Here is a 144,179-nt window from a genome sequence, read left to right as displayed (position 1 = left end):
TATAATTGGAAGTTATTGATTGTGAGATTAAAATACCAAAAAGATGAACACCACATCAATGATGTCACTAAATTTTTAATGGAAATTAGTGTACAGCTGTAAGAATTTGAGTTTTGATAGATTCCTATATTAATCTGAAGCCGGTGAAATGATGACAGGGACTTCCCTGGTGGTACAGTGGCTAAGAATTCACCTGCCAATGCAGGGGACACGGGTTCGAGCCCTGGTCCAGGAAGATCCCACATGCTGTGGAGCAACTAAGCCCGTGTGCCACAACTACTGAGGCTGTGTGCCACAACAACTGAAGCCTACGTGCTTAGAGCCTGTGCTCCGCAACAAGAGAAGCCACTGCAATGAGAAGCCCGCGCGCCGCAACGAAGAGTAGCCCACACTCACTGCAACTAGAGAAAGCCCGCACGCAGCAACGAAGACCCAATGCAGCCCAAAATAAATAAATTAAATAAAAAGTTTATTTTAAAAATTTATGACATATCATAATCGCAGGAGATACACAATATGGGCTTTGAGAGGTCACAGATTGTAGCCTTCATAGTATAATCAACCATAAATCTTTGTTAGTGTTTGTGTATGTGTGCATGTGCACACATGTATGTGTACATGCATAAGATCATGTGTAAAGGGATACTCTTCCAGAGTGGTTTTCCTAGGCAAGGAGCATTTTGTGATATTTTTCCATTTTATAACTTCATGTTATATTTTTTTCATTGAATAGTGGGTATTGCCAAAGCAGGAAATTATTTTAATAGAATTTGAAAAAGTATTAAATAATTATCCCTTGCAGTTAAGACCTCATATGATTGTTCTATATTGTCATAAGGCATATAAGATCAAAATTATGGTATGAACTCTGGAAGCCAATTTCAAAAACAAAACAGTTCTCAGATTATTTTGCATACACAGAAAAATTCATGAGTTTCAACAGTTGAAGCTTTATTATTTATGCTGTGCTTTAACTACAGATCCATAATAGGGAGAGGGAAAATCCTGGAGCTAGAAACAAAAGTGGATATACCTACAGTGTGGAGGTTTAAAAAAAAAAGTTTCTCTTGTTGAAAAGATGCACATGAGGAGAGAACTGAGCATAATAGCAGAGGACCCTCTGGATGTGGAACCAGTAAGGACAAAGCAGGTTTGGATGGCATTCCATACGCAGACCAATGGTGGTATTTTTAATATAGTTGGTTAAAGGGCTTTATTTAGCAAGTTACAGTTGACCCTTGAACAATATGGGTTTGAACTGGGCAGGTCCACTTATATGCAGGGTTTTTTTTTTTTAATAGTAATTACTACAGTACTACATGATCTGTGGTTGGTTGAACCCATGGTTGCAGAATTGCAGATACAGAGGAACCACGGATATGGAAGTCTGACCATAAGTTATTTATACAGATCTGTCTACCCATCCATCCATCCGTCCACCCATCTGTAGAGAGAGAGAGGGAGTGAGTGCACGTGCTAGGTATTTACAGAAGTAGATATGGAAGTGCGAGGATATACAAACACACACATGTGTATGTGATGTATATAAGCATGTATATCCACGTTTCTATTTCAGGGCTGGAGCAAGGAAAGTGTAGAATGATCCTGGAGAAAATTTACTGTGCCAGAAAGTAGGAAAGAGTGGTGGGACGTGTAAAAAGATCCAGCTTGAAGAGACTCACACTGGGTAAATCTGAGCAATTTGACCCTAAAATAAATAATTATCATACAGAATATGAATAAAAAAAGAGGAAGGGAGGGAAGGAAGGGCTCTCATAATAGAATGCCAAACCATAAACATATAGAAGGAATGACGTAATGTAAAAATCATTATTTACAACCATCATAGTAATGATAGGTTCTGGCAAGAGTAATCAATGAATTATAAAACTACTGGTTGAAAGTTTACAAGGAGCAGGATGCTACAAAACCCCAAATATCTCTCCACAAAGTATTGATCACAACAAGAAGTACAGTAGGTATAAATTTGGTGAACACTACCTTAGCCAAGAGGTGAACATTATCAATAACAGAACAAACGAACGTTTTAGATCTCTGGGGTATGATATACTGAGAAGGACGCAACGTTGCTTCAGGATTATTTCTGAGAGAAATAAACAACCAGATCTTATCACAAGGAAGCATCCACGTTGAGAGTCTCCTGTTTCACAGTTATGACCACAGGGAGCATAACTGGCCAAAGGTCCCAGCTGCTGCTCTTAAATCCATCACCACGTTTGCCTGGAGGCCGGCCTTGCCCCTGATTGCTCCTGGTCAGCACAGCAGGGATCCTAAGGCAGGCCATTTCTTGGAGACCAGGATTCCTCTGTCCAGTGACCTTTTTTCAAGGACTCTGACAGCCTTGAAGGATTTTACGTAGATGACAAGGCAGTCTCGGATGATTTACCAAATCTTTCTTCCAAATCTTCACTCAGGGTCAGACTTGCACTATGCGCTGATAGTTCTGCCAGCCTTCCAGAGCTCCCTGCCATTTTCTCTCCGATGTTTCCCCTAATGAAATATTTGTTCATTAAAGTCTTTCTCAGCACTTTGCCGTCTAGTTCTTGGAGGACCAGGACAAACCCCAAACCCTAGAAGCATCCCTTTTTGGCTCTTTCTAGTAACCTTCCTTTCCATATGGTAGCCACTAATTTGTAATGGTGTAGATTCACTTAGCCTATTTTGTACTTGATATAAATGGAGTCATGTAATAGGTGCTATTTTGTGTTGGCTTCATTTGCTCCACAGTATATCCATGACATTTATCCATATTGATGGGAGTGGATACCGTTGATTCATTTTCATTGGTGGATATTATTGCAGTGTGTAAACATATCAAAATCTATTTATTAATCCCATTATTGGTGGGTATTGGGTACTTCCCCATTCTTGGCTATCACAGTTAGTGGTGATGTGAGCAATCTAGAATGTGCCTTGTGCACTTGTTTGAGGGATATTTCTATGGGTGGAACCAAAGGGTTATAGGGTATATGTTCAACTTTGGTAGATACAGTTGACCCTTGAAGAATGCATGGGCATGAGGGATGCATCTGAGTCTTTTATTCCATAGATGTTTTTAAAATCTCTCTCACTTTTGGCCCAAGAGTGCTGCGTTTGGGTTTACGGTGTTTCTTAACTTTGAAATAGTCCAATTTTTCAATTTTTTCTTTCACAGTTGGTGATTTTTTTGGTCTTAAGAAATTCTTCCTACTCCAAGGCAAAAAGGCTGTTATCTTACGTTTCTTTCCTAAAGCATCATTGTTTACTTTTCAAATTTAAGTCTGCAGATCTTCTGGAATTTATATTTTTATATCCTATGCAGTAATGATTAATATTTTTCCCATATGGATATCCAGCTGACTGAGAACCAATAGTTGACCCTTGGACAACATGGGTTTAAACTACACAAGTGCACTTATACGAGGATTTTTTTGAATAGTAAATACTGCACTACTACACGATCCAAGGTTGGTTCAATCCTCAGATGCAGAATTGCCGATTATGGAGAAACCATGTACGTACAGAGGACTGGCTATAAGTTATACTTGGATTTTCAACTTAGCAGAGGGTTGGCACCCCTAACCCCCTTGAACCCTAGTTCAAGGATCAACTGTATTAACAAGAGTTCTTCCCCCTCTCTGCTGCAGTGTTTTCTTTTCTTTCTTTTTTCTTTTGGCCGTGCTGCGTGGCTTGCAGGATCTCAGTTCCCTGACCAGGGATTGAACCAGGGTCACCACAGTGAAAGCGCCAAATCCTTACCACTAGACCACCAGGGAGCTCCCTGCAGTGTTTTCTTTTTACACGTTGTTATAATGTCTGTTTCAACATGGATTTTGATGTCTATTATCTTGTCTATCCTTGAGCAAACACCAGACTATCTTATATTGTAGATTTATAGTAAGGTTTAATGTGACTAATATCTTTCTTTTCATTCTTCTTTCAGATTGTCCCAGCTCTTCTTTTATTTTTTATTTTTATGTTTTTTTAGATGTTGGGGGTAGGAGTTTATTTACTTATTTTTGCTGTGTTGGGTCTTCGTTTCTGTGCGAGGGCTTTCTTTAGTTGTGGCAAGTGGGGGCCACTCCTCATCGTGGTGCGTGGGCCTCACTATCACGGCCTCTTGTTGGGGAGCACAGGCTCCAGACGCGCAGGCTCAGTACGTGGCTCACGGGCCTAGTTGCTCCGTGGCATGTGGGATCTTCCCAGACCAGGGCTCAAACCCGTGTCCCCTGCATTAGCAGGCAGATTCTCAACCACTGCGCCACCAGGGAAGCCCCCAGCTCTTCTTGTAGCTCTTTGCTTTCCCACATAATATTTGTAAACATCTCATCAATTTCCAAGGGAAAAAATGCTGATGTTTTTATTGGGGTTTGATTGAGCCTATAGATCATTTTGAGGATTACTGATATCTTTGTAATATTGAATCTTCAAGCCATGAATATCACTATTTTTAAGAATTTCTCTTGGAGAAAAATAAAAGTGGATCCCATGTAATAAAATGTACATAAATAGACTCCAAAATATTTAAAGGACCTACATGTGAAAGATAAGTCTAGAAAGTTAATTTTTAAAAGGTAGAAATATATTTTTTCACCTGAGGAGTTTCAGAAGCACAGATATTAAGAAATTATTGGTTTATTATCTTATAATTAAAGATTTCTATTCCATGAAGAACACAATAGAAAAATTTTAGAAACACGTGCCCAATTAGGAAAGGATACTTGTAATTGGTAAAACTGAAAAGGTATTAATAATCAGAATATGTAATAGAAATGAGGAAGAAAAAGACAGCATCCACATTAGAAAATGGGGCAAAAGTTGTAAGTAGACACTTATAGATGAAGCTACCAAGCATTTGAAGAAAAGATCAAACTTATTAGAAATCAGAGAAATTTAACTAAAACAAGATACTACTATACATTTAATACACTAGCAAAACGGTGATGAGTCATCCAAATGAAGGTAAGTGGTTGCACAAAAACCTGACGTGCAACTCTTTGGTAATCTGGACTGGTGTAGCCGTTCAGGAAGTCAATCTGGCTATATTATTAAAGTATACATATTTGCTATGAAATAATTTCACTCGGGTATGTGTTCCAAAGCAATTCTCAGATACGTCTATAAACAAATGTAAGAAGATGTTTATTTTATTATCATTGGCATGGCAGTTGGAAGAGTACAGGTAAAATGTGGGTGCAGAAAATGGAACTCTATGAAACAAATTAGATAGAGGGGTGAATGTTTTTTTTGTTTGTTTGTTTTTCTGCGGTACGTGGGCCTCTCGCTGTTGTGGCCTCTCCCGCTGCGGAGCACAGGCTCCGGACGTGCAGGCTCAGCAGCCATGGCTCACGGGCCCAGCCGCTCCACGGCATGTGGGATTTTCCCAGACTGGGGCATGAACCCGCGTCCCCTGCATCGGCAGGCAGACTCTCAACCACTGTGCCACCAGGGAAGCCTGGATGGGTGAATCTTAAAAATATACTCCTGAATGAAGGAAATAAACACCAGAATGAATTTTATGACACAATATTATTTATATGAATTGAAAATATACACAAGTGCACATTTTGCACAAGAACACACCCAAAAGAAAACACATCAAACAAATTAGAATGGTAGCTTACGGGGTAGAGAAGGGAGTGGAGGGTGCCATAGGGAACAGGAGGTGAATAAATAAAACTTAATCATGTTACCGTATTTCATCATGCTATATCCAAGATTTCACTTTCCTTGTAGTGGAAAGAAATCCTGTGTGCTATGTTGGCTTAAGTCAGGAATAGTTCTTGGAGGATATTTTCCTGAAAGAATTTGGAACACATTTTTGAAAAAATCTTTGTTTATACTATGGATGATCTTTTTTTGTTTGTTTTGTTTGTTTCTTTAATTTCTGTTTTGTGGGTGTGTGTGGGATCTACTTTATTTTTGTATTTCATTCATCTGATCTTATATTTTTCCATCTGCCTTCTTCAGTTTTATTATTCATTTATTAATTTCCTGAAATGGATGTTTTCTGAATCAATTTTCAACTTCCTTTCTACTTTATTTGTTTTGTTTTGTTTTGTTTTTGTTTTCCTTGCTGTACGCGGGCCTCTCACTGTTGTGGCCTCTCCCGTTGCGGAGCACAGGCTCCGGACGCCCAGGCTCAGCGGCCATGGCTCACGGGCCCAGCCGCTCCGTGGTATGTGGGATCTTCCCGGACCAGGGCACGAACCCATGTCCCCTGCATCGGCAGGCGGACTCTCAACCACTGCGCCACCAGGGAAGCCCCCCTTGCTACTTTAATATATGCTTTTAAGGCTCAACATTTCCCTCTATGTATGTGTTCCAATCTCCAGATCCAATTATGAATTTGAATGTTTCTCTTCATGGTTCTGTCAATGTTTGCTTTATAAAGTATCAGCTGAAGTTATTAGTTTCTGAGAATTTGAAACTTTTATGACTGTGAAGTGTCCCTCCGTATGTCAAGTAATGCTTTTTCCTTCCCCTTAAAGTTCACTTGGTCAAATAGCAATGTCACAGATTTTATAATTACAGAAATAACTTGAGACCTAGGATGTTGATGTCTGTCTCTAGAAAGGATTTTCCCTTGCTTCTGCACGGGTTGTAAGATGCTAACAAAACACGTTCACCTTTACACAATTTCAGGGAATGAGGTGTTTTGGCGTTTGGCTTCAGTCCCTGCCAAAGAAAGCCCAGTTTCCTTCTCCCCTTATTCCAATGGTGAAACTCTTTGGGGTTTACCAGGAAGCCTTCGTGGCTGTTAATGCTTTTACGTCGCTTAGCCTCTTGAAGACGTCCAAAATTCGACTGAGTTTGTACGCCTTTCAATGAACAGAATCTACACTCTTCTGAGGCCTACACAGTAGAACGGCAAGACGGCCTGAGACCTTCTCAGGGATTCCGGAAAGTGAAAACATGTAGTCCAGAGCTCGTGCCGGTAGACACCCCCGCACCCACCCTTGCATTCTGGGACATGTAGTCCAGAGCTCGTAAACTCGTGTAGCCCCATATACTGCAGCTACAGTAACGCCTCGCTGTAAAGGTTTACCCGCGGAATTCTGGGAAATATGGTCCAGGAGTTCCGGGTTAGTCGCAGGCACTTCCGCCCCAGGAGGACACGTAGCAGCCATGTTCTGCCTGGTGACGGTGTTTCAGGTCCGCTCTTCACGACCCATTCAAGCTTCCCCTTTGCAGACCTTTCATTTGGGGAGAAAGAGGAGGAGCGGCTAAAAGCGGAGGTTTGAGGGCCTGGAGTGGTGATGTACGTCCCGCGGGCGGAGCTTCTTTGCGTTTGGTAACGTAGCCGGGATGGGGTGGGCTCAGGTCGTGCCTCCTGGGGTTTAAGGGTCTCCCCGGTTTTCTTCACCCCTAACCTGACCCCGTCCCCCACCTATGAGCTAGCCCTACCGCTTCATACGGCGTCACACTGGGTGAGTTGCTTAACTCCTCTGTGCCTCCGTTGCTGTTCGGTAAAAGGGGGGAAAAAGGAATGCCTTGTTAATATAGTGTTGTGAGGAGAAACGAGATAGCACAAGTAAAAGGTCTACAACTGCCTGATACATTGTTGGTATTAATACTACGCTAATTCGGGAGGCACCCATTTCGCAGCGGGATTCTGTGAGCCCAGGAAGCTGAATTGTCCTGGACTCCTGGCCTGTTTTGGAAGGAGAGGACTTCTAGCTGGTACGGGGGCGGAAGGGGGTGCGGTATGAATTAGTGGGGATGGAAACACAGCCCTGGTATTTCACAGTCTCCTTTCCTTCCCCAGCCCTGGCTTCTCAAAAAGCACTGCGCGGAGGAAGAGGCAGCAGAGCCCCACGTGAGTAGGACTTGGCATTCTTCCTACTTAAGATATTCCTATAAATTGTAGAACGTATGAGACATGGGTAAGGATGATAACTGAGCCTTGGTCACTAATTTCCATTCTAAAAGCTTTATGCAAATGAACACATTTCCATCAGGCGGTGGCTCTGTGAATTGGTACTGCTGTTTTCTCTACTTTAAGGCAGGGAACACAACCCTGTTGGCCCATCCTCACCCAGATGGTAGGAGGCAGAGCTGGGGTTGGGACCCAGGCAGTTTGAGTCCAGCAGCTGAGTTTGCTAATCCCTTTGGTATATTCTCTTTGAGCATAGGGTACTGGCTAGAATCATATCATGAAAGGAGGTTGGGACTTAATTGTGGGGACCTTGAGAGCAAGGTTTAGGCTATTTTATGAGTGTTTAAGATAGTTTTCTCAACTGGGTCATTTATTTTATTTCAAATAATATGTATATCATAGAAGTAGCATAATCATTATGGAAAAATGCAGATATATACATAAAGAAAAATTTTAATTATCTGTAACTTTAGGATGTAAAGACAACAGTTGTTAATGTTTTAGTGCCTTTTTGTCTGGTTACTCTTTGTGTATGTTTCTGTGTAGTGGAGGCTGTTTTTTGTGGGACTGATGTTACACTGCAGTGCTACTCAAATTGTGTTCCACAAACCAGCGGCATTGGCATCACTTGGATAGAAATGCCCAGCCTTGAGCCCCATTCGAGACGTTCTGATTTATAATTTCTGCGTAGGGGGTCCAGGAGGCTGCATTCCAACAAGATCCCGCAGTAATTCACATGCACGTGAAAATTCGAGAAGCTCAAGAGAGGGTCTTTTCTGGAAACTGAGGCCAAGGAAATTGACCCTGCTGGATGTCACAGATAAAACTGAGCTGGCTTCACCAAAGGCCTACTTAGTCCAATGATTTTATTCCCCCACTAATTATTGTCAACTGTCAGGGCCCCTTTCAGAATCCTGAATTGAGCAGAAGACAGCTAGCAAGTGTAGAGTCAAAATGGAGGTCGTTAGAAGTTGTGAAGATATCTCTCTCCCAAGCTTTGGGGAGTGGAATCATTGCCATCTTTTGTACTAGATCGAACCCGGGCCCCCTGCATTGGGAATGTGGCGTCTTATCCACTGCACCACCAGGGAAGTCTCCCATTTATTTCTTAAACTTTCCTATATTTATAATGATATAATTACAATTCAGATTCCTGTCTTTTTTTCATTTGAATTAGGTATGGACTGTCAAACTATTTTTTATTGTTGTTGCAGAATCCTGGCTTTTATTAGTTCTCTTTACCTCTGTGCATAATTGTCAAAAGGGTACTTCCTGTTTAAAAAGAAACTTAACGTATTTTTATACCTTTTGTAAAAAGTTGTCCATGTCAATTTAAATATTATTGTTGCAGTCACAAAATCTTTAGGAAGACAAGCAGAGATTTTCAGAAGTCTATAAAGACTCTCACATAACAGGGCAACAACGTACGACCTCCACATGTCTGACAGTCTTCTGTTGGTAGAAATCACATCTCTAAGGATAATTTCTAACTAAAATATCATCTGCTTTACCGCAGTTGCTAAGAAATAAGAAACCCTGACAGTGGTGTTCTCAGAGCTTCCTACCTTATGACGATCTCACGAGGTGGATGCCCGTGTTCTCCCCTACTGGCAGAAGACAGAACTGAGGCGAAGAGATGTGAATAATTTGCCCAGGGTGACACTGCTAGTGAATGGCGTAGCCTGATCAGAGCCCATGCATATTGACTCCAAAACCTACTCTGACTTACATGGTCTCTGTTTACCCCATACCCAGAATAAGAATGACCCCTGTGGAAGCTGCAGGCACACTGTGAGGGGGCCACTGTGTATGGCTGGGCAGGTCATTCCTCACACAGCCACTGAGGGGGTTCACGGGGGCATCTGGTATCTGCGTGGGGCTCTGCTCATCAAGCATAATCAGCTGTAGCCACCCCGAGGACTGGGAGCCTTGGTAATTCACAATGAGCACCACGTGGGTTAGTGACTTCTTTTTCTTTAAACCAGTTTCCAGTTTGACTTCTTCTTTCCCTGTCTGTCTTGCTAGGACTCTGCACTGCCCCAGAAGGAGAGAGAAAATGAGCACATTCCAGGTGAGTAGAGCTTGCCTTTCTTGCTGTTAAAAACGCCATTTTTGTACTCAGGTTGGACACAGGTTTTCCTCTTTTTTTCTTTTTCTTTTTTTTTTTTTGATTGGAGTATAGTTGATTTACAATGTATTAATTTCAGGTGTACAGCAAAGTGATTCAGTTATACATATATATACATATATTTTCAGATTCTTTTCCCTTATAGGTTATTACAAAATATTGGGTATAGTTCCATATGGGTTTTCTCTTTCAAGGAGAGTCTAAGCATATGAGGACCTGAGTGTGCCATGTGTGCTTTTTTTAAAATTCCTGTTAAATTTAATTGGTTTCGGTTTTAATTTTTGTTTTATTTCATCATTTTTTTTATTTTACAAGTAAAAGAAAAATTAAGGGAAATGAAGGACATCTTCCAGTCTACTGCTTACCTGCTTACAAATTAGCTGCTTTTATATTTCTGTAATCTCTTCATCATATGTATTCATGGATGTGTATTCGTATTTATAACATAGATACAGTTTTAAATTGTTTTTTTCATTTAATACTAGCTAACATTCACTTTTAATTGCTTTATCATGTTCCTGCAAACTTATGCACCTATTTTTTTTTTTTTTTTCTGGTATGCGGGCCTCTCACTGTTGTGGCCTCTCCCGTTGCGGGGCACAGGCTCCGGACGCGCAGGCTCAGTGGCCATGGCTCACGGGCCCAGCTGCTCCGCGGCATGTGGGATCTTCCCGGACCGGGGCACGAACCCGTGTCCCCTGCATCGGCAGGCGGACTCTCAACCACTGCGCCACCAGGGGAGCCCTGCACCTATTCTTTAAACTATTCTTTATGCACAGACATTTAGTTTAAAGACTTCTCCTGTTTTAGGAGCACTACAGTGACAGTGTTCCTGATTTAACCTTTTTCTCAAAATATCTGTTCTGAAGAATATTGCCCCTTTTTGCCCTTAACATAGTAGGTTTAGGTATTCAGAATTTAAGAGGTATGTTTTACATGTGGTGCCTTGGATGTTTTTTGGTAGAATATCCAAATACGGCAGAGCACAGCAGGATCAAACTGCTGCTTCACGCAGAAAAAATCAGGTATTGTTGGAAGTTTTCTCACGACCAGAGTTAGATTCAGTCTTCCCCATGCTTGAGTCAGACCCTTTGTGTATTTTATTTACTGGTTTGTTTCTTTTTCCATCTTATATTTTTTTCTAATCAGAGTAATGCATGACCTTAGTTTAAAAAGTCCAGTGGTACTTAAAGCACTTGTCACTGCATAGACAGCTCAGAACAATTGTATAAAGAGGTGCTTGGTTTCATCTTTGTTTTAAATATAAAGAATCGGGGTTGTGAAAAAAGGAGGAACCAACTCAGACTCACCCAGAAAACCAAGGGTCTGGAGTCAGAGTATTGCATTCAAGCGAAAGACAGAAACGGGGAAAGAGAGAGTTTTCATTCAGAGACCTGGCATGGCCTTTTGGTTAGTTTCCACATATAACACTCCTTCTCAGCTGGTTCCGACCTCAGTGAGAAAGCAGGTGCCATCAAATACTGCCAGGACTAAATTGGTAACTGTTTCTGGGGCACTTGGCAATAATAATTAAACAGTGAAAGCTTTTTAGTTCAGGATCCAGTGGTTAGAATTCTAGGGAGTTTACTTATGAGTTGTCTGAGAGCCCCAGGTAAACACACAAAGCTTTCTCTTTCATAGCTGCACGTCCAGTGAGGCTGAGGAAAGTCAGTGTGTGGCATTGGCAGGATGGAAGGAGGGGGTGCTGGGAAGTCTGCACACCTCACAGGAGCCGGAGCAACTTCCCATCCTCCTCGTCTCCTCGGGGCTGCCCCTCTTCCACTGGCCACTGGGTATAAGATTGAGGTGGTGTTGTTTGTCGTAGGAGGCGGTGACCTTCAAGGACGTGGCCGTGGCCTTCACAGAGGAGGAGCTGGGGCTGCTGGACTCGGCCCAGAGGAAGCTGTACCAGGATGTGATGGTGGAACACTTCGGGAACCTGGTCTCAGTGGGTGAGGACAGCCTTTCTCTGCGAGTGTCTTTGTGACCTTGGTGTTTCAAGGCTTTGGGCCTCTTGAGGTGGTTCCCTGAGTTTGGGGACCAGACTTTTGCAATTCCTGTGGGACACGAGAGGATGTCTCTGGTCTTTCCAAACAGTATGTTTCAGGTCCTTTTCAATTATTTTGTAAAAGAACTGTAAATCGGCAGTATCTTGCTGTACCTTGTGTATTCTTCTTCAGATTTCCCTCCCTGCCATTAGTGGATCATAAAGCCAATTTATTGAGCCCTACGTGTGACTTTTTAATGAAATAAAATAGTATAGAAAATATCAGAGTTTCTTAGGAAGAGTACAACACATTGCAGCAGAAACTCTGGGCGATGGCATGAGTGGTGTGAGAGCCAGTGGGAACAGATTTCATGAAAAGAGACATTGGTTAGATATAGGTCATTCAAGCTTCGTTTTAGTAATGTATACTTTTCTACCTGTGTATCTAGGTTGTGAAATAAATGCTGTTTCTTCAGTGGGTCGTGATACAAAGTTTGAAAAACACAGCTTTCAATACCTTGACTATGCAGTTGGAACTCAAATTTCTAGTAAACTTTCGCTCTAGCCCGTTCATGTTAACTTGTGACTTTCATGTTCTCATTCTTCAAACGAGATACAAAACATACAGAAAGAGAAGAGAGGCTTTGGTTGATGAATTCAGCAACCCAGATAGAAATTTAGGTGAGAACCAAGCAGCCGTGAGTTCCTGTGGTTAGCTCTCTATCTGTTTTGCTTCTCACCAGCCCTGTGCTGTCCATCACCTGGTCCCAGTTGGAAATCTCTTTCCAGGATTATTGCATAGTCTTTGTACTGGTCACCTGTTGCCACCCTTCTCCTCCCACAGTTTGTTCTTTAGGTGGCAAAGTGATCTTTTGTAACTTTAAGTCAGGTTATGTTCTTGTTTCAAAATTCTCTTGTGGCTTCTTTTACTTAGAATAAAAACCACTTAAAGTGGCTTCTAGAGCCTTCTGTGGGCTGCTGTTCGTTCTCCACCACCTCCCTGAATACACCACCTCTCCTCCCTCTTACCCTATCTTTTCCAGACCTGCAAAGGATGCTTCTGCCACAGAGCCTTTTCCTGGTCCTTCTCTCTGCCTGGAATACTCTTTCACCTGTAATCTTTTAGGCCCCTACTTCTTTCAGTCAGTCACCTTAAAGATGAGGAGGTGGCTGTCCTCTGACCACCCTATGGAAAATACAGTCCTCTCTTTCTTACTCTCTCTGCCCTGCCTTGTTTTGTCTCTAAGCGTTTCACTCATGTACATTTTGTTCACCTGTTTCTCACCTCTCTTTCTTCCACTGGAGGGTAATCCAGGAGTGCAGGAGGAATTCGGTCTGTTATATGTTTATTGCTCACTAGCCTCAGTGCTTAGCATAGTCTTGGTACATGACAGGAACTCTTAAATATTTCTTGAATAAACGAATGAGTTAATGGATAGAGAAATTAGCCTTCCATGAAAATAGCTAGTAGGCGGTGAACAAATCCGAGTGAATAAGGGATATTGCTGAATGTTTTTTTGTCTTCAAATGAATTCCCAGCCTAATTCTAACTTCTCAGGTGCCCATGATGTGTGTATGTGTGTGTTTGCCTTTCTGTACAAGTTGGCCCTCATCAACTTGCACAAAAAATATGTACAGAACCTGTAATTATAACCAAACTGAGTAAAATGCTTTCCCTGTGACTTTCCTTGAGCTCTCAGTAGCAGAGCAAATTCATTTGGGGAGGAAATACTGTTGTGAATGAGGATTCTTATGTCTACTTCTTAGGTAACCCTCCCATAGAAGGAAAGAAATTTCTACTTCCTTATCCCTTATACCAGGGGAGAACAGGTCTCAGAAAACAGCCAGCTGGTGAGTTAGCCTTTCCCTTAAAAGATTTGCCCCGCTGCGTCCCATTTGCCTCCTCCAAAGCCCACCTCACTAATAAGAAATCGATCTTTGTTAGCTGTACAAACATTTTGTGTGTGTGTGTGTGTGCATTTGTATGTATCTTGTAGAAGGCATTTTAGATAATGTCACCTTGAGTGCTTTGATCATTCTTTAATAGTTTCTAGTCTGTTTCTTCTCAATACTTATCACAGGCTATGGAATTTATTCCCAGCTCACTCATAAAGCCCATTCTTCACTTTGGAACTCATTCTTGTTAAAGACCAATGTATCTGTGTCCAAAAATTTTCCATGCTGTTTTTAAAGAGACAGCATTCTTCCCTAGCCTCTACATTTTGACTCCTGCTTGGCAGGGGCAGTGGAGGAACATATTAGGCAGCACAAATGCCTGAGAAGGATCCAGTGCATAGGTCTTCATGCTTTTTTTTAACCCCACTGATTCTTAGACCCTTTTTTAAAATTAATTAATTGTTGGTTGCATTGGGTCTTGGTTGCTGCATATGGGCTTTTCTCTCGTTGTGGTGAGTGGGAGCAGCTCTTCGTTGTGGTGCGCAGGCTTCTCATTGCAGTGGCTTCTCTTGTTTCAGAGCACGGTCTCTAGGAACGCGGGCTTCAGTAGTTGTGGCACGTGGGCTCAGTAGTTGTGGCTCACGGGCTTAGTTGCTCTGCGGCATGTGGGATCTTCCCGGACCAGGGCTCGAACCTGTGTCCCCTGCACTGGCAGGCAGATTATTAACCACTGTGCCACCGGGGCAGTCCCGGTTTTTAGCCCCTTTCATATCCTCCTCAGCACTAACCCCCTTGGTGTGCTGCCGCCTCGGGTGCAGCCTTTCAACTTAAGCCAAACTGTACTTTCCAGTCCTTTTCCTGTATCTGATACCTGACTTGTAAAAGCTGTTTCGCTTCTCTGACTTGGTTCAAACTTAACCTGGGATTCAGAATTGTAGAGAATCCTAGAAATCAAACTGAGTTCACCTGTGCATGCATTTCTTGAGCCCTGACTAACTGCTAGGCACTGTTAAAGCTGTGAGCACAGCAAAATGCTTGTCTTTATTGATACTGTGTTATGGTAGGAATGACATGTAATTTTTGAAAGATGATTGAAATAGTATGTCCGAGTAGTCATTTGGTTTTAAATGGGTTTCATTAATGCTAAGTATTTGGGAGTTTAACAGACCATCTCTTGGTTTCTGTTAGTATATAAACCAGAGAACTTCATTTGTCGTGCGAAAGATAAGCTGAACCATCCTGAGGTTCATTAAAGTCCCATACTGTGTCTTAAGTGTAAAATCTTGAATCTTTGAACAAAGCTTTCACGTGTCCACATCTCTGAATTCTCTGTCCCTCTAGAAGAAAACAATCAAAGTGAGTTGAGGGCCGTTCAAGACAGAGGATCACGTGAAGAGCTTTCCTGCTGGCAAATCTGGCAACAAGTTGCAAATGACTTAACCAGATGCCAAGACTCCATGATAAATAGTTGTCAGTTCCACAAACAAGGTGATTCCCCCTGCCAGATTGGGGCAGGACTCTATTCAAATTTCTGAAGATGAGAACCGTATATTAAATGATAAAGCAGGTGATCCCAGTAGTCCTGGAAATCCAAGGTTTGCAACTTTGAGAGCCCAGGATTCTTGGAGGAAAACTTCATTGGCTGAGTCACAGAATTATCAGAATAGACACCAGCAAATTTCCATGAAAAATAAACTGTGTCAGTGTAAAGAGGATGTTGACACCATCAGTTGGATTTCACATCACCTTGATGCTCATGGAGTACACAAGGGTCAAAAACCTTACGGCTACAGTGATTATAGAAAAGATAGCACGAGGATTTCAACACTGGATCAGAATACTATGATTCACACGGGACAAAAACCTTACCAGTGTAATGAATGTAAAGAAACCTTCACCGATCTCTCCACCTTTGATCTTCACCAGCAATTACACTCAAAAGAGAAGTCTCATACGTGCAGTGAGTGTGGAAAAGGCTTCCGTTACAGCTCGGTTCTTCATATTCATCAGAGAGTTCACGTGGGAGGAGAACACAGTGAGTGTGATGAGTGTGGCAAGGAGTTCAGTCAGAGCTCCCAGCTGCAGACTCCTCAGAAAGTCCACACTGTAGAGAAACCATTCAAATGTGGGGAATGTGGGAAAGGCTTCAGTCGTAGGTCAGCACTTAACTATTCATTGTAAAGTCCACACGGGAGAGAAACCTTATAATTGTGAGGAGTGTGGGAGGGCCTTCAGTCAGGCCTCTCACCTTCAGGACCATCAGAGAGTCCACACTGGGGAGAAAGCATTCAAATGTGACACATGTGATAAGAGCTTCAGTCGGAATTCACACCTTCAGTCCCATCAGAGAGTCCATACGGGAGAGAAACCGTACAAATGTGAGGAGTGTGGGAAGGGCTTCATTTGTAGCTCAAATCTATACATTCATCAGAGGGTCCACACAGGAGAAAAACCCTACAAATGTGAGGAATGTGGGAAAGGCTTTAGTCGGCCTTCAAGTCTTCAGGCCCATCAGGGAGTCCACACTGGAGAGAAATCATACATACGTAATGTGTGTGGTAAAGGCTTTACTCTGAGTTCAAACCTTCAGGCACATCAAAGAGTCCATACAGGAGAGAAACCATACAACTGTAAGGAGTGTGGGAAGAGCTTCAGGAGGAACTCCCATTATCAAGTTCATCTGGTTGTCCACACAGGGGAGAAGCCCTATAAATGTGAGGTATGTGGGAAGGGCTTCCGTCAGAGTTCATATCTTCAAATCCATCAGAAGGCCCACAGTGTAGAGAAACCTTACAAGTGTGAGGAGTGTGGGCAGGGCTTCAATCAGAGTTCACGACTTCAGATCCACCAGCTGATCCATACCGGTGAGAAACCATACAAATGTGAAGAGTGTGGGAAGGGATTCAGTCGTAGAGCAGATCTTAAAATTCATTGCAGAATCCACACCGGAGAGAAACCGTATAATTGTGAGGAGTGTGGGAAAGTCTTCAGGCAGGCCTCAAATCTTCTGGCCCATGAGAGAGTCCACAGCAGAGAAAAACCATTCAAATGTGAAGAGTGTGGGAAGAGCTTTGGTCGGAGTTCACACCTTCAAGCCCATCAAAAAGTCCACACTGGAGAAAAGCCATACAAATGTGAGGAGTGTGGGAAGGGCTTCAAGTGGAGCCTGAACCTCGACATGCATCAGAGGGTCCACACAGGAGAGAAACCATATAAGTGTGGGGAGTGTGGGAAGCACTTCATTCAGGCCTCAAGTCTTCAGCTTCATCAAAGCGTCCACACTGGAGAGAAGCCGTACAGATGTGACAGATGCAGTAAGGTCTTCAGTCGGCCTTCACAGCTACAGTCTCATCAAAGAGTGCACACAGGGGAGAAGCCTTACAAGTGTGAGACCTGTGGTAAGAGCTTCAGTTGGCGCTCCAATCTTATAAGTCATCACAAAATGCATACTGTGGACACATTTTTTGAAAGCAGCGAGAGTGGTAAGAACATCAAGGAACTGTCAGAGGATAGAAGTTCTACAAAATGTTGTTTTCAAAAAACTCACGTGCAACGTGAATTCTTGCAAGCGTCAGGTCTCATAGGAGAGAAAGTATTTTAACTTAGTTGGTGTTGAAGCAGTAGCTAAACAGATCCTAGTGTTCAGCAGAGCACACAGCAGAGATCCCTTCTGAGTGGTGCAGTAAGGGCTGCATTCAGAACTTTGACATTTATCAGATGTCACTTAGGAGATAGCACTTAGAAAGGAAAAGAGTTTGGTCTGGGCTTTAACAAAAGTGTAAGGATGAGCTAGTCAAAATTGATGTCCATGAGAATGTGCGCTCCATGAGGGCAGGGACTTGGCTGCTGAATGTACACAACCTTATCATTGACTAGTGCTTTTAGGTGTGCTCAGTACTTGTGTTTTAAATAAACCAAAAGGGGGAAATGTATAATATATGAAAGTTGTATCCAGATGGGGAAACCTGCAAAATAAAATTAATTCAGGACATGAAGTTTTGTTGAAATACTGAAAACCACTGCAGAAAACCAATCTGCAATATATATTTTTTTAATTTATTTTTGGCTGCCTTGGGTCTTTATTGCTGCACGCAGGCTTTCTCTAGTTGCAGTGAGTGGGGGCTACTTTTCATTGCAGTGTGTGGGCTTCTCATTGCAGTGGCTTCTCTTTGTGGAGCACGGGCTCTAGGTGTGCAGGCTTCAGTAGTTGTGGCACGCGGCTGAGCTGCTGTGCAGCATGTGGGATCTTCCTGGACCAGGGCTCAAACCCGTGTCCCCTGCATTGGCAGGCAGATTCTTAACCACTACGCCATCAGGGAAGGGAAGCCCCCCAATCTTCAATATTAATATGCTATTAGCCTATCGCAACTGGCTCCTTGCCTCCCGCAGCCTCTGTTCTCAAGTTGGGTGGTTATTTGAGACCCCGTCTAGTTTTCCAAGGACTGTGTTCAGTAGAAATTGAACTACCTTGTGATTTTTTTTTTCTGATGGTACAGAGTGAAAAAACATGATTAACTTTGCAACAACAGTAACTGCATAGTATACAATTGATTTTTTGTCTGTCAATATTAAGGCAGGGTTTACTGTAACACTTTGAAAGTGTCACAAAAATTGTTTGTCCCTAGAAAAAAAAATTTTTAGTTGACCTTGAACTTACTGATTTCTAATTCTCTGCATTTTCATCCAGACTTTGAAATGTTTGCCTTCTAATTATTGTAGCATTTCTTCTAAAGTTCTCAGGTAGGGGCTATGCCATATTCTTCCCCCACATCCATGAGGCAAATACCCAGAAAACTTGTAGGAATCTGATAAAATTATCCAGTGTATTATTGAGACAAGACTGACATTTATGTGCTTTTCCCTATTGGTTGCAGTAAAGCATGGTTTCAGGAAAGAAGTATATATATCAGAATATATTAGATCTCTTTGATTTAGAAATCATATAATTGGAAGTTATTGATTGTGAGATTAAAATACCAAAAAGATGAACACCACATCAATGATGTCACTAAATTTTTAATGGAAATTAGTGTACAGCTGTAAGAATTTGAGTTTTGATAGATTCCTATATTAATCTGAAGCCGGTGAAATGATGACAGGGACTTCCCTGGTGGTACAGTGGCTAAGAATTCACCTGCCAATGCAGGGGACACGGGTTCGAGCCCTGGTCCAGGAAGATCCCACATGCTGTGGAGCAACTAAGCCCGTGTGCCACAACTACTGAGGCTGTGTGCCACAACAACTGAAGCCTACGTGCTTAGAGCCTGTGCTCCGCAACAAGAGAAGCCACTGCAATGAGAAGCCCGCGCGCCGCAACGAAGAGTAGCCCACACTCACTGCAACTAGAGAAAGCCCGCACGCAGCAACGAAGACCCAATGCAGCCCAAAATAAATAAATTAAATAAAAAGTTTATTTTAAAAATTTATGACATATCATAATCGCAGGAGATACACAATATGGGCTTTGAGAGGTCACAGATTGTAGCCTTCATAGTATAATCAACCATAAATCTTTGTTAGTGTTTGTGTATGTGTGCATGTGCACACATGTATGTGTACATGCATAAGATCATGTGTAAAGGGATACTCTTCCAGAGTGGTTTTCCTAGGCAAGGAGCATTTTGTGATATTTTTCCATTTTATAACTTCATGTTATATTTTTTTCATTGAATAGTGGGTATTGCCAAAGCAGGAAATTATTTTAATAGAATTTGAAAAAGTATTAAATAATTATCCCTTGCAGTTAAGACCTCATATGATTGTTCTATATTGTCATAAGGCATATAAGATCAAAATTATGGTATGAACTCTGGAAGCCAATTTCAAAAACAAAACAGTTCTCAGATTATTTTGCATACACAGAAAAATTCATGAGTTTCAACAGTTGAAGCTTTATTATTTATGCTGTGCTTTAACTACAGATCCATAATAGGGAGAGGGAAAATCCTGGAGCTAGAAACAAAAGTGGATATACCTACAGTGTGGAGGTTTAAAAAAAAAAGTTTCTCTTGTTGAAAAGATGCACATGAGGAGAGAACTGAGCATAATAGCAGAGGACCCTCTGGATGTGGCACCAGTAAGGACAAAGCAGGTTTGGATGGCATTCCATACGCAGACCAATGGTGGTATTTTTAATATAGTTGGTTAAAGGGCTTTATTTAGCAAGTTACAGTTGACCCTTGAACAATATGGGTTTGAACTGGGCAGGTCCACTTATATGCAGGGTTTTTTTTTTTTAATAGTAATTACTACAGTACTACATGATCTGTGGTTGGTTGAACCCATGGTTGCAGAATTGCAGATACAGAGGAACCACGGATATGGAAGTCTGACCATAAGTTATTTATACAGATCTGTCTACCCATCCATCCATCCGTCCACCCATCTGTAGAGAGAGAGAGGGAGTGAGTGCACGTGCTAGGTATTTACAGAAGTAGATATGGAAGTGCGAGGATATACAAACACACACATGTGTATGTGATGTATATAAGCATGTATATCCACGTTTCTATTTCAGGGCTGGAGCAAGGAAAGTGTAGAATGATCCTGGAGAAAATTTACTGTGCCAGAAAGTAGGAAAGAGTGGTGGGACGTGTAAAAAGATCCAGCTTGAAGAGACTCACACTGGGTAAATCTGAGCAATTTGACCCTAAAATAAATAATTATCATACAGAATATGAATAAAAAAAGAGGAAGGGAGGGAAGGAAGGGCTCTCATAATAGAATGCCAAACCATAAACATATAGAAGGAATGACGTAATGTAAAAATCATTATTTACAACCATCATAGTAATGATAGGTTCTGGCAAGAGTAATCAATGAATTATAAAACTACTGGTTGAAAGTTTACAAGGAGCAGGATGCTACAAAACCCCAAATATCTCTCCACAAAGTATTGATCACAACAAGAAATACAGTAGGTATAAATTTGGTGAACACTACCTTAGCCAAGAGGTGAACATTATCAATAACAGAACAAACGAACGTTTTAGATCTCTGGGGTATGATATACTGAGAAGGACGCAACGTTGCTTCAGGATTATTTCTGAGAGAAATAAACAACCAGATCTTATCACAAGGAAGCATCCACGTTGAGAGTCTCCTGTTTCACAGTTATGACCACAGGGAGCATAACTGGCCAAAGGTCCCAGCTGCTGCTCTTAAATCCATCACCACGTTTGCCTGGAGGCCGGCCTTGCCCCTGATTGCTCCTAGTCAGCACAGCAGGGATCCTAAGGCAGGCCATTTCTTGGAGACCAGGATTCCTCTGTCCAGTGACCTTTTTTCAAGGACTCTGACAGCCTTGAAGGATTTTACGTAGATGACAAGGCAGTCTCGGATGATTTACCAAATCTTTCTTCCAAATCTTCACTCAGGGTCAGACTTGCACTATGCGCTGATAGTTCTGCCAGCCTTCCAGAGCTCCCTGCCATTTTCTCTCCGATGTTTCCCCTAATGAAATATTTGTTCATTAAAGTCTTTCTCAGCACTTTGCCGTCTAGTTCTTGGAGGACCAGGACAAAGCCCAAACCCTAGAAGCATCCCTTTTTGGCTCTTTCTAGTAACCTTCCTTTCCATATGGTAGCCACTAATTTGTAATGGTGTAGATTCACTTAGCCTATTTTGTACTTGATATAAATGGAGTCATGTAATAGGTGCTATTTTGTGTTGGCTTCATTTGCTCCACAGTATATCCATGACATTTATCCATATTGATGGGAGTGGATACCGTTGATTCATTTTCATTGGTGGATATTATTGCAGTGTGTAAACATATCAAAATCTATTTATTAATCCCATTATTGGTGGGTATTGGGTACTTCCCCATTCTTGGCTATCACAGTTAGTGGTGATGTGAGCAATCTAGAATGTGCCTTGTGCACTTGTTTGAGGGATATTTCTATGGGTGGAACCAAAGGGTTATAGGGTATATGTTCAACTTTGGTAGATACAGTTGACCCTTGAAGAATGCATGGGCATGAGGGATGCATCTGAGTCTTTTATTCCATAGATGTTTTTAAAATCTCTCTCACTTTTGGCCCAAGAGTGCTGCGTTTGGGTTTACGGTGTTTCTTAACTTTGAAATAGTCCAATTTTTCAATTTTTTCTTTCACAGTTGGTGATTTTTTTGGTCTTAAGAAATTCTTCCTACTCCAAGGCAAAAAGGCTGTTATCTTACGTTTCTTTCCTAAAGCATCATTGTTTACTTTTCAAATTTAAGTCTGCAGATCTTCTGGAATTTATATTTTTATATCCTATGCAGTAATGATTAATATTTTTCCCATATGGATATCCAGCTGACTGAGAACCAATAGTTGACCCTTGGACAACATGGGTTTAAACTACACAAGTGCACTTATACGAGGATTTTTTTGAATAGTAAATACTGCACTACTACACGATCCAAGGTTGGTTCAATCCTCAGATGCAGAATTGCCGATTATGGAGAAACCATGTACGTACAGAGGACTGGCTATAAGTTATACTTGGATTTTCAACTTAGCAGAGGGTTGGCACCCCTAACCCCCTTGAACCCTAGTTCAAGGATCAACTGTATTAACAAGAGTTCTTCCCCCTCTCTGCTGCAGTGTTTTCTTTTCTTTCTTTTTTCTTTTGGCCGTGCTGCGTGGCTTGCAGGATCTCAGTTCCCTGACCAGGGATTGAACCAGGGTCACCACAGTGAAAGCGCCAAATCCTTACCACTAGACCACCAGGGAGCTCCCTGCAGTGTTTTCTTTTTACACGTTGTTATAATGTCTGTTTCAACATGGATTTTGATGTCTATTATCTTGTCTATCCTTGAGCAAACACCAGACTATCTTATATTGTAGATTTATAGTAAGGTTTAATGTGACTAATATCTTTCTTTTCATTCTTCTTTCAGATTGCCCCAGCTCTTCTTTTATTTTTTATTTTTATGTTTTTTTAGATGTTGGGGGTAGGAGTTTATTTACTTATTTTTGCTGTGTTGGGTCTTCGTTTCTGTGCGAGGGCTTTCTTTAGTTGTGGCAAGTGGGGGCCACTCCTCATCGTGGTGCGTGGGCCTCACTATCACGGCCTCTTGTTGGGGAGCACAGGCTCCAGACGCGCAGGCTCAGTACGTGGCTCACGGGCCTAGTTGCTCCGTGGCATGTGGGATCTTCCCAGACCAGGGCTCAAACCCGTGTCCCCTGCATTAGCAGGCAGATTCTCAACCACTGCGCCACCAGGGAAGCCCCCAGCTCTTCTTGTAGCTCTTTGCTTTCCCACATAATATTTGTAAACATCTCATCAATTTCCAAGGGAAAAAATGCTGATGTTTTTATTGGGGTTTGATTGAGCCTATAGATCATTTTGAGGATTACTGATATCTTTGTAATATTGAATCTTCAAGCCATGAATATCACTATTTTTAAGAATTTCTCTTGGAGAAAAATAAAAGTGGATCCCATGTAATAAAATGTACATAAATAGACTCCAAAATATTTAAAGGACCTACATGTGAAAGATAAGTCTAGAAAGTTAATTTTTAAAAGGTAGAAATATATTTTTTCACCTGAGGAGTTTCAGAAGCACAGATATTAAGAAATTATTGGTTTATTATCTTATAATTAAAGATTTCTATTCCATGAAGAACACAATAGAAAAATTTTAGAAACACGTGCCCAATTAGGAAAGGATACTTGTAATTGGTAAAACTGAAAAGGTATTAATAATCAGAATATGTAATAGAAATGAGGAAGAAAAAGACAGCATCCACATTAGAAAATGGGGCAAAAGTTGTAAGTAGACACTTATAGATGAAGCTACCAAGCATTTGAAGAAAAGATCAAACTTATTAGAAATCAGAGAAATTTAACTAAAACAAGATACTACTATACATTTAATACACTAGCAAAACGGTGATGAGTCATCCAAATGAAGGTAAGTGGTTGCACAAAAACCTGACGTGCAACTCTTTGGTAATCTGGACTGGTGTAGCCGTTCAGGAAGTCAATCTGGCTATATTATTAAAGTATACATATTTGCTATGAAATAATTTCACTCGGGTATGTGTTCCAAAGCAATTCTCAGATACGTCTATAAACAAATGTAAGAAGATGTTTATTTTATTATCATTGGCATGGCAGTTGGAAGAGTACAGGTAAAATGTGGGTGCAGAAAATGGAACTCTATGAAACAAATTAGATAGAGGGGTGAATGTTTTGTTTGTTTGTTTGTTTTTCTGCGGTACGTGGGCCTCTCGCTGTTGTGGCCTCTCCCGCTGCGGAGCACAGGCTCCGGACGTGCAGGCTCAGCAGCCATGGCTCACGGGCCCAGCCGCTCCACGGCATGTGGGATTTTCCCAGACTGGGGCATGAACCCGCGTCCCCTGCATCGGCAGGCAGACTCTCAACCACTGTGCCACCAGGGAAGCCTGGATGGGTGAATCTTAAAAATATACTCCTGAATGAAGGAAATAAACACCAGAATGAATTTTATGACACAATATTATTTATATGAATTGAAAATATACACAAGTGCACATTTTGCACAAGAACACACCCAAAAGAAAACACATCAAACAAATTAGAATGGTAGCTTACGGGGTAGAGAAGGGAGTGGAGGGTGCCATAGGGAACAGGAGGTGAATAAATAAAACTTAATCATGTTACCGTATTTCATCATGCTATATCCAAGATTTCACTTTCCTTGTAGTGGAAAGAAATCCTGTGTGCTATGTTGGCTTAAGTCAGGAATAGTTCTTGGAGGATATTTTCCTGAAAGAATTTGGAACACATTTTTGAAAAAATCTTTGTTTATACTATGGATGATCTTTTTTTGTTTGTTTTGTTTGTTTCTTTAATTTCTGTTTTGTGGGTGTGTGTGGGATCTACTTTATTTTTGTATTTCATTCATCTGATCTTATATTTTTCCATCTGCCTTCTTCAGTTTTATTATTCATTTATTAATTTCCTGAAATGGATGTTTTCTGAATCAATTTTCAACTTCCTTTCTACTTTATTTGTTTTGTTTTGTTTTGTTTTTGTTTTCCTTGCTGTACGCGGGCCTCTCACTGTTGTGGCCTCTCCCGTTGCGGAGCACAGGCTCCGGACGCCCAGGCTCAGCGGCCATGGCTCACGGGCCCAGCCGCTCCGTGGTATGTGGGATCTTCCCGGACCAGGGCACGAACCCATGTCCCCTGCATCGGCAGGCGGACTCTCAACCACTGCGCCACCAGGGAAGCCCCCCTTGCTACTTTAATATATGCTTTTAAGGCTCAACATTTCCCTCTATGTATGTGTTCCAATCTCCAGATCCAATTATGAATTTGAATGTTTCTCTTCATGGTTCTGTCAATGTTTGCTTTATAAAGTATCAGCTGAAGTTATTAGTTTCTGAGAATTTGAAACTTTTATGACTGTGAAGTGTCCCTCCGTATGTCAAGTAATGCTTTTTCCTTCCCCTTAAAGTTCACTTGGTCAAATAGCAATGTCACAGATTTTATAATTACAGAAATAACTTGAGACCTAGGATGTTGATGTCTGTCTCTAGAAAGGATTTTCCCTTGCTTCTGCACGGGTTGTAAGATGCTAACAAAACACGTTCACCTTTACACAATTTCAGGGAATGAGGTGTTTTGGCGTTTGGCTTCAGTCCCTGCCAAAGAAAGCCCAGTTTCCTTCTCCCCTTATTCCAATGGTGAAACTCTTTGGGGTTTACCAGGAAGCCTTCGTGGCTGTTAATGCTTTTATGTCGCTTAGCCTCTTGAAGACGTCCAAAATTCGACTGAGTTTGTACGCCTTTCAATGAACAGAATCTACACTCTTCTGAGGCCTACACAGTAGAACGGCAAGACGGCCTGAGACCTTCTCAGGGATTCCGGAAAGTGAAAACCAGAGTGAAAACATGTAGTCCAGAGCTCGTGCCGGTAGACACCCCCGCACCCACCCTTGCATTCTGGGACATGTAGTCCAGAGCTCGTAAACTCGTGTAGCCCCATATACTGCAGCTACAGTAACGCCTCGCTGTAAAGGTTTACCCGCGGAATTCTGGGAAATATGGTCCAGGAGTTCCGGGTTAGTCGCAGGCACTTCCGCCCCAGGAGGACACGTAGCAGCCATGTTCTGCCTGGTGACGGTGTTTCAGGTCCGCTCTTCACGACCCATTCAAGCTTCCCCTTTGCAGACCTTTCATTTGGGGAGAAAGAGGAGGAGCGGCTAAAAGCGGAGGTTTGAGGGCCTGGAGTGGTGATGTACGTCCCGCGGGCGGAGCTTCTTTGCGTTTGGTAACGTAGCCGGGATGGGGTGGGCTCAGGTCGTGCCTCCTGGGGTTTAAGGGTCTCCCCGGTTTTCTTCACCCCTAACCTGACCCCGTCCCCCACCTATGAGCTAGCCCTACCGCTTCATACGGCGTCACACTGGGTGAGTTGCTTAACTCCTCTGTGCCTCCGTTGCTGTTCGGTAAAAGGGGGGAAAAAGGAATGCCTTGTTAATATAGTGTTGTGAGGAGAAACGAGATAGCACAAGTAAAAGGTCTACAACTGCCTGATACATTGTTGGTATTAATACTACGCTAATTCGGGAGGCACCCATTTCGCAGCGGGATTCTGTGAGCCCAGGAAGCTGAATTGTCCTGGACTCCTGGCCTGTTTTGGAAGGAGAGGACTTCTAGCTGGTACGGGGGCGGAAGGGGGTGCGGTATGAATTAGTGGGGATGGAAACACAGCCCTGGTATTTCACAGTCTCCTTTCCTTCCCCAGCCCTGGCTTCTCAAAAAGCACTGCGCGGAGGAAGAGGCAGCAGAGCCCCACGTGAGTAGGACTTGGCATTCTTCCTACTTAAGATATTCCTATAAATTGTAGAACGTATGAGACATGGGTAAGGATGAGAACTGAGCCTTGGTCACTAATTTCCATTCTAAAAGCTTTATGCAAATGAACACATTTCCATCAGGCGGTGGCTCTGTGAATTGGTACTGCTGTTTTCTCTACTTTAAGGCAGGGAACACAACCCTGTTGGCCCATCCTCACCCAGATGGTAGGAGGCAGAGCTGGGGTTGGGACCCAGGCAGTTTGAGTCCAGCAGCTGAGTTTGCTAATCCCTTTGGTATATTCTCTTTGAGCATAGGGTACTGGCTAGAATCATATCATGAAAGGAGGTTGGGACTTAATTGTGGGGACCTTGAGAGCAAGGTTTAGGCTATTTTATGAGTGTTTAAGATAGTTTTCTCAACTGGGTCATTTATTTTATTTCAAATAATATGTATATCATAGAAGTAGCATAATCATTATGGAAAAATGCAGATATATACATAAAGAAAAATTTTAATTATCTGTAACTTTAGGATGTAAAGACAACAGTTGTTAATGTTTTAGTGCCTTTTTGTCTGGTTACACTTTGTGTATGTTTCTGTGTAGTGGAGGCTGTTTTTTGTGGGACTGATGTTACACTGCAGTGCTACTCAAATTGTGTTCCACAAACCAGCGGCATTGGCATCACTTGGATAGAAATGCCCAGCCTTGAGCCCCATTCGAGACGTTCTGATTTATAATTTCTGCGTAGGGGGTCCAGGAGGCTGCATTCCAACAAGATCCCGCAGTAATTCACATGCACGTGAAAATTCGAGAAGCTCAAGAGAGGGTCTTTTCTGGAAACTGAGGCCAAGGAAATTGACCCTGCTGGATGTCACAGATAAAACTGAGCTGGCTTCACCAAAGGCCTACTTAGTCCAATGATTTTATTCCCCCACTAATTATTGTCAACTGTCAGGGCCCCTTTCAGAATCCTGAATTGAGCAGAAGACAGCTAGCAAGTGTAGAGTCAAAATGGAGGTCGTTAGAAGTTGTGAAGATATCTCTCTCCCAAGCTTTGGGGAGTGGAATCATTGCCATCTTTTGTACTAGATCGAACCAGGGCCCCCTGCATTGGGAATGTGGCGTCTTATCCACTGCACCACCAGGGAAGTCTCCCATTTATTTCTTAAACTTTCCTATATTTATAATGATATAATTACAATTCAGATTCCTGTCTTTTTTTCATTTGAATTAGGTATGGACTGTCAAACTATTTTTTATTGTTGTTGCAGAATCCTGGCTTTTATTAGTTCTCTTTACCTCTGTGCATAATTGTCAAAAGGGTACTTCCTGTTTAAAAAGAAACTTAACGTATTTTTATACCTTTTGTAAAAAGTTGTCCATGTCAATTTAAATATTATTGTTGCAGTCACAAAATCTTTAGGAAGACAAGCAGAGATTTTCAGAAGTCTATAAAGACTCTCACATAACAGGGCAACAACGTACGACCTCCACATGTCTGACAGTCTTCTGTTGGTAGAAATCACATCTCTAAGGATAATTTCTAACTAAAATATCATCTGCTTTACCGCAGTTGCTAAGAAATAAGAAACCCTGACAGTGGTGTTCTCAGAGCTTCCTACCTTATGACGATCTCACGAGGTGGATGCCCGTGTTCTCCCCTACTGGCAGAAGACAGAACTGAGGCGAAGAGATGTGAATAATTTGCCCAGGGTGACACTGCTAGTGAATGGCGTAGCCTGATCAGAGCCCATGCATATTGACTCCAAAACCTACTCTGACTTACATGGTCTCTGTTTACCCCATACCCAGAATAAGAATGACCCCTGTGGAAGCTGCAGGCACACTGTGAGGGGGCCACTGTGTATGGCTGGGCAGGTCATTCCTCACACAGCCACTGAGGGGGTTCACGGGGGCATCTGGTATCTGCGTGGGGCTCTGCTCATCAAGCATAATCAGCTGTAGCCACCCCGAGGACTGGGAGCCTTGGTAATTCACAATGAGCACCACGTGGGTTAGTGACTTCTTTTTCTTTAAACCAGTTTCCAGTTTGACTTCTTCTTTCCCTGTCTGTCTTGCTAGGACTCTGCACTGCCCCAGAAGGAGAGAGAAAATGAGCACATTCCAGGTGAGTAGAGCTTGCCTTTCTTGCTGTTAAAAACGCCATTTTTGTACTCAGGTTGGACACAGGTTTTCCTCTTTTTTTCTTTTTCTTTTTTTTTTTTTGATTGGAGTATAGTTGATTTACAATGTATTAATTTCAGGTGTACAGCAAAGTGATTCAGTTATACATATATATACATATATTTTCAGATTCTTTTCCCTTATAGGTTATTACAAAATATTGGGTATAGTTCCATATGGGTTTTCTCTTTCAAGGAGAGTCTAAGCATATGAGGACCTGAGTGTGCCATGTGTGCTTTTTTTAAAATTCCTGTTAAATTTAATTGGTTTCGGTTTTAATTTTTGTTTTATTTCATCATTTTTTTTATTTTACAAGTAAAAGAAAAATTAAGGGAAATGAAGGACATCTTCCAGTCTACTGCTTACCTGCTTACAAATTAGCTGCTTTTATATTTCTGTAATCTCTTCATCATATGTATTCATGGATGTGTATTCGTATTTATAACATAGATACAGTTTTAAATTGTTTTTTTCATTTAATACTAGCTAACATTCACTTTTAATTGCTTTATCATGTTCCTGCAAACTTATGCACCTATTTTTTTTTTTTTTCTGGTATGCGGGCCTCTCACTGTTGTGGCCTCTCCCGTTGCGGGGCACAGGCTCCGGACGCGCAGGCTCAGTGGCCATGGCTCACGGGCCCAGCTGCTCCGCGGCATGTGGGATCTTCCCGGACCGGGGCACGAACCCGTGTCCCCTGCATCGGCAGGCGGACTCTCAACCACTGCGCCACCAGGGGAGCCCTGCACCTATTCTTTAAACTATTCTTTATGCACAGACATTTAGTTTAAAGACTTCTCCTGTTTTAGGAGCACTACAGTGACAGTGTTCCTGATTTAACCTTTTTCTCAAAATATCTGTTCTGAAGAATATTGCCCCTTTTTGCCCTTAACATAGTAGGTTTAGGTATTCAGAATTTAAGAGGTATGTTTTACATGTGGTGCCTTGGATGTTTTTTGGTAGAATATCCAAATACGGCAGAGCACAGCAGGATCAAACTGCTGCTTCACGCAGAAAAAATCAGGTATTGTTGGAAGTTTTCTCACGACCAGAGTTAGATTCAGTCTTCCCCATGCTTGAGTCAGACCCTTTGTGTATTTTATTTACTGGTTTGTTTCTTTTTCCATCTTATATTTTTTTCTAATCAGAGTAATGCATGACCTTAGTTTAAAAAGTCCAGTGGTACTTAAAGCACTTGTCACTGCATAGACAGCTCAGAACAATTGTATAAAGAGGTGCTTGGTTTCATCTTTGTTTTAAATATAAAGAATCGGGGTTGTGAAAAAAGGAGGAACCAACTCAGACTCACCCAGAAAACCAAGGGTCTGGAGTCAGAGTATTGCATTCAAGCGAAAGACAGAAACGGGGAAAGAGAGAGTTTTCATTCAGAGACCTGGCATGGCCTTTTGGTTAGTTTCCACATATAACACTCCTTCTCAGCTGGTTCCGACCTCAGTGAGAAAGCAGGTGCCATCAAATACTGCCAGGACTAAATTGGTAACTGTTTCTGGGGCACTTGGCAATAATAATTAAACAGTGAAAGCTTTTTAGTTCAGGATCCAGTGGTTAGAATTCTAGGGAGTTTACTTATGAGTTGTCTGAGAGCCCCAGGTAAACACACAAAGCTTTCTCTTTCATAGCTGCACGTCCAGTGAGGCTGAGGAAAGTCAGTGTGTGGCATTGGCAGGATGGAAGGAGGGGGTGCTGGGAAGTCTGCACACCTCACAGGAGCCGGAGCAACTTCCCATCCTCCTCGTCTCCTCGGGGCTGCCCCTCTTCCACTGGCCACTGGGTATAAGATTGAGGTGGTGTTGTTTGTCGTAGGAGGCGGTGACCTTCAAGGACGTGGCCGTGGCCTTCACAGAGGAGGAGCTGGGGCTGCTGGACTCGGCCCAGAGGAAGCTGTACCAGGATGTGATGGTGGAACACTTCGGGAACCTGGTCTCAGTGGGTGAGGACAGCCTTTCTCTGCGAGTGTCTTTGTGACCTTGGTGTTTCAAGGCTTTGGGCCTCTTGAGGTGGTTCCCTGAGTTTGGGGACCAGACTTTTGCAATTCCTGTGGGACACGAGAGGATGTCTCTGGTCTTTCCAAACAGTATGTTTCAGGTCCTTTTCAATTATTTTGTAAAAGAACTGTAAATCGGCAGTATCTTGCTGTACCTTGTGTATTCTTCTTCAGATTTCCCTCCCTGCCATTAGTGGATCATAAAGCCAATTTATTGAGCCCTACGTGTGACTTTTTAATGAAATAAAATAGTATAGAAAATATCAGAGTTTCTTAGGAAGAGTACAACACATTGCAGCAGAAACTCTGGGCGATGGCATGAGTGGTGTGAGAGCCAGTGGGAACAGATTTCATGAAAAGAGACATTGGTTAGATATAGGTCATTCAAGCTTCGTTTTAGTAATGTATACTTTTCTACCTGTGTATCTAGGTTGTGAAATAAATGCTGTTTCTTCAGTGGGTCGTGATACAAAGTTTGAAAAACACAGCTTTCAATACCTTGACTATGCAGTTGGAACTCAAATTTCTAGTAAACTTTCGCTCTAGCCCGTTCATGTTAACTTGTGACTTTCATGTTCTCATTCTTCAAACGAGATACAAAACATACAGAAAGAGAAGAGAGGCTTTGGTTGATGAATTCAGCAACCCAGATAGAAATTTAGGTGAGAACCAAGCAGCCGTGAGTTCCTGTGGTTAGCTCTCTATCTGTTTTGCTTCTCACCAGCCCTGTGCTGTCCATCACCTGGTCCCAGTTGGAAATCTCTTTCCAGGATTATTGCATAGTCTTTGTACTGGTCACCTGTTGCCACCCTTCTCCTCCCACAGTTTGTTCTTTAGGTGGCAAAGTGATCTTTTGTAACTTTAAGTCAGGTTATGTTCTTGTTTCAAAATTCTCTTGTGGCTTCTTTTACTTAGAATAAAAACCACTTAAAGTGGCTTCTAGAGCCTTCTGTGGGCTGCTGTTCGTTCTCCACCACCTCCCTGAATACACCACCTCTCCTCCCTCTTACCCTATCTTTTCCAGACCTGCAAAGGATGCTTCTGCCACAGAGCCTTTTCCTGGTCCTTCTCTCTGCCTGGAATACTCTTTCACCTGTAATCTTTTAGACCCCTACTTCTTTCAGTCAGTCACCTTAAAGATGAGGAGGTGGCTGTCCTCTGACCACCCTATGGAAAATACAGTCCTCTCTTTCTTACTCTCTCTGCCCTGCCTTGTTTTGTCTCTAAGCGTTTCACTCATGTACATTTTGTTCACCTGTTTATCACCTCTCTTTCTTCCACTGGAGGGTAATCCAGGAGTGCAGGAGGAATTCGGTCTGTTATATGTTTATTGCTCACTAGCCTCAGTGCTTAGCATAGTCTTGGTACATGACAGGAACTCTTAAATATTTCTTGAATAAACGAATGAGTTAATGGATAGAGAAATTAGCCTTCCATGAAAATAGCTAGTAGGCGGTGAACAAATCCGAGTGAATAAGGGATATTGCTGAATGTTTTTTTGTCTTCAAATGAATTCCCAGCCTAATTCTAACTTCTCAGGTGCCCATGATGTGTGTATGTGTGTGTTTGCCTTTCTGTACAAGTTGGCCCTCATCAACTTGCACAAAAAATATGTACAGAACCTGTAATTATAACCAAACTGAGTAAAATGCTTTCCCTGTGACTTTCCTTGAGCTCTCAGTAGCAGAGCAAATTCATTTGGGGAGGAAATACTGTTGTGAATGAGGATTCTTATGTCTACTTCTTAGGTAACCCTCCCATAGAAGGAAAGAAATTTCTACTTCCTTATCCCTTATACCAGGGGAGAACAGGTCTCAGAAAACAGCCAGCTGGTGAGTTAGCCTTTCCCTTAAAAGATTTGCCCCGCTGCGTCCCATTTGCCTCCTCCAAAGCCCACCTCACTAATAAGAAATCGATCTTTGTTAGCTGTACAAACATTTTGTGTGTGTGTGTGTGTGCATTTGTATGTATCTTGTAGAAGGCATTTTAGATAATGTCACCTTGAGTGCTTTGATCATTCTTTAATAGTTTCTAGTCTGTTTCTTCTCAATACTTATCACAGGCTATGGAATTTATTCCCAGCTCACTCATAAAGCCCATTCTTCACTTTGGAACTCATTCTTGTTAAAGACCAATGTATCTGTGTCCAAAAATTTTCCATGCTGTTTTTAAAGAGACAGCATTCTTCCCTAGCCTCTACATTTTGACTCCTGCTTGGCAGGGGCAGTGGAGGAACATATTAGGCAGCACAAATGCCTGAGAAGGATCCAGTGCATAGGTCTTCATGCTTTTTTTTAACCCCACTGATTCTTAGACCCTTTTTTAAAATTAATTAATTGTTGGTTGCATTGGGTCTTGGTTGCTGCATATGGGCTTTTCTCTCGTTGTGGTGAGTGGGAGCAGCTCTTCGTTGTGGTGCGCAGGCTTCTCATTGCAGTGGCTTCTCTTGTTTCAGAGCACGGTCTCTAGGAACGCGGGCTTCAGTAGTTGTGGCACGTGGGCTCAGTAGTTGTGGCTCACGGGCTTAGTTGCTCTGCGGCATGTGGGATCTTCCCGGACCAGGGCTCGAACCTGTGTCCCCTGCACTGGCAGGCAGATTATTAACCACTGTGCCACCGGGGCAGTCCCGGTTTTTAGCCCCTTTCATATCCTCCTCAGCACTAACCCCCTTGGTGTGCTGCCGCCTCGGGTGCAGCCTTTCAACTTAAGCCAAACTGTACTTTCCAGTCCTTTTCCTGTATCTGATACCTGACTTGTAAAAGCTGTTTCGCTTCTCTGACTTGGTTCAAACTTAACCTGGGATTCAGAATTGTAGAGAATCCTAGAAATCAAACTGAGTTCACCTGTGCATGCATTTCTTGAGCCCTGACTAACTGCTAGGCACTGTTAAAGCTGTGAGCACAGCAAAATGCTTGTCTTTATTGATACTGTGTTATGGTAGGAATGACATGTAATTTTTGAAAGATGATTGAAATAGTATGTCAGAGTAGTCATTTGGTTTTAAATGGGTTTCATTAATGCTAAGTATTTGGGAGTTTAACAGACCATCTCTTGGTTTCTGTTAGTATATAAACCAGAGAACTTCATTTGTCGTGCGAAAGATAAGCTGAACCATCCTGAGGTTCATTAAAGTCCCATACTGTGTCTTAAGTGTAAAATCTTGAATCTTTGAACAAAGCTTTCACGTGTCCACATCTCTGAATTCTCTGTCCCTCTAGAAGAAAACAATCAAAGTGAGTTGAGGGCCGTTCAAGACAGAGGATCACGTGAAGAGCTTTCCTGCTGGCAAATCTGGCAACAAGTTGCAAATGACTTAACCAGATGCCAAGACTCCATGATAAATAGTTGTCAGTTCCACAAACAAGGTGATTCCCCCTGCCAGATTGGGGCAGGACTCTATTCAAATTTCTGAAGATGAGAACCGTATATTAAATGATAAAGCAGGTGATCCCAGTAGTCCTGGAAATCCAAGGTTTGCAACTTTGAGAGCCCAGGATTCTTGGAGGAAAACTTCATTGGCTGAGTCACAGAATTATCAGAATAGACACCAGCAAATTTCCATGAAAAATAAACTGTGTCAGTGTAAAGAGGATGTTGACACCATCAGTTGGATTTCACATCACCTTGATGCTCATGGAGTACACAAGGGTCAAAAACCTTACGGCTACAGTGATTATAGAAAAGATAGCACGAGGATTTCAACACTGGATCAGAATACTATGATTCACACGGGACAAAAACCTTACCAGTGTAATGAATGTAAAGAAACCTTCACCGATCTCTCCACCTTTGATCTTCACCAGCAATTACACTCAAAAGAGAAGTCTCATACGTGCAGTGAGTGTGGAAAAGGCTTCCGTTACAGCTCGGTTCTTCATATTCATCAGAGAGTTCACGTGGGAGGAGAACACAGTGAGTGTGATGAGTGTGGCAAGGAGTTCAGTCAGAGCTCCCAGCTGCAGACTCCTCAGAAAGTCCACACTGTAGAGAAACCATTCAAATGTGGGGAATGTGGGAAAGGCTTCAGTCGTAGGTCAGCACTTAACTATTCATTGTAAAGTCCACACGGGAGAGAAACCTTATAATTGTGAGGAGTGTGGGAGGGCCTTCAGTCAGGCCTCTCACCTTCAGGACCATCAGAGAGTCCACACTGGGGAGAAAGCATTCAAATGTGACACATGTGATAAGAGCTTCAGTCGGAATTCACACCTTCAGTCCCATCAGAGAGTCCATACGGGAGAGAAACCGTACAAATGTGAGGAGTGTGGGAAGGGCTTCATTTGTAGCTCAAATCTATACATTCATCAGAGGGTCCACACAGGAGAAAAACCCTACAAATGTGAGGAATGTGGGAAAGGCTTTAGTCGGCCTTCAAGTCTTCAGGCCCATCAGGGAGTCCACACTGGAGAGAAATCATACATACGTAATGTGTGTGGTAAAGGCTTTACTCTGAGTTCAAACCTTCAGGCACATCAAAGAGTCCATACAGGAGAGAAACCATACAACTGTAAGGAGTGTGGGAAGAGCTTCAGGAGGAACTCCCATTATCAAGTTCATCTGGTTGTCCACACAGGGGAGAAGCCCTATAAATGTGAGGTATGTGGGAAGGGCTTCCGTCAGAGTTCATATCTTCAAATCCATCAGAAGGCCCACAGTGTAGAGAAACCTTACAAGTGTGAGGAGTGTGGGCAGGGCTTCAATCAGAGTTCACGACTTCAGATCCACCAGCTGATCCATACCGGTGAGAAACCATACAAATGTGAAGAGTGTGGGAAGGGATTCAGTCGTAGAGCAGATCTTAAAATTCATTGCAGAATCCACACCGGAGAGAAACCGTATAATTGTGAGGAGTGTGGGAAAGTCTTCAGGCAGGCCTCAAATCTTCTGGCCCATGAGAGAGTCCACAGCAGAGAAAAACCATTCAAATGTGAAGAGTGTGGGAAGAGCTTTGGTCGGAGTTCACACCTTCAAGCCCATCAAAAAGTCCACACTGGAGAAAAGCCATACAAATGTGAGGAGTGTGGGAAGGGCTTCAAGTGGAGCCTGAACCTCGACATGCATCAGAGGGTCCACACAGGAGAGAAACCATATAAGTGTGGGGAGTGTGGGAAGCACTTCATTCAGGCCTCAAGTCTTCAGCTTCATCAAAGCGTCCACACTGGAGAGAAGCCGTACAGATGTGACAGATGCAGTAAGGTCTTCAGTCGGCCTTCACAGCTACAGTCTCATCAAAGAGTGCACACAGGGGAGAAGCCTTACAAGTGTGAGACCTGTGGTAAGAGCTTCAGTTGGCGCTCCAATCTTATAAGTCATCACAAAATGCATACTGTGGACACATTTTTTGAAAGCAGCGAGAGTGGTAAGAACATCAAGGAACTGTCAGAGGATAGAAGTTCTACAAAATGTTGTTTTCAAAAAACTCACGTGCAACGTGAATTCTTGCAAGCGTCAGGTCTCATAGGAGAGAAAGTATTTTAACTTAGTTGGTGTTGAAGCAGTAGCTAAACAGATCCTAGTGTTCAGCAGAGCACACAGCAGAGATCCCTTCTGAGTGGTGCAGTAAGGGCTGCATTCAGAACTTTGACATTTATCAGATGTCACTTAGGAGATAGCACTTAGAAAGGAAAAGAGTTTGGTCTGGGCTTTAACAAAAGTGTAAGGATGAGCTAGTCAAAATTGATGTCCATGAGAATGTGCGCTCCATGAGGGCAGGGACTTGGCTGCTGAATGTACACAACCTTATCATTGACTAGTGCTTTTAGGTGTGCTCAGTACTTGTGTTTTAAATAAACCAAAAGGGGGAAATGTATAATATATGAAAGTTGTATCCAGATGGGGAAACCTGCAAAATAAAATTAATTCAGGACATGAAGTTTTGTTGAAATACTGAAAACCACTGCAGAAAACCAATCTGCAATATATATTTTTTTAATTTATTTTTGGCTGCCTTGGGTCTTTATTGCTGCACGCAGGCTTTCTCTAGTTGCAGTGAGTGGGGGCTACTTTTCATTGCAGTGTGTGGGCTTCTCATTGCAGTGGCTTCTCTTTGTGGAGCACGGGCTCTAGGTGTGCAGGCTTCAGTAGTTGTGGCACGCGGCTGAGCTGCTGTGCAGCATGTGGGATCTTCCTGGACCAGGGCTCAAACCCGTGTCCCCTGCATTGGCAGGCAGATTCTTAACCACTACGCCATCAGGGAAGGGAAGCCCCCCAATCTTCAATATTAATATGCTATTAGCCTATCGCAACTGGCTCCTTGCCTCCCGCAGCCTCTGTTCTCAAGTTGGGTGGTTATTTGAGACCCCGTCTAGTTTTCCAAGGACTGTGTTCAGTAGAAATTGAACTACCTTGTGATTTTTTTTTTTCTGATGGTACAGAGTGAAAAAACATGATTAACTTTGCAACAACAGTAACTGCATAGTATACAATTGATTTTTTGTCTGTCAATATTAAGGCAGGGTTTACTGTAACACTTTGAAAGTGTCACAAAAATTGTTTGTCCCTAGAAAAAAAAATTTTTAGTTGACCTTGAACTTACTGATTTCTAATTCTCTGCATTTTCATCCAGACTTTGAAATGTTTGCCTTCTAATTATTGTAGCATTTCTTCTAAAGTTCTCAGGTAGGGGCTATGCCATATTCTTCCCCCACATCCATGAGGCAAATACCCAGAAAACTTGTAGGAATCTGATAAAATTATCCAGTGTATTATTGAGACAAGACTGACATTTATGTGCTTTTCCCTATTGGTTGCAGTAAAGCATGGTTTCAGGAAAGAAGTATATATATCAGAATATATTAGATCTCTTTGATTTAGAAATCATATAATTGGAAGTTATTGATTGTGAGATTAAAATACCAAAAAGATGAACACCACATCAATGATGTCACTAAATTTTTAATGGAAATTAGTGTACAGCTGTAAGAATTTGAGTTTTGATAGATTCCTATATTAATCTGAAGCCGGTGAAATGATGACAGGAACTTCCCTGGTGGTACAGTGGCTAAGAATTCACCTGCCAATGCAGGGGACACGGGTTCGAGCCCTGGTCCAGGAAGATCCCACATGCTGTGGAGCAACTAAGCCCGTGTGCCACAACTACTGAGGCTGTGTGCCACAACAACTGAAGCCTACGTGCTTAGAGCCTGTGCTCCGCAACAAGAGAAGCCACTGCAATGAGAAGCCCGCGCGCCGCAACGAAGAGTAGCCCACACTCACTGCAACTAGAGAAAGCCCGCACGCAGCAACGAAGACCCAATGCAGCCCAAAATAAATAAATTAAATAAAAAGTTTATTTTAAAAATTTATGACATATCATAATCGCAGGAGATACACAATATGGGTTTTGAGAGGTCACAGATTGTAGCCTTCATAGTATAATCAACCATAAATCTTTGTTAGTGTTTGTGTATGTGTGCATGTGCACACATGTATGTGTACATGCATAAGATCATGTGTAAAGGGATACTCTTCCAGAGTGGTTTTCCTAGGCAAGGAGCATTTTGTGATATTTTTCCATTTTATAACTTCATGTTATATTTTTTTCATTGAATAGTGGGTATTGCCAAAGCAGGAAATTATTTTAATAGAATTTGAAAAAGTATTAAATAATTATCCCTTGCAGTTAAGACCTCATATGATTGTTCTATATTGTCATAAGGCATATAAGATCAAAATTATGGTATGAACTCTGGAAGCCAATTTCAAAAACAAAACAGTTCTCAGATTATTTTGCATACACAGAAAAATTCATGAGTTTCAACAGTTGAAGCTTTATTATTTATGCTGTGCTTTAACTACAGATCCATAATAGGGAGAGGGAAAATCCTGGAGCTAGAAACAAAAGTGGATATACCTACAGTGTGGAGGTTTAAAAAAAAAAGTTTCTCTTGTTGAAAAGATGCACATGAGGAGAGAACTGAGCATAATAGCAGAGGACCCTCTGGATTTGGCACCAGTAAGGACAAAGCAGGTTTGGATGGCATTCCATACGCAGACCAATGGTGGTATTTTTAATATAGTTGGTTAAAGGGCTTTATTTAGCAAGTTACAGTTGACCCTTGAACAATATGGGTTTGAACTGGGCAGGTCCACTTATATGCAGGGTTTTTTTTTTTAATAGTAATTACTACAGTACTACATGATCTGTGGTTGGTTGAACCCATGGTTGCAGAATTGCAGATACAGAGGAACCACGGATATGGAAGTCTGACCATAAGTTATTTATACAGATCTGTCTACCCATCCATCCATCCGTCCACCCATCTGTAGAGAGAGAGAGGGAGTGAGTGCACGTGCTAGGTATTTACAGAAGTAGATATGGAAGTGCGAGGATATACAAACACACATGTGTATGTGATGTATATAAGCATGTATATCCACGTTTCTATTTCAGGGCTGGAGCAAGGAAAGTGTAGAATGATCCTGGAGAAAATTTACTGTGCCAGAAAGTAGGAAAGAGTGGTGGGACGTGTAAAAAGATCCAGCTTGAAGAGACTCACACTGGGTAAATCTGAGCAATTTGACCCTAAAATAAATAATTATCATACAGAATATGAATAAAAAAAGAGGAAGGGAGGGAAGGAAGGGCTCTCATAATAGAATGCCAAACCATAAACATATAGAAGGAATGACGTAATGTAAAAATCATTATTTACAACCATCATAGTAATGATAGGTTCTGGCAAGAGTAATCAATGAATTATAAAACTACTGGTTGAAAGTTTACAAGGAGCAGGATGCTACAAAACCCCAAATATCTCTCCACAAAGTATTGATCACAACAAGAAATACAGTAGGTATAAATTTGGTGAACACTACCTTAGCCAAGAGGTGAACATTATCAATAACAGAACAAACGAACGTTTTAGATCTCTGGGGTATGATATACTGAGAAGGACGCAACGTTGCTTCAGGATTATTTCTGAGAGAAATAAACAACCAGATCTTATCACAAGGAAGCATCCACGTTGAGAGTCTCCTGTTTCACAGTTATGACCACAGGGAGCATAACTGGCCAAAGGTCCCAGCTGCTGCTCTTAAATCCATCACCACGTTTGCCTGGAGGCCGGCCTTGCCCCTGATTGCTCCTAGTCAGCACAGCAGGGATCCTAAGGCAGGCCATTTCTTGGAGACCAGGATTCCTCTGTCCAGTGACCTTTTTTCAAGGACTCTGACAGCCTTGAAGGATTTTACGTAGATGACAAGGCAGTCTCGGATGATTTACCAAATCTTTCTTCCAAATCTTCACTCAGGGTCAGACTTGCACTATGCGCTGATAGTTCTGCCAGCCTTCCAGAGCTCCCTGCCATTTTCTCTCCGATGTTTCCCCTAATGAAATATTTGTTCATTAAAGTCTTTCTCAGCACTTTGCCGTCTAGTTCTTGGAGGACCAGGACAAACCCCAAACCCTAGAAGCATCCCTTTTTGGCTCTTTCTAGTAACCTTCCTTTCCATATGGTAGCCACTAATTTGTAATGGTGTAGATTCACTTAGCCTATTTTGTACTTGATATAAATGGAGTCATGTAATAGGTGCTATTTTGTGTTGGCTTCATTTGCTCCACAGTATATCCATGACATTTATCCATATTGATGGGAGTGGATACCGTTGATTCATTTTCATTGGTGGATATTATTGCAGTGTGTAAACATATCAAAATCTATTTATTAATCCCATTATTGGTGGGTATTGGGTACTTCCCCATTCTTGGCTATCACAGTTAGTGGTGATGTGAGCAATCTAGAATGTGCCTTGTGCACTTGTTTGAGGGATATTTCTATGGGTGGAACCAAAGGGTTATAGGGTATATGTTCAACTTTGGTAGATACAGTTGACCCTTGAAGAATGCATGGGCATGAGGGATGCATCTGAGTCTTTTATTCCATAGATGTTTTTAAAATCTCTCTCACTTTTGGCCCAAGAGTGCTGCGTTTGGGTTTACGGTGTTTCTTAACTTTGAAATAGTCCAATTTTTCAATTTTTTCTTTCACAGTTGGTGATTTTTTTGGTCTTAAGAAATTCTTCCTACTCCAAGGCAAAAAGGCTGTTATCTTACGTTTCTTTCCTAAAGCATCATTGTTTACTTTTCAAATTTAAGTCTGCAGATCTTCTGGAATTTATATTTTTATATCCTATGCAGTAATGATTAATATTTTTCCCATATGGATATCCAGCTGACTGAGAACCAATAGTTGACCCTTGGACAACATGGGTTTAAACTACACAAGTGCACTTATACGAGGATTTTTTTGAATAGTAAATACTGCACTACTACACGATCCAAGGTTGGTTCAATCCTCAGATGCAGAATTGCCGATTATGGAGAAACCATGTACGTACAGAGGACTGGCTATAAGTTATACTTGGATTTTCAACTTAGCAGAGGGTTGGCACCCCTAACCCCCTTGAACCCTAGTTCAAGGATCAACTGTATTAACAAGAGTTCTTCCCCCTCTCTGCTGCAGTGTTTTCTTTTCTTTCTTTTTTCTTTTGGCCGTGCTGCGTGGCTTGCAGGATCTCAGTTCCCTGACCAGGGATTGAACCAGGGTCACCACAGTGAAAGCGCCAAATCCTTACCACTAGACCACCAGGGAGCTCCCTGCAGTGTTTTCTTTTTACACGTTGTTATAATGTCTGTTTCAACATGGATTTTGATGTCTATTATCTTGTCTATCCTTGAGCAAACACCAGACTATCTTATATTGTAGATTTATAGTAAGGTTTAATGTGACTAATATCTTTCTTTTCATTCTTCTTTCAGATTGCCCCAGCTCTTCTTTTATTTTTTATTTTTATGTTTTTTTAGATGTTGGGGGTAGGAGTTTATTTACTTATTTTTGCTGTGTTGGGTCTTCGTTTCTGTGCGAGGGCTTTCTTTAGTTGTGGCAAGTGGGGGCCACTCCTCATCGTGGTGCGTGGGCCTCACTATCACGGCCTCTTGTTGGGGAGCACAGGCTCCAGACGCGCAGGCTCAGTACGTGGCTCACGGGCCTAGTTGCTCCGTGGCATGTGGGATCTTCCCAGACCAGGGCTCAAACCCGTGTCCCCTGCATTAGCAGGCAGATTCTCAACCACTGCGCCACCAGGGAAGCCCCCAGCTCTTCTTGTAGCTCTTTGCTTTCCCACATAATATTTGTAAACATCTCATCAATTTCCAAGGGAAAAAATGCTGATGTTTTTATTGGGGTTTGATTGAGCCTATAGATCATTTTGAGGATTACTGATATCTTTGTAATATTGAATCTTCAAGCCATGAATATCACTATTTTTAAGAATTTCTCTTGGAGAAAAATAAAAGTGGATCCCATGTAATAAAATGTACATAAATAGACTCCAAAATATTTAAAGGACCTACATGTGAAAGATAAGTCTAGAAAGTTAATTTTTAAAAGGTAGAAATATATTTTTTCACCTGAGGAGTTTCAGAAGCACAGATATTAAGAAATTATTGGTTTATTATCTTATAATTAAAGATTTCTATTCCATGAAGAACACAATAGAAAAATTTTAGAAACACGTGCCCAATTAGGAAAGGATACTTGTAATTGGTAAAACTGAAAAGGTATTAATAATCAGAATATGTAATAGAAATGAGGAAGAAAAAGACAGCATCCACATTAGAAAATGGGGCAAAAGTTGTAAGTAGACACTTATAGATGAAGCTACCAAGCATTTGAAGAAAAGATCAAACTTATTAGAAATCAGAGAAATTTAACTAAAACAAGATACTACTATACATTTAATACACTAGCAAAACGGTGATGAGTCATCCAAATGAAGGTAAGTGGTTGCACAAAAACCTGACGTGCAACTCTTTGGTAATCTGGACTGGTGTAGCCGTTCAGGAAGTCAATCTGGCTATATTATTAAAGTATACATATTTGCTATGAAATAATTTCACTCGGGTATGTGTTCCAAAGCAATTCTCAGATACGTCTATAAACAAATGTAAGAAGATGTTTATTTTATTATCATTGGCATGGCAGTTGGAAGAGTACAGGTAAAATGTGGGTGCAGAAAATGGAACTCTATGAAACAAATTAGATAGAGGGGTGAATGTTTTGTTTGTTTGTTTGTTTTTCTGCGGTACGTGGGCCTCTCGCTGTTGTGGCCTCTCCCGCTGCGGAGCACAGGCTCCGGACGTGCAGGCTCAGCAGCCATGGCTCACGGGCCCAGCCGCTCCACGGCATGTGGGATTTTCCCAGACTGGGGCATGAACCCGCGTCCCCTGCATCGGCAGGCAGACTCTCAACCACTGTGCCACCAGGGAAGCCTGGATGGGTGAATCTTAAAAATATACTCCTGAATGAAGGAAATAAACACCAGAATGAATTTTATGACACAATATTATTTATATGAATTGAAAATATACACAAGTGCACATTTTGCACAAGAACACACCCAAAAGAAAACACATCAAACAAATTAGAATGGTAGCTTACGGGGTAGAGAAGGGAGTGGAGGGTGCCATAGGGAACAGGAGGTGAATAAATAAAACTTAATCATGTTACCGTATTTCATCATGCTATATCCAAGATTTCACTTTCCTTGTAGTGGAAAGAAATCCTGTGTGCTATGTTGGCTTAAGTCAGGAATAGTTCTTGGAGGATATTTTCCTGAAAGAATTTGGAACACATTTTTGAAAAAATCTTTGTTTATACTATGGATGATCTTTTTTTGTTTGTTTTGTTTGTTTCTTTAATTTCTGTTTTGTGGGTGTGTGTGGGATCTACTTTATTTTTGTATTTCATTCATCTGATCTTATATTTTTCCATCTGCCTTCTTCAGTTTTATTATTCATTTATTAATTTCCTGAAATGGATGTTTTCTGAATCAATTTTCAACTTCCTTTCTACTTTATTTGTTTTGTTTTGTTTTGTTTTTGTTTTCCTTGCTGTACGCGGGCCTCTCACTGTTGTGGCCTCTCCCGTTGCGGAGCACAGGCTCCGGACGCCCAGGCTCAGCGGCCATGGCTCACGGGCCCAGCCGCTCCGTGGTATGTGGGATCTTCCCGGACCAGGGCACGAACCCATGTCCCCTGCATCGGCAGGCGGACTCTCAACCACTGCGCCACCAGGGAAGCCCCCCTTGCTACTTTAATATATGCTTTTAAGGCTCAACATTTCCCTCTATGTATGTGTTCCAATCTCCAGATCCAATTATGAATTTGAATGTTTCTCTTCATGGTTCTGTCAATGTTTGCTTTATAAAGTATCAGCTGAAGTTATTAGTTTCTGAGAATTTGAAACTTTTATGACTGTGAAGTGTCCCTCCGTATGTCAAGTAATGCTTTTTCCTTCCCCTTAAAGTTCACTTGGTCAAATAGCAATGTCACAGATTTTATAATTACAGAAATAACTTGAGACCTAGGATGTTGATGTCTGTCTCTAGAAAGGATTTTCCCTTGCTTCTGCACGGGTTGTAAGATGCTAACAAAACACGTTCACCTTTACACAATTTCAGGGAATGAGGTGTTTTGGCGTTTGGCTTCAGTCCCTGCCAAAGAAAGCCCAGTTTCCTTCTCCCCTTATTCCAATGGTGAAACTCTTTGGGGTTTACCAGGAAGCCTTCGTGGCTGTTAATGCTTTTACGTCGCTTAGCCTCTTGAAGACGTCCAAAATTCGACTGAGTTTGTACGCCTTTTAATGAACAGAATCTACACTCTTCTGAGGCCTACACAGTAGAACGGCAAGACAGCCTGAGACCTTCTCAGGGATTCCGGAAAGTGAAAACATGTAGTCCAGAGCTCGTGCCGGTAGACACCCCCGCACCCACCCTTGCATTCTGGGACATGTAGTCCAGAGCTCGTAAACTCGTGTAGTCCCATATACTGCAGCTACAGTAACGCCTCGCTGTAAAGGTTTACCCGCGGAATTCTGGGAAATATGGTCCAGGAGTTCCGGGTTAGTCGCAGGCACTTCCGCCCCAGGAGGACACGTAGCAGCCATGTTCTGCCTGGTGACGGTGTTTCAGGTCCGCTCTTCACGACCCATTCAAGCTTCCCCTTTGCAGACCTTTCATTTGGGGAGAAAGAGGAGGAGCGGCTAAAAGCGGAGGTTTGAGGGCCTGGAGTGGTGATGTATGTCCCGCGGGCGGAGCTTCTTTGCGTTTGGTAACGTAGCCGGGATGGGGTGGGCTCAGGTCGTGCCTCCTGGGGTTTGAGGGTCTCCCCGGTTTTCTTCACCCCTAACCTGACCCCGTCCCCCACCTATGAGCTAGCCCTACCGCTTCATACGGCGTCACACTGGGTGAGTTGCTTAACTCCTCTGTGCCTCCGTTGCTGTTCGGTAAAAGGAGGGAAAAAGGAATGCCTTGTTAATATAGTGTTGTGAGGAGAAACGAGATAGCACAAGTAAAAGGTCTACAACTGCCTGATACATTGTTGGTATTAATACTACGCTAATTCGGGAGGCACCCATTTCGCAGCGGGATTCTGTGAGCCCAGGAAGCTGAATTGTCCTGGACTCCTGGCCTGTTTTGGAAGGAGAGGACTTCTAGCTGGTACGGGGGCGGAAGGGGGTGCGGTATGAATTAGTGGGGATGGAAACACAGCCCTGGTATTTCACAGTCTCCTTTCCTTCCCCAGCCCTGGCTTCTCAAAAAGCACTGCACGGAGGAAGAGGCAGCAGAGCCCCACGTGAGTAGGACTTGGCATTCTTCTACTTAAGATATTCCTATAAATTGTAGAACGTATGAGACATGGGTAAGGATGATAACTGAGCCTTGGTCACTAATTTCCATTCTAAAAGCTTTATGCAAATGAACACATTTCAATCAGGCGGTGGCTCTGTGAATTGGTACTGCTGTTTTCTCTACTTTAAGGCAGGGAACACAACCCTGTTGGCCCATCCTCACCCAGATGGTAGGAGGCAGAGCTGGGGTTGGGACCCAGGCAGTTTGAGTCCAGCAGCTGAGTTTGCTAATCCCTTTGGTATATTCTCTTTGAGCATAGGGTACTGGCTAGGATCATATCATGAAAGGAGGTTGGGACTTAATTGTGGGGACCTTGAGAGCAAGGTTTAGGCTATTTTATGAGTGTTTAAGATAGTTTTCTCAACTGGGTCATTTATTTTATTTCAAATAATATGTATATCATAGAAGTAGCATAATCATTATGGAAAAATGCAGATATATACATAAAGAAAAATTTTAATTATCTGTAACTTTAGGATGTAAAGATAACAGTTGTTAATGTTTTAGTGCCTTTTTGTCTGGTTACTCTTTGTGTATGTTTCTGTGTAGTGGAGGCTGTTTTTTGTGGGACTGATGTTACACTGCAGTGCTACTCAAATTGTGTTCCACAAACCAGCGGCATTGGCATCACTTGGATAGAAATGCCCAGCCTTGAGCCCCATTCGAGACCTTCTGATTTATAATTTCTGCGTAGGGGGTCCAGGAGGCTGCATTCCAACAAGATCCCGCAGTAATTCACATGCACGTGAAAATTCGAGAAGCTCAAGAGAGGGTCTTTTCTGGAAACTGAGGCCGAGGAAATTGACCCTGCTGGATGTCACAGATAAAACTGAGCTGGCTTCACCAAAGGCCTACTTAGTCCAATGATTTTATTCCCCCACTAATTATTGTCAACTGTCAGGGCCCCTTTCAGAATCCTGAATTGAGCAGAAGACAGCTAGCAAGTGTAGAGTCAAAATGGAGGTCGTTAGAAGTTGTGAAGATATCTCTCTCCCAAGCTTTGGGGAGTGGAATCATTGCCATCTTTTGTACTAGATCGAACCCGGGCCCCCTGCATTGGGAATGTGGCGTCTTATCCACTGCACCACCAGGGAAGTCTCCCATTTATTTCTTAAACTTTCCTATATTTATAATGATATAATTACAATTCAGATTCCTGTCTTTTTTTCATTTGAATTAGGTATGGGCTGTCAAACTATTTTTTATTGTTGTTGCAGAATCCTGGCTTTTATTAGTTCTCTTTACCTCTGTGCATAATTGTCAAAAGGGTACTTCCTGTTTAAGAAGAAACTTAACGTATTTTTATACCTTTTGTAAAAAGTTGTCCATGTCAATTTAAATATTATTGTTGCAGTCACAAAATCTTTAGGAAGACAAGCAGAGATTTTCAGAAGTCTATAAAGACTCTCACATAACAGGGCAACAACGTACGACCTCCACATGTCTGACAGTCTTCTGTTGGTAGAAATCACATCTCTAAGGATAATTTCTAACTAAAATATCATCTGCTTTACCGCAGTTGCTAAGAAATAAGAAACCCTGACAGTGGTGTTCTCAGAGCTTCCTACCTTATGACGATCTCACGAGGTGGATGCCCGTGTTCTCCCCTACTGGCAGAAGACAGAACTGAGGCGAAGAGATGTGAATAATTTGCCCAGGGTGACACTGCTAGTGAATGGCGTAGCCTGATCAGAGCCCATGCATATTGACTCCAAAACCTACTCTGACTTACATGGTCTCTGTTTACCCCATACCCAGAATAAGAATGACCCCTGTGGAAGCTGCAGGCACACTGTGAGGGGGCCACTGTGTATGGCTGGGCAGGTCATTCCTCACACAGCCACTGAGGGGGTTCACGGGGGCATCTGGTATCTGCGTGGGGCTCTGCTCATCAAGCATAATCAGCTGTAGCCACCCCGAGGACTGGGAGCCTTGGTAATTCACAATGAGCACCACGTGGGTTAGTGACTTCTTTTTCTTTAAACCAGTTTCCAGTTTGACTTCTTCTTTCCCTGTCTGTCTTGCTAGGACTCTGCACTGCCCCAGAAGGAGAGAGAAAATGAGCACATTCCAGGTGAGTAGAGCTTGCCTTTCTTGCTGTTAAAAACGCCATTTTTGTACTCAGGTTGGACACAGGTTTTCCTCTTTTTTTCTTTTTCTTTTTTTTTTTTTGATTGGAGTATAGTTGATTTACAATGTATTAATTTCAGGTGTACAGCAAAGTGATTCAGTTATACATATATATACATATATTTTCAGATTCTTTTCCCTTATAGGTTATTACGAAATATTGGGTATAGTTCCATATGGGTTTTCTCTTTCAAGGAGAGTCTAAGCATATGAGGACCTGAGTGTGCCATGTGTGCTTTTTTTAAAATTCCTGTTAAATTTAATTGGTTTCGGTTTTAATTTTTGTTTTATTTCATCATTTTTTTTTATTTTACAAGTAAAAGAAAAATTAAGGGAAATGAAGGACATCTTCCAGTCTACTGCTTACCTGCTTACAAATTAGCTGCTTTTATATTTCTGTAATCTCTTCATCATATGTATTCATGAATGTGTATTTGTATTTATAACATAGATACAGTTTTAAATTGTTTTTTTCATTTAATACTAGCTAACATTCACTTTTAATTGCTTTATCATGTTCCTGCAAACTTATGCACCTATTTTTTTTTTTTTTCTGGTATGCGGGCCTCTCACTGTTGTGGCCTCTCCCGTTGCGGGGCACAGGCTCCGGACGCGCAGGCTCAGCGGCCATGGCTCACGGGCCCAGCTGCTCCGCGGCATGTGGGATCTTCCCGGACCGGGGCACGAACCCGTGTCCCCTGCATCGGCAGGCGGACTCTCAACCACTGCGCCACCAGGGGAGCCCTGCACCTATTCTTTAAACTATTCTTTATGCAGAGACATTTAGTTTAAAGACTTCTCCTGTTTTAGGAGCACTACAGTGACAGTGTTCCTGATTTAACCTTTTTCTCAAAATATCTGTTCTGAAGAATATTGCCCCTTTTTGCCCTTAACATAGTAGGTTTAGGTATTCAGAATTTAAGAGGTATGTTTTACATGTGGTGCCTTGGATGTTTTTTGGTAGAATATCCAAATACGGCAGAGCACAGCAGGATCAAACTGCTGCTTCACGCAGAAAATATCAGGTATTGTTGGAAGTTTTCTCACGACCAGAGTTAGATTCAGTCTTCCCCATGCTTGAGTCAGACCCTTTGTGTATTTTATTTACTGGTTTGTTTCTTTTTCCATCTTATATTTTTTTCTAATCAGAGTAATGCATGACCTTAGTTTAAAAAGTCCAGTGGTACTTAAAGCACTTGTCACTGCATAGACAGCTCAGAACAATTGTATAAAGAGGTGCTTGGTTTCATCTTTGTTTTAAATATAAAGAATCGGGGTTGTGAAAAAAGGAGGAACCAACTCAGACTCACCCAGAAAACCAAGGGTCTGGAGTCAGAGTATTGCATTCAAGCGAAAGACAGAAACGGGGAAAGAGAGAGTTTTCATTCAGAGACCTGGCATGGCCTTTTGGTTAGTTTCCACATATAACACTCCTTCTCAGCTGGTTCCGACCTCAGTGAGAAAGCAGGTGCCATCAAATACTGCCAGGACTAAATTGGTAACTGTTTCTGGGGCACTTGGCAATAATAATTAAACAGTGAAAGCTTTATAGTTCAGGATCCAGTGGTTAGAATTCTAGGGAGTTTACTTATGAGTTGTCTGAGAGCCCCAGGTAAACACACAAAGCTTTCTCTTTCATAGCTGCACGTCCAGTGAGGCTGAGGAAAGTCAGTGTGTGGCATTGGCAGGATGGAAGGAGGGGGTGCTGGGAAGTCTGCACACCTCACAGGAGCCGGAGCAACTTCCCATCCTCCTCGTCTCCTCGGGGCTGCCCCTCTTCCACTGGCCACTGGGTATAAGATTGAGGTGGTGTTGTTTGTCGTAGGAGGCGGTGACCTTCAAGGACGTGGCCGTGGCCTTCACAGAGGAGGAGCTGGGGCTGCTGGACTCGGCCCAGAGGAAGCTGTACCAGGATGTGATGGTGGAACACTTCGGGAACCTGGTCTCAGTGGGTGAGGACAGCCTTTCTCTGCGAGTGTCTTTGTGACCTTGGTGTTTCAAGGCTTTGGGCCTCTTGAGGTGGTTCCCTGAGTTTGGGGACCAGACTTCTGCAATTCCTGTGGGACACGAGAGGATGTCTCTGGTCTTTCCAAACAGTGTGTTTCAGGTCCTTTTCAATTATTTTGTAAAAGAACTGTAAATCGGCAGTATCTTGCTGTACCTTGTGTATTCTTCTTCAGATTTCCCTCCCTGCCATTAGTGGATCATAAAGCCAATTTATTGAGCCCTACGTGTGACTTTTTAATGAAATAAAATAGTATAGAAAATATCAGAGTTTCTTAGGAAGAGTACAACACATTGCAGCAGAAACTCTGGGCGATGGCATGAGTGGTGTGAGAGCCAGTGGGAACAGATTTCATGAAAAGAGACATTGGTTAGATATAGGTCATTCAAGCTTCGTTTTAGTAATGTATACTTTTCTACCTGTGTATCTAGGTTGTGAAATAAATGCTGTTTCTTCAGTGGGTCGTGATACAAAGTTTGAAAAACACAGCTTTCAATACCTTGACTATGCAGTTGGAACTCAAATTTCTAGTAAACTTTCGCTCTAGCCCGTTCATGTTAACTTGTGACTTTGCATGTTCTCATTCTTCAAACGAGATACAAAACATATAGAAAGAGAAGAGAGGCTTTGGTTGATGAATTCAGCAACCCAGATAGAAATTTAGGTGAGAACCAAGCAGCCGTGAGTTCCTGTGGTTAGCTCTCTATCTGTTTTGCTTCTCACCAGCCCTGTGCTGTCCATCACCTGGTCCCAGTTGGAAATCTCTTTCCAGGATTATTGCATAGTCTTTGTACTGGTCACCTGTTGCCACCCTTCTCCTCCCACAGTTTGTTCTTTAGGTGGCAAAGTGATCTTTTGTAACTTTAAGTCAGGTTGTGTTCTTGTTTCAGAATTCTCTTGTGGCTTCTTTTACTTAGAATAAAAACCACTTAAAGTGGCTTCTAGAGCCTTCTGTGGGCTGCTGTTCGTTCTCCACCACCTCCCTGAATACACCACCTCTCCTCCCTCTTACCCTATCTTTTCCAGACCTGCAAAGGATGCTTCTGCCACAGAGCATTTTCCCGGTCCTTCTCTCTGCCTGGAATACTCTTTCACCTGTAATCTTTTAGGCCTCTACTTCTTTCAGTCAGTCACCTTAAAGATGAGGAGGTGGCTGTCCTCTGACCACCCTATGGAAAATACAGTCCTCTCTTTCTTACTCTCTCTGCCCTGCCTTGTTTTGTCTCTAAGCGTTTCACTCATGTACATTTTGTTCACCTGTTTCTCACCTCTCTTTCTTCCACTGGAGGGTAATCCAGGAGTGCAGGAGGAATTCGGTCTGTTATATGTTTATTGCTCACTAGCCTCAGTGCTTAGCATAGTCTTGGTACATGACAGGAACTCTTAAATATTTCTTGAATAAACGAATGAGTTAATGGATAGAGAAATTAGCCTTCCATGAAAATAGCTAGTAGGCGGTGAACAAATCCGAGTGAATAAGGGATATTGCTAAATGTTTTTTTGTCTTCAAATGAATTCCTAGCCTAATTCTAACTTCTCAGGTGCCCATGATGTGTGTATGTGCGTGTTTGCCTTTCTGTACAAGTTGGCCCTCATCAACTTGCACAAAAAATATGTACAGAACCTGTAATTATAACCAAACTGAGTAAAATGCTTTCCCTGTGACGTTCCTTGAGCTCTCAGTAGCAGAGCAAATTCATTTGGGGAGGAAATACTGTTGTGAATGAGGATTCTTATGTCTACTTCTTAGGTAACCCTCCCATAGAAGGAAAGAAATTTCTATTTCCTTATCCCTTATACCAGGGGAGAACAAGTCTCAGAAAACAGCCAGCTGGTGAGTTAGCCTTTCCCTTAAAAGATTTGCCCCGCTGCGTCCCATTTGCCTCCTCCAAAGCCCACCTCACTAATAAGAAATCGATCTTTGTTAGCTGTACAAACATTTTGTGTGTGTGTGTGTGTGCATTTGTATGTATCTTGTAGAAGGCATTTTAGATAATGTCACCTTGAGTGCTTTGATCATTCTTTAATAGTTTCTAGTCTGTTTCTTCTCAATACTTATCACAGGCTATGGAATTTATTCCCAGCTCACTCATAAAGCCCATTCTTCACTTTGGAACTCATTCTTGTTAAAGACCAATGTATCTGTGTCCAAAAATTTTCCATGCTGTTTTTAAAGAGACAGCATTCTTCCCTAGCCTCTACATTTTGACTCCTGCTTGGCAGGGGGAGTGGAGGAACATATTAGGCAGCACAAATGCCTGAGAAGGATCCAGTGCATAGGTCTTCATGCTTTTTTTTAACCCCACTGATTCTTAGACCTTTTTTTTTTTTTTTCCGTACGCGGGCCTCTCACTGTTGTGGCCTCTCCCGTTGCGGAGCACAGGCTCCGGACGCGCAGGCTCAGCGGCCATGGCTCACGGGCCCAGCCGCTCCGCGGCATATGGGATCCTCCCAGACCGGGGCACGAACCCGCATCCCCTGCATCGGCAGGCGGACTCTCAACCACTGCGCCACCAGGGAGGCCGACCCTTTTTTAAAATTAATTAATTGTTGGTTGCATTGGGTCTTGGTTGCTGCATATGGGCTTTTCTCTCGTTGTGGTGAGTGGGAGCAGCTCTTCGTTGTGGTGCGCAGGCTTCTCATTGCAGTGGCTTCTCTTGTTTCAGAGCACGGTCTCTAGGAACGCGGGCTTCAGTAGTTGTGGCACGTGGGCTCAGTAGTTGTGGCTCACGGGCTTAGTTGCTCTGCGGCATGTGGGATCTTCCCGGACCAGGGCTCGAACCTGTGTCCCCTGCACTGGCAGGCAGATTATTAACCACTGTGCCACCGGGGCAGTCCCGGTTTTTAGCCCCTTTCATATCCTCCTCAGCACTAACCCCCTTGGTGTGCTGCCGCCTCGGGTGCAGCCTTTCAACTTAAGCCAAACTGTACTTTCCAGTCCTTTTCCTGTATCTGATACCTGACTTGTAAAAGCTGTTTCGCTTCTCTGACTTGGTTCAAACTTAACCTGGGATTCAGAATTGTAGAGAATCCTAGAAATCAAACTGAGTTCACCTGTGCATGCATTTCTTGAGCCCTGACTAACTGCTAGGCACTGTTAAAGCTGTGAGCACAGCAAAATGCTTGTCTTTATTGATACTGTGTTATGGTAGGAATGACATGTAATTTTTGAAAGATGATTGAAATAGTATGTCCGAGTAGTCATTTGGTTTTAAATGGGTTTCATTAATGCTAAGTATTTGGGAGTTTAACAGACCATCTCTTGGTTTCTGTTAGTATATAAACCAGAGAACTTCATTTGTCGTGCGAAAGATAAGCTGAACCATCCTGAGGTTCATTAAAGTCCCATACTGTGTCTTAAGTGTAAAATCTTGAATCTTTGAACAAAGCTTTCACGTGTCCACATCTCTGAATTCTCTGTCCCTCTAGAAGAAAACAATCAAAGTGAGTTGAGGGCCGTTCAAGACAGAGGATCACGTGAAGAGCTTTCCTGCTGGCAAATCTGGCAACAAATTGCAAATGACTTAACCAGATGCCAAGACTCCATGATAAATAGTTGTCAGTTCCACAAACAAGGTGATTCCCCCTGCCAGATTGGGGCAGGACTCTATTCAAATTTCTGAAGATGAGAACCGTATATTAAATGATAAAGCAGGTGATCCCAGTAGTCCTGGAAATCCAAGGTTTGCAACTTTGAGAGCCCAGGATTCTTGGAGGAAAACTTCATTGGCTGAGTCACAGAATTATCAGAATAGACACCAGCAAATTTCCATGAAAAATAAACTGTGTCAGTGTAAAGAGGATGTTGACACCATCAGTTGGATTTCACATCACCTTGATGCTCATGGAGTACACAAGGGTCAAAAACCTTACGGCTACAGTGATTATAGAAAAGATAGCACGAGGGTTTCAACACTGGATCAGAATACTATGATTCACACGGGACAAAAACCTTACCAGTGTAATGAATGTAAAGAAACCTTCACCGATCTCTCCACCTTTGATCTTCACCAGCAATTACACTCAAAAGAGAAGTCTCATACGTGCAGTGAGTGTGGAAAAGGCTTCCGTTACAGCTCGGTTCTTCATATTCATCAGAGAGTTCACGTGGGAGGAGAACACAGTGAGTGTGATGAGTGTGGCAAGGAGTTCAGTCAGAGCTCCCAGCTGCAGACTCCTCAGAAAGTCCACACTGTAGAGAAACCATTCAAATGTGGGGAATGTGGGAAAGGCTTCAGTCGTAGGTCAGCACTTAACTATTCATTGTAAAGTCCACACGGGAGAGAAACCTTATAATTGTGAGGAGTGTGGGAGGGCCTTCAGTCAGGCCTCTCACCTTCAGGACCATCAGAGAGTCCACACTGGGGAGAAAGCATTCAAATGTGACACATGTGATAAGAGCTTCAGTCGGAATTCACACCTTCAGTCCCATCAGAGAGTCCATACGGGAGAGAAACCGTACAAATGTGAGGAGTGTGGGAAGGGCTTCATTTGTAGCTCAAATCTATACATTCATCAGAGGGTCCACACAGGAGAAAAACCCTACAAATGTGAGGAATGTGGGAAAGGCTTTAGTCGGCCTTCAAGTCTTCAGGCCCATCAGGGAGTCCACACTGGAGAGAAATCATACATACGTAATGTGTGTGGTAAAGGCTTTACTCTGAGTTCAAACCTTCAGGCACATCAAAGAGTCCATACAGGAGAGAAACCATACAACTGTAAGGAGTGTGGGAAGAGCTTCAGGAGGAACTCCCATTATCAAGTTCATCTGGTTGTCCACACAGGGGAGAAGCCCTATAAATGTGAGGTATGTGGGAAGGGCTTCCGTCAGAGTTCATATCTTCAAATCCATCAGAAGGCCCACAGTGTAGAGAAACCTTACAAGTGTGAGGAGTGTGGGCAGGGCTTCAATCAGAGTTCACGACTTCAGATCCACCAGCTGATCCATACCGGTGAGAAACCATACAAATGTGAAGAGTGTGGGAAGGGATTCAGTCGTAGAGCAGATCTTAAAATTCATTGCAGAATCCACACCGGAGAGAAACCGTATAATTGTGAGGAGTGTGGGAAAGTCTTCAGGCAGGCCTCAAATCTTCTGGCCCATGAGAGAGTCCACAGCAGAGAAAAACCATTCAAATGTGAAGAGTGTGGGAAGAGCTTTGGTCGGAGTTCACACCTTCAAGCCCATCAAAAAGTCCACACTGGAGAAAAGCCATACAAATGTGAGGAGTGTGGGAAGGGCTTCAAGTGGAGCCTGAACCTCGACATGCATCAGAGGGTCCACACAGGAGAGAAACCATATAAGTGTGGGGAGTGTGGGAAGCACTTCATTCAGGCCTCAAGTCTTCAGCTTCATCAAAGCGTCCACACTGGAGAGAAGCCGTACAGATGTGACAGATGCAGTAAGGTCTTCAGTCGGCCTTCACAGCTACAGTCTCATCAAAGAGTGCACACAGGGGAGAAGCCTTACAAGTGTGAGACCTGTGGTAAGAGCTTCAGTTGGCGCTCCAGTCTAACAGTTCATCACAGAATCCATGCTGCTGATAAATCCTATAAAAGTGATAGGAGTGGTAAGACCATCAGAGAGCCCACACACGAAGAAAGTTCCATAAAATGATTAAAACAAAAACAAAAACAACTCAGGTGTCATGTGAATTCTTCCAGTCATCAAGTTCAAAAGAAAAAAAAATCATTTCTTTCATTAAAGTCGGTGTTTCAGCCATAGCTCAACATGTCCCAGTAGTCAGGAGGTCACACGGCAGAGAACTCTGGTAAATGGTGTAGTAAGTTTGAACCTTGACCTCTATTAAATATTAGGGGAGAAGCCTTAGTGTGAGTTTTAGCAGGCCTTGTACAAAAGTATGATGAACATGCCAAAATGTATGCCCATTACAACGTAAATTCCACGAACGCAGCGACGTTTGTTCTGAAACTACCGTCTGAACATTGTCAGCTACTTTGTAGGTGCTCGATATTTGTTCAGTTAATGAATGAGGAAAAACTTTTTGAAAATTATGTTGCAATCCCCTCCAAAATTTCATAAAAATTTGTATTCAGAGCAGTTAACCTAAATCTGGCCTTAAAAGTAATTCAGGGAGACAAAAATTTGAAGTGTTAGAAAACCACTCAGTATTGCAATTTGTAATATTAATGTGGCATCGTCCTGTTACGATGAGCTCCATTTGTCTCCCCCCAGCCTCGCTTCAAGTTGGATCTTATCTTGGACTTTGTCTATCTAATATTCTGTGAATCTTATACAGTACAAATGTAGTTATCTTTTGTGACAGTATAGACTTACTGAAAATGGATTGTTCATCTTGCAATACAGAAAACATACTGTTGACCCTTTTTTCAAGAATGTCAAGGCAGAGGTTTAAGTGTCAGAAAGAGTTACTAATGACAGTGACAGAGGACAAACATTTCTTAGTAAATGAACTGATCGTTGGTTTCTTATTCACCACATTTCCGTCTAGGTTTTGATGTGATTGTCTCCCAAGGGTTTTAGCATTACTTTCATCAAGACTTCTTAAGTAGAGAAAAGAGGCTGTTTGAAGTAGATTACTTTTGTCAAGTTCTCTATCTCCTTACTCCTCTCTGGCCTGAGATAAAAAGAAAAAAAATATTTGTTGAAATTTGGTAATTTCATCAAACATATTTATTCAACGACTGACTTGCACACTTTTTCCTAGCGGTGGATTGAAAAATTGATTTTCAAAGTGAAGTTGCTGAGTACATATCAAAACATAGAACGTGCATCCCTTTGATATAGAAATCACAGAATAGGACCTTATAATTAGGAAATTCAAATAGAAAAGGTGAGTAGCATGTCAATGTTACTAAATTTTGTAAAAGTGAAATATTCAATAGGAATGTCTTTATATTTTAAGATAGTTACGTAATAACAGGTCTGTTAAAATGATGGCTTAAACTTAATGACAGAAGCATGTAACAGTTTAATGTATTTTAGGTAGGTACATCACATACCTTAATCAAACATGTATGTGTATGTGTTAATGCATCCTATCATCTGTAAAGGGATATTCGCCCTTATGTAAACAGTGGCAAGATTTTCAGGGATTTTTTCCACACGTAACTTCCATATTTTAAATTTTTCATTGAGCATCAATTTTCCAGTAAAATACTGTTATTTTTATAGTAACATAGGTAGTAAAATAATGTAAAATATAATATTAAAAATTACTAAGAACATATTAATCCCTCACAGTGAGAAATCCTATCATCATGAGGTATACATATATATGGCCAAAATTAAGGAATAGACCTCTAGAAATCAGTTATAAAAAGAAAAAATGTATATGGTTATTCAAAGATACAGAATAGTAGTCAGTGTAACGGTATATTTATAATTAATGCATTTGAAGTTTAGGATAAATCCATGCAGCCCAGAATATTCTGTTTTAATTCCAACAGTAGAAATTTACACATCCTAGTTCTCCTCATCAGGCTTCCTTACTGGGTGAATGGATGGATAGCTCGGGGTACCGGCTTGTCCTTTCAAGTGCTTGGTCTGACTGGAGAAGTAGCTGGGTCGTTCCAGACACTATGACACAGAGAACCATTAGCTGTGGGAAAAAAGGAATTTACCCCCCAAAAAACTTTTTTAAATTGTTTACAAAGTAACAGTGATTGGGCAAATCCTGAAGATAGAGAGTGGAAATAGGTAAGTTTTAGAGGTAAAATTTATCAACGGTTCCCTAAGGAAAAATGTGCATAGGGAAGAAACCTCGACTGATGGGAACAAGTTGTTAAGGAGGAGGTTTGCATACCATTTCCTACTTCTTAGTCATTTCACTGATGTTTAACACTTACTTGGTTAAAGGGCTTTACTCAGCAAAAGATGTATTTAATGTGAGAGGCAGGTTTCCAAGATTGGTTTCCTAGACCACACCTTCACATGTGTATGTGAAGTCCATGCTACCTCAAATTGCATTGCATTAGATGTCAGAAATCCTAGGGCTTTCTTGTTTGGTTTGGTTTGGTAGCTATCAAACCACCAACTCTCAAGGTAATTTGTAGTTTAGTGAGTTAAGTCAAGGGCTGGAAAACTACCTCCTGTGAGCCCAACCTGGCTCATTGCCTTTAAAGCTTTATTGGAACATAAAAGCTCTTTATTGGCCCATCCATTTATTTACCATCTTTGAGTGTTTCCCATTGTGCTGACAGTGTTCAGTGGTTGTGACGAGCACTGATGGCCCACAAAACCTAAAATATTTACTTTCTGGCCCTTGAGAGAAAAAGTCTGTTGATCCCTGTTGTAAGCCCAAAAGGTTTGTCTCTGTAAGTGAAAGACCACAAGTAGAGCAGAACTTAGACTTGGTTCAGTGAGGATTCCAGAGAGGTTTCCTTTTTGATTCTCATATCTGCCCTTCTGGTTGACCTTGTTCTTTAGTTTGGTTCAAAGACAGTGGTAGCAACTAGGGACTACCTGTTTCTTTCTTCACATTCAATGAAAGAGCTGCTCTTCCATTCTTAGTGTTGAGTAGTTCACAACTCACTCCCAGTGCATGGCTTCCTCTAACCTTGACTCCCACCTATGCTAAAGACTAAGTCTTTAGCTTTGTATCCGGTTCCATTGGCCTTTGTAGGGCCTTCAGTTTCAACTCCCAGTTGATAGCTTGAGCTCGAAATCTCTTTTTAGCGTTGGGGATTTTCTGTCTTAGCTTTGAGCTTGGCTACATAAGCAACACTTTGGGGGACTTGTTATAATCAGCATTTCTATCTTTCTTTCCTTCCTTTTTATTTATTTATTTTTTTAAGTGGATCCAAAGTCAAATTCAGTCAGTGGCTGAATGACAACACATTGATTCACAACCTTGTAGATTCTCTTATGTCCTAGGGCATCAGTGGGAAGGAGTAGAATCCTGGAAATTTGAGGTGGAAATACATGGGCAGATTCCAACAAAGCTGAGGCCTGTGACCTCTGACCTGTGACCTCTTAGTTGAGCCTGCTGTGCTATTAGAAGGAAGTCTGCCTCTACTCTGAGATAGTTTCCTTGCAGGGGTCTGTGGATCCTCAAGACTTGCCTCCACTACCTCTCGTTTTTCCAGACCTAGTAATCAGACTAGAGTCCTTGAAATGGGGACGGGAGCAGGGAAGGGGTGGGTACCCACCGGGTATAAAGGATGACCATGAGGAGACACTATCTGCTAAAATATGGAATTTTATAATTTATATCAATAGAAACCTGAGAAATAATGTGTGTGGATTTTGTAGGTATTGAAGCAGGTGGGAGTAATGTAATATTGGGTTAGGCTGGATTTGTTGATACGAGTGCATTCAACACCCATTCCAGACTCAGCGTGTTAGCTTGGCTACCTGGGAATGCCTTCAACAGTTTGCTCAAATGACTGAAACCTGTACCCAAAGTGAGCGTATGCTAAAGTCAAAATGCCAGGACTTTCTAAGTATGTTGTAGCAAAATTTCTTGGCGTTGGCATGACTGACATTTTGAACTGGATAGCTCTTTGTTGTTGGGAGCTGTCCTGTGCAATGTAAGATGGGCCAGTGGCACATACTCTTCCCTGCCACCCTAGTTGTAACAATCAAAAGTGCCTTGAGGGCTTCCCTGGTGGCGCAGTGATGGAGAGTCCGCCTGCCGATGCAGGGGACACGGGTTTGTGCCCCGGTCCGGGAAGATCCCACATGCCGCGGGGCAGCTGGGCCCGTGAGCCATGGCCGCTGAGCCTGCGCGTCCAGAGCCTGTGCTCCGCAACGGGAGAGACCACAACAGTGAGAGGCCCGCGTACCAAAGAAAAAAAAAAAGTGCCTTGATACATCCGTGTGCACCAGCCACGTGGGGCTCATTCATAACACAGCTCCTTAAAGAAAAAAGTCTCAAGGGGCATCCCTGGTGGCACAGTGGTTGAGAGTCCGCCTGCCAATGCAGGGGACATGGGTCCGTGCCAGGGCCTGGGAAGATCCCACATGCCATGGAGCAGCTAGGCCCGTGAGCCACGGCCACTGAGCCTGTGCGTCCAGAGCTTGTGCTCCACAACAGGAGAGGCCACAACAGTGAGAGGCCCGCGTACCACAAAAGAAAAAAAAAATTCTCAAGACACTGCCACATATATCCTGGGAGGGGGGACCAAAAGTGTCCCCAGCTGAGAACCACCACTGTAGAAGGTTTACAAAGGCATAGGAATGCCAGACCACTGGAGTGGATTTATCACATAAGATCTGCTCACCCAAACCCCGTATGTGCCCTGGGAGGGCTCAGAGGACACTTGCTTTGCCAGAGGTTTACGAAACGTATTGGTGAGGGGAGCGTTAGCAGTCTTGGAATGCTCTATAGCTGCTCTTCTCTGCAGGCCAGGAATGAGAGGGAAATTATGTCATCATAATGGGCTCCCTAAATTCAGTGAGGCTAATGGGATCGTGTGGCATCATTGGTCAAGTGGAAACACTTCATTGGCAGAGATAAAGTGAGCGTGTTTTTCACAATGAACAGCAAAATGAAAGGGCTCATTAGAATGCTTTGATACACAGAGATTTTTTTATATTTGCTCATGTGCTATCTCTAGGGCTGAAATAAATGGGAAGTCTACTAATACCCTACTTGATTTGAATCAGGAGAAAAGCTCTAGGTCTGATGAACATGTCTGACCGGAATCAACATGGGAGTTGTGCTCCCTCAGCCAATTCGATAACATGAGTCAGTTCCCATTTCCAGAGCATCTTGAATGAAGGGCAGGCCAGGTCCCCTTGAGGGAGGATATACCCTGGTTTACTACCAACTATCCCGAGGGTGCTTTCTTCTCCCTGGAAGGGATAAAACAACTGAGGTAGAACAGGAAGAGACAAGAAGCACTCCAAGCTCTGCTGGTCAGGGTTACCCTCCAGCATTGCCTCAATGCTCAGAGCTACACACACCACAGTGAGCTTGGCTCCAGATCAACTACCACGCAACGAAGGTTCTGGAACATTTCCATATCTCGGGGGACCTCATTTCCACGTGACTCTCTTTCATATTCCCCTTTGTCACAGAAGGCTAGGTCCAGTGGTCCGGGTGAGATCTCAGCTCAGGCCCAAGGCTCTCAGACCTCAAAGTTCTGGTCCTGCAAGGGCCCCTGTCCTCTCTTGAGACCACTCCTGGCTCTCTCTGCTGAGAAGGAGCTGCTGGCAGTACGTCCTCTAAGAGTTGAGGTCCATCGTGCAGACCCTGAGAAAACTCCTAGGAAAAGGCTCCACATTCTTATTGAAGTCAACAGAGCTCAATTCCTTTGGAAGTGCTGGGTGTGTCCCAAGTTGATGCAACTTCAGAGCCATTAGGTCAACCAGCACATGTGTGCGGCTCCTTCCCTTAGACTCCTCTGGGCCCTCATGACATAGGCTCAGAAGACTGCCAGCCTCAAGCCTTACCTCTTCCAAGACGACACCGTCTCCAGGATCTTCTGTCCCATGAATCTCAGTTGCTCTGTGGAAATCAAAAGAGAGGAAAGAGCCTGCCTACGGGGTCTCTTTGGGCTGGGGCCTTCTTGCTTCTCTTCCTCCTCCTCCTCGTCCTCCTCGTCCTCCTTGTCCTCCTCCTCGGGGTGATTTCGGATTCCACATTGCCCATCCACTGGGCCATGTTGAGATGAAAGATACGGCAGCTGAAGCCCTCCAGGACGCCGCCCTTCACGTGCTGCTGGAGGACCTCCAAGGTGGGGAAGACCCGGCAGCAGGCCATGCACCTGAAGCCAGTCTCCATGGTCACCATCCAGTCCGGTGTCTTGGCCCTGGGTGTCTCCTCGACGGCAGGTGACCCTGATGGGCTGCCTGGCTCTGCCCTTTCCTCATACTCTTTCTCCTCCCCAGTGGGCTCACTGTCAGACAGGAGGTTTTCGGTGGACACATCAGAGGGGTAAGTGTCTACTGTGCATGCATCCTCAGGAAGGGTCACTTCTTCTATCCTCAGCTGCTTTTCAGGCAACTCCAAGGGTTTCTTTGTCTTCCAGGAGACAGCGACACCCTTGTTCACTTGTACCTGCATGTAGTATATTTTCATGCCCCTTTCCTCTTTGTCTGTGTGCAGATTGTTCTTACAGGGTGAAGAGGGTGAGGAGGAGACACAGTGTGATGGGGGAGCGGTCTCCCCTTTTTCCTGAACCTGGGCTAGGGGTGCGGTAGGCTGGGCAGTGTCTCGATGTGATCGCCGGATTCCTGAAAAAGGAAATTAAAAACATAATAACATGCATGGGCCATGCCAGAAGCTGAGGGAGCAAGTGTGGTAGACGAGAGAGGGACATTTGCATGACGTAGCTATGTCGTGAGCTTGGTGTCTGTTGGCCGTAGGAGGCAGTGGTGTATCTGGTGTCATCTGTGGGCTTTTTTCTGCGTGTTGGGGGATACTGGAGCGGTGTCTGTATACACGGGTGTGGAGTACAGTGGTGAGGACTGTGGTATGTCAGGGATGCGGATGGATGCGTGTATGACGAGGAGTGTGAGTTTGGGAATACCGGTGGTGCATTCCTTGTGGAATGGGGCGGTGGTGCAGGAGGAGAGTACTGTGGATCACGTGCTTGGGGTTCTTGTGTGCACTGAGAAGGGCTGTGCCTGGAGGGCGCATGTGTGTGTGAGCTGTGTGGACCTGAGCTGGATGGTGCTGCTCTCAGGCTGGAGGTTTGTGATGCAGAACTATGTCTTTCTCTGGAAGCAAAGGCAAAGAGAAACCCTACATTTTCCTCTGAAGATGCTTAATCTGGTCCCTCTTCCCTGAACCTCAAGTCCAGACCTTTCCGGCCCCTGCTCCTTGACTTCCCCACCATGGTAGTACCAGGATTCACACCCGCCCCCCACCCCTGACTCAGCTGGGATCCACACCCTCGTAACAGCTCAGCCATCCGGCCCAGGCTCCTCCACAGAGCCCTCATCACCTCTGATGACCCTGGGTTTCCTCTCAGCCTCCCTGGGATCTGTGTGCCTCCTGCCTCACAGCCAAGCACCCCCTCACCTGAGGAGCCCCGCGCCCTTACCGGCGTAGATGAGCTTGCGTGGAGAAGAAGCACAGGAGAAGTGTTTAGGGGCAGAGGAGACCTCCCCTGCCCCTGGGCTGCAGCCTTGGGCCACCACAGTGGATCCAAGCCGAGGGGGATCCTCTTGTGACTTCGAGATTCCTGAGGGAGGAATGAAAGGCTCAGGGTGGGTTCATCAGTCCTCTGTCCACAAATATTTACTGAGAGTGACACGTCTCAGGTGCAGTGAATACACACAGTTGAGAGTGTGGTTCATCCTGCTCATCTCTGCACTACGACACACACACACTCAGAGACACAGTCACACACACACACACACAGGAACATAGAGAAAAATATTCTGAATGGTTAGGGGCAGTCCTTGCCTTCCCCAGCCTGTCCCAGCCACTGCCTGAAAATCTGCCTGCTGTCTAGACCTCCATTGCCAGGGCCAACCCTACAGTCTCCAGTGTCCTGGGCCTGGAAGGAGCTACTGGGCTCTAATCTGGGGCAGAGACGTCTCGCTGGAACTCTGGGGTGACCACACCCGCCCAGGGCAAGCTACTCGCCTACATTTAATGCACGCCGGCACCCTGTGGCCCGTGGCTCTCAGAGCTCCCTGCAGGACCCTGAGGACATTTCTCACCCCCGCCCACGTGGTCTCAGTCTCTGGAAATCCCTTCCTTTCCCTTGATCTCCTTTGGGCAATTCTTCCTGTTGAAGGAATAAAACCTCCTTGCTTTCAATATGACACCAACCCTAGACAATCTTCTTTCGAACTGCATTCCACTTGTCAAGATACTTTTCAACAGGGCCTTCAACTCATGGGGCTTCTCTTTCCACTTTGGTAAAAGAGGCCAAGCAACCCATGGGTCTCTCTCAGCATCCTTGCATCCTTCACATCCCCCACCTCATGTCCACAGGGAAATATCCAAGAGCATAAGAGAGAAATCGGGGACTGAGAAAAGCTGCACCTCTAGGTCTGTGCAAGCAGGATGCAGCCTGCTGTGAGTCCGACAAAGCTCCAGGCCCGGCAGCCCCAGGAGAGAGTCCTCAGACCAGCGGAGCTGACCTCCCATCTCCCAGGGGGCATCTGGCCGTGCTGTGCCATCTCACACCACAGGGACCCTCCGGATGGATACGGCAGCATCAGTGAGACGAGGTCTCTCGCTCCCTGCTTCACAGGTGACACGTTCTCAGTCCCCCGCTTCCTAGAGAAGCTTCAGTTTGGCAGAAACCCATGTGCCCCAGCAAGTTGCCCCCCACATACCTCCTCCGTTCTCGGCAGTTTCCTGGGACTCTTCATTTTCCAGATGTTTCCTCTTTTGTCGCCGTTTCATGGTACTAACTAGAAGTCTCCCTTAGAAGATGCCTCAAGAGATGTCCAACTCCTCCTCTTCCCTACAGGTTGGCCCTTCTTGGCTCTTGGGCAATCCGTTGAAATGATTCAATACAAACAAAAATAGTCAAGTCTCGTAAATTGCTGAAAAACTTGTACCACTTAGTGAACCAGGAGTACTGCCTAGTGCTCACCAGGGCTATTCAGTTTCCAAGGTTGCCAGGCGCACAGCAGGATTCTGTGACCTCAATGATGACATCAGAGCATTCTGTGGACCTAGGTTCAGCACAGTCACTGCAATAGCACAGGCCCCGTTTTCAAGAACAATTCCTGTTTCCCAGCCGAAGCTTTCCCTTGAAAGGGAAAGGTTCATACCATATCTATTATAAGTTGTATCATACCATATCTATTATAAAATGAACATTTTGATTGGAGATCTTTTAATGTCTTTTCTAGAGAGATTTAATATGAATGTTTTAAATGGTCTCCAGTTTCCCTGTGGATTATTGACATTTTAAACTCTGCGCTTCAATTTTCCCTCAATACGTGTAATTTTGTCACAGCTATTTCTGTACTTAAAGATGAGGAACTATATAATTGATTTCTTCATTTTTTTCCCATCTCTTTCCAAGGTACTGAATTTGATTGTGTCTTACGAATGAGTGAAAAATGCGAGTCCGTGAGTCAGGACATTGGGCCCTTTACCAAGTAACTCAACCTGTCTGGGCTTCAGCTTCTGTCTGTGCGATCGAGAGGCTTGGCCTAGTTGACTTTTCAAATGCTGTGTTTCTTTGATTCACTCTCACGTACTGATCTGCTACTTAGAAAGAGGGCGTGTTCTCATAAAGTAAGAACAGTCGTTTTTTAATCCTTTGTTTGGGCGGAGTTTAAGTGGTCGTACTCAGTTTGTCAGTTTTATTTACTTTTACATATGCTTAGTTTAAGTAATTTATATGGCTCTTGTGACAATTTTCAGATCTTATTTTTTTCTTATTTTTTTTTTACAGTTTCTAATTTGCTATCGCCTGTATAGAGGAGCGTGATTGACTTTTAAAATTTATTGATCTTGTATGTGTGTGCCTTGTTGAACCGTCTTATTAGTTCCTGCTAGTTTATCTGTGGGTTCTTTTGGGTTTCCTAGATAAATGAACATATTAAATGTAAATAATGTGTTCATTGGATAAAGTTTATCTTCTTGCATCTCTCTATATAGAAGCAATATGTTGAATTGATTTAAATATTTAAATACTTACATACCTGTTATCACATTCTAACATTCTTTATCTTATTTTCTTTCAATCAATATTAAGTTTTCAAGATTTATCCACGTGAAATCATATAGATCTAGGTCTTTGATTTTTGACTGTTTGATATTATTTCATCACATGCATATAGCATCATTTATTTTCCATTCAAGCATTATTGGACAATTGGATTGTTTCCCTCCCTTCTCTAGAACAAACAACATTTCCTAGAATATCCCTGAAGATGTCTGACAGTCGAGAAGGGCCAGGCTGCCCGAAGGATTGCTACTTGCTTTTAGCCACCTTCCAACAGGCCGTCTCCAGCCAGCAATTTGAAGCACAGCTGAAATGAGAACTGCCCCAAATGTGAAGATCTTAGGAGCTTCCTAGAAGGTGGGAGGTTAATGATAGGCATCCTGCTGGGATCCCAGGGGAGTCTGAGCTGGCCTGAAGCTCATCTTCCTCCTCCACCTCTCAAGAGAAATGTGGAGGAAAGAAGACTTCAAAAACTGTGAGCAGGCAGAGGGAGAGATATTGGGGGCCGAAGCTGTAACTGAGGTCTTGGAGAGGGCTGTGAGCACGCAGAGCCTCTCGAGAGCCAGGCTCTGCCTTCTGAGAACTTCTCCCCTAAGGCTGCTCATAATTCACGTGATACCAGCCATATAGAGCCGACTTGGCCCACACTGTCACAGAAAGCCTTATCAGAATCTCTTCTTCTTCATACACTCTTGTGTCTGTTACTTGGTTATTGCCTTTGGTACTCCAGTGATGTGAACCACAGTCGCCAGGGGATGGAGGACACTAGTGACCCATCTTGCTCTGTGGCCTCAGTCCACAGCTTGAGGGTAAGGGAAGAGGCCAAATGAAGGTCAAGAAGGAAAGATGGAGTTTGAAGAGAAGACCTGAGTTAAGGGTGTCTTCTCAAGTCTTGATGACTGAAATGTAGCTCCAGTACCTGAAGTCCTGCTTGTTCTCAAGGCTGACCGCGGGGCTGGGTGCACTCAGTGAAGGAACCGTATACACTTAGTATTTCCTTGCTTGCTTTCTCACACTTGCCCTCCTCTGATACACCCTCTGCAAGACTGAACTTCCCCTGAAACAACTTTCCACCTGCCACTGTCATCTCATGAACGTTTGCTTCCCCTTCCTAGTGTCCCCCTAGAATGCCATTGCAGCCAATTCATAATTTGATAATCATGCTGCTTACCATATTCTCAGCAACTTCTGAGAAATTTTATTCGCTTTATTCCATAGTCTTCACCCATCAAGAATCTTCCTTAACTTCCTAGCTGCAGGTTAACCCATTCGGAATCATTTCTTTTGCTTTCTCTTCTTTGGCAAATCCTTTCTATCTTTTAAGGTCTTTTTCTTGTCTCTCTACCATCTTGCCTTCCTGAACTTCTTTTTTTTCCGTTTAAGTAACCTTTCAATCTCCTTCCCCAATTTCCTCATACACATTGAGAGTTTATTCCTCACACGTTAGACAGCGGTTTATGAATGGCCAGGCATAATGGACTCAGAATGAGTTGGCACCCCCGAGGTACCTGTCTTGCTGGGGAGCCACAGGTGAAGGGCTGTCTGCTGGACACATGTTTGCATGGAGTCAGGCTGAGTGGCCTCAGGGTGTTTGCTCTGCACTTGTGTGTGTTTCTCCCTAGTTGGTTTCCTTGTCCAGCCACCTGTGACCTCCCTCCATCCAGCCCAGGGAATCCTTCTCATCACAGGGGTAGGATGTTTGTCTCATTTTCCATCACATCCTTTCCGCAAAGTTTGGTTGTGAGTTGTTCCCATTCCAAAGACCTTTCCTCTTTGAAGAGAAAAGAGAAAATCTTGTCTCTCCTTTTCTCTCACTTCACTTCTGCTCTATTATCTCCTCCGTCCAGAATGGCCCACTGACTCAGATGGGTGTAGATACAAAGATGGCAAGAAATGCCAGCAATTCTGAGATAATAATACGGATGGATCAGGAAAACTTGAAAACCTTTATCCCGCCACATTAAAAAACATTGCACTTCCAGTGTATTCAGAGTCTCAGTGTAGAAACACAAATGATAGAGAAATTGAATTACACTCAAGTTTTTCTTTCCTCCTTTCCTGATTTATTCTAATCCTCCAAGTTAACATGATGAACTCTTTGTTGTGTAAAGTTTCAGACATTTTCTACCCATGCACACTTTTCTTCTTATCACATAAGAGTGTGAACTAGGTCACTTTCAACATGCTGTGATTCTGTGATTCACTGTCTCCCACCGAGTCATCCACGGATAAAGTCATCTGTTTCATGGAGAAATATTTCCAATAGCTTATAGCCAATGTCTGTGGAGTGCTTACTCAGTGTCGGTTTCTTGTAACTACTTTACACATCATTTGTACAACGTACTCATGGACCAGGTACAATTATGACCCCCAAGTGACAGATAAGTGCAGATAAGTACAAATAAATACAGAGGCCAAGTGACTTGCCCAAGACACTGGAGCAAATCAAAATCCATGCCTCTGTAATCATTTTGCTCTATTGCCTCTGTCTGGGAGGCTTGATGATTTGGCAACTAAAACCTTAAATATCATGTTCCATTTTTATATCTGTGACACAAGCGTGGGGCTGTGATATGGGGTAACTAACCTGACTACTTTTGAAAACCCTTATGCACCTGGATGAAAGTAAGCCAGGGACTGCAAGCCATAGATTTAAGGTTTCCTACCAACTTTTAAAAATAGCTTCTTGAATGCAATTTATGTAATGTCAAGTCTAGGATGTAGTCCAAATAGTAACAGAAAAATGGAGATATGTAGGAAAATACTTAAAGTTGACAAGTATTGGGAGTGTAGTATTTTTGGGGCCAGCGTGTAGACCACAGGAAAACTTGCTGTTTCCATCCCAAAGGGAAGAGCCCTACGTTGCAACTGCCAAGGTCCCTGGGGCAGCAAGTGTGCTCACTGCTTAGTAAAGAAGCATCCTCAGTTTGATAGAATCATATGGGAGCCTTACATTTGGTTAGCAGTTCTACAGTCTTGATTTAATAATATTTTCAGGGTATTTAATAATATTTTCAGGGTGTGGGAGGGTATCAAGCTCTGAAAATACCCTTGGAGAGATCTGCTTATTAAGTTTGGCTTTTTCAATCTCCCTACTACTTCTTTACTAAACACCAGGCGGTTTCCTTCACTTTTCAGAACCATGTTGTTTTTCCCTTGTCTAATGAACTTTGAAATACTTTTGGATGAGCTATTAAGTTTGGGGAAAAATAAACATCTCTTTAAAATAAGGAAGATAATAACAATGACAAGTAGAAAAAGCTCTAAAACAGAGAATATCCTCCATTCTAGCCAATGACTGGGAGTGGAAGGTTCGTGCTCGCTGTCTAGGATGTAGAAATAAAAGCTGAGCAGGCGCTGAGGTGTCTCCTGGATCTCTATGAGCCTCTATCATTTCTGCTGAGTAGGGTTGACAGATAAAATATAGGCTGTTTAGTTAAATATGAATGTTTGAAAAACAACGAGTACATTTTGAAGATAAGTATGCCCCAAATAGTTCATAGGATCTACTTATACTAAAAATAAAGACTTATTTTTCATGTGAAGTTCAAGTTTCACTGGGTATCCTGTATTTTTATTTACTAAATCTGACAGCCCTACTGCTGACCCACAATGGAGGCAGTTGAGGAGGGGTACATGCTGGCTCTCGGACAGTCAGAAATGGCTTCAGCAGATCCAGGTACAGTATGAAATTCTTTTTGGATGTAGCTCAGAAGCCATGGCCAGCCCTTGACTGCAGGTACTGCCTCGGGTTTCCCTGAGGTGGGGTAAACCGTCCTCTTAATGGCCTTTTGGTAAGTCTGGAAGACCATATCCAAAGGGAGCCCCAAAGTCAGTTTCATCCTCACAACCATGTTTCCAATTCCTGGAATTGGCTGCATGTGACTCACAAGAGCTGAGGAGGTTTGTGGAAGTTGGGAGTGTCATAGCTTGAACCCTTTGTAGGTAAAGTTTTGCTGTTGTGAGAGTTTTAACAGGAGCAATGTGAAAGACTCCAGGTCCCCAGGTAGATAGAAATAACCCTGTTCTACCTGTGTGTATGTGACAAGTCTCTAATAGTTCAGAGAGCAAGTATCTGGTCTTAGAAAGACTGATCCAAGCTTGGATGTTTCTGGTGTCAAGGCAAGGCCCTGAGTATCAAGTTCACCTTTTATGGTTGAGGAGACAATAAGGTGGTGAGAAGGGAAATCATGGAGGAGACCTTGGCTTCATCCATCGTGCAGGCTTGTATATGTGGTTCTATGTAGATTGTGTTTCAAAGGTGGAGCTTGTTTACAACTATGAACATTCTCCGATGTGCTTTTTGGACCTTCATTCCCAGAGCGAGAGCAGTGCCGAGGCTCTAGAAATGCCATGGATATTCTGAGCTGTCAGTGGCATTTCCCCGGTACTGTTCCCTTGGTGCCACTCCTTGAAATGTCCAAAGGGATTATCATGTGTCTTGTGGCGGGTCCTAGCATTGTGAAAGGAAGCTGCTGCACCCGGCTCAGAGGATTTCGCATGTGGTGGGAGGAGGAGGAGTACTACGACTATAAATTGTATCACAGAATATCTATTCCATCTTGAGAGTGGGGTTGGGGGGTTATGAAGGGGGGCTTTTATTGTACTTTTATACATTGTACCCTTGAAACTAATTCAATTTTTTAAAATTAATTAATTTATTTGGGGCTGCATTGGGTCTTTGTTGCTGCTAGCGGGTGTTCTCTAGTTGCAGTGAGCGGGGGCTCCTCTTAGCTGTGGTGCACGGGCTTCTCATTGCAGTGGCTTCTCTTGTTGCGGAGCATGGGCTCTAGGCACGCAGGCTTCCGTAGTTGTGGCACGTGGGCTCGGTCGATGTGGCACACGGGCTCTAAAGCGCAGGCTCAGTAGTTGTGGCGCGCGGGCTTAGTTACTCCGTGGCACGTGGGATCTTCCCAGACCAGGGCTCGAACCCATGTCCCCTGCATTCGCAGGCATATTCTTAACCACTGCTCCACCAGGGAAGCCCGATAATTCAGTTTTTTATAAAGAGAAGATTCCTAATATTATTCCAAAATTTTAAAAATATGTAGTTGGATAACACTATGAAAAATTAACTGATATATTCTTTTATTATTTCTCTTTGCTCCCTGGATCTTTTTCCCCATCCAGTCAGCTAGGCACTGTGAGTTCACTGCATTAGGAAGGTAAAGACTCAGCAGAAATGAGGGAGAAAAACAGAAAAGTCTCAGCTTTGGAATGTTCACAACGGAGGCCACAGTAGAACAGGTGAGAATTCTGTGAACCAAAAATAAATGTCGTCTGAAATGCAAAAAAGTATTTTCTGCACTGGGAGGCAGGAGAGGGAGGGAGGGAAGGACTGAAGGAGAGAGATCAGTGTGGCCAGGGACATGGAGACTGTGCTTGAGGACGATATGCCCAGGAAGAAAATCAGAATCTGGAGAAGATTCAGCCTGCACGTGATCATTGCCTCCAGCCAGCACCCTCATCTCAGACGTTGGGAAATTCAGAGAGAGAGTGGGAGTACGTCAGGAGGGCCATGCGCATAGTCTGTGTGGCAGGGGTTGTGGCCGTTCCCTATTTGTGAGGAGTCCCCAGCAATTTGCAGGCCTCTTCTGGAAAATGCTGGCGGACGTCTCTAGTGCTTATGTGAAAGCTTGTTCACAAACCTTGAAAGATACAGATGTAGATGACAGATAGATGCATAGATAGAAAAATGTCCTTAAATAAAAGCTCCAGGAAAGGTTTGGAAAATGCCCTTTATTGCATAGGACGCTTCTATTGTCATATGATGTTAGACTGAGTGCCGGTCCCTTCATCCTCCTTCAGACCACGGCATTCTGTCTGCTACTCTCCCGAGGGTCCTTTCTTCTCCCTGGAAGGGATAAAACAAATGAGGTAGGACAGGAAGAGACAAGAAGCACTCCAAGCTCTGCTGGTCAGGGTTACCCTCCAGCATTGCCTTAATGCTCAGAGCCACACACACCACAGTGAGCTTGGCTCCAGATCAACTACCACGCAACGAAGGTTCTGGAACATTTCCATATCTCGGGGGACCTCATTTCCACGTGACTCTCTTTCATATTCCCCTTTGTCAGAGAAGGCTAGGTACAGTGGTCAGGGTGAGATCTCGTCTCAGGCCCAAGGCTCTCAGACCTCAAAATTCTGGTCCTGCAAGGGCCCCTGTCCTCTCTTGAGACCACTCCTGGCTCTCTCTGCCGAGAAGCAGCTGTTGGCAGTACGTCCTCTAAGAGTTGAGGTCCATCGTGCAGACCCTGAGAAAACTCCTAGGAAAAGGCTCCACCTTCTTGTTTACGTCAACAGAGGTCAATGCCTTTGTTAGTGCTGGGTGTGTCCCATTTGATGCAACTGCAGAGCCATTGGGTAAACCAGCACATGTGTGCGGCCCCTTCCCTTAGACTCCTCTGGGCCCCCGTGACATAGGCTCAGAAGACTGCCAGCCTCAAGCCTTACCTCTTCCAAGGGACGGCCACACCGTCTTCCAGGATCTTCTGTCCCATGAATCTCAGTTGCTGTTTGGAACTCAAAGGAGAGAAAAGACCCTGCCTGCGGGGTCTCTTTGGGCTGGGGCCTTCCCCCGTGGGCTGCTCTCCCTCATTCTCCTTTTCTTCTTGCTTCTCTTCCTCCTCCTCCTCCTCCTCCTCAGGTGTGCACTCGGATTCCACATTGCCCATCCACTGGGCCATGTTGAGATGAAAGACACGGCAGCTGAAGACCTGCAGGACGCCGCCCTTCACGTGCTGCTGGAGGATCTCCAAGGTGGGGAAGACCCGGCAGCAGGCCATGCACCTGAAGCCGGTCTCCATGGTCACCATCCAGTCCGGTGTCTTGGCCCTGGGTCTCTCCTCGATGGCAGGTGACCCTGATGGGCTGCCTGGCTCTGCCCTTTCCTCATACTCTTTCTCCTCCCCAGTGGGCTCACTGTCAGAGAGGAGGCTTTCGGTGAACACATCAGAGGGGCAAGTGCCTACTGTGCACGCATCCTCAGGAAGGGTCACTTCTTCTATCGTCAAATGCTTTTCAGGCAACTCCAAGGGTTTCTTTGTCTTCCAGGAGACAGCGACACCCTTGTTCACTTGTACCTGCATGTAGTATATTTTCATGCCCCTTTCCTCTTTGTCTGGGTGCAGATAGTCCTTACAGGGTGAAGAGAGTGAGGAGGAGACACAGTGTAATGGGGGAGCGGTCTCCCCTTCTTCCTGAACCTGGGCTAGGGGTGCTGTAGGCCAGGCAGTGTCTCGAAATCTCCGCATTGCTGAAAAAGGAAATTAAAACCATAATAACATGCATGGGCCGTGCCGGAAGCTGAGGGAGCAGGTGTGGTAGACGAGAGAGGGACATTTGCATGACGTAGCTATGTCGTGAGCTTGGTGTCTGTTGGCCGTAGGATGGAGCGGTGTATCTGGTGTCATCTGTGGGCTTTTCATGTGCGTGGGGGGGATACTGGAGCAGTGTCTGTATACAGGGGTGTGGAGTATGGTGGTGAGGGCTGTGGTATGTGAGGGATGCGGCTGGATGCGTGTATGACAAGGAGTGTGATTTTGGTAATATCGGTGGTGCATTACATGTGGAATGGGGCTGTGGTGCTTGGGGTTTATGTGTGCTCTGAGAAGGGCTGTGCCTGGAGGGCAGATGTATGTGTGAGCTGTGTGGACCTGAGCTGGATGGTCCTGCTCTCAGTCTGGAGGTGTATGATGCAGAACTCTGTCCTTCTCTGGAAGCAAAGGCAAAGACAAAGCCTACATTTTCCTCTGAAGATGCTTAATCTGGTCCCTCTTCCCTCCACCTCAAGCCCAGACATTTCCGGACCCTGCTCCTTGACTTCCCCACCATGGTAGTAGCAGTATTCACACCGCCCCCCCAGACTCAGCTGGCATCCACGCCCTCGGAACAGCTCAGCCATCCTGCACAGGCTCCTCCACAGAGCCCTCATCACCTCTGATGACCCTGGATTTCCTCTCAGCCTCCCTGGGATCTGTGTGCCTCCTGCCTCACAGCCAAGCACCCCCTCAACTGAGGAGCCCCGCGCCCTTACCAGCGTAGCTGAGCTTGCGCGGAGTAGAAGTACAGAAGAAGTATTTAGGGGCAGAGGAGACCTCCACTGCCCCTGGGCTGCAGCCTTGGGCCACCACAGTGGATACAAGCCGAGGGGGATCCTCTTGTGACTTCGAGATTCCTGAGGGAGGAATGAAAGGCTCAGGGTGGGTTCATCAGTCCTCTGTCCACAAATATTTACTGAGTGTGTGGCACGTGTCAGGTGCAGTGAATACACACAGTTGAGAGTGTGGTTCCCAGTGGATCCTCCAGGATTTAATTCCAATCAATACTTATTCTCTCACTGTCTAGTTGGTAATGTAGGCCTCGGTGGTGACTGTGAGTGTGTGGGAAGAGTGAGTGATGTGTATCAGTTAAGTCTGTGGTAAGTGTGGGGTTGGCATGGGGAGCACAGTGCAGATGTGTCTATCTGTGTCTGTGGCCTTTGTGTGCATGGTTTCTGTTCACAAGTCAGGAATTCTGGGACATGTAACGTTTCCTCATTACATGGTGTGGCTTGTATTTATGGTGCGTGTTCATTCATTCATTCACCAAGATTCAGTAAGCAGCTACTCCTGTGTATCCGGCACTCTTCCATTGTTGTAGTCTTTGGTAACGCTGCACATTCTAGTAGGGGAAGACACACACTAAACAAAACTACAATAAATATATAATACATCAGCTGGTGGTAAGTATATAAGGGTTGCCAGACTTAGCGAACAAGAATACAAGGCACCCAGTTAAATTTCAGTTTCAGATAAACCCAGAATAATTTTTTAGTGTAAGTATTCCCATGCAGTATTTGTTCTTACTTAGTTTTAGTGTAAGTATGGCCCATACAATATTTGGGACATACTGATACTGAAAAATTACTTGTTGTTTATCTGGAATTCAAATTGAACTGGATAGCCCATATTTTCTCTGGCAATCCTGACATGGGTTACTGAGACTGTGGTTTACTGTGGTTTGTACAAAGCGGGTCTGGCATTACTCAAGAATGTGTTACAAGTGTGGTGTGTATGACACGTGACTGGTTCTTACAGAGGTATTTAGCGATGGCTGAAGTTAGCTGTGTTTGTGTGAGAGTTGTGGAGATACATATATATATATATATATATATAGTGTGTGTGTGTCTGTGTGTCCTATATATATAGTGTGAGTGTCTATATACATATCTCATCTCCAGCGTTTGGTGTTGGAGGAGAGGATTGTGATACAGGTGGGTTGTATGAGAACGTAGTACAGGAGGGATGCGTGTATATACCTCCATGTGCTGTGTGTGGTTTAATAAGGAAGTTATATGTGGGGTGTGTGATATTTTTGCTGCATCAGAGTGTACATGGGTGTATGAGTTACTGTCTCATAAAACACCCCTAACAAGAATTCTGTATACACTCTTACGTACACCGAGTGTCAGCCAGGTCCAGGCAGGGTGACAAGAACTTTACCACGCAGACTTTATATCTGGTAAGCACTCTAACCCCATTCATCTCGCTCTTCTCTGCACTACCACACACACACACACACACACACACACACACTCACACACACACACACACACACACAGGAACATAGAGCAAAATATTCTGAATGGTCAGGGGCAGTCATTGCCTTCCCCAGCCTGTCCCAGCCACTGCCTGGAAATCTGCCTGCTGTCTAGAGCTCCATTCCCAGGGCCCATCCTACAGTCTCCAGGGCCCTGGGCCTGGTAGGAGCTACTGGGCTCTAATCTGGGGCAGAGGCCTCTAGCTGGAGCTCTGGGGTGACCACCCCTCTCCCAGGGCAAGCTACTCGCCTACATTTAATGCACGCAGGCACCACGTGGCCCGTGGCTCTCAGAGCTCCCCGCAGGACCCTGAGGCCATTTCTCACCCCCGCTCACGTGGTCTCAGTCTCTGGAAAACCCTTCCCTTCCCTTGATCTCCTTTGGGAAATTCTTCCTGTTGAAGGAATAAATCCTCCTTGCTTTCAATATGACACCATCCCTAGACAAACAATCTTCTTTCAAAGTGCATTCCACTTGTCAAGATATTTTTCAACAGGGCCTTCAACTCATGGGGCTTCTCTTTCCACTTTGGTAAAAGAGGCCAAGCAACTCATGGGTCTCTCTCAGCATCCTTGCATCCTTCACATCCCCCACCTCATGACCCCAGGGAAAGATCCAAGAGAATAAGAGAGAAATCGGGGACTGAGAAAAGCTGCACCTCTAGGTCTGTGCAAGCAGGATGCAGCCTGCTGTGAGTCCGACAAAGCTCCAGGCCCGGCTGCCCCAGGAGAGAGTCCTCAGACCAGCGGAGCTGACCTCCCAACTCCCAGGGGGCATCTGGCCGTTCTGTGCCGTCTCACACCACAGGGGCCCTCCAGGTAGATACGGCAGCATCAGTGAGACAAGGTCTCTCGCTCCCTGCTTCACAGGTGACACGTTCTCAGTCCCCCGCTTCCTAGAGAAGCTTCAGTTTGGCAGAAACCCATGTGCCCCAGACAAGTTGCCCCCCACATACCTCCTCCGTTCTCGGCAGTTTCCTGGGACTCTTCATTTTCCAGATGTTTCCTCTTTTGTCGCCGTTCCATCGTACCAACTAGAAGTCTCCCTTAGAAGATGCCTCAAGAGATGTCCAACTCCTCCTCTTCCCTACAGGTTGGCCCTTCTTGGCTCTTGGGCAATCCGTTGAAATGATTCAATACAAACAAAAATAGTCAAGTCTCCTAAATGGCTGAAAAACTTGTACCACTTAGTGAACCAGCAGTACTGCCTAGTGCTCACCAGGGCTGTTATGTTTGCAGGGTTGCCAGGCGCACAGCGGAATTCTGTGACCTCAGTGCTGACATCAGTGCATTCGATGGACCTAGGGTGAGCTCAGTGTCTGCAGTAGCACAGGCCCCATTTTCAAGAACAATTCCTTTTTCCCAGCCGATGCTTTCCCGTGAAAGGGAAAGGTTCCTACCATATCTATTATAAATTGTATCATACCATGTCTATTATAAAATTCACATTTTGATTGGACATCTTTTAATGTCTTTTCTAGAGAGATTTAATATGAATATTTTAAATGGTCTCCAGTTTCCCTGTGGATTATTGACATTTTAAACTCTGCACTTCAATTTTCCCTCAATACGTGTAATTTTGTCACAGCTATTTCTGTACTTAAAGATGAGGAACTATATAATTGATTTCTTCATTTTTTCCCCATCTCTCTCCAAGGTACTGCATTTGATTGTGTCTTGCGACTGAGTGAAAAATGCTAGTCCTTGAGTCAGGACATTGGGCCCTTTAGCAAGTAACTCAACCTATCTGGGCTTCAGCTTCTGTATGTGCGATCAAGAGGCTTGGACTAGCTGACTTTTCAAATGCTGTGTTTCTTTGATGCACTCTCACTTACTGATCTGCTCCTTAAGAAGAGGGTCTGTTCTCATAAAGTAACAACAGTCTTTTCCTAACCTTGGGTTGGGCGGAGTTTAACTGTTCGTACTCAGTTTGTTAGTTATATTGCCTTCTACGTATGCTTAGCTCTAAATAATTTATATGGCTCTTGTGACTATTTTTAGATCTTCTTTTTTTCTTATTTTCTTTTACAGTTTCTAATTTGTTATCGCCAGTGTAGAGGAGCCTGATTGATTTTTAAAATTTATTGATCTTGTATGTGTGTGCCTTGTTGAACCGTCTTATTAGTTCCTGCTAGTTTATCTGTGGGTTCTTTTGGGTCTCCTAGATAAATGAGCATATTAAATGTAAATAGTGTGTACTTTGGATAAAGTTTATTTTCTTGCATCTATATATATAGAAGCAATATGTTGAATTGATTTAAATATTTAAATACTTACATACCTGTTATCACAATCTAACGTTCTTTATCTTATTTTCTTTCAATCAATATTATGTTTTCAAGATTTATCCATGTGAATCCATATAGATCTAGGTCTTTGATTTTTGACTGTTTGATATTATTTCATCACATGCATATAGCATCATTTATTTTCCATTCAAGCATTATTGGACAATTGGATTGTTTCCCTCCCTTCTCTAGAACAAACAACATTTCCTAGAATATCCCTGAAGGTGTCTGAGAGTCGAGAAGGGCCAGGCTGCCCGAAGGATTGCTACTTGCTTTTAGCCACCTTCCAACAGGCCGTCTCCAGCCAGCAATTTGAAGCACAGCTGAAATGAGAACTGCCCCAAATGTGAAGATCTTAGGAGCTTCCTAGAAGGTGGGAGGTTAATGATAGGCATCCTGCTGGGATCCCAGGGGAGTCTGAGCTGGCCTGAAGCTCATCTTCCTCCTCCACCTCTCAAGAGAAATGTGGAGGAAAGAAGACTTCAAAAACTGTGAGCAGGCAGAGGGAGGGATATTGGGGGCCGAAGCTGTAACTGAGGTCTTGGAGTGGGCTGTGAGCACGCAGAGCCTCTAGAGAGCCAGGCTCTGCCTTCTGAGAACTTCTCCCCTAAGGCTGCTCATAATTCACGTGATACCGGCCATATAGAGCCGACTTGGCCCACACTGTCACAGAAAGCCTTATCAGAATCTCTTCTTCTTCATACACTCTTGTGTCTGTTACTTGGTTATTGCCTTTGGTACTCCACTGATGTGAACCACAGTCGCCAGGGGATGGAGGACACTAGTGACCCATCTTGCTCTGTGGCCTCAGTCCACAGCTGGAGGGTAAGGGAAGAGGCCAAATGAAGGTTAAGAAGGAAAGTTGGAGTTTGAAGAGAAGACCTGAGTTAAGGGTGTCTTCTCAAGTCTTGATGACTGAAATGTAGCTCTAGTACCTGAAGTCCTGCTTGTTCTCAAGGCTGACCGCGGGGCTGGGTGCACTCAGTGAAGGAACCGTATACACTTAGTATTTCCTTGCTTGCTCACGCTTGCCCTCCTCTGATACACCCTCTGCAAGACTGATCTTCCCCTGAAACAACTTTCCACCTGCTACTGTCATCTCAGGAACATTTGCTTCCCCTTCCTAGTGTCCCCCTAGAATGCCATTGCAGCCAATTCATAATTTGATAATCATGCTGCTTACCATATTCTCAGCAATTTCGGATAAATTTTATTCGCTTTATTCCATAGTCTTCACCCATCAATAATCTTCCTTAACTTCCCAGCTGCAGGTTAACCCATTTGGAATCATTTCTTTTTCTTTCTCTTCTTTGGCAAATCCTTTCTATCTTTTAAGGTCTTTTTCTTGTCTCTCTACCATCCTGCCTTGCTGAACTTCTTTTTTTTCCGTTTAAGTAACCTTTCAATCTCCTTCCCCAGTTTCCTCATAAACATTGAGAGTTTATTCCTCACACGTTAGACAGCGGTTTATGAATGGTCAGGCATAATGGACTCAGAATGAGTTGGCACGCCCGAGGTACCTGTCTTGCTGGGGAGCCAGAGGTGAAGGGCTGGCTGCTGGACACATGTTTGCATGGAGTCAGGCTGAGTGGCCTCAGGGTGTTTGCCCTGCACTTGTGTGTGTTTCTCCCTAGTTGGTTTCCTTGTCCAGCCACCTGTGACCTCCCTCCATCCAGCCCAGGGAATCCTTCTCATCACAGGGGTAGGATGTTTGTCTCATTTTCCATCACATCCTTTCCGCAAAGTTTGGTTGTGAGTTGTTCCCATTCCAAAGACCTTTCCTCTTTGAAGAGAAAAGAGAAAATCTTGTCTCTCCTTTCCTCTCACTTCACTTCTGCTCTATTATCTCCTCCGTCCAGAATGGCCCACTGACTCACATGGGTGTAGATCCGAAGATGGCAAGAACTGCCAGCAATTCTGAGATAATAATATGGATGGATCAGGAAAACTTGAAAACCTTTATCCCGCCACATTAAAAAAAATTGCACTTCCAGTGTATTCAGAGTCTCAGTGTAGAAACACAAATGATAGAGAAATTGAATTACACTCAAGTTTTTCTTTCCTCCTTTCCTGATTTATTCTAATCCTCAATGCTAACATGATGAACTATTTGTTAGGTAAAGTTTCAGACATTTTCTAACCATGCACACTTTTCTTTTTTTCACATAAGAGTGTGAACTAGGTCACTTTCAACATGCTGTGATTCTGTGATTCACTGTCTCCCACCGAGTCATCCACTGATAAAGTCATCTGTTTCACGGAGAACTATTTCCAATAGCTAATAGCCAATGTCTGTGGAGTGCTTACTCTGTGTCGGTTTCTTGTAACTACTTTACAGATCATTTGTACAGCGTACCCATGGACCAGGTACAATTATGACCCCCAAGTGACAGATAAGTGCAGATAAGTACAAATAAATACAGAGGCCAAGTGACTTGCCCAAGACGCTGGAGCAAATCAAAATCCATGCCTCTGTAATCATTTTGCTCTATTGCCTCTGTCTGGGAGGCTTGATGATTTGGCAACTAAAACCTTAAATATCATGTTCCATTTTTATATCTGTGACACAAGCGTGGGGCTGTGATACGGGGTAACTAACCTGACTACTTTTGAAAACCCTTATGCACCTGGATGAAAGTAAGCCAGGGACTGCAAGCCATAGATTTAAGGTTTCCTACCAACTTTTAAAAATAGCTTCTTGAATGCAATTTATGTAGTGTCAAGTCTAGGATATAGCCCAAATAGTAACAGAAAAATGGAGATATGTAGGAAAATACTTAAAGTTGACAAGTATTGGGAGTGTAGTATTTTTGGGGCCAGCGTGTAGACCACAGGAAAACTTGCTGTTTCCATCCCAAAGGGAAGAGCCCTACGTTGCAACTGCCAAGGTCCCTGGGGCAGCAAGTGTGCTCACTGCTTAGTAAAGAAGCATCCTCAGTTTGATAGAATCATATGGGAGCCTTACATTTGGTTAGCAGTTCTACATTCTTGATGTAATAATATTTTCAGGGTGTGGGAGGGTATCAAGCTCTGAAAATACCCTTGGAGAGATCTGCTTATTAAGTTTGGCTATTTCAATCTCCCTACTACTTCTTTACTAAACACCAGGCGGTTTCCTTCACTTTTCAGAACCATGTTGTTTTTCCCTTGTCTAATGAACTTTGAAATACTTTTGGATGAGCTATTAAGTTTGGGGAAAAATAAACATCTCTTTAAAATAAGGAAGATAATAACAATGACAAGTAGAAAAATCTCTAAAACAGAGAATATCCTCCATTCTAGCCAATGACGGAGTGGAAGGTTCGTGCTCGCTGTCCAGGACGTAGAAATAAAAGCTGAGGAGGCGCTGAGGCGTCTCCTGGATCTCTATGAGCCTCCATCATTTCTGCTGAGTAGGGTGGACAGATAAAATATAGGCTGTTTAGTTAAATATGAATGTTTGAAAAACAACGAGTACATTTTGAAGATAAGTATGCCCCAAATAGTTCATAGGATCTACTTATACTAAAAATAATGACTTATTATTCATGTGAAGTTCAAGGTTAACTGGGTATCCTGTATTTTTATGTACTAAATCTGACAGCCCTACTGATGATCCACAATGGAGGCAGTTGAGGAGCGGTACATGCTGGCTCTCGGACAGTCAGAAATGGCTTCAGCAGATCCAGGTACAGTATGAAATTCTTTTTGGATGTAGCTCAGAAGCCATGGCCAGCCCTTGACTGCAAGTACTGCCTCGGGTTTCCCTGAGGTGGGGTAAACCTTCCTCTTAATGGCCTTTTGGTAAGTCTGGAAGACCATATCCAAGGGGAGCCCCAAAGTCAGTTTCATCCTCACAACCATGTTTCCAATTCCTGGAATTGGCTGCATGTGACTCACAAGAGCTGAGGAGGTTTGTGGAAATTGGGAGTGTCATAGCTTGAACCCTTTGTAGGTAAAGTTTTGCTGTTGTGAGAGTTTTATCAGGAGCAATGTGAAAGACTCCATGTCCCCAGGTAGATAGAAATAATCCTGTTCTACCTGTGTGTATGTGACAAGTCTCTAATAGTTCAGAGAGCAAGTATCTGGTCTTAGAAAGACTGATCCAAGCTTGGATGTTTCTGGTGACAAGGCAAGGTCCTGAGTTTCAAGTTCACCTTTTATGGTTGAGGAGACAATAAGGTGGTCAGAAGGGAAATCATGGAGGAGACCTTGGCTTCATCCATCGTGTAGGCTTGTATATGTGGTTCTATGTAGATCGTGTTTCAAAGGTGGAGCTTGTTTACAACTATGAACATTCTCCGATGTGCTTTTTGGACCTTCATTCCCAGAGCAAGAGCAGTGCCGAGGCTCTAGAAATGCCATGGATATTCTGAGCTGTCAGTGGCATTTCCCCGGTACTGTTCCCTTGGTGCCGCTCCTTGAAATGTCCAAAGGGATTATCATGTGTCTTGTGGCGGGTCCTAGCATTGTGAAAGGAAGCTGCTGCACCTGGCTCAGAGGATTTCGGATGTGGTGGGAGGAGGAGTAGTACTACGACTATAAATTGTATCACAGCATATCTATTCCATCTTGAGAGTGGGGTTGGGGGGTTATGAAGGGGGGCTTTTATTGTACTTTTATACATTGTACCCTTGAAACTAATTCAATTTTTTAAAATTAATTAATTTATTTGGGGCTGCATTGGGTCTTTGTTGCTGCTAGCGGGCGTTCTCTAGTTGCAGTGAGCGGGGGCTCCTCTTGGCTGTGGTGCACGGGCTTCTCATTGCAGTGGCTTCTCTTGTTCCGGATCATGGGCTCTAGGCACGCAGGCTTCCGTAGTTGTGGCACGTGGGCTCGGTAGATGTGGCACAGGCTCTAGAGCGCAGGCTCAGTAGTTGTGGCGCGCGGGCTTAGTTACTCCGTGGCACGTGGGATCTTCCCAGACCAGGGCTCGAACCCATGTCCCGTGCATTCGCAGGCATATTCTTAACCACTGCTCCACCAGGGAAGCCCGATAATTCAGTTTTTTATAAAGAGAAGATTCCTAATATTATTCCAAAATTTTAAAAATATGTAGTTGGATAACACTATGAAAAATTAACTGATATATTCTTTTATTATTTCTCTTTGCTCCCTGGATCTTTTTCCCCATCCAGTCAGCTAGGCACTGTGAGTTCACTGCATTAGGAAGGTAAAGACTCAGCAGAAATGAGGGAGAAAAACAGAAAAGTCTCAGCTTTGGAATGTTCACAACGGAGGCCACAGTAGAACAGGTGAGAATTCTGTGAACCAAAAATAAATGTCGTCTCAAATGCAAAAAAGTATTCTCTGCACTGGGAGGCAGGGGAGGGAGGGAGGGAAGGACTGAAGGAGAGAGATCAGTGTGGCCAGGGACATGGAGACTGTGCTTGAGGACGATATGCCCAGGAAGAGAATCAGAATCTGGAGAAGATTCAGCCTGCACGTGATCATTGCCTCCAGCCAGCACCCTCATCTCAGACGTTGGGAAATTCAGAGAGAGAGTGGGAGTACGTCAGGAGGGCCACGCGCATAGTCTGTGTGGCAGGGGTTGTGGCCGTTCCCTATTTGTGAGGAGTCCCCAGCAATTTGCAGGCCTCTTCTGGAAAATGCTGGCGGACGTCTCTAGTGCTTATGTGAAAGCTTGTTCACAAACCTTGAAAGATACAGATGTAGATGACAGATAGATGCATAGATAGAAAAATGTCCTTAAATAAAAGCTCCAGGAAAGGTTTGGAAAATGCCCTTTATTGCATAGGACGCTTCTATTGTCATATGATGTTAGACTGAGTGCCGGTCCCTTCATCCTCCTTCAGACCACGGCATTCTGTCTGCTACTCTCCCGAGGGTCCTTTCTTCTCCCTGGAAGGGATAAAACAAATGAGGTAGGCCAGGAAGAGACAAGAAGCACTCCAAGCTCTGCTGGTCAGGGTTACCCTCCAGCATTGCCTTAATGCTCAGAGCCACACACACCACAGTGAGCTTGGCTCCAGATCAACTACCACGCAACGAAGGTTCTGGAACATTTCCATATCTCGGGGGACCTCATTTCCACGTGACTCTCTTTCATATTCCCCTTTGTCACAGAAGGCTAGGTCCAGTGGTCCGGGTGAGATCTCGGCTCAGGCCCAAGGCTCTCAGACCTCAAAGTTCTGGTCCTGCAAGGGCCCCTGTCCTCTCTTGAGACCACTCCTGGCTCTCTCTGCCGAGAAGGAGCTGCTGGCAGTACGTCCTCTAAGAGTTGAGGTCCATCGTGCAGACCCTGAGAAAACTCCTAGGAAAAGGCTCCACCTTCTTGTTTACGTCAACAGAGGTCAATGCCTTTGTTAGTGCTGGGTGTGTCCCATTTGATGCAACTGCAGAGCCATTAGGTAAACCAGCACATGTGTGCGGCCCCTTCCCTTAGACTCCTCTGGGCCCTCGTGACATAGGCTCAGAAGACTGCCAGCCTCAAGCCTTACCTCTTCCAAGGGACGGCCACACCGTCCTCCAGGATCTTCTGTCCCATGAATCTCAGTTGCTGTTTGGAACTCAAAGGAGAGAAAAGATCCTGCCTGCGGGGTCTCTTTGGGCTGGGGCCTTCCCCCGTGGGCTGCTCTCCCTCATTCTCCTTTTCTTCTTGCTTCTCTTCCTCCTCCTCCTCCTCCTCCTCAGGTGTGCTCTCGGATTCCACATTGCCCATCCACTGGGCCATGTTGAGATGAAAGACACGGCAGCTGAAGCCCTGCAGGACGCCGCCCTTCACGTGCTGCTGGAGGATCTCCAAGGTGGGGAAGACCCGGCAGCAGGCCATGCACCTGAAGCCGTTCTCCATGGTCACCATCCAGTCCGGTGTCTTGGCGCTGGGTCTCTCCTCGACGGCAGGTGACCCTGATGGGCTGCCTGGCTCTGCCCTTTCCTCATACTCTTTCTCCTCCCCAGTGGGCTCACTGTCAGACAGGAGGCTTTCGGTGAACACATCAGAGGGGCAAGTGCCTACTGTGCACGCATCCTCAGGAAGGGTCACTTCTTCTATCGTCAGCTGCTTTTCAGGCAACTCCAAGGGTTTCTTTGTCTTCCAGGAGACAGCGACACCCTTGTTCACTTGTACCTGCATGTAGTATATTTTCATGCCCCTTTCCTCTTTGTCTGGGTGCAGATAGTCCTTACAGGGTGAAGAGAGTGAGGAGGAGACACAGTGTGATGGGGGAGCGGTCTCCCCTTCTTCCTGAACCTGGGCTAGGGGTGCTGTAGGCCAGTCAGTGTCTCAAAATCTCCGCATTGCTGAAAAAGGAAATTAAAACCGTAATAACATGCATGGGCCGTGCCGGAAGCTGAGGGAGCAGGTGTGGTAGACGAGAGAGGGACATTTGCATGACGTAGCTATGTCGTGAGCTTGGTGTCTGTTGGCCGTAGGATGGAGCGGTGTATCTGGTGTCATCTGTGGGCTTTTCATGTGCGTGGGGGGGATACTGGAGCGGTGTCTGTATACAGGGGTGTGGAGTATGGTGGTGAGGGCTGTGGTATGTGAGGGATGCGGCTGGATGCGTGTATGACAAGGAGTGTGATTTTGGTAATATCGGTGGTGCATTACATGTGGAATGGGGCTGTGGTGCTTGGGGTTTATGTGTGCTCTGAGAAGGGCTGTGCCTGGAGGGCAGATGTATGTGTGAGCTGTGTGGACCTGAGCTGGATGGTCCTGCTCTCAGTCTGGAGGTGTATGATGCAGAACTCTGTCCTTCTCTGGAAGCAAAGGCAAAGACAAAGCCTACATTTTCCTCTGAAGATGCTTAATCTGGTCCCTCTTCCCTCCACCTCAAGCCCAGACATTTCCGGACCCTGCTCCTTGACTTCCCCACCATGGTAGTAGCAGTATTCACACCGCCCCCCCAGACTCAGCTGGCATCCACGCCCTCGGAACAGCTCAGCCATCCTGCACAGGCTCCTCCACAGAGCCCTCATCACCTCTGATGACCCTGGATTTCCTCTCAGCCTCCCTGGGATCTGTGTGCCTCCTGCCTCACAGCCAAGCACCCCCTCAACTGAGGAGCCCCGCGCCCTTACCAGCGTAGCTGAGCTTGCGCGGAGTAGAAGTACAGAAGAAGTATTTAGGGGCAGAGGAGACCTCCACTGCCCCTGGGCTGCAGCCTTGGGCCACCACAGTGGATCCAAGCCGAGGGGGATCCTCTTGTGACTTCGAGATTCCTGAGGGAGGAATGAAAGGCTCAGGGAGGGTTCATCAGTCCTCTGTCCACAAATATTTACTGAGTGTGTGACACGTGTCAGGTGCAGTGAATACACACAGTTGAGAGTGTGGTTCCCAGTGGATCCTCCAGGATTTAATTCCAATCAATACTTATTCTCTCACTGTCTAGTTGGTAATGTAGGCCTCGGTGGTGACTGTGAGTGTGTGGGAAGAGTGAGTGATGTGTATCAGTTAAGTCTGTGGTAAGTGTGGGGTTGGCATGGGGAGCACAGTGCAGACGTGTCTATCTGTGTCTGTGGCCTTTGTGTGCATGGTTTCTGTTCACAAGTCAGGAATTCTGGGACATGTAACGTTTCCTCATTACATGGTGTGGCTTGTATTTATGGTGCGTGTTCATTCATTCATTCACCAAGATTCAGTAAGCAGCTACTCCTGTGTATCCGGCACTCTTCCATTGTTGTAGTCTTTGGTAACGCTGCACATTCTAGTAGGGGAAGACACACACTAAACAAAACTACAATAAATATATAATACATCAGCTGGTGGTAAGTATATAAGGGTTGCCAGACTTAGCGAACAAGAATACAAGGCACCCAGTTAAATTTCAGTTTCAGATAAACCCAGAATAATTTTTTAGTGTAAGTATTCCCATGCAGTATTTGTTCTTACTTAGTTTTAGTGTAAGTATGGCCCATACAATATTTGGGACATACTGATACTGAAAAATTACTTGTTGTTTATCTGGAATTCAAATTGAACTGGATAGCCCATATTTTCTCTGGCAATCCTGACATGGGTTACTGAGACTGTGGTTTACTGTGGTTTGTACAAAGCGGGTCTGGCATTACTCAAGAATGTGTTACAAGTGTGGTGTGTATGACACGTGACTGGTTCTTACAGAGGTATTTAGCGATGGCTGAAGTTAGCTGTGTTTGTGCGAGAGTTGTGGAGATACATATATATATATATATATATATATATATATATATATATATATATATATATATATATATATATATAGTGTGAGTGTGTGTGTGTGTCCTATATATATAGTGTGTGTGTCTATATACATATCTCATCTCCAGCGTTTGGTGTTGGAGGAGAGGATTGTGATACAGGTGGGTTGTATGAGAACGTAGTACAGGAGGGATCCGTGTATATACCTCCATGTGCTGTGTGTGGTTTACTAAGGAAGTTAAATGTGGGGTGTGTGATATTTTTGCTGCATCAGAGTGTACATGGGTGTATGAGTTACTGTCTCATAAAACACCCCTAACAAGAATTCTGTATACACTCTTACGTACACCGAGTGTCAGCCAGGTCCAGGCAGGGTGACAAGAACTTTACCACGCAGACTTTATATCTGGTAAGCACTCTAACCCCATTCATCTCGCTCTTCTCTGCACTACCACACACACACACACACACACACACACACACACACACACTCACACACCCACACACACACAGGAACATAGAGCAAAATATTCTGAATGGTCAGGGGCAGTCATTGCCTTCCCCAGCCTGTCCCAGCCACTGCCTGGAAATCTGCCTGCTGTCTAGAGCTCCATTCCCAGGGCCCATCCTACAGTCTCCAGGGCCCTGGGCCTGGTAGGAGCTACTGGGCTCTAATCTGGGGCAGAGGCCTCTAGCTGGAGCTCTGGGGTGACCACCCCTCTCCCAGGGCAAGCTACTCGCCTACATTTAATGCACGCAGGCACCACGTGGCCCGTGGCTCTCAGAGCTCCCCGCAGGACCCTGAGGCCATTTCTCACCCCCGCTCACGTGGTCTCAGTCTCTGGAAAACCCTTCCCTTCCCTTGATCTCCTTTGGGAAATTCTTCCTGTTGAAGGAATAAATCCTCCTTGCTTTCAATATGACACCATCCCTAGACAAACAATCTTCTTTCAAAGTGCATTCCACTTGTCAAGATATTTTTCAACAGGGCCTTCAACTCATGGGGCTTCTCTTTCCACTTTGGTAAAAGAGGCCAAGCAACTCATGGGTCTCTCTCAGCATCCTTGCATCCTTCACATCCCCCACCTCATGACCCCAGGGAAAGATCCAAGAGAATAAGAGAGAAATCGGGGACTGAGAAAAGCTGCACCTCTAGGTCTGTGCAAGCAGGATGCAGCCTGCTGTGAGTCCGACAAAGCTCCAGGCCCGGCTACCCCAGGAGAGAGTCCTCAGACCAGCGGAGCTGACCTCCCAACTCCCAGGGGGCATCTGGCCGTTCTGTGCCGTCTCACACCACAGGGGCCCTCCAGATAGATACGGCAGCATCAGTGAGACAAGGTCTCTCGCTCCCTGCTTCACAGGTGACACGTTCTCAGTCCCCCGCTTCCTAGAGAAGCTTCAGTTTGGCAGAAACCCATGTGCCCCAGACAAGTTGCCCCCCACATACCTCCTCCGTTCTCGGCAGTTTCCTGGGACTCTTCATTTTCCAGATGTTTCCTCTTTTGTCGCCGTTCCATCGTACCAACTAGAAGTCTCCCTTAGAAGATGCCTCAAGAGATGTCCAACTCCTCCTCTTCCCTACAGGTTGGCCCTTCTTGGCTCTTGGGCAATCCGTTGAAATGATTCAATACAAACAAAAATAGTCAAGTCTCCTAAATGGCTGAAAAACTTGTACCACTTAGTGAACCAGCAGTACTGCCTAGTGCTCACCAGGGCTGTTATGTTTGCAGGGTTGCCAGGCGCACAGCGGAATTCTGTGACCTCAGTGCTGACATCAGTGCATTCGATGGACCTAGGGTGAGCACAGTGTCTGCAGTAGCACAGGCCCCATTTTCAAGAACAATTCCTTTTTCCCAGCCGATGCTTTCCCGTGAAAGGGAAAGGTTCCTACCATATCTATTATAAATTGTATCATACCATGTCTATTATAAAATTCACATTTTGATTGGACATCTTTTAATGTCTTTTCTAGAGAGATTTAATATGAATATTTTAAATGGTCTCCAGTTTCCCTGTGGATTATTGACATTTTAAACTCTGCACTTCAATTTTCCCTCAATACGTGTAATTTTGTCACAGCTATTTCTGTACTTAAAGATGAGGAACTATATAATTGATTTCTTCATTTTTTCCCCATCTCTCTCCAAGGTACTGCATTTGATTGTGTCTTGCGACTGAGTGAAAAATGCTAGTCCTTGAGTCAGGACATTGGGCCCTTTAGCAAGTAACTCAACCTATCTGGGCTTCAGCTTCTGTATGTGCGATCAAGAGGCTTGGACTAGCTGACTTTTCAAATGCTGTGTTTCTTTGATTCACTCTCACTTACTGATCTGCTCCTTAAGAAGAGGGTCTGTTCTCATAAAGTAACAACAGTCTTTTCCTAACCCTGGGTTGGGCGGAGTTTAACTGTTCGTACTCAGTTTGTTAGTTATATTGCCTTCTACGTATGCTTAGCTCTAAATAATTTATATGGCTCTTGTGACTATTTTTAGATCTTCTTTTTTTCTTATTTTCTTTTACAGTTTCTAATTTGTTATCGCCAGTGTAGAGGAGCCTGATTGACTTTTAAAATTTATTGATCTTGTATGTGTGTGCCTTGTTGAACCGTCTTATTAGTTCCTGCTAGTTTATCTGTGGGTTCTTTTGGGTCTCCTAGATAAATGAGCATATTAAATGTAAATAGTGTGTTCTTTGGATAAAGCTTATTTTCTTGCATCTATATATATAGAAGCAATATGTTGAATTGATTTAAATATTTAAATACTTACATACCTGTTATCACAATCTAACGTTCTTTATCTTATTTTCTTTCAATCAATATTATGTTTTCAAGATTTATCCATGTGAATCCATATAGATCTAGGTCTTTGATTTTTGACTGTTTGATATTATTTCATCACATGCATATAGCATCATTTATTTTCCATTCAAGCATTATTGGACAATTGGATTGTTTCCCTCCCTTCTCTAGAACAAACAACATTTCCTAGAATATCCCTGAAGGTGTCTGAGAGTCGAGAAGGGCCAGGCTGCCCGAAGGATTGCTACTTGCTTTTAGCCACCTTCCAACAGGCCGTCTCCAGCCAGCAATTTGAAGCACAGCTGAAATGAGAACTGCCCCAAATGTGAAGATCTTAGGAGCTTCCTAGAAGGTGGGAGGTTAATATTAGATAGGCATCCTGCTGGGATCCCAGGGGAGTCTGAGCTGGCCTGAAGCTCATCTTCCTCCTCCACGTCTCAAGAGAAATGTGGAGGAAAGAAGACTTCAAAAACTGTGAGCAGGCAGAGGGAGGGATATTGGGGGCCGAAGCTGTAACTGAGGTCTTGGAGTGGGCTGTGAGCACGCAGAGCCTCTAGAGAGCCAGGCTCTGCCTTCTGAGAACTTCTCCCCTAAGGCTGCTCATAATTCACGTGATACCGGCCATATAGAGTCGACTTGGCCCACACTGTCACAGAAAGCCTTATCAGAATCTCTTCTTCTTCATACACTCTTGTGTCTGTTACTTGGTTATTGCCTTTGGTACTCCACTGATGTGAACCACAGTCGCCAGGGGATGGAGGACACTAGTGACCCATCTTGCTCTGTGGCCTCAGTCCACAGCTGGAGGGTAAGGGAAGAAGCCAAATGAAGGTTAAGAAGGAAAGATGGAGTTTGAAGAGAAGACCTGAGTTAAGGGTGTCTTCTCAAGTCTTGATGACTGAAATGTAGCTCTAGTACCTGAAGTCCTGCTTGTTCTCAAGGCTGACCGCGGGGCTGGGTGCATTCAGTGAAGGAACCGTATACACTTAGTATTTCCTTGCTTGCTCACGCTTGCCCTCCTCTGATACACCCTCTGCAAGACTGATCTTCCCCTGAAACAACTTTCCCCCTGCTACTGTCATCTCAGGAACATTTGCTTCCCCTTCCTAGTGTCCCCCTAGAATGCCATTGCAGCCAATTCATAATTTGATAATCATGCTGCTTACCATATTCTCAGCAATTTCGGATAAATTTTATTCGCTTTATTCCATAGTCTTCACCCATCAATAATCTTCCTTAACTTCCTAGCTGCAGGTTAACCCATTTGGAATCATTTCTTTTTCTTTCTCTTCTTTGGCAAATCCTTTCTATCTTTTAAGGTCTTTTTCTTGTCTCTCTACCATCCTGCCTTGCTGAACTTCTTTTTTTCCGTTTAAATAACCTTTCAATCTCCTTCCCCAGTTTCCTCATAAACATTGAGAGTTTATTCCTCACACGTTAGACAGCGGTTTATGAATGGCCAGGCATAATGGACTCAGAATGAGTTGGCACGCCCGAGGTACCTGTCTTGCTGGGGAGCCAGAGGTGAAGGGCTGGCTGCTGGACACATGTTTGCATGGAGTCAGGCTGAGTGGCCTCAGGGTGTTTGCCCTGCACTTGTGTGTGTTTCTCCCTAGTTGGTTTCCTTGTCCAGCCACCTGTGACCTCCCTCCATCCAGCCCAGGGAATCCTTCTCATCACAGGGGTAGGATGTTTGTCTCATTTTCCATCACATCCTTTCCCCAAAGTTTGGTTGTGAGTTGTTCCCATTCCAAAGACCTTTCCTCTTTGAAGAGAAAAGAGAAAATCTTGTCTCTCCTTTCCTCTCACTTCACTTCTGCTCTATTATCTCCTCCGTCCAGAATGGCCCACTGACTCACATGGGTGTAGATCCGAAGATGGCAAGAACTGCCAGCAATTCTGAGATAATAATATGGATGGATCAGGAAAACTTGAAGACCTTTATCCCGCCACATTAAAAAAAATTGCACTTCCAGTGTATTCAGAGTCTCAGTGTAGAAACACAAATGATAGAGAAATTGAATTACACTCAAGTTTTTCTTTCCTCCTTTCCTGATTTATTCTAATCCTCAATGCTAACATGATGAACTATTTGTTAGGTAAAGTTTCAGACATTTTCTAACCATGCACACTTTTCTTTTTTTCACATAAGAGTGTGAACTAGGTCACTTTCAACATGCTGTGATTCTGTGATTCACTGTCTCCCACCGAGTCATCCACAGATAAAGTCATCTGTTTCACGGAGAACTATTTCCAATAGCTAATAGCCAATGTCTGTGGAGTGCTTACTCTGTGTCGGTTTCTTGTAACTACTTTACAGATCATTTGTACAGCGTACCCATGGACCAGGTACAATTATGACCCCCAAGTGACAGATAAGTGCAGATAAGTACAAATAAATACAGAGGCCAAGTGACTTGCCCAAGACGCTGGAGCAAATCAAAATCCATGCCTCTGTAATCATTTTGCTCTATTGCCTCTGTCTGGGAGGCTTGATGATTTGGCAACTAAAACCTTAAATATCATGTTCCATTTTTATATCTGTGACACAAGCGTGGGGCTGTGATACGGGGTAACTAACCTGACTACTTTTGAAAACCCTTATGCACCTGGATGAAAGTAAGCCAGGGACTGCAAGCCATAGATTTAAGGTTTCCTACCAACTTTTAAAAATAGCTTCTTGAATGCAATTTATGTAGTGTCAAGTCTAGGATGTAGCCCAAATAGTAACAGAAAAATGGAGATATGTAGGAAAATACTTAAAGTTGACAAGTATTGGGAGTGTAGTATTTTTGGGGCCAGCGTGTAGACCACAGGAAAACTTGCTGTTTCCATCCCAAAGGGAAGAGCCCTACGTTGCAACTGCCAAGGTCCCTGGGGCAGCAAGTGTGCTCACTGCTTAGTAAAGAAGCATCCTCAGTTTGATAGAATCATATGGGAGCCTTACATTTGGCAGTTCTACATTCTTGATGTAATAATATTTTCAGGGTGTGGGAGCGTATCAAGCTCTGAAAATACCCTTGGAGAGATCTGCTTATTAAGTTTGGCTATTTCAATCTCCCTACTACTTCTTTACTAAACACCAGGCGGTTTCCTTCACTTTTCAGAACCATGTTGTTTTTCCCTTGTCTAATGAACTTTGAAATACTTTTGGATGAGCTATTAAGTTTGGGGAAAAATAAACATCTCTTTAAAATAAGGAAGATAATAACAATGACAAGTAGAAAAATCTCTAAAACAGAGAATATCCTCCATTCTAGCCAATGACGGAGTGGAAGGTTCGTGCTCGCTGTCCAGGACGTAGAAATAAAAGCTGAGGAGGCGCTGAGGCGTCTCCTGGATCTCTATGAGCCTCCATCATTTCTGCTGAGTAGGGTTGACAGATAAAATATAGGCTGTTTAGTTAAATATGAATGTTTGAAAAACAACGAGTACATTTTGAAGATAAGTATGCCCCAAATAGTTCATAGGATCTACTTATACTAAAAATAATGACTTATTATTCATGTGAAGTTCAAGGTTAACTGGGTATCCTGTATTTTTATGTACTAAATCTGACAGCCCTACTGATGATCCACAATGGAGGCAGTTGAGGAGCGGTACATGCTGGCTCTCGGACAGTCAGAAATGGCTTCAGCAGATCCAGGTACAGTATGAAATTCTTTTTGGATGTAGCTCAGAAGCCATGGCCAGCCCTTGACTGCAAGTACTGCCTCGGGTTTCCCTGAGGTGGGGTAAACCTTCCTCTTAATGGCCTTTTGGTAAGTCTGGAAGACCATATCCAAGGGGAGCCCCAAAGTCAGTTTCATCCTCACAACCATGTTTCCAATTCCTGGAATTGGCTGCATGTGACTCACAAGAGCTGAGGAGGTTTGTGGAAATTGGGAGTGTCATAGCTTGAACCCTTTGTAGGTAAAGTTTTGCTGTTGTGAGAGTTTTATCAGGAGCAATGTGAAAGACTCCATGTCCCCAGGTAGATAGAAATAATCCTGTTCTACCTGTGTGTATGTGACAAGTCTCTAATAGTTCAGAGAGCAAGTATCTGGTCTTAGAAAGACTGATCCAAGCTTGGATGTTTCTGGTGACAAGGCAAGGTCCTGAGTTTCAAGTTCACCTTTTATGGTTGAGGAGACAATAAGGTGGTCAGAAGGGAAATCATGGAGGAGACCTTGGCTTCATCCATCGTGCAGGCTTGTATATGTGGTTCTATGTAGATCGTGTTTCAAAGGTGGAGCTTGTTTACAACTATGAACATTCTCCGATGTGCTTTTTGGACCTTCATTCCCAGAGCAAGAGCAGTGCCGAGGCTCTAGAAATGCCATGGATATTCTGAGCTGTCAGTGGCATTTCCCCGGTACTGTTCCCTTGGTGCCGCTCCTTGAAATGTCCAAAGGGATTATCATGTGTCTTGTGGCGGGTCCTAGCATTGTGAAAGGAAGCTGCTGCACCTGGCTCAGAGGATTTCGGATGTGGTGGGAGGAGGAGTAGTACTACGACTATAAATTGTATCACAGCATATCTATTCCATCTTGAGAGTGGGGTTGGGGGGTTATGAAGGGGGGCTTTTATTGTACTTTTATACATTGTACCCTTGAAACTAATTCAATTTTTTAAAATTAATTAATTTATTTGGGGCTGCATTGGGTCTTTGTTGCTGCTAGCGGGCGTTCTCTAGTTGCAGTGAGCGGGGGCTCCTCTTGGCTGTGGTGCACGGGCTTCTCATTGCAGTGGCTTCTCTTGTTCCGGATCATGGGCTCTAGGCACGCAGGCTTCCGTAGTTGTGGCACGTGGGCTCGGTAGATGTGGCACAGGCTCTAGAGCGCAGGCTCAGTAGTTGTGGCGCGCGGGCTTAGTTACTCCGTGGCACGTGGGATCTTCCCAGACCAGGGCTCGAACCCATGTCCCCTGCATTCGCAGGCATATTCTTAACCACTGCTCCACCAGGGAAGCCCGATAATTCAGTTTTTTATAAAGAGAAGATTCCTAATATTATTCCAAAATTTTAAAAATATGTAGTTGGATAACACTATGAAAAATTAACTGATATATTCTTTTATTATTTCTCTTTGCTCCCTGGATCTTTTTCCCCATCCAGTCAGCTAGGCACTGTGAGTTCACTGCATTAGGAAGGTAAAGACTCAGCAGAAATGAGGGAGAAAAACAGAAAAGTCTCAGCTTTGGAATGTTCACAACGGAGGCCACAGTAGAACAGGTGAGAATTCTGTGAACCAAAAATAAATGTCGTCTCAAATGCAAAAAAGTATTCTCTGCACTGGGAGGCAGGAGAGGGAGGGAGGGAAGGACTGAAGGAGAGAGATCAGTGTGGCCAGGGACATGGAGACTGTGCTTGAGGACGATATGCCCAGGAAGAGAATCAGAATCTGGAGAAGATTCAGCCTGCACGTGATCATTGCCTCCAGCCAGCACCCTCATCTCAGACGTTGGGAAATTCAGAGAGAGAGTGGGAGTACGTCAGGAGGGCCACGCGCATAGTCTGTGTGGCAGGGGTTGTGGCCGTTCCCTATTTGTGAGGAGTCCCCAGCAATTTGCAGGCCTCTTCTGGAAAATGCTGGCGGACGTCTCTAGTGCTTATGTGAAAGCTTGTTCACAAACCTTGAAAGATACAGATGTAGATGACAGATAGATGCATAGATAGAAAAATGTCCTTAAATAAAAGCTCCAGGAAAGGTTTGGAAAATGCCCTTTATTGCATAGGACGCTTCTATTGTCATATGATGTTAGACTGAGTGCCGGTCCCTTCATCCTCCTTCAGACCACGGCATTCTGTCTGCTACTCTCCCGAGGGTCCTTTCTTCTCCCTGGAAGGGATAAAACAAATGAGGTAGGACAGGAAGAGACAAGAAGCACTCCAAGCTCTGCTGGTCAGGGTTACCCTCCAGCATTGCCTTAATGCTCAGAGCCACACACACCACAGTGAGCTTGGCTCCAGATCAACTACCACGCAACGAAGGTTCTGGAACATTTCCATATCTCGGGGGACCTCATTTCCACGTGACTCTCTTTCATATTCCCCTTTGTCACAGAAGGCTCGGTCCAGTGGTCAGGGTGAGATCTCGGCTCAGGCCCAAGGCTCTCAGACCTCAAAGTTCTGGTCCTGCAAGGGCCCCTGTCCTCTCTTGAGACCACTCCTGGCTCTCTCTGCCGAGAAGGAGCTGCTGGCAGTACGTCCTCTAAGAGTTGAGGTCCATCGTGCAGACCCTGAGAAAACTCCTAGGAAAAGGCTCCACCTTCTTGTTTACGTCAACAGAGGTCAATGCCTTTGTTAGTGCTGGGTGTGTCCCATTTGATGCAACTGCAGAGCCATTAGGTAAACCAGCACATGTGTGCGGCCCCTTCCCTTAGACTCCTCTGGGCCCTCGTGACATAGGCTCAGAAGACTGCCAGCCTCAAGCCTTACCTCTTCCAAGGGACGGCCACACCGTCCTCCAGGATCTTCTGTCCCATGAATCTCAGTTGCTGTTTGGAACTCAAAGGAGAGAAAAGACCCTGCCTGCGGGGTCTCTTTGGGCTGGGGCCTTCCCCCGTGGGCTGCTCTCCCTCATTCTCCTTTTCTTCTTGCTTCTCTTCCTCCTCCTCCTCCTCCTCCTCAGGTGTGCTCTCGGATTCCACATTGCCCATCCACTGGGCCATGTTGAGATGAAAGACACGGCAGCTGAAGCCCTGCAGGACGCCGCCCTTCACGTGCTGCTGGAGGATCTCCAAGGTGGGGAAGACCCGGCAGCAGGCCATGCACCTGAAGCCGTTCTCCATGGTCACCATCCAGTCCGGTGTCTTGGCCCTGGGTCTCTCCTCGACGGCAGGTGACCCTGATGGGCTGCCTGGCTCTGCCCTTTCCTCATACTCTTTCTCCTCCCCAGTGGGCTCACTGTCAGACAGGAGGCTTTCGGTGAACACATCAGAGGGGCAAGTGCCTACTGTGCACGCATCCTCAGGAAGGGTCACTTCTTCTATCGTCAGCTGCTTTTCAGGCAACTCCAAGGGTTTCTTTGTCTTCCAGGAGACAGCGACACCCTTGTTCACTTGTACCTGCATGTAGTATATTTTCATGCCCCTTTCCTCTTTGTCTGGGTGCAGATAGTCCTTACAGGGTGAAGAGAGTGAGGAGGAGACACAGTGTGATGGGGGAGCGGTCTCCCCTTCTTCCTGAACCTGGGCTAGGGGTGCTGTAGGCCAGGCAGTGTCTCGAAATCTCCGCATTGCTGAAAAAGGAAATTAAAACCATAATAACATGCATGGGCCGTGCCGGAAGCTGAGGGAGCAGGTGTGGTAGACGAGAGAGGGACATTTGCATGACGTAGCTATGTCGTGAGCTTGGTGTCTGTTGGCCGTAGGATGGAGCGGTGTATCTGGTGTCATCTGTGGGCTTTTCATGTGCGTGGGGGGGATACTGGAGCGGTGTCTGTATACAGGGGTGTGGAGTATGGTGGTGAGGGCTGTGGTATGTGAGGGATGCGGCTGGATGCGTGTATGACAAGGAGTGTGATTTTGGTAATATCGGTGGTGCATTACATGTGGAATGGGGCTGTGGTGCTTGGGGTTTATGTGTGCTCTGAGAAGGGCTGTGCCTGGAGGGCAGATGTATGTGTGAGCTGTGTGGACCTGAGCTGGATGGTCCTGCTCTCAGTCTGGAGGTGTATGATGCAGAACTCTGTCCTTCTCTGGAAGCAAAGGCAAAGACAAAGCCTACATTTTCCTCTGAAGATGCTTAATCTGGTCCCTCTTCCCTCCACCTCAAGCCCAGACATTTCCGGACCCTGCTCCTTGACTTCCCCACCATGGTAGTAGCAGTATTCACACCGCCCCCCCAGACTCAGCTGGCATCCACGCCCTCGGAACAGCTCAGCCATCCTGCCCAGGCTCCTCCACAGAGCCCTCATCACCTCTGATGACCCTGGATTTCCTCTCAGCCTCCCTGGGATCTGTGTGCCTCCTGCCTCACAGCCAAGCACCCCCTCAACTGAGGAGCCCCGCGCCCTTACCAGCGTAGCTGAGCTTGCGCGGAGTAGAAGTACAGAAGAAGTATTTAGGGGCAGAGGAGACCTCCACTGCCCCTGGGCTGCAGCCTTGGGCCACCACAGTGGATCCAAGCCGAGGGGGATCCTCTTGTGACTTCGAGATTCCTGAGGGAGGAATGAAAGGCTCAGGGAGGGTTCATCAGTCCTCTGTCCACAAATATTTACTGAGTGTGTGACACGTGTCAGGTGCAGTGAATACACACAGTTGAGAGTGTGGTTCCCAGTGGATCCTCCAGGATTTAATTCCAATCAATACTTATTCTCTCACTGTCTAGTTGGTAATGTAGGCCTCGGTGGTGACTGTGAGTGTGTGGGAAGAGTGAGTGATGTGTATCAGTTAAGTCTGTGGTAAGTGTGGGGTTGGCATGGGGAGCACAGTGCAGATGTGTCTATCTGTGTCTGTGGCCTTTGTGTGCATGGTTTCTGTTCACAAGTCAGGAATTCTGGGACATGTAACGTTTCCTCATTACATGGTGTGGCTTGTATTTATGGTGCGTGTTCATTCATTCATTCACCAAGATTCAGTAAGCAGCTACTCCTGTGTATCCGGCACTCTTCCATTGTTGTAGTCTTTGGTAACGCTGCACATTCTAGTAGGGGAAGACACACACTAAACAAAACTACAATAAATATATAATACATCAGCTGGTGGTAAGTATATAAGGGTTGCCAGACTTAGCGAACAAGAATACAAGGCACCCAGTTAAATTTCAGTTTCAGATAAACCCAGAATAATCTTTTAGTGTAAGTATTCCCATGCAGTATTTGTTCTTACTTAGTTTTAGTGTAAGTATGGCCCATACAATATTTGGGACATACTGATACTGAAAAATTACTTGTTGTTTATCTGGAATTCAAATTGAACTGGATAGCCCATATTTTCTCTGGCAATCCTGACATGGGTTACTGAGACTGTGGTTTACTGTGGTTTGTACAAAGCGGGTCTGGCATTACTCAAGAATGTGTTACAAGTGTGGTGTGTATGACACGTGACTGGTTCTTACAGAGGTATTTAGCGATGGCTGAAGTTAGCTGTGTTTGTGTGAGAGTTGTGGAGATACATATATATATATATATATATATGTATATATATATATAGTGTGTGTGTGTCTGTGTGTCCTATATATATAGTGTGAGTGTCTATATACATATCTCATCTCCAGCGTTTGGTGTTGGAGGAGAGGATTGTGATACAGGTGGGTTGTATGAGAACGTAGTACAGGAGGGATGCGTGTATATACCTCCATGTGCTGTGTGTGGTTTAATAAGGAAGTTATATGTGGGGTGTGTGATATTTTTGCTGCATCAGAGTGTACATGGGTGTATGAGTTACTGTCTCATAAAACACCCCTAACAAGAATTCTGTATACACTCTTACGTATACCGAGTGTCAGCCAGGTCCAGGCAGGGTGACAAGAACTTTACCACGCAGACTTTATATCTGGTAAGCACTCTAACCCCATTCATCTCGCTCTTCTCTGCACTACCACACACACACACACACACACACACACACACACACACACTCACACACCCACACACACACAGGAACATAGAGCAAAATATTCTGAATGGTCAGGGGCAGTCATTGCCTTCCCCAGCCTGTCCCAGCCACTGCCTGGAAATCTGCCTGCTGTCTAGAGCTCCATTCCCAGGGCCCATCCTACAGTCTCCAGGGCCCTGGGCCTGGTAGGAGCTACTGGGCTCTAATCTGGGGCAGAGGCCTCTAGCTGGAGCTCTGGGGTGACCACCCCTCTCCCAGGGCAAGCTACTCGCCTACATTTAATGCACGCAGGCACCACGTGGCCCGTGGCTCTCAGAGCTCCCCGCAGGACCCTGAGGCCATTTCTCACCCCCGCTCACGTGGTCTCAGTCTCTGGAAAACCCTTCCCTTCCCTTGATCTCCTTTGGGAAATTCTTCCTGTTGAAGGAATAAATCCTCCTTGCTTTCAATATGACACCATCCCTAGACAAACAATCTTCTTTCAAAGTGCATTCCACTTGTCAAGATATTTTTCAACAGGGCCTTCAACTCATGGGGCTTCTCTTTCCACTTTGGTAAAAGAGGCCAAGCAACTCATGGGTCTCTCTCAGCATCCTTGCATCCTTCACATCCCCCACCTCATGACCCCAGGGAAAGATCCAAGAGAATAAGAGAGAAATCGGGGACTGAGAAAAGCTGCACCTCTAGGTCTGTGCAAGCAGGATGCAGCCTGCTGTGAGTCCGACAAAGCTCCAGGCCCGGCTGCCCCAGGAGAGAGTCCTCAGACCAGCGGAGCTGACCTCCCAACTCCCAGGGGGCATCTGGCCGTTCTGTGCCGTCTCACACCACAGGGGCCCTCCAGATAGATACGGCAGCATCAGTGAGACAAGGTCTCTCGCTCCCTGCTTCACAGGTGACACGTTCTCAGTCCCCCGCTTCCTAGAGAAGCTTCAGTTTGGCAGAAACCCATGTGCCCCAGACAAGTTGCCCCCCACATACCTCCTCCGTTCTCGGCAGTTTCCTGGGACTCTTCATTTTCCAGATGTTTCCTCTTTTGTCGCCGTTCCATCGTACCAACTAGAAGTCTCCCTTAGAAGATGCCTCAAGAGATGTCCAACTCCTCCTCTTCCCTACAGGTTGGCCCTTCTTGGCTCTTGGGCAATCCGTTGAAATGATTCAATACAAACAAAAATAGTCAAGTCTCCTAAATGGCTGAAAAACTTGTACCACTTAGTGAACCAGCAGTACTGCCTAGTGCTCACCAGGGCTGTTATGTTTGCAAGGTTGCCAGGCGCACAGCGGAATTCTGTGACCTCAGTGCTGACATCAGTGCATTCGATGGACCTAGGGTGAGCACAGTGTCTGCAGTAGCACAGGCCCCATTTTCAAGAACAATTCCTTTTTCCCAGCCGATGCTTTCCCGTGAAAGGGAAAGGTTCCTACCATATCTATTATAAATTGTATCATACCATGTCTATTATAAAATTCACATTTTGATTGGACATCTTTTAATGTCTTTTCTAGAGAGATTTAATATGAATATTTTAAATGGTCTCCAGTTTCCCTGTGGATTATTGACATTTTAAACTCTGCACTTCAATTTTCCCTCAATACGTGTAATTTTGTCACAGCTATTTCTGTACTTAAAGATGAGGAACTATATAATTGATTTCTTCATTTTTTCCCCATCTCTCTCCAAGGTACTGCATTTGATTGTGTCTTGCGACTGAGTGAAAAATGCTAGTCCTTGAGTCAGGACATTGGGCCCTTTAGCAAGTAACTCAACCTATCTGGGCTTCAGCTTCTGTATGTGCGATCAAGAGGCTTGGACTAGCTGACTTTTCAAATGCTGTGTTTCTTTGATTCACTCTCACTTACTGATCTGCTCCTTAAGAAGAGGGTCTGTTCTCATAAAGTAACAACAGTCTTTTCCTAACCCTGGGTTGGGCGGAGTTTAACTGTTCGTACTCAGTTTGTTAGTTATATTGCCTTCTACGTATGCTTAGCTCTAAATAATTTATATGGCTCTTGTGACTATTTTTAGATCTTCTTTTTTTCTTATTTTCTTTTACAGTTTCTAATTTGTTATCGCCAGTGTAGAGGAGCCTGATTGACTTTTAAAATTTATTGATCTTGTATGTGTGTGCCTTGTTGAACCGTCTTATTAGTTCCTGCTAGTTTATCTGTGGGTTCTTTTGGGTCTCCTAGATAAATGAGCATATTAAATGTAAATAGTGTGTTCTTTGGATAAAGTTTATTTTCTTGCATCTATATATATAGAAGCAATATGTTGAATTGATTTAAATATTTAAATACTTACATACCTGTTATCACAATCTAACGTTCTTTATCTTATTTTCTTTCAATCAATATTATGTTTTCAAGATTTATCCATGTGAATCCATATAGATCTAGGTCTTTGATTTTTGACTGTTTGATATTATGTGATCACATGCATATAGCATCATTTATTTTCCATTCAAGCATTATTGGACAATTGGATTGTTTCCCTCCCTTCTCTAGAACAAACAACATTTCCTAGAATATCCCTGAAGGTGTCTGAGAGTCGAGAAGGGCCAGGCTGCCCGAAGGATTGCTACTTGCTTTTAGCCACCTTCCAACAGGCCGTCTCCAGCCAGCAATTTGAAGCACAGCTGAAATGAGAACTGCCCCAAATGTGAAGATCTTAGGAGCTTCCTAGAAGGTGGGAGGTTAATGATAGGCATCCTGCTGGGATCCCAGGGGAGTCTGAGCTGGCCTGAAGCTCATCTTCCTCCTCCACCTCTCAAGAGAAATGTGGAGGAAAGAAGACTTCAAAAACTGTGAGCAGGCAGAGGGAGGGATATTGGGGGCCGAAGCTGTAACTGAGGTCTTGGAGTGGGCTGTGAGCACGCAGAGCCTCTAGAGAGCCAGGCTCTGCCTTCTGAGAACTTCTCCCCTAAGGCTGCTCATAATTCACGTGATACCGGCCATATAGAGTCGACTTGGCCCACACTGTCACAGAAAGCCTTATCAGAATCTCTTCTTCTTCATACACTCTTGTGTCTGTTACTTGGTTATTGCCTTTGGTACTCCACTGATGTGAACCACAGTCGCCAGGGGATGGAGGACACTAGTGACCCATCTTGCTCTGTGGCCTCAGTCCACAGCTGGAGGGTAAGGGAAGAGGCCAAATGAAGGTCAAGAAGGAAAGATGGAGTTTGAAGAGAAGACCTGAGTTAAGGGTGTCTTCTCAAGTCTTGATGACTGAAATGTAGCTCTAGTACCTGAAGTCCTGCTTGTTCTCAAGGCTGACCGCGGGGCTGGGTGCATTCAGTGAAGGAACCGTATACACTTAGTATTTCCTTGCTTGCTCACGCTTGCCCTCCTCTGATACACCCTCTGCAAGACTGATCTTCCCCTGAAACAACTTTCCCCCTGCTACTGTCATCTCAGGAACATTTGCTTCCCCTTCCTAGTGTCCCCCTAGAATGCCATTGCAGCCAATTCATAATTTGATAATCATGCTGCTTACCATATTCTCAGCAATTTCGGATAAATTTTATTCGCTTTATTCCATAGTCTTCACCCATCAATAATCTTCCTTAACTTCCTAGCTGCAGGTTAACCCATTTGGAATCATTTCTTTTTCTTTCTCTTCTTTGGCAAATCCTTTCTATCTTTTAAGGTCTTTTTCTTGTCTCTCTACCATCCTGCCTTGCTGAACTTCTTTTTTTTCCGTTTAAATAACCTTTCAATCTCCTTCCCCAGTTTCCTCATAAACATTGAGAGTTTATTCCTCACACGTTAGACAGCGGTTTATGAATGGCCAGGCATAATGGACTCAGAATGAGTTGGCACGCCCGAGGTACCTGTCTTGCTGGGGAGCCAGAGGTGAAGGGCTGGCTGCTGGACACATGTTTGCATGGAGTCAGGCTGAGTGGCCTCAGGGTGTTTGCCCTGCACTTGTGTGTGTTTCTCCCTAGTTGGTTTCCTTGTCCAGCCACCTGTGACCTCCCTCCATCCAGCCCAGGGAATCCTTCTCATCACAGGGGTAGGATGTTTGTCTCATTTTCCATCACATCCTTTCCCCAAAGTTTGGTTGTGAGTTGTTCCCATTCCAAAGACCTTTCCTCTTTGAAGAGAAAAGAGAAAATCTTGTCTCTCCTTTCCTCTCACTTCACTTCTGCTCTATTATCTCCTCCGTCCAGAATGGCCCACTGACTCACATGGGTGTAGATCCGAAGATGGCAAGAACTGCCAGCAATTCTGAGATAATAATATGGATGGATCAGGAAAACTTGAAAACCTTTATCCCGCCACATTAAAAAAAATTGCACTTCCAGTGTATTCAGAGTCTCAGTGTAGAAACACAAATGATAGAGAAATTGAATTACACTCAAGTTTTTCTTTCCTCCTTTCCTGATTTATTCTAATCCTCAATGCTAACATGATGAACTATTTGTTAGGTAAAGTTTCAGACATTTTCTAACCATGCACACTTTTCTTTTTTTCACATAAGAGTGTGAACTAGGTCACTTTCAACATGCTGTGATTCTGTGATTCACTGTCTCCCACCGAGTCATCCACAGATAAAGTCATCTGTTTCACGGAGAACTATTTCCAATAGCTAATAGCCAATGTCTGTGGAGTGCTTACTCTGTGTCGGTTTCTTGTAACTACTTTACAGATCATTTGTACAGCGTACCCATGGACCAGGTACAATTATGACCCCCAAGTGACAGATAAGTGCAGATAAGTACAAATAAATACAGAGGCCAAGTGACTTGCCCAAGACGCTGGAGCAAATCAAAATCCATGCCTCTGTAATCATTTTGCTCTATTGCCTCTGTCTGGGAGGCTTGATGATTTGGCAACTAAAACCTTAAATATCATGTTCCATTTTTATATCTGTGACACAAGCGTGGGGCTGTGATACGGGGTAACTAACCTGACTACTTTTGAAAACCCTTATGCACCTGGATGAAAGTAAGCCAGGGACTGCAAGCCATAGATTTAAGGTTTCCTACCAACTTTTAAAAATAGCTTCTTGAATGCAATTTATGTAGTGTCAAGTCTAGGATGTAGCCCAAATAGTAACAGAAAAATGGAGATATGTAGGAAAATACTTAAAGTTGACAAGTATTGGGAGTGTAGTATTTTTGGGGCCAGCGTGTAGACCACAGGAAAACTTGCTGTTTCCATCCCAAAGGGAAGAGCCCTACGTTGCAACTGCCAAGGTCCCTGGGGCAGCAAGTGTGCTCACTGCTTAGTAAAGAAGCATCCTCAGTTTGATAGAATCATATGGGAGCCTTACATTTGGTTAGCAGTTCTACATTCTTGATGTAATAATATTTTCAGGGTGTGGGAGGGTATCAAGCTCTGAAAATACCCTTGGAGAGATCTGCTTATTAAGTTTGGCTATTTCAATCTCCCTACTACTTCTTTACTAAACACCAGGCGGTTTCCTTCACTTTTCAGAACCATGTTGTTTTTCCCTTGTCTAATGAACTTTGAAATACTTTTGGATGAGCTATTAAGTTTGGGGAAAAATAAACATCTCTTTAAAATAAGGAAGATAATAACAATGACAAGTAGAAAAATCTCTAAAACAGAGAATATCCTCCATTCTAGCCAATGACGGAGTGGAAGGTTCGTGCTCGCTGTCCAGGACGTAGAAATAAAAGCTGAGGAGGCGCTGAGGCGTCTCCTGGATCTCTATGAGCCTCCATCATTTCTGCTGAGTAGGGTGGACAGATAAAATATAGGCTGTTTAGTTAAATATGAATGTTTGAAAAACAACGAGTACATTTTGAAGATAAGTATGCCCCAAATAGTTCATAGGATCTACTTATACTAAAAATAATGACTTATTATTCATGTGAAGTTCAAGGTTAACTGGGTATCCTGTATTTTTATGTACTAAATCTGACAGCCCTACTGATGATCCACAATGGAGGCAGTTGAGGAGCGGTACATGCTGGCTCTCGGACAGTCAGAAATGGCTTCAGCAGATCCAGGTACAGTATGAAATTCTTTTTGGATGTAGCTCAGAAGCCATGGCCAGCCCTTGACTGCAAGTACTGCCTCGGGTTTCCCTGAGGTGGGGTAAACCTTCCTCTTAATGGCCTTTTGGTAAGTCTGGAAGACCATATCCAAGGGGAGCCCCAAAGTCAGTTTCATCCTCACAACCATGTTTCCAATTCCTGGAATTGGCTGCATGTGACTCACAAGAGCTGAGGAGGTTTGTGGAAATTGGGAGTGTCATAGCTTGAACCCTTTGTAGGTAAAGTTTTGCTGTTGTGAGAGTTTTATCAGGAGCAATGTGAAAGACTCCATGTCCCCAGGTAGATAGAAATAATCCTGTTCTACCTGTGTGTATGTGACAAGTCTCTAATAGTTCAGAGAGCAAGTATCTGGTCTTAGAAAGACTGATCCAAGCTTGGATGTTTCTGGTGACAAGGCAAGGTCCTGAGTTTCAAGTTCACCTTTTATGGTTGAGGAGACAATAAGGTGGTCAGAAGGGAAATCATGGAGGAGACCTTGGCTTCATCCATCGTGCAGGCTTGTATATGTGGTTCTATGTAGATCGTGTTTCAAAGGTGGAGCTTGTTTACAACTATGAACATTCTCCGATGTGCTTTTTGGACCTTCATTCCCAGAGCAAGAGCAGTGCCGAGGCTCTAGAAATGCCATGGATATTCTGAGCTGTCAGTGGCATTTCCCCGGTACTGTTCCCTTGGTGCCGCTCCTTGAAATGTCCAAAGGGATTATCATGTGTCTTGTGGCGGGTCCTAGCATTGTGAAAGGAAGCTGCTGCACCTGGCTCAGAGGATTTCGGATGTGGTGGGAGGAGGAGTAGTACTACGACTATAAATTGTATCACAGCATATCTATTCCATCTTGAGAGTGGGGTTGGGGGGTTATGAAGGGGGGCTTTTATTGTACTTTTATACATTGTACCCTTGAAACTAATTCAATTTTTTAAAATTAATTAATTTATTTGGGGCTGCATTGGGTCTTTGTTGCTGCTAGCGGGCGTTCTCTAGTTGCAGTGAGCGGGGGCTCCTCTTGGCTGTGGTGCACGGGCTTCTCATTGCAGTGGCTTCTCTTGTTCCGGATCATGGGCTCTAGGCACGCAGGCTTCCGTAGTTGTGGCACGTGGGCTCGGTAGATGTGGCACAGGCTCTAGAGCGCAGGCTCAGTAGTTGTGGCGCGCGGGCTTAGTTACTCCGTGGCACGTGGGATCTTCCCAGACCAGGGCTCGAACCCATGTCCCCTGCATTCGCAGGCATATTCTTAACCACTGCTCCACCAGGGAAGCCCGATAATTCAGTTTTTTATAAAGAGAAGATTCCTAATATTATTCCAAAATTTTAAAAATATGTAGTTGGATAACACTATGAAAAATTAACTGATATATTCTTTTATTATTTCTCTTTGCCCCCTGGATCTTTTTCCCCATCCAGTCAGCTAGGCACTGTGAGTTCACTGCATTAGGAAGGTAAAGACTCAGCAGAAATGAGGGAGAAAAACAGAAAAGTCTCAGCTTTGGAATGTTCACAACGGAGGCCACAGTAGAACAGGTGAGAATTCTGTGAACCAAAAATAAATGTCGTCTCAAATGCAAAAAAGTATTCTCTGCACTGGGAGGCAGGAGAGGGAGGGAGGGAAGGACTGAAGGAGAGAGATCAGTGTGGCCAGGGACATGGAGACTGTGCTTGAGGACGATATGCCCAGGAAGAGAATCAGAATCTGGAGAAGATTCAGCCTGCACGTGATCATTGCCTCCAGCCAGCACCCTCATCTCAGACGTTGGGAAATTCAGAGAGAGAGTGGGAGTACGTCAGGAGGGCCACGCGCATAGTCTGTGTGGCAGGGGTTGTGGCCGTTCCCTATTTGTGAGGAGTCCCCAGCAATTTGCAGGCCTCTTCTGGAAAATGCTGGCGGACGTCTCTAGTGCTTATGTGAAAGCTTGTTCACAAACCTTGAAAGATACAGATGTAGATGACAGATAGATGCATAGATAGAAAAATGTCCTTAAATAAAAGCTCCAGGAAAGGTTTGGAAAATGCCCTTTATTGCATAGGACGCTTCTATTGTCATATGATGTTAGACTGAGTGCCGGTCCCTTCATCCTCCTTCAGACCACGGCATTCTGTCTGCTACTCTCCCGAGGGTCCTTTCTTCTCCCTGGAAGGGATAAAACAAATGAGGTAGGACAGGAAGAGACAAGAAGCACTCCAAGCTCTGCTGGTCAGGGTTACCCTCCAGCATTGCCTTAATGCTCAGAGCCACACACACCACAGTGAGCTTGGCTCCAGATCAACTACCACGCAACGAAGGTTCTGGAACATTTCCATATCTCGGGGGACCTCATTTCCACGTGACTCTCTTTCATATTCCCCTTTGTCACAGAAGGCTCGGTCCAGTGGTCAGGGTGAGATCTCGGCTCAGGCCCAAGGCTCTCAGACCTCAAAGTTCTGGTCCTGCAAGGGCCCCTGTCCTCTCTTGAGACCACTCCTGGCTCTCTCTGCCGAGAAGGAGCTGCTGGCAGTACGTCCTCTAAGAGTTGAGGTCCATCGTGCAGACCCTGAGAAAACTCCTAGGAAAAGGCTCCACCTTCTTGTTTACGTCAACAGAGGTCAATGCCTTTGTTAGTGCTGGGTGTGTCCCATTTGATGCAACTGCAGAGCCATTAGGTAAACCAGCACATGTGTGCGGCCCCTTCCCTTAGACTCCTCTGGGCCCTCGTGACATAGGCTCAGAAGACTGCCAGCCTCAAGCCTTACCTCTTCCAAGGGACGGCCACACCGTCCTCCAGGATCTTCTGTCCCATGAATCTCAGTTGCTGTTTGGAACTCAAAGGAGAGAAAAGACCCTGCCTGCGGGGTCTCTTTGGGCTGGGGCCTTCCCCCGTGGGCTGCTCTCCCTCATTCTCCTTTTCTTCTTGCTTCTCTTCCTCCTCCTCCTCCTCAGGTGTGCTCTCGGATTCCACATTGCCCATCCACTGGGCCATGTTGAGATGAAAGACACGGCAGCTGAAGCCCTGCAGGACGCCGCCCTTCACGTGCTGCTGGAGGATCTCCAAGGTGGGGAAGACCCGGCAGCAGGCCATGCACCTGAAGCCGGTCTCCATGGTCACCATCCAGTCCGGTGTCTTGGCCCTGGGTCTCTCCTCGACGGCAGGTGACCCTGATGGGCTGCCTGGCTCTGCCCTTTCCTCATACTCTTTCTCCTCCCCAGTGGGCTCACTGTCAGACAGGAGGCTTTCGGTGAACACATCAGAGGGGCAAGTGCCTACTGTGCACGCATCCTCAGGAAGGGTCACTTCTTCTATCGTCAGCTGCTTTTCAGGCAACTCCAAGGGTTTCTTTGTCTTCCAGGAGACAGCGACACCCTTGTTCACTTGTACCTGCATGTAGTATATTTTCATGCCCCTTTCCTCTTTGTCTGGGTGCAGATAGTCCTTACAGGGTGAAGAGAGTGAGGAGGAGACACAGTGTGATGGGGGAGCGGTCTCCCCTTCTTCCTGAACCTGGGCTAGGGGTGCTGTAGGCCAGGCAGTGTCTCGAAATCTCCGCATTGCTGAAAAAGGAAATTAAAACCATAATAACATGCATGGGCCGTGCCGGAAGCTGAGGGAGCAGGTGTGGTAGACGAGAGAGGGACATTTGCATGACGTAGCTATGTCGTGAGCTTGGTGTCTGTTGGCCGTAGGATGGAGCGGTGTATCTGGTGTCATCTGTGGGCTTTTCATGTGCGTGGGGGGGATACTGGAGCGGTGTCTGTATACAGGGGTGTGGAGTATGGTGGTGAGGGCTGTGGTATGTGAGGGATGCGGCTGGATGCGTGTATGACAAGGAGTGTGATTTTGGTAATATCGGTGGTGCATTACATGTGGAATGGGGCTGTGGTGCTTGGGGTTTATGTGTGCTCTGAGAAGGGCTGTGCCTGGAGGGCAGATGTATGTGTGAGCTGTGTGGACCTGAGCTGGATGGTCCTGCTCTCAGTCTGGAGGTGTATGATGCAGAACTCTGTCCTTCTCTGGAAGCAAAGGCAAAGACAAAGCCTACATTTTCCTCTGAAGATGCTTAATCTGGTCCCTCTTCCCTCCACCTCAAGCCCAGACATTTCCGGACCCTGCTCCTTGACTTCCCCACCATGGTAGTAGCAGTATTCACACCGCCCCCCCAGACTCAGCTGGCATCCACGCCCTCGGAACAGCTCAGCCATCCTGCACAGGCTCCTCCACAGAGCCCTCATCACCTCTGATGACCCTGGATTTCCTCTCAGCCTCCCTGGGATCTGTGTGCCTCCTGCCTCACAGCCAAGCACCCCCTCAACTGAGGAGCCCCGCGCCCTTACCAGCGTAGCTGAGCTTGCGCGGAGTAGAAGTACAGAAGAAGTATTTAGGGGCAGAGGAGACCTCCACTGCCCCTGGGCTGCAGCCTTGGGCCACCACAGTGGATCCAAGCCGAGGGGGATCCTCTTGTGACTTCGAGATTCCTGAGGGAGGAATGAAAGGCTCAGGGTGGGTTCATCAGTCCTCTGTCCACAAATATTTACTGAGTGTGTGACACGTGTCAGGTGCAGTGAATACACACAGTTGAGAGTGTGGTTCCCAGTGGATCCTCCAGGATTTAATTCCAATCAATACTTATTCTCTCACTGTCTAGTTGGTAATGTAGGCCTCGGTGGTGACTGTGAGTGTGTGGGAAGAGTGAGTGATGTGTATCAGTTAAGTCTGTGGTAAGTGTGGGGTTGGCATGGGGAGCACAGTGCAGATGTGTCTATCTGTGTCTGTGGCCTTTGTGTGCATGGTTTCTGTTCACAAGTCAGGAATTCTGGGACATGTAACGTTTCCTCATTACATGGTGTGGCTTGTATTTATGGTGCGTGTTCATTCATTCATTCACCAAGATTCAGTAAGCAGCTACTCCTGTGTATCCGGCACTCTTCCATTGTTGTAGTCTTTGGTAACGCTGCACATTCTAGTAGGGGAAGACACACACTAAACAAAACTACAATAAATATATAATACATCAGCTGGTGGTAAGTATATAAGGGTTGCCAGACTTAGCGAACAAGAATACAAGGCACCCAGTTAAATTTCAGTTTCAGATAAACCCAGAATAATTTTTTAGTGTAAGTATTCCCATGCAGTATTTGTTCTTACTTAGTTTTAGTGTAAGTATGGCCCATACAATATTTGGGACATACTGATACTGAAAAATTACTTGTTGTTTATCTGGAATTCAAATTGAACTGGATAGCCCATATTTTCTCTGGCAATCCTGACATGGGTTACTGAGACTGTGGTTTACTGTGGTTTGTACAAAGCGGGTCTGGCATTACTCAAGAATGTGTTACAAGTGTGGTGTGTATGACACGTGACTGGTTCTTACAGAGGTATTTAGCGATGGGTGAAGTTAGCTGTGTTTGTGTGAGAGTTGTGGAGATACATATATATATATATATATATATATATATATATATATATATATAGTGTGTGTGTGTCTGTGTGTCCTATATATATAGTGTGAGTGTCTATATACATATCTCATCTCCAGCGTTTGGTGTTGGAGGAGAGGATTGTGATACAGGTGGGTTGTATGAGAACGTAGTACAGGAGGGATGCGTGTATATACCTCCATGTGCTGTGTGTGGTTTAATAAGGAAGTTATATGTGGGGTGTGTGATATTTTTGCTGCATCAGAGTGTACATGGGTGTATGAGTTACTGTCTCATAAAACACCCCTAACAAGAATTCTGTATACACTCTTACGTATACCGAGTGTCAGCCAGGTCCAGGCAGGGTGACAAGAACTTTACCACGCAGACTTTATATCTGGTAAGCACTCTAACCCCATTCATCTCGCTCTTCTCTGCACTACCACACACACACACACACACACACACACACACACACACACTCACACACCCACACACACACAGGAACATAGAGCAAAATATTCTGAATGGTCAGGGGCAGTCATTGCCTTCCCCAGCCTGTCCCAGCCACTGCCTGGAAATCTGCCTGCTGTCTAGAGCTCCATTCCCAGGGCCCATCCTACAGTCTCCAGGGCCCTGGGCCTGGTAGGAGCTACTGGGCTCTAATCTGGGGCAGAGGCCTCTAGCTGGAGCTCTGGGGTGACCACCCCTCTCCCAGGGCAAGCTACTCGCCTACATTTAATGCACGCAGGCACCACGTGGCCCGTGGCTCTCAGAGCTCCCCGCAGGACCCTGAGGCCATTTCTCACCCCCGCTCACGTGGTCTCAGTCTCTGGAAAACCCTTCCCTTCCCTTGATCTCCTTTGGGAAATTCTTCCTGTTGAAGGAATAAATCCTCCTTGCTTTCAATATGACACCATCCCTAGACAAACAATCTTCTTTCAAAGTGCATTCCACTTGTCAAGATATTTTTCAACAGGGCCTTCAACTCATGGGGCTTCTCTTTCCACTTTGGTAAAAGAGGCCAAGCAACTCATGGGTCTCTCTCAGCATCCTTGCATCCTTCACATCCCCCACCTCATGACCCCAGGGAAAGATCCAAGAGAATAAGAGAGAAATCGGGGACTGAGAAAAGCTGCACCTCTAGGTCTGTGCAAGCAGGATGCAGCCTGCTGTGAGTCCGACAAAGCTCCAGGCCCGGCTGCCCCAGGAGAGAGTCCTCAGACCAGCGGAGCTGACCTCCCAACTCCCAGGGGGCATCTGGCCGTTCTGTGCCGTCTCACACCACAGGGGCCCTCCAGATAGATACGGCAGCATCAGTGAGACAAGGTCTCTCGCTCCCTGCTTCACAGGTGACACGTTCTCAGTTCCCCGCTTCCTAGAGAAGCTTCAGTTTGGCAGAAACCCATGTGCCCCAGACAAGTTGCCCCCCACATACCTCCTCCGTTCTCGGCAGTTTCCTGGGACTCTTCATTTTCCAGATGTTTCCTCTTTTGTCGCCGTTCCATCGTACCAACTAGAAGTCTCCCTTAGAAGATGCCTCAAGAGATGTCCAACTCCTCCTCTTACCTACAGGTTGGCCCTTCTTGGCTCTTGGGCAATCCGTTGAAATGATTCAATACAAACAAAAATAGTCAAGTCTCCTAAATGGCTGAAAAACTTGTACCACTTAGTGAACCAGCCGTACTGCCTAGTGCTCACCAGGGCTGTTATGTTTGCAAGGTTGCCAGGCGCACAGCGGAATTCTGTGACCTCAGTGCTGACATCAGTGCATTCGATGGACCTAGGGTGAGCACAGTGTCTGCAGTAGCACAGGCCCCATTTTCAAGAACAATTCCTTTTTCCCAGCCGATGCTTTCCCGTGAAAGGGAAAGGTTCCTACCATATCTATTATAAATTGTATCATACCATGTCTATTATAAAATTCACATTTTGATTGGACATCTTTTAATGTCTTTTCTAGAGAGATTTAATATGAATATTTTAAATGGTCTCCAGTTTCCCTGTGGATTATTGACATTTTAAACTCTGCACTTCAATTTTCCCTCAATACGTGTAATTTTGTCACAGCTATTTCTGTACTTAAAGATGAGGAACTATATAATTGATTTCTTCATTTTTTCCCCATCTCTCTCCAAGGTACTGCATTTGATTGTGTCTTGCGACTGAGTGAAAAATGCTAGTCCTTGAGTCAGGACATTGGGCCCTTTAGCAAGTAACTCAACCTATCTGGGCTTCAGCTTCTGTATGTGCGATCAAGAGGCTTGGACTAGCTGACTTTTCAAATGCTGTGTTTCTTTGATTCACTCTCACTTACTGATCTGCTCCTTAAGAAGAGGGTCTGTTCTCATAAAGTAACAACAGTCTTTTCCTAACCTTGGGTTGGGCGGAGTTTAACTGTTCGTACTCAGTTTGTTAGTTATATTGCCTTCTACATATGCTTAGCTCTAAATAATTTATATGGCTCTTGTGACTATTTTTAGATCTTCTTTTTTTCTTATTTTCTTTTACAGTTTCTAATTTGTTATCGCCAGTGTAGAGGAGCCTGATTGACTTTTAAAATTTATTGATCTTGTATGTGTGTGCCTTGTTGAACCGTCTTATTAGTTCCTGCTAGTTTATCTGTGGGTTCTTTTGGGTCTCCTAGATAAATGAGCATATTAAATGTAAATAGTGTGTTCTTTGGATAAAGTTTATTTTCTTGCATCTATATATATAGAAGCAATATGTTGAATTGATTTAAATATTTAAATACTTACATACCTGTTATCACAATCTAACGTTCTTTATCTTATTTTCTTTCAATCAATATTATGTTTTCAAGATTTATCCATGTGAATCCATATAGATCTAGGTCTTTGATTTTTGACTGTTTGATATTATTTGATCACATGCATATAGCATCATTTATTTTCCATTCAAGCATTATTGGACAATTGGATTTTTTCCCTCCCTTCTCTAGAACAAACAACATTTCCTAGAATATCCCTGAAGGTGTCTGACAGTCGAGAAGGGCCAGACTGCCCGAAGGATTGCTACTTGCTTTTAGCCACCTTCCAACAGGCCGTCTCCAGCCAGCAATTTGAAGCACAGCTGAAATGAGAACTGCCCCAAATGTGAAGATCTTAGGAGCTTCCTAGAAGGTGGGAGGTTAATGATAGGCATCCTGCTGGGATCCCAGGGGAGTCTGAGCTGGCCTGAAGCTCATCTTCCTCCTCCACGTCTCAAGAGAAATGTGGAGGAAAGAAGACTTCAAAAACTGTGAGCAGGCAGAGGGAGGGATATTGGGGGCCGAAGCTGTAACTGAGGTCTTGGAGTGGGCTGTGAGCACGCAGAGCCTCTAGAGAGCCAGGCTCTGCCTTCTGAGAACTTCTCCCCTAAGGCTGCTCATAATTCACGTGATACCGGCCATATAGAGCCGACTTGGCCCACACTGTCACAGAAAGCCTTATCAGAATCTCTTCTTCTTCATACACTCTTGTGTCTGTTACTTGGTTATTGCCATTGGTACTCCACTGATGTGAACCACAGTCGCCAGGGGATGGAGGACACTAGTGACCCATCTTGCTCTGTGGCCTCAGTCCACAGCTGGAGGGTAAGGGAAGAGGCCAAATGAAGGTTAAGAAGGAAAGATGGAGTTTGAAGAGGAGACCTGAGTTAAGGGTGTCTTCTCAAGTCTTGATGACTGAAATGTAGCTCCAGTACCTGAAGTCCTGCTTTTTCTCAAGGCTGACCGAGGGGCTGGGTGCACTCAGTGAAGGAACCGTATACACTTAGTATTTCCTTGCTTGCTCACACTTGCCCTCCTCTGATACACCCTCTGCAAGACTGATCTTCCCCTGAAACAACTTTCCCCCTGCTACTGTCATCTCAGGAACATTTGCTTCCCCTGCCTAGTGTCCCCCTAGAATGCCATTGCAGCCAATTCATAATTTGATAATCATGCTGCTTACCATATTCTCAGCAATTTCGGATAAATTTTATTCGCTTTATTCCATAGTCTTCACCCATCAATAATCTTTCTTAACTTCCTAGCTGCAGGTTAACCCATTCGGAATCATTTCTTTTGCTTTCTCTTCTTTGGCAAATCCTTTCTATCTTTTAAGGTCTTTTTCTTGTCTCTCTACCATCCTGCCTTGCTGAACTTCTTTTTTTTCCGTTTAAGTAACCTTTCAATCTCCTTCCCCAGTTTCCTCATAAACATTGAGAGTTTATTCCTCACACGTTAGACAGCGGTTTATGAATGGCCAGGCATAATGGACTTAGAATGAGTAGGCACCCACGAGGCACCTGTCTTGCTGGGGAGCCACAGGTGAAGGGCTGGCTGCTGGACACATGTTTGCATGGAGTCAGGCTGAGTGGCCTCAGGGTGTTTGCCCTGCACTTGTGTGTGTTTCGCCCTAGTTGGTTTCCTTCTCCAGCCACCTGTGACCTCCCTCCATCGAGCCCAGGGAATCCTTCTCATCACATGGGTAGGATGTTTGTCTCATTTTCCGTCACATCCTTTCCCCAAAGTTTGGTTGTGAGTTGTTCCCATTCCAAAGACCTTTCCTCTTTGAAGAGAAAAGAGAAAATCTTTTCTCTCCTTTCCTCTCACTTCACTTCTGTTCTATTATCTCCTCCGTCCAGAATGGCCCACTGACTCACATGGGTGTAGATCCGAAGATGGCAAGAACTGCCAGCAATTCTGAGATAATAATATGGATGGATCAGGAAAACTTGAAGACCTTTATCCCGCCACATTAAAAAAAATTGCACTTCCAGTGTATTCAGAGTCTCAGTGTAGAAACACAAATGATAGAGAAATTGAATTACACTCAAGTTTTTCTTTCCTCCTTTCCTGATTTATTCTAATCCTCAATGCTAACATGATGAACTATTTGTTAGGTAAAGTTTCAGACATTTTCTAACCATGCACACTTTTCTTTTTTTCACATAAGAGTGTGAACTAGGTCACTTTCAACATGCTGTGATTCTGTGATTCACTGTCTCCCACCGAGTCATCCACTGATAAAGTCATCTGTTTCACGGAGAACTATTTCCAATAGCTAATAGCCAATGTCTGTGGATTGCTTACTCTGTGTCGGTTTCTTGTAACTGCTTTACAGATCATTTGTACAGCGTACCCATGGACCAGGTACAATTATGACCCCCAAGTGACAGATAAGTGCAGATAAGTACAAATAAATACAGAGGCCAAGTGACTTGCCCAAGACACTGGAGCAAATCAAAATCCATGCCTCTGTAATCATTTTGCTCTATTGCCTCTGTCTGGGAGGCTTGATGATTTGGCAACTAAAACCTTAAATATCATGTTCCATTTTTATATCTGTGACACAAGCGTGGGGCTGTGATACGGGGTACCTAACCTGACTACTTTTGAAAACCCTTATGCACCTGGATGAAAGTAAGCCAGGGACTGGAAGCCATAGATTTAAGCTTTCCTACCAACTTTTAAAAATACCTTCTTGAATGCAATTTATGTAGTGTCAAGTCTAGGATGTAGTCCAAATAGTAACAGAAAAATGGAGATATGTAGGAAAATACTTAAAGTTGACAAGTATTGGGAGTGCAGTATTTTTGGGGCCAGCGTGTAGAACACAGGAAAACTTGCTGTTTCCATCCCAAAGGGAAGAGCCCTACGTTGCAACTGCCAAGGTCCCTGGGGCAGCAAGTGTGCTCACTGCTTAGTAAAGAAGCATCCTCAGTTTGATAGAATCATATGGGAGCCTTACATTTGGTTAGCAGTTCTACATTCTTGATGTAATAATATTTTCAGGGTGTGGGAGCGTATCAAGCTCTGAAAATACCCTTGGAGAGATCTGCTTATTAAGTTTGGCTTTTTCAATCTCCCTACTACTTCTTTACTAAACACCAGGCGGTTTCCTTCACTTTTCAGAACCATGTTGTTTTTCCCTTGTCTAATGAACTTTGAAATACTTTTGGATGAGCTATTAAGTATGGGAAAAAATAAACATCTCTTTAAAATAAGGAAGATAATAACAATGACAAGTAGAAAAAGCTCTAAAACAGAGAATATCCTCCATTCTAGCCAATGACGGAGTGGAAGGTTCGTGCTCGCTGTCCAGGACGTAGAAATAAAAGCTGAGGAGGCGCTGAGGCGTCTCCTGGATCTCTATGAGCCTCCATCATTTCTGCTGAGTAGGGTTGACAGATGAAATATAGGCTGTTTAGTTAAATATGAATGTTTGAAAAACAACGAGTACATTTTGAAGATAAGTATGCCCCAAATAGTTCATAGGATCTACTTATACTAAAAATAATGACTTATTATTCATGTGAAGTTCAAGGTTAACTGGGTATCCTGTATTTTTATGTCCTAAATCTGAGCCCTACTGATGATCCACAATGGAGGCAGTTGAGGAGGGGTACATGCTGGCTCTCGGACAGTCAGAAATGGCTTCAGCAGATCCAGGTACAGTATGAAATTCTTTTTGGATGTAGCTCAGAAGCCATGGCCAGTCCTTGACTGCAAGTACTGCCTCGGGTTTCCCTGAGGTGGGGTAAACCTTCCTGTTAATGGCCTTTTGGTAAGTCTGGAAGACCATATCCAAGGGGAGCCCCAAAGTCAGTTTCATCCTCACAACCATGTTTCCAATTCCTGGAATTGGCTGCATGTGACTCACAAGAGCTGAGGAGGTTTGTGGAAATTGGGAGTGTCATAGCTTGAACCCTTTGTAGGTAAAGTTTTGCTGTTGTGAGTGTTTTAACAGGAGCAATGTGAAAGACTCCAAGTCCCCAGGTAGATAGAAATAATCCTGTTCTACCTGTGTGTATGTGACAAGTCTCTAATAGTTCAGAGAGCAAGTATCTGGTCTTAGAAAGACTGATCCAAGCTTGGATGTTTCTGGTGACAAGGCAAGGTCCTGAGTTTCAAGTTCACCTTTTATGGTTGAGGAGACAATAAGGTGGTCAGAAGGGAAATCATGGAGGAGACCTTGGCTTCATCCATCGTGCAGGCTTGTATATGTGGTTCTATGTAGATCGTGTTTCAAAGGTGGAGCTTGTTTACAACTATGAACATTCTCCGATGTGCTTTTTGGACCTTCATTCCCAGAGCAAGAGCAGTGCCGAGGCTCTAGAAATGCCATGGATATTCTGAGCTGTCAGTGGCATTTCCCCGGTACTGTTCCCTTGGTGCCGCTCCTTGAAATGTCCAAAGGGATTATCATGTGTCTTGTGGCGGGTCCTAGCATTGTGAAAGGAAGCTGCTGCACCTGGCTCAGAGGATTTCGGATGTGGTGGGAGGAGGAGTAGTACTACGACTATAAATTGTATCACAGCATATCTATTCCATCTTGAGAGTGGGGTTGGGGGGTTTGAAGGGGGGCTTTTATTGTACTTTTATACATTGTACCCTTGAAACTAATTCAATTTTTTAAAATTAATTAATTTATTTGGGGCTGCATTGGGTCTTTGTTGCTGCTAGCGGGTGTTCTCTAGTTGCAGTGAGCGGGGGCTCCTCTTGGCTGTGGTGCACGGGCTTCTCATTGCAGTGGCTTCTCTTGTTCTGGATCATGGGCTCTAGGCACGCAGGCTTCCGTAGTTGTGGCACGTGGGCTCGGTAGATGTGGCACAGGCTCTAGAGCGCAAGCTCAGTAGTTGTGGTGCGTGGGCTTTGTTACTCCGTGGCACGTGGGATCTTCCCAGAACAGGGCTCGAACCCATGTCCCCTGCATTCACAGGCATATTCTTAACCACTGCTCCACCAGGGAAGCCCGATAATTCAGTTTTTTATAAAGAGAAGATTCCTAATATTATTCCAAAATTTTAAAAATATGTAGTTGGATAACACTATGAAAAATTAACTGATATATTCTTTTATTATTTCTCTTTGCCCCCTGGATCTTTTTCCCCATCCAGTCAGCTAGGCACTGTGAGTTCACTGCATTAGGAAGGTAAAGACTCAGCAGAAATGAGGGAGAAAAACAGAAAAGTCTCAGCTTTGGAATGTTCACAACGGAGGCCACAGTAGAACAGGTGAGAATTCTGTGAACCAAAAATAAATGTCGTCTCAAATGCAAAAAAGTATTCTCTGCACTGGGAGGCAGGAGAGGGAGGGAGGGAAGGACTGAAGGAGAGAGATCAGTGTGGCCAGGGACATGGAGACTGTGCTTGAGGACGATATGCCCAGGAAGAGAATCAGAATCTGGAGAAGATTCAGCCTGCACGTGATCATTGCCTCCAGCCAGCACCCTCATCTCAGACGTTGGGAAATTCAGAGAGAGAGTGGGAGTACGTCAGGAGGGCCACGCGCATAGTCTGTGTGGCAGGGGTTGTGGCCGTTCCCTATTTGTGAGGAGTCCCCAGCAATTTGCAGGCCTCTTCTGGAAAATGCTGGCGGACGTCTCTAGTGCTTATGTGAAAGCTTGTTCACAAACCTTGAAAGATACAGATGTAGATGACAGATAGATGCATAGATAGAAAAATGTCCTTAAATAAAAGCTCCAGGAAAGGTTTGGAAAATGCCCTTTATTGCATAGGACGCTTCTATTGTCATATGATGTTAGACTGAGTGCCGGTCCCTTCATCCTCCTTCAGACCACGGCATTCTGTCTGCTACTCTCCCGAGGGTCCTTTCTTCTCCCTGGAAGGGATAAAACAAATGAGGTAGGACAGGAAGAGACAAGAAGCACTCCAAGCTCTGCTGGTCAGGGTTACCCTCCAGCATTGCCTTAATGCTCAGAGCTACACACACCACAGTGAGCTTGGCTCCAGATCAACTACCACGCAACGAAGGTTCTGGAACATTTCCATATCTCGGGGGACCTCATTTCCACGTGACTCTCTTTCATATTCCCCTTTGTCACAGAAGGCTCGGTCCAGTGGTCAGGGTGAGATCTTGGCTCAGGCCCAAGGCTCTCAGACCTCAAAGTTCTGGTCCTGCAAGGGCCCCTGTCCTCTCTTGAGACCACTCCTGGCTCTCTCTGCCGAGAAGGAGCTGCTGGCAGTACGTCCTCTAAGAGTTGAGGTCCATCGTGCAGACCCTGAGAAAACTCCTAGGAAAAGGCTCCACCTTCTTGTTTACGTCAACAGAGGTCAATGCCTTTGTTAGTGCTGGGTGTGTCCCATTTGATGCAACTGCAGAGCCATTAGGTAAACCAGCACATGTGTGCGGCCCCTTCCCTTAGACTCCTCTGGGCCCCCGTGACATAGGCTCAGAAGACTGCCAGCCTCAAGCCTTACCTCTTCCAAGGGACGGCCACACCGTCTTCCAGGATCTTCTGTCCCATGAATCTCAGTTGCTGTTTGGAACTCAAAGGAGAGAAAAGACCCTGCCTGCGGGGTCTCTTTGGGCTGGGGCCTTCCCCCGTGGGCTGCTCTCCCTCATTCTCCTTTTCTTCTTGCTTCTCTTCCTCCTCCTCCTCCTCCTCCTCAGGTGTGCTCTCGGATTCCACATTGCCCATCCACTGGGCCATGTTGAGATGAAAGACACGGCAGCTGAAGCCCTGCAGGACGCCGCCCTTCACGTGCTGCTGGAGGATCTCCAAGGTGGGGAAGACCCGGCAGCAGGCCATGCACCTGAAGCCGTTCTCCATGGTCACCATCCAGTCCGGTGTCTTGGCCCTGGGTCTCTCCTCGATGGCAGGTGACCCTGATGGGCTGCCTGGCTCTGCCCTTTCCTCATACTCTTTCTCCTCCCCAGTGGGCTCACTGTCAGACAGGAGGCTTTCGGTGAACACATCAGAGGGGCAAGTGCCTACTGTGCACGCATCCTCAGGAAGGGTCACTTCTTCTATCGTCAGCTGCTTTTCAGGCAACTCCAAGGGTTTTTTTGTCTTCCAGGAGACAGCGACACCCTTGTTCACTTGTACCTGCATGTAGTATATTTTCATGCCCCTTTCCTCTTTGTCTGGGTGCAGATAGTCCTTACAGGGTGAAGAGAGTGAGGAGGAGACACAGTGTGATGGGGGAGCGGTCTCCCCTTCTTCCTGAACCTGGGCTAGGGGTGCTGTAGGCCAGGCAGTGTCTCGAAATCTCCGCATTGCTGAAAAAGGAAATTAAAACCATAATAACATACATGGGCCGTGCCGGAAGCTGAGGGAGCAGGTGTGGTAGACGAGAGAGGGACATTTGCATGACGTAGCTATGTCGTGAGCTTGGTGTCTGTTGGCCGTAGGATGGAGCGGTGTATCTGGTGTCATCTGTGGGCTTTTCATGTGCGTGGGGGGGATACTGGAGCGGTGTCTGTATACAGGGGTGTGGAGTATGGTGGTGAGGGCTGTGGTATGTGAGGGATGCGGCTGGATGCGTGTATGACAAGGAGTGTGATTTTGGTAATATTGGTGCTGCATTACTTGTGGAATGGGGCTGTGGTGCTTGGGGTTTATGTGTGCTGTGAGAAGGGCTGTGCCTGGAGGGCAGTTGTATGTGTGAGCTGTGTGGACCTGAGCTGGATGGTCCTGCTCTCAGTCTGGAGGTGTATGATGCAGAACTCTGTCCTTCTCTGGAAGCAAAGGCAAAGACAAAGCCTACATTTTCCTCTGAAGATGCTTAATCTGGTCCCTCTTCCCTCCACCTCAAGCCCAGACCTTTCCGGACCCTGCTCCTTGACTTCCCCACCATGGTACTACCAGTATTCACACCGCCCCCCCAGACTCAGCTGGCTTCCACGCCCTCGGAACAGCTCAGCCATCCTGCCCAGGCTCCTCCACAGAGCCCTCATCACCTCTGATGACCCTGGATTTCCTCTCCGCCTCCCTGGGATCTGTGTGCCTCCTGCCTCACAGCCAAGCACCCCCTCACCTGAGGAGCCCCGCACCCTTACCAGCGTAGCTGAGCTTGCGTGGAGTAGAAGTACAGAATAAGTATTTAGGGGCAGAGGAGACCTCCACTGCCCCTGGGCTGCAGCCTTGGGCCACCACAGTGGATCCAAGCCGAGGGGGATCCTCTTGTGACTTCGAGATTCCTGAGGGAGGAATGAAAGGCTCAGGGTGGGTTCATCAGTCCTCTGTCCACAAATATTTACTGAGTGTGTGACACGTGTCAGGTGCAGTGAATACACACAGTTGAGAGTGTGATTCCCAGTGGATCCTCCAGGATTTAATTCCAATCAATACTTATTCTCTCACTGTCTAGTTGGTAATGTAGGCCTCGGTGGTGACTGTGAGTGTGTGGGAAGAGTGAGTGATGTGTATCAGTTAAGTCTGTGGTAAGTGTGGGGTTGGCATGGGGAGCACAGTGCAGACGTGTCTATCTGTGTCTGTGGCCTTTGTGTGCATGGTTTCTGTTCACAAGTCAGGAATTCTGGGACATGTAACGTTTCCTCATTACATGGTGTGGCTTGTATTTATGGTGCGTGTTCATTCATTCATTCACCAAGATTCAGTAAGCAGCTACTCCTGTGTATCCGGCACTCTTCCATTGTTGTAGTCTTTGGTAACGCTGCACATTCTAGTAGGGGAAGACACACACTAAACAAAACTACAATAAATATATAATACATCAGCTGGTGGTAAGTATATAAGGGTTGCCAGACTTAGCGAACAAGAATACAAGGCACCCAGTTAAATTTCAGTTTCAGATAAACCCAGAATAATTTTTTAGTGTAAGTATTCCCATGCAGTATTTGTTCTTACTTAGTTTTAGTGTAAGTATGGCCCATACAATATTTGGGACATACTGATACTGAAAAATTACTTGTTGTTTATCTGGAATTCAAATTGAACTGGATAGCCCATATTTTCTCTGGCAATCCTGACATGGGTTACTGAGACTGTGGTTTACTGTGGTTTGTACAAAGCGGGTCTGGCATTACTCAAGAATGTGTTACAAGTGTGGTGTGTATGACACGTGACTGGTTCTTACAGAGGTATTTAGAGATGGCTGAAGTTAGCTGTGTTTGTGCGAGAGTTGTGGAGATACATATATATATATATATATATATATATATATATATATATATATATATATATATATATATATATATATATATATAGTGTGAGTGTGTGTGTGTGTCCTATATATATAGTGTGTGTGTCTATATACATATCTCATCTCCAGCGTTTGGTGTTGGAGGAGAGGATTGTGATACAGGTGGGTTGTATGAGAACGTAGTACAGGAGGGATCCGTGTATATACCTCCATGTGCTGTGTGTGGTTTAATAAGGAAGTTAAATGTGGGGTGTGTGATATTTTTGCTTCATCAGAGTGTACATGGGTGTATGAGTTACTGTCTCATAAAACACCCCTAACAAGAATTCTGTATACACTCTTACGTACACCGAGTGTCAGCCAGGTCCAGGCAGGGTGACAAGAACTTTACCACGCAGACTTTATATCTGGTAAGCACTCTAACCCCATTCATCTCGCTCTTCTCTGCACTACCACACACACACACACACACACACACACACACACACTCACACACCCACACACACACAGGAACATAGAGCAAAATATTCTGAATGGTCAGGGGCAGTCATTGCCTTCCCCAGCCTGTCCCAGCCACTGCCTGGAAATCTGCCTGCTGTCTAGAGCTCCATTCCCAGGGCCCATCCTACAGTCTCCAGGGCCCTGGGCCTGGTAGGAGCTACTGGGCTCTAATCTGGGGCAGAGGCCTCTAGCTGGAGCTCTGGGGTGACCACCCCTCTCCCAGGGCAAGCTACTCGCCTACATTTAATGCACGCAGGCACCACGTGGCCCGTGGCTCTCAGAGCTCCCCGCAGGACCCTGAGGCCATTTCTCACCCCCGCTCACGTGGTCTCAGTCTCTGGAAAACCCTTCCCTTCCCTTGATCTCCTTTGGGAAATTCTTCCTGTTGAAGGAATAAATCCTCCTTGCTTTCAATATGACACCATCCCTAGACAAACAATCTTCTTTCAAAGTGCATTCCACTTGTCAAGATATTTTTCAACAGGGCCTTCAACTCATGGGGCTTCTCTTTCCACTTTGGTAAAAGAGGCCAAGCAACTCATGGGTCTCTCTCAGCATCCTTGCATCCTTCACATCCCCCACCTCATGACCCCAGGGAAAGATCCAAGAGAATAAGAGAGAAATCGGGGACTGAGAAAAGCTGCACCTCTAGGTCTGTGCAAGCAGGATGCAGCCTGCTGTGAGTCCGACAAAGCTCCAGGCCCGGCTGCCCCAGGAGAGAGTCCTCAGACCAGCGGAGCTGACCTCCCAACTCCCAGGGGGCATCTGGCCGTTCTGTGCCGTCTCACACCACAGGGGCCCTCCAGATAGATACGGCAGCATCAGTGAGACAAGGTCTCTCGCTCCCTGCTTCACAGGTGACACGTTCTCAGTCCCCCGCTTCCTAGAGAAGCTTCAGTTTGGCAGAAACCCATGTGCCCCAGACAAGTTGCCCCCCACATACCTCCTCCGTTCTCGGCAGTTTCCTGGGACTCTTCATTTTCCAGATGTTTCCTCTTTTGTCGCCGTTCCATCGTACCAACTAGAAGTCTCCCTTAGAAGATGCCTCAAGAGATGTCCAACTCCTCCTCTTACCTACAGGTTGGCCCTTCTTGGCTCTTGGGCAATCCGTTGAAATGATTCAATACAAACAAAAATAGTCAAGTCTCCTAAATGGCTGAAAAACTTGTACCACTTAGTGAACCAGCAGTACTGCCTAGTGCTCACCAGGGCTGTTATGTTTGCAAGGTTGCCAGGCGCACAGCGGAATTCTGTGACCTCAGTGCTGACATCAGTGCATTCGATGGACCTAGGGTGAGCACAGTGTCTGCAGTAGCACAGGCCCCATTTTCAAGAACAATTCCTTTTTCCCAGCCGATGCTTTCCCGTGAAAGGGAAAGGTTCCTACCATATCTATTATAAATTGTATCATACCATGTCTATTATAAAATTCACATTTTGATTGGACATCTTTTAATGTCTTTTCTAGAGAGATTTAATATGAATATTTTAAATGGTCTCCAGTTTCCCTGTGGATTATTGACATTTTAAACTCTGCACTTCAATTTTCCCTCAATACGTGTAATTTTGTCACAGCTATTTCTGTACTTAAAGATGAGGAACTATATAATTGATTTCTTCATTTTTTCCCCATCTCTCTCCAAGGTACTGCATTTGATTGTGTCTTGCGACTGAGTGAAAAATGCTAGTCCTTGAGTCAGGACATTGGGCCCTTTAGCAAGTAACTCAACCTATCTGGGCTTCAGCTTCTGTATGTGCGATCAAGAGGCTTGGACTAGCTGACTTTTCAAATGCTGTGTTTCTTTGATTCACTCTCACTTACTGATCTGCTCCTTAAGAAGAGGGTCTGTTCTCATAAAGTAACAACAGTCTTTTCCTAACCCTGGGTTGGGCGGAGTTTAACTGTTCGTACTCAGTTTGTTAGTTATATTGCCTTCTACGTATGCTTAGCTCTAAATAATTTATATGGCTCTTGTGACAATTTTTAGATCTTCTTTTTTTCTTATTTTCTTTTACAGTTTCTAATTTGTTATCGCCACTGTAGAGGAGCCTGATTGATTTTTAAAATTTATATTTTTTTATTTTTTTATTTTTTTAAATTTATTGATCTTGTATGTGTGTGCCTTGTTGAACCGTCTTATTAGTTCCTGCTAGTTTATCTGTGGGTTCTTTTGGGTCTCCTAGATAAATGAGCATATTAAATGTAAATAGTGTGTTCTTTGGATAAAGTTTATTTTCTTGCATCTATATATATAGAAGCAATATGTTGAATTGATTTAAATATTTAAATACTTACATACCTGTTATCACAATCTAACGTTCTTTATCTTATTTTCTTTCAATCAATATTATGTTTTCAAGATTTATCCATGTGAATCCATATAGATCTAGGTCTTTGATTTTTGACTGTTTGATATTATTTCATCACATGCATATAGCATCATTTATTTTCCATTCAAGCATTATTGGACAATTGGATTGTTTCCCTCCCTTCTCTAGAACAAACAACATTTCCTAGAATATCCCTGAAGGTGTCTGAGAGTCGAGAAGGGCCAGGCTGCCCGAAGGATTGCTACTTGCTTTTAGCCACCTTCCAACAGGCCGTCTCCAGCCAGCAATTTGAAGCACAGCTGAAATGAGAACTGCCCCAAATGTGAAGATCTTAGGAGCTTCCTAGAAGGTGGGAGGTTAATGATAGGCATCCTGCTGGGATCCCAGGGGAGTCTGAGCTGGCCTGAAGCTCATCTTCCTCCTCCACCTCTCAAGAGAAATGTGGAGGAAAGAAGACTTCAAAAACTGTGAGCAGGCAGAGGGAGGGATATTGGGGGCCGAAGCTGTAACTGAGGTCTTGGAGTGGGCTGTGAGCACGCAGAGCCTCTAGAGAGCCAGGCTCTGCCTTCTGAGAACTTCTCCCCTAAGGCTGCTCATAATTCACGTGATACCGGCCATATAGAGCCGACTTGGCCCACACTGTCACAGAAAGCCTTATCAGAATCTCTTCTTCTTCATACACTCTTGTGTCTGTTACTTGGTTATTGCCTTTGGTACTCCACTGATGTGAACCACAGTCGCCAGGGGATGGAGGACACTAGTGACCCATCTTGCTCTGTGGCCTCAGTCCACAGCTGGAGGGTAAGGGAAGAGGCCAAATGAAGGTTAAGAAGGAAAGATGGAGTTTGAAGAGAAGACCTGAGTTAAGGGTGTCTTCTCAAGTCTTGATGACTGAAATGTAGCTCTAGTACCTGAAGTCCTGCTTGTTCTCAAGGCTGACCGTGGGGCTGGGTGCACTCAGTGAAGGAACCGTATACACTTAGTATTTCCTTGCTTGCTCACGCTTGCCCTCCTCTGATACACCCTCTGCAAGACTGATCTTCCCCTGAAACAACTTTCCCCCTGCTACTGTCATCTCAGGAACATTTGCTTCCCCTTCCTAGTGTCCCCCTAGAATGCCATTGCAGCCAATTCATAATTTGATAATCATGCTGCTTACCATATTCTCAGCAATTTCGGATAAATTTTATTCGCTTTATTCCATAGTCTTCACCCATCAATAATCTTCCTTAACTTCCCAGCTGCAGGTTAACCCATTTGGAATCATTTCTTTTTCTTTCTCTTCTTTGGCAAATCCTATCTATCTTTTAAGGTCTTTTTCTTGTCTCTCTACCATCCTGCCTTGCTGAACTTCTTTTTTTTCCGTTTAAGTAACCTTTCAATCTCCTTCCCCAGTTTCCTCATAAACATTGAGAGTTTATTCCTCACACGTTAGACAGCGGTTTATGAATGGCCAGGCATAATGGACTCAGAATGAGTTGGCACGCCCGAGGTACCTGTCTTGCTGGGGAGCCAGAGGTGAAGGGCTGGCTGCTGGACACATGTTTGCATGGAGTCAGGCTGAGTGGCCTCAGGGTGTTTGCCCTGCACTTGTGTGTGTTTCTCCCTAGTTGGTTTCCTTGTCCAGCCACCTGTGACCTCCCTCCATCCAGCCCAGGGAATCCTTCTCATCACAGGGGTAGGATGTTTGTCTCATTTTCCATCACATCCTTTCCCCAAAGTTTGGTTGTGAGTTGTTCCCATTCCAAAGACCTTTCCTCTTTGAAGAGAAAAGAGAAAATCTTGTCTCTCCTTTCCTCTCACTTCACTTCTGCTCTATTATCTCCTCCGTCCAGAATGGCCCACTGACTCACATGGGTGTAGATCCGAAGATGGCAAGAACTGCCAGCAATTCTGAGATAATAATATGGATGGATCAGGAAAACTTGAAAACCTTTATCCCGCCACATTAAAAAAAATTGCACTTCCAGTGTATTCAGAGTCTCAGTGTAGAAACACAAATGATAGAGAAATTGAATTACACTCAAGTTTTTCTTTCCTCCTTTCCTGATTTATTCTAATCCTCCAAGTTAACATGATGAACTCTTTGTTGTGTAAAGTTTCAGACATTTTCTACCCATGCACACTTTTCTTTTTTTCACATAAGAGTGTGAACTAGGTCACTTTCAACATGCTGTGATTCTGTGATTCACTGTCTCCCACCGAGTCATCCACTGATAAAGTCATCTGTTTCACGGAGAACTATTTCCAATAGCTAATAGCCAATGTCTGTGGAGTGCTTACTCTGTGTCGGTTTCTTGTAACTTCTTTACAGATCATTTGTACAGCGTACCCATGGACCAGGTACAATTATGACCCCCAAGTGACAGATAAGTGCAGATAAGTACAAATAAATACAGAGGCCAAGTGACTTGCCCAAGACGCTGGAGCAAATCAAAATCCATGCCTCTGTAATCATTTTGCTCTATTGCCTCTGTCTGGGAGGCTTGATGATTTGGCAACTAAAACCTTAAATATCATGTTCCATTTTTATATCTGTGACACAAGCGTGGGGCTGTGATACGGGGTAACTAACCTGACTACTTTTGAAAACCCTTATGCACCTGGATGAAAGTAAGCCAGGGACTGCAAGCCATAGATTTAAGGTTTCCTACCAACTTTTAAAAATAGCTTCTTGAATGCAATTTATGTAGTGTCAAGTCTAGGATGTAGCCCAAATAGTAACAGAAAAATGGAGATATGTAGGAAAATACTTAAAGTTGACAAGTATTGGGAGTGTAGTATTTTTGGGGCCAGCGTGTAGACCACAGGAAAACTTGCTGTTTCCATCCCAAAGGGAAGAGCCCTACGTTGCAACTGCCAAGGTCCCTGGGGCAGCAAGTGTGCTCACTGCTTAGTAAAGAAGCATCCTCAGTTTGATAGAATCATATGGGAGCCTTACATTTGGTTAGCAGTTCTACATTCTTGATGTAATAATATTTTCAGGGTGTGGGAGCGTATCAAGCTCTGAAAATACCCTTGGAGAGATCTGCTTATTAAGTTTGGCTATTTCAATCTCCCTACTACTTCTTTACTAAACACCAGGCGGTTTCCTTCACTTTTCAGAACCATGTTGTTTTTCCCTTGTCTAATGAACTTTGAAATACTTTTGGATGAGCTATTAAGTTTGGGGAAAAATAAACATCTCTTTAAAATAAGGAAGATAATAACAATGACAAGTAGAAAAATCTCTAAAACAGAGAATATCCTCCATTCTAGCCAATGACGGAGTGGAAGGTTCGTGCTCGCTGTCCAGGACGTAGAAATAAAAGCTGAGGAGGCGCTGAGGCGTCTCCTGGATCTCTATGAGCCTCCATCATTTCTGCTGAGTAGGGTGGACAGATAAAATATAGGCTGTTTAGTTAAATATGAATGTTTGAAAAACAACGAGTACATTTTGAAGATAAGTATGCCCCAAATAGTTCATAGGATCTACTTATACTAAAAATAATGACTTATTATTCATGTGAAGTTCAAGGTTAACTGGGTATCCTGTATTTTTATGTACTAAATCTGACAGCCCTACTGATGATCCACAATGGAGGCAGTTGAGGAGCGGTACATGCTGGCTCTCGGACAGTCAGAAATGGCTTCAGCAGATCCAGGTACAGTATGAAATTCTTTTTGGATGTAGCTCAGAAGCCATGGCCAGCCCTTGACTGCAAGTACTGCCTCGGGTTTCCCTGAGGTGGGGTAAACCTTCCTCTTAATGGCCTTTTGGTAAGTCTGGAAGACCATATCCAAGGGGAGCCCCAAAGTCAGTTTCATCCTCACAACCATGTTTCCAATTCCTGGAATTGGCTGCATGTGACTCACAAGAGCTGAGGAGGTTTGTGGAAATTGGGAGTGTCATAGCTTGAACCCTTTGTAGGTAAAGTTTTGCTGTTGTGAGAGTTTTATCAGGAGCAATGTGAAAGACTCCATGTCCCCAGGTAGATAGAAATAATCCTGTTCTACCTGTGTGTATGTGACAAGTCTCTAATAGTTCAGAGAGCAAGTATCTGGTCTTAGAAAGACTGATCCAAGCTTGGATGTTTCTGGTGACAAGGCAAGGTCCTGAGTTTCAAGTTCACCTTTTATGGTTGAGGAGACAATAAGGTGGTCAGAAGGGAAATCATGGAGGAGACCTTGGCTTCATCCATCGTGTAGGCTTGTATATGTGGTTCTATGTAGATCGTGTTTCAAAGGTGGAGCTTGTTTACAACTATGAACATTCTCCGATGTGCTTTTTGGACCTTCATTCCCAGAGCAAGAGCAGTGCCGAGGCTCTAGAAATGCCATGGATATTCTGAGCTGTCAGTGGCATTTCCCCGGTACTGTTCCCTTGGTGCCGCTCCTTGAAATGTCCAAAGGGATTATCATGTGTCTTGTGGCGGGTCCTAGCATTGTGAAAGGAAGCTGCTGCACCTGGCTCAGAGGATTTCGGATGTGGTGGGAGGAGGAGTAGTACTACGACTATAAATTGTATCACAGCCTATCTATTCCATCTTGAGAGTGGGGTTGGGGGGTTATGAAGGGGGGCTTTTATTGTACTTTTATACATTGTACCCTTGAAACTAATTCAATTTTTAAAAATTAATTAATTTATTTGGGGCTGCATTGGGTCTTTGTTGCTGCTAGCGGGCGTTCTCTAGTTGCAGTGAGCGGGGGCTCCTCTTGGCTGTGGTGCACGGGCTTCTCATTGCAGTGGCTTCTCTTGTTCCGGATCATGGGCTCTAGGCACGCAGGCTTCCGTAGTTGTGGCACGTGGGCTCCGTAGATGTGGCACAGGCTCTAGAGCGCAGGCTCAGTAGTTGTGGCGCGTGGGCTTAGTTACTCCGTGGCACGTGGGATCTTCCCAGAACAGGGCTCGAACCCATGTCCCGTGCATTCGCAGGCATATTCTTAACCACTGCTCCACCAGGGAAGCCCGATAATTCAGTTTTTTATAAAGAGAAGATTCCTAATATTATTCCAAAATTTTTAAAATATGTAGTTGGATAACACTATGAAAAATTAACTGATATATTCTTTTATTATTTCTCTTTGCCCCCTGGATCTTTTTCCCCATCCAGTCAGCTAGGCACTGTGAGTTCACTGCATTAGGAAGGTAAAGACTCAGCAGAAATGAGGGAGAAAAACAGAAAAGTCTCAGCTTTGGAATGTTCACAACGGAGGCCACAGTAGAACAGGTGAGAATTCTGTGAACCAAAAATAAATGTCGTCTCAAATGCAAAAAAGTATTCTCTGCACTGGGAGGCAGGAGAGGGAGGGAGGGAAGGACTGAAGGAGAGAGATCAGTGTGGCCAGGGACATGGAGACTGTGCTTGAGGACGATATGCCCAGGAAGAGAATCAGAATCTGGAGAAGATTCAGCCTGCACGTGATCATTGCCTCCAGCCAGCACCCTCATCTCAGACGTTGGGAAATTCAGAGAGAGAGTGGGAGTACGTCAGGAGGGCCACGCGCATAGTCTGTGTGGCAGGGGTTGTGGCCGTTCCCTATTTGTGAGGAGTCCCCAGCAATTTGCAGGCCTCTTCTGGAAAATGCTGGCGGACGTCTCTAGTGCTTATGTGAAAGCTTGTTCACAAACCTTGAAAGATACAGATGTAGATGACAGATAGATGCATAGATAGAAAAATGTCCTTAAATAAAAGCTCCAGGAAAGGTTTGGAAAATGCCCTTTATTGCATAGGACGCTTCTATTGTCATATGATGTTAGACTGAGTGCCGGTCCCTTCATCCTCCTTCAGACCACGGCATTCTGTCTGCTACTCTCCCGAGGGTCCTTTCTTCTCCCTGGAAGGGATAAAACAAATGAGGTAGGACAGGAAGAGACAAGAAGCACTCCAAGCTCTGCTGGTCAGGGTTACCCTCCAGCATTGCCTTAATGCTCAGAGCCACACACACCACAGTGAGCTTGGCTCCAGATCAACTACCACGCAACGAAGGTTCTGGAACATTTCCATATCTCGGGGGACCTCATTTCCACGTGACTCTCTTTCATATTCCCCTTTGTCACAGAAGGCTCGGTCCAGTGGTCAGGGTGAGATCTCGGCTCAGGCCCAAGGCTCTCAGACCTCAAAGTTCTGGTCCTGCAAGGGCCCCTGTCCTCTCTTGAGACCACTCCTGGCTCTCTCTGCCGAGAAGGAGCTGCTGGCAGTACGTCCTCTAAGAGTTGAGGTCCATCGTGCAGACCCTGAGGAAACTCCTAGGAAAAGGCTCCACCTTCTTGTTTACGTCAACAGAGGTCAATGCCTTTGTTAGTGCTGGGTGTGTCCCATTTGATGCAACTGCAGAGCCATTAGGTAAACCAGCACATGTGTGCGGCCCCTTCCCTTAGACTCCTCTGGGCCCTCGTGACATAGGCTCAGAAGACTGCCAGCCTCAAGCCTTACCTCTTCCAAGGGACGGCCACACCGTCCTCCAGGATCTTCTGTCCCATGAATCTCAGTTGCTGTTTGGAACTCAAAGGAGAGAAAAGACCCTGCCTGCGGGGTCTCTTTGGGCTGGGGCCTTCCCCCGTGGGCTGCTCTCCCTCATTCTCCTTTTCTTCTTGCTTCTCTTCCTCCTCCTCCTCCTCCTCCTCAGGTGTGCTCTCGGATTCCACATTGCCCATCCACTGGGCCATGTTGAGATGAAAGACACGGCAGCTGAAGCCCTGCAGGACGCCGCCCTTCACGTGCTGCTGGAGGATCTCCAAGGTGGGGAAGACCCGGCAGCAGGCCATGCACCTGAAGCCGTTCTCCATGGTCACCATCCAGTCCGGTGTCTTGGCCCTGGGTCTCTCCTCGACGGCAGGTGACCCTGATGGGCTGCCTGGCTCTGCCCTTTCCTCATACTCTTTCTCCTCCCCAGTGGGCTCACTGTCAGACAGGAGGCTTTCGGTGAACACATCAGAGGGGCAAGTGCCTACTGTGCACGCATCCTCAGGAAGGGTCACTTCTTCTATCGTCAGCTGCTTTTCAGGCAACTCCAAGGGTTTCTTTGTCTTCCAGGAGACAGCGACACCCTTGTTCACTTGTACCTGCATGTAGTATATTTTCATGCCCCTTTCCTCTTTGTCTGGGTGCAGATAGTCCTTACAGGGTGAAGAGAGTGAGGAGGAGACACAGTGTGATGGGGGAGCGGTCTCCCCTTCTTCCTGAACCTGGGCTAGGTGTGCTGTAGGCCAGGCAGTGTCTCGAAATCTCTGCATTGCTGAAAAAGGAAATTAAAACCATAATAACATGCATGGGCCGTGCCGGAAGCTGAGGGAGCAGGTGTGGTAGACGAGAGAGGGACATTTGCATGACGTAGCTATGTCGTGAGCTTGGTGTCTGTTGGCCATAGGATGGAGCGGTGTATCTGGTGTCATCTGTGGGCTTTTCATGTGCGTGGGGGGGATACTGGAGCGGTGTCTGTATACAGGGGTGTGGAGTATGGTGGTGAGGGCTGTGGTATGTGAGGGATGCGGCTGGATGCGTGTATGACAAGGAGTGTGATTTTGGTAATATCGGTGGTGCATTACATGTGGAATGGGGCTGTGGTGCTTGGGGTTTATGTGTGCTCTGAGAAGGGCTGTGCCTGGAGGGCAGATGTATGTGTGAGCTGTGTGGACCTGAGCTGGATGGTCCTGCTCTCAGTCTGGAGGTGTATGATGCAGAACTCTGTCCTTCTCTGGAAGCAAAGGCAAAGACAAAGCCTACATTTTCCTCTGAAGATGCTTAATCTGGTCCCTCTTCCCTCCACCTCAAGCCCAGACATTTCCGGACCCTGCTCCTTGACTTCCCCACCATGGTAGTAGCAGTATTCACACCGCCCCCCCAGACTCAGCTGGCATCCACGCCCTCGGAACAGCTCAGCCATCCTGCACAGGCTCCTCCACAGAGCCCTCATCACCTCTGATGACCCTGGATTTCCTCTCAGCCTCCCTGGGATCTGTGTGCCTCCTGCCTCACAGCCAAGCACCCCCTCACCTGAGGAGCCCCGCGCCCTTACCAGCGTAGCTGAGCTTGCGCGGAGTAGAAGTACAGAAGAAGTATTTAGGGGCAGAGGAGACCTCCACTGCCCCTGGGCTGCAGCCTTGGGCCACCACAGTGGATCCAAGCCGAGGGGGATCCTCTTGTGACTTCGAGATTCCTGAGGGAGGAATGAAAGGCTCAGGGTGGGTTCATCAGTCCTCTGTCCACAAATATTTACTGAGTGTGTGGCACGTGTCAGGTGCAGTGAATACACACAGTTGAGAGTGTGGTTCCCAGTGGATCCTCCAGGATTTAATTCCAATCAATACTTATTCTCTCACTGTCTAGTTGGTAATGTAGGCCTCGGTGGTGACTGTGAGTGTGTGGGAAGAGTGAGTGATGTGTATCAGTTAAGTCTGTGGTAAGTGTGGGGTTGGCATGGGGAGCACAGTGCAGATGTGTCTATCTGTGTCTGTGGCCTTTGTGTGCATGGTTTCTGTTCACAAGTCAGGAATTCTGGGACATGTAACGTTTCCTCATTACATGGTGTGGCTTGTATTTATGGTGCGTGTTCATTCATTCATTCACCAAGATTCAGTAAGCAGCTACTCCTGTGTATCCGGCACTCTTCCATTGTTGTAGTCTTTGGTAACGCTGCACATTCTAGTAGGGGAAGACACACACTAAACAAAACTACAATAAATATATAATACATCAGCTGGTGGTAAGTATATAAGGGTTGCCAGACTTAGCGAACAAGAATACAAGGCACCCAGTTAAATTTCAGTTTCAGATAAACCCAGAATAATTTTTTAGTGTAAGTATTCCCATGCAGTATTTGTTCTTACTTAGTTTTAGTGTAAGTATGGCCCATACAATATTTGGGACATACTGATACTGAAAAATTACTTGTTGTTTATCTGGAATTCAAATTGAACTGGATAGCCCATATTTTCTCTGGCAATCCTGACATGGGTTACTGAGACTGTGGTTTACTGTGGTTTGTACAAAGCGGGTCTGGCATTACTCAAGAATGTGTTACAAGTGTGGTGTGTATGACACGTGACTGGTTCTTACAGAGGTATTTAGCGATGGCTGAAGTTAGCTGTGTTTGTGTGAGAGTTGTGGAGATACATATATATATATATATATATATATATATAGTGTGTGTGTGTCTGTGTGTCCTATATATATAGTGTGAGTGTCTATATACATATCTCATCTCCAGCGTTTGGTGTTGGAGGAGAGGATTGTGATACAGGTGGGTTGTATGAGAACGTAGTACAGGAGGGATGCGTGTATATACCTCCATGTGCTGTGTGTGGTTTAATAAGGAAGTTATATGTGGGGTGTGTGATATTTTTGCTGCATCAGAGTGTACATGGGTGTATGAGTTACTGTCTCATAAAACACCCCTAACAAGAATTCTGTATACACTCTTACGTACACCGAGTGTCAGCCAGGTCCAGGCAGGGTGACAAGAACTTTACCACGCAGACTTTATATCTGGTAAGCACTCTAACCCCATTCATCTCGCTCTTCTCTGCACTACCACACACACACACACACACACACACACACACACACACTCACACACCCACACACACACAGGAACATAGAGCAAAATATTCTGAATGGTCAGGGGCAGTCATTGCCTTCCCCAGCCTGTCCCAGCCACTGCCTGGAAATCTGCCTGCTGTCTAGAGCTCCATTCCCAGGGCCCATCCTACAGTCTCCAGGGCCCTGGGCCTGGTAGGAGCTACTGGGCTCTAATCTGGGGCAGAGGCCTCTAGCTGGAGCTCTGGGGTGACCACCCCTCTCCCAGGGCAAGCTACTCGCCTACATTTAATGCACGCAGGCACCACGTGGCCCGTGGCTCTCAGAGCTCCCCGCAGGACCCTGAGGCCATTTCTCACCCCCGCTCACGTGGTCTCAGTCTCTGGAAAACCCTTCCCTTCCCTTGATCTCCTTTGGGAAATTCTTCCTGTTGAAGGAATAAATCCTCCTTGCTTTCAATATGACACCATCCCTAGACAAACAATCTTCTTTCAAAGTGCATTCCACTTGTCAAGATATTTTTCAACAGGGCCTTCAACTCATGGGGCTTCTCTTTCCACTTTGGTAAAAGAGGCCAAGCAACTCATGGGTCTCTCTCAGCATCCTTGCATCCTTCACATCCCCCACCTCATGACCCCAGGGAAAGATCCAAGAGAATAAGAGAGAAATCGGGGACTGAGAAAAGCTGCACCTCTAGGTCTGTGCAAGCAGGATGCAGCCTGCTGTGAGTCCGACAAAGCTCCAGGCCCGGCTGCCCCAGGAGAGAGTCCTCAGACCAGCGGAGCTGACCTCCCAACTCCCAGGGGGCATCTGGCCGTTCTGTGCCGTCTCACACCACAGGGGCCCTCCAGATAGATACGGCAGCATCAGTGAGACAAGGTCTCTCGCTCCCTGCTTCACAGGTGACACGTTCTCAGTCCCCCGCTTCCTAGAGAAGCTTCAGTTTGGCAGAAACCCATGTGCCCCAGACAAGTTGCCCCCCACATACCTCCTCCGTTCTCGGCAGTTTCCTGGGACTCTTCATTTTCCAGATGTTTCCTCTTTTGTCGCCGTTCCATCGTACCAACTAGAAATCTCCCTTAGAAGATGCCTCAAGAGATGTCCAACTCCTCCTCTTACCTACAGGTTGGCCCTTCTTGGCTCTTGGGCAATCCGTTGAAATGATTCAATACAAACAAAAATAGTCAAGTCTCCTAAATGGCTGAAAAACTTGTACCACTTAGTGAACCAGCAGTACTGCCTAGTGCTCACCAGGGCTGTTATGTTTGCAGGGTTGCCAGGCGCACAGCGGAATTCTGTGACCTCAGTGCTGACATCAGTGCATTCGATGGACCTAGGGTGAGCACAGTGTCTGCAGTAGCACAGGCCCCATTTTCAAGAACAATTCCTTTTTCCCAGCCGATGCTTTCCCGTGAAAGGGAAAGGTTCCTACCATATCTATTATAAATTGTATCATACCATGTCTATTATAAAATTCACATTTTGATTGGACATCTTTTAATGTCTTTTCTAGAGAGATTTAATATGAATATTTTAAATGGTCTCCAGTTTCCCTGTGGATTATTGACATTTTAAACTCTGCACTTCAATTTTCCCTCAATACGTGTAATTTTGTCACAGCTATTTCTGTACTTAAAGATGAGGAACTATATAATTGATTTCTTCATTTTTTCCCCATCTCTCTCCAAGGTACTGCATTTGATTGTGTCTTGCGACTGAGTGAAAAATGCTAGTCCTTGAGTCAGGACATTGGGCCCTTTAGCAAGTAACTCAACCTATCTGGGCTTCAGCTTCTGTATGTGCGATCAAGAGGCTTGGACTAGCTGACTTTTCAAATGCTGTGTTTCTTTGATTCACTCTCACTTACTGATCTGCTCCTTAAGAAGAGGGTCTGTTCTCATAAAGTAACAACAGTCTTTTCCTAACCTTGGGTTGGGCGGAGTTTAACTGTTCGTACTCAGTTTGTTAGTTATATTGCCTTCTACGTATGCTTAGCTCTAAATAATTTATATGGCTCTTGTGACTATTTTTAGATCTTCTTTTTTTCTTATTTTCTTTTACAGTTTCTAATTTGTTATCGCCAGTGTAGAGGAGCCTGATTGATTTTTAAAATTTATTGATCTTGTATGTGTGTGCCTTGTTGAACCGTCTTATTAGTTCCTGCTAGTTTATCTGTGGGTTCTTTTGGGTCTCCTAGATAAATGAGCATATTAAATGTAAATAGTGTGTTCTTTGGATAAAGTTTATTTTCTTGCATCTATATATATAGAAGCAATATGTTGAATTGATTTAAATATTTAAATACTTACATACCTGTTATCACAATCTAACGTTCTTTATCTTATTTTCTTTCAATCAATATTATGTTTTCAAGATTTATCCATGTGAATCCATATAGATCTAGGTCTTTGATTTTTGACTGTTTGATATTATTTCATCACATGCATATAGCATCATTTATTTTCCATTCAAGCATTATTGGACAATTGGATTGTTTCCCTCCCTTCTCTAGAACAAACAACATTTCCTAGAATATCCCTGAAGGTGTCTGAGAGTCGAGAAGGGCCAGGCTGCCCGAAGGATTGCTACTTGCTTTTAGCCACCTTCCAACAGGCCGTCTCCAGCCAGCAATTTGAAGCACAGCTGAAATGAGAACTGCCCCAAATGTGAAGATCTTAGGAGCTTCCTAGAAGGTGGGAGGTTAATGATAGGCATCCTGCTGGGATCCCAGGGGAGTCTGAGCTGGCCTGAAGCTCATCTTCCTCCTCCACCTCTCAAGAGAAATATGGAGGAAAGAAGACTTCAAAAACTGTGAGCAGGCAGAGGGAGGGATATTGGGGGCCGAAGCTGTAACTGAGGTCTTGGAGTGGGCTGTGAGCACGCAGAGCCTCTAGAGAGCCAGGCTCTGCCTTTTGAGAACTTCTCCCCTAAGGCTGCTCATAATTCACGTGATACCGGCCATATAGAGCCGACTTGGCCCACACTGTCACAGAAAGCCTTATCAGAATCTCTTCTTCTTCATACACTCTTGTGTCTGTTACTTGGTTATTGCCTTTGGTACTCCACTGATGTGAACCACAGTCGCCAGGGGATGGAGGACACTAGTGACCCATCTTGCTCTGTGGCCTCAGTCCACAGCTGGAGGGTAAGGGAAGAGGCCAAATGAAGGTTAAGAAGGAAAGATGGAGTTTGAAGAGAAGACCTGAGTTAAGGGTGTCTTCTCAAGTCTTGATGACTGAAATGTAGCTCTAGTACCTGAAGTCCTGCTTGTTCTCAAGGCTGACCGCGGGGCTGGGTGCACTCAGTGAAGGAACCGTATACACTTAGTATTTCCTTGCTTGCTCACGCTTGCCCTCCTCTGATACACCCTCTGCAAGACTGATCTTCCCCTGAAACAACTTTCCCCCTGCTACTGTCATCTCAGGAACATTTGCTTCCCCTTCCTAGTGTCCCCCTAGAATGCCATTGCAGCCAATTCATAATTTGATAATCATGCTGCTTACCATATTCTCAGCAATTTCGGATAAATTTTATTCACTTTATTCCATAGTCTTCACCCATCAATAATCTTCCTTAACTTCCCAGCTGCAGGTTAACCCATTTGGAATCATTTCTTTTTCTTTCTCTTCTTTGGCAAATCCTTTCTATCTTTTAAGGTCTTTTTCTTGTCTCTCTACCATCCTGCCTTGCTGAACTTCTTTTTTTTCCGTTTAAGTAACCTTTCAATCTCCTTCCCCAGTTTCCTCATAAACATTGAGAGTTTATTCCTCACACGTTAGACAGCGGTTTATGAATGGCCAGGCATAATGGACTCAGAATGAGTTGGCACGCCCGAGGTACCTGTCTTGCTGGGGAGCCAGAGGTGAAGGGCTGGCTGCTGGACACATGTTTGCATGGAGTCAGGCTGAGTGGCCTCAGGGTGTTTGCCCTGCACTTGTGTGTTTTTCTCCCTAGTTGGTTTCCTTGTCCAGCCACCTGTGACCTCCCTCCATCCAGCCCAGGGAATCCTTCTCATCACAGGGGTAGGATGTTTGTCTCATTTTCCATCACATCCTTTCCCCAAAGTTTGGTTGTGAGTTGTTCCCATTCCAAAGACCTTTCCTCTTTGAAGAGAAAAGAGAAAATCTTGTCTCTCCTTTCCTCTCACTTCACTTCTGCTCTATTATCTCCTCCGTCCAGAATGGCCCACTGACTCACATGGGTGTAGATCCGAAGATGGCAAGAACTGCCAGCAATTCTGAGATAATAATATGGATGGATCAGGAAAACTTGAAAACCTTTATCCCGCCACATTAAAAAAAATTGCACTTCCAGTGTATTCAGAGTCTCAGTGTAGAAACACAAATGATAGAGAAATTGAATTACACTCAAGTTTTTCTTTCCGCCTTTCCTGATTTATTCTAATCCTCCAAGTTAACATGATGAACTCTTTGTTGTGTAAAGTTTCAGACATTTTCTACCCATGCACACTTTTCTTTTTTTCACATAAGAGTGTGAACTAGGTCACTTTCAACATGCTGTGATTCTGTGATTCACTGTCTCCCACCGAGTCATCCACTGATAAAGTCATCTGTTTCACGGAGAACTATTTCCAATAGCTAATAGCCAATGTCTGTGGAGTGCTTACTCTGTGTCGGTTTCTTGTAACTACTTTACAGATCATTTGTACAGCGTACCCATGGACCAGGTACAATTATGACCCCCAAGTGACAGATAAGTGCAGATAAGTACAAATAAATACAGAGGCCAAGTGACTTGCCCAAGACGCTGGAGCAAATCAAAATCCATGCCTCTGTAATCATTTTGCTCTATTGCCTCTGTCTGGGAGGCTTGATGATTTGGCAACTAAAACCTTAAATATCATGTTCCATTTTTATATCTGTGACACAAGCGTGGGGCTGTGATACGGGGTAACTAACCTGACTACTGTTGAAAACCCTTATGCACCTGGATGAAAGTAAGCCAGGGACTGCAAGCCATAGATTTAAGGTTTCCTACCAACTTTTAAAAATAGCTTCTTGAATGCAATTTATGTAGTGTCAAGTCTAGGATGTAGCCCAAATAGTAACAGAAAAATGGAGATATGTAGGAAAATACTTAAAGTTGACAAGTATTGGGAGTGTAGTATTTTTGGGGCCAGCGTGTAGACCACAGGAAAACTTGCTGTTTCCATCCCAAAGGGAAGAGCCCTACGTTGCAACTGCCAAGGTCCCTGGGGCAGCAAGTGTGCTCACTGCTTAGTAAAGAAGCATCCTCAGTTTGATAGAATCATATGGGAGCCTTACATTTGGTTAGCAGTTCTACATTCTTGATGTAATAATATTTTCAGGGTGTGGGAGCGTATCAAGCTCTGAAAATACCCTTGGAGAGATCTGCTTATTAAGTTTGGCTATTTCAATCTCCCTACTACTTCTTTACTAAACACCAGGCGGTTTCCTTCACTTTTCAGAACCATGTTGTTTTTCCCTTGTCTAATGAACTTTGAAATACTTTTGGATGAGCTATTAAGTTTGGGGAAAAATAAACATCTCTTTAAAATAAGGAAGATAATAACAATGACAAGTAGAAAAATCTCTAAAACAGAGAATATCCTGCATTCTAGCCAATGACGGAGTGGAAGGTTCGTGCTCGCTGTCCAGGACGTAGAAATAAAAGCTGAGGAGGCGCTGAGGCGTCTCTTGGATCTCTATGAGCCTCCATCATTTCTGCTGAGTAGGGTGGACAGATAAAATATAGGCTGTTTAGTTAAATATGAATGTTTGAAAAACAACGAGTACATTTTGAAGATAAGTATGCCCCAAATAGTTCATAGGATCTACTTATACTAAAAATAATGACTTATTATTCATGTGAAGTTCAAGGTTAACTGGGTATCCTGTATTTTTATGTACTAAATCTGACAGCCCTACTGATGATCCACAATGGAGGCAGTTGAGGAGCGGTACATGCTGGCTCTCGGACAGTCAGAAATGGCTTCAGCAGATCCAGGTACAGTATGAAATTCTTTTTGGATGTAGCTCAGAAGCCATGGCCAGCCCTTGACTGCAAGTACTGCCTCGGGTTTCCCTGAGGTGGGGTAAACCTTCCTCTTAATGGCCTTTTGGTAAGTCTGGAAGACCATATCCAAGGGGAGCCCCAAAGTCAGTTTCATCCTCACAACCATGTTTCCAATTCCTGGAATTGGCTGCATGTGACTCACAAGAGCTGAGGAGGTTTGTGGAAATTGGGAGTGTCATAGCTTGAACCCTTTGTAGGTAAAGTTTTGCTGTTGTGAGAGTTTTATCAGGAGCAATGTGAAAGACTCCATGTCCCCAGGTAGATAGAAATAATCCTGTTCTACCTGTGTGTATGTGACAAGTCTCTAATAGTTCAGAGAGCAAGTATCTGGTCTTAGAAAGACTGATCCAAGCTTGGATGTTTCTGGTGACAAGGCAAGGTCCTGAGTTTCAAGTTCACCTTTTATGGTTGAGGAGACAATAAGGTGGTCAGAAGGGAAATCATGGAGGAGACCTTGGCTTCATCCATCGTGTAGGCTTGTATATGTGGTTCTATGTAGATCGTGTTTCAAAGGTGGAGCTTGTTTACAACTATGAACATTCTCCGATGTGCTTTTTGGACCTTCATTCCCAGAGCAAGAGCAGTGCCGAGGCTCTAGAAATGCCATGGATATTCTGAGCTGTCAGTGGCATTTCCCCGGTACTGTTCCCTTGGTGCCGCTCCTTGAAATGTCCAAAGGGATTATCATGTGTCTTGTGGCGGGTCCTAGCATTGTGAAAGGAAGCTGCTGCACCTGGCTCAGAGGATTTCGGATGTGGTGGGAGGAGGAGTAGTACTACGACTATAAATTGTATCACAGCATATCTATTCCATCTTGAGAGTGGGGTTGGGGGGTTATGAAGGGGGGCTTTTATTGTACTTTTATACATTGTACCCTTGAAACTAATTCAATTTTTTAAAATTAATTAATTTATTTGGGGCTGCATTGGGTCTTTGTTGCTGCTAGCGGGCGTTCTCTAGTTGCAGTGAGCGGGGGATCCTCTTGGCTGTGGTGCACGGGCTTCTCATTGCAGTGGCTTCTCTTGTTCCGGATCATGGGCTCTAGGCACGCAGGCTTCCGTAGTTGTGGCACGTGGGCTCGGTAGATGTGGCACAGGCTCTAGAGCGCAGGCTCAGTAGTTGTGGCGCGCGGGCTTAGTTACTCCGTGGCACGTGGGATCTTCCCAGACCAGGGCTCGAACCCATGTCCCGTGCATTCGCAGGCATATTCTTAACCACTGCTCCACCAGGGAAGCCCGATAATTCAGTTTTTTATAAAGAGAAGATTCCTAATATTATTCCAAAATTTTTAAAATATGTAGTTGGATAACACTATGAAAAATTAACTGATATATTCTTTTATTATTTCTCTTTGCCCCCTGGATCTTTTTCCCCATCCAGTCAGCTAGGCACTGTGAGTTCACTGCATTAGGAAGGTAAAGACTCAGCAGAAATGAGGGAGAAAAACAGAAAAGTCTCAGCTTTGGAATGTTCACAACGGAGGCCACAGTAGAACAGGTGAGAATTCTGTGAACCAAAAATAAATGTCGTCTCAAATGCAAAAAAGTATTCTCTGCACTGGGAGGCAGGAGAGGGAGGGAGGGAAGGACTGAAGGAGAGAGATCAGTGTGGCCAGGGACATGGAGACTGTGCTTGAGGACGATATGCCCAGGAAGAGAATCAGAATCTGGAGAAGATTCAGCCTGCACGTGATCATTGCCTCCAGCCAGCACCCTCATCTCAGACGTTGGGAAATTCAGAGAGAGAGTGGGAGTACGTCAGGAGGGCCACGCGCATAGTCTGTGTGGCAGGGGTTGTGGCCGTTCCCTATTTGTGAGGAGTCCCCAGCAATTTGCAGGCCTCTTCTGGAAAATGCTGGCGGACGTCTCTAGTGCTTATGTGAAAGCTTGTTCACAAACCTTGAAAGATACAGATGTAGATGACAGATAGATGCATAGATAGAAAAATGTCCTTAAATAAAAGCTCCAGGAAAGGTTTGGAAAATGCCCTTTATTGCATAGGACGCTTCTATTGTCATATGATGTTAGACTGAGTGCCGGTCCCTTCATCCTCCTTCAGACCACGGCATTCTGTCTGCTACTCTCCCGAGGGTCCTTTCTTCTCCCTGGAAGGGATAAAACAAATGAGGTAGGACAGGAAGAGACAAGAAGCACTCCAAGCTCTGCTGGTCAGGGTTACCCTCCAGCATTGCCTTAATGCTCAGAGCCACACACACCACAGTGAGCTTGGCTCCAGATCAACTACCACGCAACGAAGGTTCTGGAACATTTCCATATCTCGGGGGACCTCATTTCCACGTGACTCTCTTTCATATTCCCCTTTGTCACAGAAGGCTCGGTCCAGTGGTCAGGGTGAGATCTCGGCTCAGGCCCAAGGCTCTCAGACCTCAAAGTTCTGGTCCTGCAAGGGCCCCTGTCCTCTCTTGAGACCACTCCTGGCTCTCTCTGCCGAGAAGGAGCTGCTGGCAGTACGTCCTCTAAGAGTTGAGGTCCATCGTGCAGACCCTGAGAAAACTCCTAGGAAAAGGCTCCACCTTCTTGTTTACGTCAACAGAGGTCAATGCCTTTGTTAGTGCTGGGTGTGTCCCATTTGATGCAACTGCAGAGCCATTAGGTAAACCAGCACATGTGTGCGGCCCCTTCCCTTAGACTCCTCTGGGCCCTCGTGACATAGGCTCAGAAGACTGCCAGCCTCAAGCCTTACCTCTTCCAAGGGACGGCCACACCGTCCTCCAGGATCTTCTGTCCCATGAATCTCAGTTGCTGTTTGGAACTCAAAGGAGAGAAAAGACCCTGCCTGCGGGGTCTCTTTGGGCTGGGGCCTTCCCCCGTGGGCTGCTCTCCCTCATTCTCCTTTTCTTCTTGCTTCTCTTCCTCCTCCTCCTCCTCCTCCTCAGGTGTGCTCTCGGATTCCACATTGCCCATCCACTGGGCCATGTTGAGATGAAAGACACGGCAGCTGAAGCCCTGCAGGACGCCGCCCTTCACGTGCTGCTGGAGGATCTCCAAGGTGGGGAAGACCCGGCAGCAGGCCATGCACCTGAAGCCGTTCTCCATGGTCACCATCCAGTCCGGTGTCTTGGCCCTGGGTCTCTCCTCGACGGCAGGTGACCCTGATGGGCTGCCTGGCTCTGCCCTTTCCTCATACTCTTTCTCCTCCCCAGTGGGCTCACTGTCAGACAGGAGGCTTTCGGTGAACACATCAGAGGGGCAAGTGCCTACTGTGCACGCATCCTCAGGAAGGGTCACTTCTTCTATCGTCAGCTGCTTTTCAGGCAACTCCAAGGGTTTCTTTGTCTTCCAGGAGACAGCGACACCCTTGTTCACTTGTACCTGCATGTAGTATATTTTCATGCCCCTTTCCTCTTTGTCTGGGTGCAGATAGTCCTTACAGGGTGAAGAGAGTGAGGAGGAGACACAGTGTGATGGGGGAGCGGTCTCCCCTTCTTCCTGAACCTGGGCTAGGGGTGCTGTAGGCCAGGCAGTGTCTCGAAATCTCCGCATTGCTGAAAAAGGAAATTAAAACCATAATAACATGCATGGGCCGTGCCGGAAGCTGAGGGAGCAGGTGTGGTAGACGAGAGAGGGACATTTGCATGACGTAGCTATGTCGTGAGCTTGGTGTCTGTTGGCCGTAGGATGGAGCGGTGTATCTGGTGTCATCTGTGGGCTTTTCATGTGCGTGGGGGGGATACTGGAGCAGTGTCTGTATACAGGGGTGTGGAGTATGGTGGTGAGGGCTGTGGTATGTGAGGGATGCGGCTGGATGCGTGTATGACAAGGAGTGTGATTTTGGTAATATCGGTGGTGCATTACATGTGGAATGGGGCTGTGGTGCTTGGGGTTTATGTGTGCTCTGAGAAGGGCTGTGCCTGGAGGGCAGAT

The 144,179-nt window shown here is 44.8% G+C and overlaps 1 protein-coding gene across 1 annotated transcript; it reads right to left on the bottom strand.

Moving 5' to 3' along the window:
- Window positions 1-84,345: 84,345 nt before the first annotated feature.
- LOC309816154 (uncharacterized protein) lies at window positions 84,346-143,687 on the bottom strand (the record flags this gene model as incomplete). The annotated part of the gene is made up of 5 exons (XM_082646811.1): window positions 84,346-84,362; window positions 95,578-96,126; window positions 119,319-119,867; window positions 131,255-131,902; window positions 143,117-143,687. Coding segments are annotated over 5 exons (2,334 nt in total), but the record flags the coding sequence as incomplete, so codon positions are not given.
- Window positions 143,688-144,179: the final 492 nt, after the last annotated feature.

This window comes from Mesoplodon mirus (genome assembly GCF_964341445.2).
Source record: "Mesoplodon mirus genome assembly, contig: SUPER_14_unloc_4, whole genome shotgun sequence".
In the NCBI taxonomy this organism is placed as follows: Eukaryota; Metazoa; Chordata; class Mammalia; order Artiodactyla; family Ziphiidae; genus Mesoplodon; species Mesoplodon mirus.
The sequence above is the reverse complement of the archived record's forward strand: the minus strand, read 5'-3'. Positions and strand labels throughout refer to the sequence as shown.